At 39.6% G+C, this 144,179-nt stretch overlaps 1 protein-coding gene and 1 long non-coding RNA gene across 5 annotated transcripts; both read left to right on the top strand.

Annotated features, from left to right (window-relative positions):
- Positions 1–17,934: 17,934 nt before the first annotated feature.
- LOC121360440 lies at positions 17,935–28,164 on the top strand. The gene is made up of 3 exons (XR_005956203.1): positions 17,935–18,130; positions 22,050–22,181; positions 27,254–28,164. It is a non-coding gene; the product is annotated as an uncharacterized LOC121360440 (long non-coding RNA).
- Positions 28,165–42,848: 14,684 nt separating this feature from the next.
- Positions 42,849–130,605, top strand: USP25 (ubiquitin specific peptidase 25). 4 transcript variants are annotated; one of them, XM_041480216.1, is made up of 26 exons: positions 42,849–42,969; positions 63,332–63,409; positions 64,490–64,634; positions 73,545–73,668; positions 79,697–79,859; positions 91,420–91,506; positions 96,078–96,215; positions 97,085–97,161; positions 97,722–97,795; positions 99,248–99,396; positions 101,638–101,765; positions 102,534–102,629; positions 102,925–103,086; positions 106,135–106,343; positions 106,555–106,625; positions 109,812–110,040; positions 111,309–111,506; positions 112,959–113,098; positions 115,889–116,002; positions 117,726–117,821; positions 121,093–121,271; positions 122,010–122,088; positions 123,878–123,957; positions 128,532–128,655; positions 129,350–129,545; positions 130,008–130,605. In XM_041480216.1, the coding sequence occupies exons 1-26, from the start codon at positions 42,925–42,927 to the stop codon at positions 130,178–130,180; spliced, it is 3,354 nt and encodes a 1,117-aa protein (XP_041336150.1). In that variant the 5' UTR covers positions 42,849–42,924; the 3' UTR covers positions 130,181–130,605. The 4 variants fall into 4 exon arrangements, with proteins under 4 accessions (XP_041336150.1, XP_041336149.1, XP_041336152.1 ...); XM_041480215.1 differs by having other exon boundaries at positions 97,707–97,795; XM_041480218.1 differs by lacking the exons at positions 115,889–116,002; positions 117,726–117,821.
- The last annotated feature ends 13,574 nt before the right edge of the window (positions 130,606–144,179 follow it).

Here is a 144,179-nt window from a genome sequence, read left to right as displayed (position 1 = left end):
CTGAACCCACTTGTCACGCTGACTGTGCTTCTGGCACACCATGGATGCACCTCCTCTCCTTCACCCTGACTTGCAGTGCCCATCACCAGAATGCCCGAGTGCTTTGTGATAATGCAGCAGCCACAGCACCCAACATCTGGCACATCCTTCTCTTCTCACCCTGCCCCCAGGAAGAGAACCTGTACAGAGAAAAACCTTCGGTAAAGGGAGCTCTTTTTTATGAAAGCAAGATGGGGAAGGAGGATGGCTTTTAAAGTTTTTATTAGTGTATACGTTGTTGTAAATTTATATGGAGCGGGGGCAGTGGTCAAAAAATGGAGCAGAAGGTTATGAAAGGATATGATGGTTCAGTCTCTGGGGCGTTTGACTCTACAGGGTTGGTGGACTCTTGTGGAAAGCCTTGATCTGAACACCCCTGTGCCACAGACCTAAAAGTGCCAACCACAGTCCTGGTATATTGGAGTAGAGAACAAGATTTTGAATCTGACACCCAAAATACTACCAGTGGTCAACACCAACAGCAGCAAGTTTAGCCTGTGTGGGTAACTACTGTTAGATGACAAAATTGTGCTTCTCCACTGGTTTTGGTTTAACTTTTGTACTACTTAAGGCAGGTGAGACTAGACACTGACCTTTGCTTCCAAAGGAAAATGAAGATGTGACATTTTCACTTAGAAAACAGGATCTTTCCACTAACTACGATCAGTAAAGGACTTCATTTGCCACCTATGCATGTGCCTGCCAGAAATAAAGATGCCTTTTTTGCAAGAAGAGGAAAGAAATCACAGATAATGAATTAAAATCTCCATGACTGAACTATTTTTTGCAAGTCTGTGTATTCTCATTTTCATTCTGATACCTATCACTGTAGAAGACATCTTCGTTCTACTTTGTATAATATTTTGCCATTTGGTTACAACCATGATCTGAGGATACAAGTGAGAAAAGGGAGAGGATGCAACATTTATTAAGTCAGATAATATTCTGGGAATTATGCTTTTGGATTTGGCCTTTAGGGATGAAAAGTCCAAAAGTATCTCCATTTTATTCAACTTTATCAGTTTGTCTAGGACAATATGTACTTTATCCCAAAATATTGCCATTAAACTCTCCTTATATTTTTTGTGACTATATCTAGTTTTGTAGGTCCCCGTTAAACCACTGATAGTTCTTCCTGCTCTTCTGACTTCAGTAATTTCTTTATACCTCCTCAACCATTTGATATTTATTCCATAATAAAATTATCATCCATGCTTGACAGACATTGCCTGAGAAGACTCTGAAATGCTGCATACATGCTCAGTAGCTAGTTTAAAACTGTATTTTGACAACACTGGATGGCTTATTGTGTCTTTTTTGTTTATTTTAATTCGTTCTGATTATTGCTGCCTTAACTGTCAGGAACTTTGGCTGTATCCAGCTAAAATTATATTTGATCATAGGCAAGTACGCAGGTAACAGAGTTAAGTTCTTAGGTTTGAACCTAACTCGAGGAGCTTTGCAACTGGATTGTGCTGCTCTCTGGAAATGTGCACTTTTTCATTCTGTAACTTCCTTGAATTTATACATAGGAGAATCCCTTTCTAAACTGTGTCCATTGTACAGACCATCCATGTCATACACTAAGGTGATCAGCCTTGCCTTTAACAATGAAACATATCCTCTTCTTAAGTTCATCAAGAAGAAAGGCAAGTTACTTAATTAGTATTGTAAGGGCTGGGTAATAGTTTGTTTTCTCTAAGCTTAGGTCTGCCTTTTGAAGATCTCTTTGTTTTTTATCAGTATTTTTCAAAAGCAATTACAAGAAAAAAGCCCAAAAATCATATTTAGCAGTAAATAATTCACATTTTTTAATGCTACTGAGAGAACAAACATCTATACAATTGTTATATACAAATATAAAATATCACCCTTGGAAGACAAAAAATCTACAGAATGTTAAACCATCATTTTGTTGCTGCTATTTCAGATGTTTTATTGCAATAATTATCATTCCTTTCTCAATAATTGCAGTTAGGACATGGTAAAAAAATCTGTTAGACACAGGCAAAAAATCAAATCATCACACTGTTTTTGTGACTCTAATCCACATTAGTGTGACAGGATCTGGCTTCAACATAATGTACCAGAGATGTAAGAAGATGTTATAACTTGAATATATACAGTAGATGTTGCTCAATCAAGTCTGTGCTATTTAGAAAGTGCTTGGAGACTGTTTGCACAAACTGATGGATTCACAATATATTTTCTTCATCATTTTCAATGACTGCACCCCTTGAGTACAATCGTTTGTAGTGTCATAGGGAACAGCCATGTGAGTATAATGTCCATGAGGAGGAATAAAAAAAAAAAAAGCAAACCTAAGTTTGCTAACACATCTTTTATTGGTCTAAATCTCTCAGGCCACCTGTTCTGTAGCTGCATAAAACCAAACAGCTGCGAACCCAGTGAACTCCAGGAAAGTGCATGAATCCAACACTGCAGATCAGGAGCCTGGATGTGACCTAACTCCAGTTTCAGAAACAAAACAAATAAAAAAACAAAGTGGTGTTTGCGTGACATTTTTAGTGGCCTGAAAATCTGCCATATCATGTTGCACCTAATCTGCAGCTGACAGCATGTCCTGATCCTGCCCTGCCCTCCCAGCCAGCCCCATGGTAGCCCCAGCTCCCTGGCAGAGAACCCAGTGCTCTGGCACCAGCTGCAGTGGGTTTTGTTCGGGTCGAGCCAGGTGATTAATTCAGCTCACCTTGCAGCCACACAATCATTATATCTGCTTCAGGAAAGGAAGAGGGGACACACAGCCAGGCACAAGAGGATTGATGGGGGACATTAGCCCTTTCATTAGCATTTCCCCATTAAATGGGGCAGGTTAACATGAAAATGGATGCTGAGAAAAAGCAACACTTCATTTCCCTGGTGTTTCAATAATCTATATAAAGCACTAACAAATTCCCACACTCCCTAAAGTAAAAAAAAACCAATGTGGTCACAGGTGAGAACCATGTTTGGTAAACTTTTAAGTATGAATGTGTCAAAACCAGGGCAGAATGATAGAAAAGGGTGAAGATATGTTGTAGAGTGCAACAGTATGTATAAAATATTACACATGCATCAAAACAGAGTGAGATTTTCCACGCACTTCAATCTCACAGCTTGGTTAATTGATTTGGATGCTGCTTTAAAAATCTGCTTCCCATTTAAAGCTAAAGACGGAACATTGAGACTTCACACGAGTCCCTCAGCAGTGACCTCATTCACACATTTTATAAAGTAACCACTCTGACAGCAAGGACCGAAGGACAGGGTCCCGAAGGCTTTATGCGAGAGCTGAGCGCGTCATTTCAAAGAAAAGAGAGTCCTCTAGCGGTGAATTCCGAGTTTTACTCTCCACGTAGCATTTGAGGGGTTTAACTTTTTACTGGGTTGGTAATGCAAAAAATACCCCAGCTTACAAGTCCGTACTGAAGGTACAGTCAACATTTTAATACCTACAGGTTCACGTTCATTGTCAGCTTCTTTGACAAAGCTTCTTGTTCTATTTACTCGGGCTTTTTCTTTTGTTCTTTGTTTATTTGTTTTCATTTGGTTTTAAGGAGATTACAGCTGTATTAGGAATCAACAAATAATCTTATTTTTTCCACTATTAAAAAGAACTGTCATCTGATAAAGAAGAGGAATGAATAACTTGTTTTATGTGACTCTCCCAACAACATGAACCATCAAATGGAGCATTGGCAAATTGCTCAAACTCTCTTGCAAATAGCAAATATGCTTCCAGGAACAAGAATTGGTTCACAAGTAATGTACCAGTAGCAGAAAGTTAAATTAGCAGTGAATATCAATCACAATGAAGCACTCAACCAGCTCTCGATGTGACACAACTTGAAGGGACACAATGTACTTTGAAAGGGCACTGATGTAATAGGATGAGACACGGTGACCTTTGTATGGTTGCCTTATTTGCTACACAGGCAGCAATCAAGCAACTATAAACAGCCCTGAGATTTTGTTCCTGACCTCTCCTGAACATTTTTCATTTAATAACGTGTCAGTGGCTTTTACATTGTCCCTTCCTGTTTGGACTGCACAGAGGTGGGGAAAAGAGAGACCAAGACAGATGGCAAAAGCCTGATCTGGTGGAGAAAGGCTCTCCCCTGTGAAAGACCTCTGTGAGTTGCAGGGTTTAGGGGACAGAACCTGTGCTTGTGTCAAGAAGAGGAGCCAAAGCAGTTCAGTTCATATTCTCTTATTTTTCTCTGACATATTTCATCTTAGTCGGGTATTCCTGTTACCAGTCTTTTATCTATCTTACACCAGATAGGGAATTTCCTGTGCAGGGTGCAGCCTTTATTGTACCAAATGTATTGACAACTCTTGCAAATTTATCCCAAGACCTGCAATTTCTGGAAATATTTGCAGAGACCAGCTGCCAGACCATAAGGTTTCAAAAGAATGTCAGCTTTTATTTAAGGAAAAAAGGAGAAGGTTTAAAAAAGCAAACAAAACAAAACAAAATAAAAATAAAAATAAAATAAAAAAAAACCAACCACAACGAAGTTGAAGTCTCCATATCCTCCATATCTAGAGTGTAAATGCAAAAATACAGAATATATTAGTCTGTTTCATGCTTTTAAAAGCCCTGTGGCACTGCTCTGAGGCTTAAGCTGTGATTTCCGACTGTCTGGAGCTGCCAGTTCTGTGCCTGTGATAATTTCTCATGTGGAGACTTTATTCTCCACCACAAAGCTCTGGCCACTTCTGAGTTGCAGGGCACAAAGTGAATTTGGCAGACAGCAAGATCTGTCTGTGTGCGTCAATCACGCTTACTAAAATGTCTCTCCTTATTCATTACATCCAAATGCTTTGTGAGTAAACGAAGAGTGAATCGCAGAGCAGAGGATGTTCTAGTGGCTGGAGGGCACAGTTTGGCTAGAAAAATGGAGTAGGAACACCTAATTCTCATAGTATTTTTCTCCTCCTTTCCCCAAATGCTGAAGTACTGGGAAACATAATCTGCAGCAGTATTCCTGCACATTTGCTTTTTAGTATTGTTCCTGTGTTATCTCCCCTTTTATTTCCTTCCATGGCAGCTATATTCAACTGCTCACCTGGGCAATTGGAAAATCTGAAAATGCAAAGACAAAATAAGTGTAAAAGAGAATTTTTCTTCTAAGTTCAATGATGATTAAATAATAAAAAATCAAAATAAAACATTATAAACACAGCCTTTACATGATTTTTCTTCAACTGTATTCCTAATATTTTGCACCCTTTTCCTCTTTCTTATATTCTAGCAGATGGCATCTCTAGGTATATGTGCAGAGACACAGGACTCTGGCAGTAACCTGCATTCAGTCTCATTTGTTGTCATGAAAATTCTCATTAGGGCTAATTTCATCCAGTAAGAAAATTGAAACCTACCTTAAATTGCATGAGATTTCTCAAGTAAATGTTAGCTGGCAACAAAGTACACTGCCATTCCCATGGCTTCTCGCTGAGTTTTCATCTCATGAGTTCTCTGGGTCTTAGGCATTTCCAAAATTACTAACTTTACTGTAGCAGGCCTCATCTCCCCATTCAAAGCAGGAATAATAATAGCAATTCTTCATTGCCCCATCATTAGCTTAATATGCTAAGCTTATGCCCAGCTTAATACTTCATTAAGAATGGAAGGCACACCTAACCTATGGGGGCAGAGAATTAAAAAAAAAGGATCTAAAATGCTTTGAATAAATTTGTAGAAAATGTACTTTGAGTTTTTTGAAGCCTAATTGTGCTGTGCTTCTAAGAGACTTTGAGGGCTTTTCCCATGGATCCTCTGAAGACCTGATCACTAAAAAGAAGATAAATTAGATTACAGCATAAAGTGAAGTCTGCATTTGGTGCTTTGGGACTGCTTGTTATACGGTGCCAGAGGTTTCCACTAGAGTGAGCAAGACGTGAATGCAGTGTTACCACAGAAAGTAATATAAGCAGAGCAGGCAGTCACTGAAAGACAGCAAAGCTGATTTCAGGTCTTTTTCTCAATTTCTTAATATGGTTTTCTCCAGTGAAAGATAACCACTACCCTGGCTTTTACTGCTGGTGCCCTAGAAGTACCAGAAACCACCCCCTTGCACTCTGTTTTAATCCATTGGCTTGCTCTCACCACCACCTCCTGGAATGACAGCCACAAGCACTCCTAGACTGAGGCATAGAAAGGGGAAAAATCAATTTTCATTATGAAGGAGGGTTGTAGGCCTAAGTTTCAGTGGTGGACTGGTATTGGGGGTTAGGGTTTTTTTCCTTTTCTCAGGGAATTTTCTTCCCATTTGTTGTCAGGGAGATGGTGAATGGACAGTGATCTAGAGATTGGATGCGGCTGATTGCCTTACTTTTGGAATGGTTCTAGGGGAGGGGGGAAAGCAGGGTGTTTTTGGCAGTTTCTTGGCAGGGTGGGGAGCAGTTTTTGCAGGGTTGGAACCATGGTGCTTCTTCACCTTGGACTTCTCCTGAGCAGCAGTTTTCAACACTGCCATGGGGCTCTGCCTGTCACCGGCTTGTGAGCCCACTGCAAGAGTGGAAGAGAGTCCCGGCTGCTCCATTGACTGAGATTTGTCAGCTGCCCCTGCTGGGAAACCATCCCAGCCCATGTGGGTGCCTGGGGCAGTTGTCCCCCTCCCCACTGAAGCTGCAGTGTGGAAAGCTGCCTGGAGCCAGAGCAGCATCCCCACCAGACCCCTTCTCTGAGATGAGGGAGAGGATCCATCAAGAACTATCCCAACAAAGGAGAAGGAAGATGATGATGATGACACTGAGAATAGGTATGTGTGAGGAACCAATTCAATCTTTACTTATGCCTCAACATTGTCTGGGTTTTATGTTATAAATCCATTTTCTGACATGGGGTGAAAATTACTATTACTGTACATGTTCGGGGAGCCTTGCCCGTGCCACGTGCAGGAGGCAGCTCGGCCATGTGAGGGGGCAGAGACCACTGACATTGGGGTCTCTAAGGGGACAGCCCTTTTAGAAAATGGAGGGAAAATCTGTCTCTGGGGTGACTTCACCTGGCAACCTATCAGGGGAGAGAAAACTTCCACCACTGGGCTGCAAGCGACTCCCCTTAGAGGCAAGGAAACTCCTGTTGCCTGGGAAAAGTTTCCCATAAAAGCAGTTAACTGTGCCACAACCAGGTTCCCATCGTTTGGCTAACACACCTTGCAAAGCAGGTGTTATAGATGCGCTGCAGTGCCGTCCTGCTGGTGTTTCTGTTAGAAGTGTAGAGCTCCTGACAAGGCAGGTAAAAAGCTGCTACTGATAATTGTGAATTTCAGTGAGTTCTGTGCACAGAAGGTGACAATTTGCATCTGTGCAATATGCAGTGCTTCAATATTTTCAGAAATAATGTGTTTACTACTATTATTTAATATGCTTTTTTAACCTTTTTAAATAAAGAGAAAGCACAAGCGTGGGGAAAACCTTATTAGATATTTTCATCTGTTAATTCAACTGACTTCTAATCCACTTAAGAGTACCTGAAGTCACTAATGTGAGTTAAGGCCTTAATTCTACAAGCAGTGTGCAAAGGCTCTACTGGTATCAAAGAAACTAATTATACATAGATATTTTAAGTCTTTGCATAGATATTTTCAGAATAGTGGCTCATATGTATTGCTTTAGTTTAAAACTCAATAGAAAAGAATCTCTGTAAGATACAGTTGTTAAGATGTCATATTTTACCACTACCATTGTAGCTATCAAAATTAACCTGGTTAGAAATATAAAAGCTTCATTTCCTAATGAGTAAATGGACAGCATGAAGTATTGCTCAGCTCTGAGCCACAGTTCCTTTTTGCAGGTTATTGTAGTTCGACTGAAGAGTTGTTCAATAATTTTTTATACAGTATTTCATTTTCTTTTTGGCCATGTAGCATTTGTGAGACCAGCTGCTGATGGAGTATTTTTTTTTGCTTCTAAGCCTTATTAGTTTAGAATATGGAATCTTTGCTTTATATCCTTTATGGAATCTTTTTGGTTCATATCCTTTATGGAACTCAGTTTGCAATCAAAATGCTGCTACTGAATTAGTTCTTGTATGTCTTCAGTCATCAAATTTAATCCAGTAATTCAACTCTTAAAGAAAGATGCTTTTTAGGGACTTGACAGGGCAGGATCATAAGCAGGTAAACTTTGGTAATAACAAAATTGAAACCCCTTCTCTGTATGGTAATGTGACATTGCAATAAAGCCCTTTTTTATTGTTGTTGTCTTGTTTTATATATATATTTTTTAACATATATATGTAACATGTATGCATACATACATATATATATATATATGTATACACACACATATATAGTCTAGTAAAGAACTGTTATTCCTTTTCCATATCTTTGCCTGGATGACATGTAATTTCAAAGCTATACCCATTTGGAGGCAGGGGGTCACCTTTCCATTCAGGAAGGTACCCACCTTCCTTGGCAGACATCTATGTTTTAAGCCAGTGGGGACACCTTGTGCCTTTCGTCATTCCTATTGTAATCCACTTTCTCCTCAAAAACAGGTCATGTTGCCATGACCTTCTTCACTTTAACTTTTGCAGATTCTTTAGGTATCCGATCTAGTATGCAACAGTGAAAAAAAAATTTTTTTAATCCCAGTAAACCCATAAACTCAGAAAAAATACATGAAGCACACAAAACTTCACATATAGTAATGTATTTCTTGAAACTATGTGGTTTACATAACTATGAGCTTTACATCACTCAATTGGCAAAATTGGGTTTTACAGGTTAGTTTATTAGCAATGCAGAAACCCTAACATGTATTACCTTTTTATTTGGATTGCCCCTTTGCCCACACTAAACACTGTCTTAATACTGGCAGCCTATAATTATATCCATACATAAGTCATTTTTGGTCAGTTGTGTATTGGTCCTTCTTGGTAAGACAGTTCTAGGTCAGTTGCTCAAGTGAAGTGCAGAAAATATTGAATGGTTTGAACATGTGTTTCTATATTTTCTGCTGGGAGGACTTGCTTTCTGGGGTGCCCCATCTGTATTTCATGTGCTTCTAAAGCAGAGCTGGATTATTCTCAACTATTATAGGTAGAATTGGGAGCAATATGGGAGATTCTCCCATACCAGCTCTTACACTTTTGATTTGAAGCCCCCACTGAGAGGGGGGTTTATAACCCCATATAAAGGTTATGGTTACAGGAAAATTTCCTCTGGTTTTTAACAGGTAGAACAATGAGCTTTGTGCATTGTAGACAGTCAAATCTGTTTGGGCTCAATCATCAGATCACTGGCAATCATGATGACCAGCTTCATGCTCACTCTTTCCTCTTGCTAGTCTGACAGTTCATAAACATGTGTCCTTTTTTTAATACTAAGGGGAAAGAAATGCTTTTTTACTTTTGGTTCTTTTTTTTTTTCTTCATTGAATTGCATTCTGATCTTCATATACAACAAGATCCTGACATAGTACAGTAGTATTATTAACAAAAAATGCAGTTCGACCAAGATGAAGTACATGAAATGAGAAAAAAATTAATGTATCAGGCAATTCTGACAGATTATCAGCTCATAATGTACATCAACTGCTTGCAATATGTAAAGAAAATTAGTGCCTTATGAATGGTCTTCTGAAGACACATCATCTATTGTTCAATTCCTCGAATATTTTATAAACAAACCAGAATCACAATGTTTTAAGATCACTTCCTGTCAAAAGAAGCAACCCCAAAGTTCAGTCTCTGGCAACAAACACGGAAATGTGTCCTGTCCCATCCATCCATCCATCCATCCACCCACCCCATGCATCCCCCCTCCCTGTCCCCACCAGCTGATGAAAACCAAACTTCTGTAGCAGGCAAAATTAAATTAATTAACTTATTTTCTGTCCTTTTCTTTTTCCCCTTAGTTACAGGGATGCAGAAACTTCTACAGTATGAGTGCTCTGGGCAAAATAGAAATGCTTTGTAATAAAAAAAGAAATGCATAGGTAAGGAATCTGGGCTGGAAAAGTGTCACTGCAAAATGTTATGAGTCTTAAAGCTCATGAGATACAAAGTAGAGGAGGTGAGTGGTTTACAAAAGAGATAATCTCAGACAATCCTTTATGCAGGCTGTGTACAGGGGGGAATTTAATCAGTTCAGAGGTGGCTCATTATTTTTATATAAACAACTCGTTTCCATTTCCAGCTAGCTGAGTGCTCCTGCTGCTGGGCACTGAAGGAAGCTCAGCAAGGGCACATATGTTGAGAACTGTGGTAAGGTAACTTCAAATGATTTAATGTCTGTACTGTAAGAGAAGTTAATTTATCATGTGGGAATGAATTCAGAAAAGAACTTCTTATTTCTGCTAATAAAATATCTTCTTGCTAGAAACCTAGTTTCAGTTTTTCATGCAGGCAGCAATTTTTATTAATCTCTACCATTTGACTGACACATATTTCAATTTTCAGATGATTTTTCTTCAGTGCTGGAACAGTATATTAGCTGAAAAATACACTCTGGAATGTGAGTGTAAAGTATGCATCCATTATGCAGCAGCATCGAGGCAGAATTAGACTGCACTTTGAGACAAGATATAGTATCTGTCGCTCCTGTGAATGAGCCTTGATTAAATTAAATTCCCTACAGGGACAAAGGTTCAATAGTTCCTGGTTTAATAAAACATACGGCAGAAAATGTGGGAAACAGTAAAGTATGTGAAGCGTTAGCGCTGTAAATGCTTCTGTTTCCCAAGTACGTGCATTTCCTCTGTACACAGCTACAAATACTTTGTTCTTAAACAACTCAGTGTTTGCACTGCTCACAGAACGTGTGTGAAATATCCCTCAGTGGGCATAGATACAGCTTTGTGTACACTTTGAATAAGGAACAGAAATTTCAAGATACCACTGCAACTAGAAATTCTGGGGTCTTTTATTTAATTTAAATATATTTAAAAATATAAAAGCCATATATTATTTATTTTGCTATTCAGTTCACCATAACTCTAGTCACATTTTCAGCCTTTAGAGAGCCCTTTTATCTTCTCTGAAATCTTTCATAGATAATGCCTCAAAGAAAAGCTGAACTACTTGTAGCTTGGGAAGATGATGGGAGGTAATTATCAGAGTTCAGAGTATGGTTTTCACATAAGCATTTGATAGTGTTGAGCAAATATAAAACCATTACATAAACCAAATTTTATAAATTATAGTATTATGTAAACCAAAATACAAAATCATTCCAGGTCCTGGAATGGAGGATTACCTGCTCAGAGACAGCACTGATGATCCTCGTGCTACAGTAGTTGGATGCATAAATGGAAGGAGATGACAGAGGTTTGGAGGTTTATCCATCTTAACTGAAACTGTGGCCAACTGTAGTGCATGTTGTTCAACTTTTCCTGATTTTCCCATATTAAGGATTCAAATTGTTTGGTAATGTCTTCTGGGAAAAAACCTAAATGTTTTGATAAAAGAAACAGCTCTTCAAACTATTAATAGTTTTCATGGACTGCTTTTCAAACTTGTTCATGTATCTGAATTTTGAGTCAAGTGGTTCAAGGAAAAAAAAAAGTTTATTTCTCATTCCTGCCAAGAGACAAAAATCCTACCCAGAACAACAACCACCACATAGAAACAAAATCCTTCTGCAGGCTTGTATTGAGACACAACACATCAAACACAAGAACCAAGTGGACAATTTTAAACACCTTTTTATGTGCATTTCCACGATCTTTTTTCCTTTCAATGAGCACAGGAGTGCACCTTCAGAGGGAAGGATAAAACCAGCAGATTCATCTTCCACAGAAGAGCATAACTGATCACCACATCCACTGTGAATTCTGTCAGGACACTGTCAGCATTAACAGGTCTTAATTGTTCTGACCAGCCTCCTCGGAACCACCCTCCCTTCCCCCTACATCTCCTCTGTCCCTGTTCTCTAACAGGGCTTCCCAGGAGGATCCCAGGTTCATGTCATCACCTTGTCTCCAATCCTGTCTCATTTCTGCTGCCCCTGGATGGCCCTGGCCCTGGTTCATGCCCTCTCCTGTGTCTGGGCTCCTGACAGATGCTCTCACAAACCCCTGGTTCTGCTCACCCCAGCTGGTGAGGGCATTGCCTGTCCTGGAGTTACCCTTGGCCCCTGGCTCATCCTCCCTTGGGAGCAGCCCCACTGTCACTGTTCCCTGACAAACAGGACAAAAGTTAACTGAACTTACAGCAAGGTAAGTTCTGGATAACCATAAAGAAAATTTCCCAACTATGCCTTTTTTTTAAGGTCCCTTCCAGTCCTGATTTCCCAGAACCTGTGAGGGACTTGCAACAGCCCCAACTGAATCTAAATTCACTGGTTATAAAGCTAAGGGATTTCAGGTTTTGTTATTTAGGGGATTTTTTTCCCTTCCTGAGTAACTCCAGGGTGTATTTGCATGGTTCTTCACAATTACAGCTGACACCTCCTCTTCAAAACTCTGTGGAATTGCTGCTCTGCAGCAGACCTGTAACTGATATTATAACAAAATTTCAGTTAGCTGACAGCTTTGGCTGACAGTGGTGGTCCCACTAACTCAGCAGCTCCTCTTCAGCTTTTCTCACAGAATACAAGTGGATCTGCAGGCAATCTGCTCTTGATGCCAGTAAGTGCATCTTGAGACTTTTCTATCTGCCACTAAGGTATATTCTGGCCATTTTCAGAAAAAAAAAAAAAAAGTAGACTAGATAAGCCCATATGGGATTCTTATAGTATCTGTAACATTCCAGAATAACAGATTTTGCTACTTTGCAAAATACTACTGCAAGCTTTCCTGTACAATGCATTTTGTATGAGGCATGAATAAATTTCCTTGGTACTGAGATACCCAGCTGGGGTGTCTTAGGCCACAGCTTGTGTGACACAGCACCATGGCATCAACATGACGGCTGCCTCCGGACAAACATGTTAAATTAAAATAATCATGAGCAAACTGGAAAATAAATGAGTTAGCTTTGTATTTGCAATGGAAATCAATCAGGGCACACGAGAGCTTTCACTTTGATGTTCTCCCAGATTTGTATAATAGCTGTTTTGATGCTTGCCTGAGACATGCCTTCATATTTTTCCAGCCCTGTATCAGGAAGGTGAATACAAATGTAGGAGCTGGCTCTCTCTTCTCCTTCACTTAAGTCTTTCACTGTGTATCAACACAAGGAAGGCAACCCAAAAGATACATTACTTCAATTAAAGAAGCCACATACAGGCAATATGATGAAGTAGGAAATAAGCACTATGTGAACGGTCAGAGGAACTATTCTGGTTACAGCTGAGCTGAATAGATATTTTATTGCTACCACCCACACACAAACACCCCCTCACCTCCCCAGAGCTGCTTGTTTTCACCTTTAGCTGCTGCCTCGGCCAGGGATCCCTGCCATTGGGTTTGGGTTTCATTTACTTGTTCCACTTTGAACAGGCTGAGGTATGCAAGCTCTAAATCACTTCTCAGAAATGACCCAACTGGAAAAGAAGAACACTCTTTATAAGAAAAGGGCTGTTTCAAGCCAGCTCAATCTGTTGGAGAGAGATCAACCAGGCAAATACTTAAATGAATAGTACTGAGAGATGAAATCTCTGTTGGCCTTGAGGTGTGGAAGAAGGAAGGGGTCAGGGAGATAAAAGATTTCCCTGCATCTGCCACCTGCAGTGCAGCTCGTATCCTCATTCTGTAAGGCAAAAAGCATTACCTAAAAGACAGAAATGAGAAGGAGATTCCTTTTATGGCACCATCATTAGCTGTCTTATTCTCAGATGACTGAAAGGACTGATTAAATCAGTCCATTAAAGAAGTCAGCTCTACTAGTGGCTCAGCTCTGTCAGTGTGGGGTATTTCTGCAACCAAGAAGTTGAATCCAAGTGCTGCTAAAATAAGATTTAAGTTGCTTTAGATTATGTTTATTATCAGGAATTTGGTATCTGCTGGTTTAGCTTCTCCTTTGTGAAGTGACATGCTTTTAAACTTGTCAAGAAAAATATCTGTCATTTAAAAAAAAATCTCTAAGAACTAACCCATCTGTAATTATTAGAGTTCTATGCTCTTCATCTTACTGCCTGCCTTCCCTATCTTCTTTGATGAAGTTTTCTCTAGCATTCATAAATAATTTGCACTGTTGATGATTTTTCTTAAAGTATGACATCTATCAAAGACCTTAAGAGAATGGCAAAGATAAAATAGCATAGTATAGTTTCTTACCCAGAGGAGAAATAAAAAATTCCAATTCCTGAAAAAGCATGCCAGCTAGGATAGATTTTTTTATTATTATTACTACCTTCCTCTTTTGTCTGTCTTCCTTTTTGCTTTTGTTTGTTTGTTTTTGAGTTGTTGGGTTTTTTTTAACAGGACTAAGGTTTGTTCATTCCTGTTAATAACCAAGGCAACACTTGAATCCTCCTGTGCATTTGGGGTTCTGGCTTTTGTAGAAATATAAAGTAAATCCTTCTCAGTAAAAATTTCTTCCTGGAAAAAGTTGTCAAACATTGGAACAGATTGCCCAAAGGTGGAGTCACCATCAATGGAGGCGTTCAAGAAATGACTGGATGTAGCAATCAGTGCCATGATCTAGTTTTCAGGCTGGAGATCTATCAAAGGCTGGACTAAATGATCTTGGAAGTCTTTTCCAACGTAAATGATTCTGTGATCCTGCCTGGAAGGGCTTCCTGCTAAATTTTTTGCCACTAAACTGAAAGGAAAAAGGGGCTGATTTTCCTGTCAAAGAAGAAAACTCTCTCTTGTAGGTTATGACTTTGGCCTTCAAAAAAATGGGCCTGTTTTCCTAAGGTGAATGCTTCCTTATCAGTGGTCTGAGATCCACAAACCCACAGGGTCACTTTCCAGTGCATCACGTGAATACCCAAATACTGCCAAACACTAGCTTGGGCATGAATGGGGTTTTTTTCAGAACAAAGTCAAAATATTTCTAGCTTGACTTTTGAAGACAGTCTAGGTATTACATGGTATTGCTTTTCTTCTCTACTGTTTATACTGAATCAGATCCGTATCATGACTAGCCCTGTGTCTGAAAGTGAAGGGCTGACCTGTGCTAGTCCCAGCAAGAGTTACACTGGCTGCCAAGTTTAATCACACAGGTCCAGGCACTGCACAGTGAAAAAGGAGAACAAAAGTTACAAGATCCATACACTCCACAAGCTCACGGTAGTCTTAAGATTAGCTATGAAAATTTAATCTAGTCATCAAAACAATATGCAACTTCTTGAGAACATCACTGGTTTGGCTTGTAAAAGAAATGGTCAAAAAATGGTCTTCTGCAAGGTGTTCATCTTAGATTTACACTGTGGTTTAAGTTGTGAAAATTAAAAAAAAAAAGCACTGTCAGACTGAGGTTAGTCTCTGACAGTTGCTAACACCTCAGGGGAGAAAAGAATTTAAAATCTATTCAAGATTGGGCACACCTGCAAGATGTCTGTACTACTGTAAGTCAGGAATAAAAAGCTGAAATTAGGTAGAGAGCAGTATTTGCAGGTCTATGTCTGAAAAAGGACACAGACTTTGTACGCTAAGACTGTAAGTAAGGTTTTAGAACTAAAGGCCCTCTTCTGGAATTAAACAGGTTTAGCATTATGAAGACAATATTTTTTCCTGACCAGAAAATGCTATATTGACAGTATAATTATCCTATGATAAGGTAGCCCCACTCAACTATATTAAGAAGGAAATATTACCCAGGAGGTGATGGGAGGGTTTCATTTAGTGGCTTGTTTTGTTTTCTCAGCATCAATGGTGAGATCACTGTCGAATGCTATGTCCAATTCTGAAATTAGCACCGCCGAAAAATACTGAAAAATTTGGAATGGCCTCAGAGAAGAGCTCTGAGAATGATTGAATCTGGAAAGGTCCAAGAAGGAAAGAAAGAAAAACTGTATGTATCAGTAAGTGTCTCCATCTCCCTGGGAGTCTCCCAGGAACCCCGGCCAGCCCCAACTCGGCAGACAGCGCGGGGACACTCTCCCGTGCCCCGAGGTACTGAAGGCAGCTAGGCTAGTCACCTTTGCAGCAGAGGAGACACTGGAGACATTGGTGGAGGATGAAAGGGCCGACTCTTAGCAGGGGCTAATCCAAGGTTTTATTCAGAGCTCCTGGGAGCTCCCCACCTCAGGAGGCCTCCTGCTCAGAATGCCTGGGAGAGGTGCCAAGATTACATTTTAAATGGAGGTGTGAACCGAAAAGTAGATAAATTTGCTGACCAATAAAGAACTTTCAGGGGTAAAAACTTAGGGAATGGACATTTGGGATAGCATATGGGGTAGCACTTGAGGGGCTGACCCCTGGCCTCCGACTAATCACTCGACGACCTGGACTGAAAGTTCTAGATAGAAAGAATGGGATGCTGAGTAATTGACAGAGCCAGGGCAGGGATTTGGGGATGTTCTCAACAAAGGAGAAGGATTACACAGGTAGAGAGAGGGGGTACAATCAGGGGTAAACCATTTGGGAAAAATAAGAGGATACAAAACCAAAACCATTATAAAGTATAAAAACACACTACAACAAGTAAGTATATAGTAGACTACTGAAGCTGCATACAGATAAATGAAACCAAAGGTTTGTTTTGTTTGTCTTTAAAAAAAAACCAAAAAAACCCAAACCACACAACCAAAAACAACAACAACAAAAAAAAAAAAACCACCCAAAAATCAAAACCAGCTTACTCAGGATTTCCCATACCAAGCAAAAGTTCAGTTGTTTCCAGTCCCTGGTGTTACCTCCAATGGGAACCGTGGTTTTGTGAAGAAAGAGCTGGGGTGAGACCCGGGGGTTCAAAGGCCGGGGCTGCTCAGCAGGGCAGGTGAGAGACCCAGCTCCTGCCCATCACGACAGGGCACACAGGGCAGGTGAGAGACCCAGCTCCTGCCCGGGCACGGCAGGACACACAGGGCAGGTGAGAGACCCAGTTCCTGCCCATCACGACAGGACACACAGGGCAGGTGAGAGACCCAGCTCCTGCACATCACTGCAGGACACACAGGGCAGGTGAGAGACCCAGCTCCTGCCCGGGCACGGCAGGACACACAGGGCCTGCCTGCGGCTGTGGCCATCCTGAACGCAGCACAGCTGCTCCCAGCACCAGGGGCCACACCTGGGCACAGGGGTAGCACATGACTGCTCCAGCCGTAAGAAAAGGCTTCAGCTCTGTCTTTGTTTTTCCCTCAGCCTTCCTTCCCAGGTACTGCCACGGCTTGTGTCCAGGTGCTGAGCTGGGATGAAGGAGTGGCACAGGAGGGCTTTGCCATGGCAGCCCCATGACAGGGCTCAAGGACACGGGTGAACCAGGGCTCTCTTGTGTTCAGGGCGTTGTCACCCCAAACAAGCTGATCAGTGATCGTGTTCACCTTTACAGCACGCAAGGCTGGCTATAAAACACCGAGCCTGACCTGACTTATGAAAGCCTTAAATCCGTAGTGGGCAAGTATTTCCTTCACCTCTGGAAAAGGTGGATTGCCTAACGGCATTAACTACAAATATAGTTGCCTCTCAGGCCTCTCAGTAATCCCCGGGAAAACACTGCAGTGGGTGAGGCAGTGTGTGCTCCCTGGAAATTACCAACCAGGTGTTGGGTGGAACAGCAGCGAGTCCCAAATTGTGCTGGTCCGACCAGCAGCGTGAGGGCACCACCGCACCCCACCACTGCCTCAGCTGGCTCAGAGCTCGCCCAAAACCGGTGTAACGCGGCTGCCCTGGATTTCCTCCGGGCGTGCTCTCCCAAACGCGGCCCGTCCCACGGCCGGCTGATGCTCCGCCACGAGGTGGCGGCGCGGGCCGGCGCTGTGGGGCCGGGACCGCCCTTTTTCCTCAGGGACCGCCCTTCTCCGGCCTCCCTTTTCCTGCCGGGAGTGCCCTGCTTTTGGGGGTGGTTGTGCCGTCCCCGCCCTCAGTACGCAGTCGCCCGCGGGACAGGGAGCGGGGCCCGGCTCGCTGCGAGCCCCGTGCGGCGCTCGGAGCAGGAGCGCGGTGTGGGCTCGGTAGCTGGCAGCAGTGTGCGTTTCGAAGAACAGAATTACAGGGTAGTTCGGGTTGGGAAGGGCCTCTGAGATCACCCGCTCCAAACCCCCTGCCAGGGCAGGGTCACCTGGAGCGGACACAGGAACGTGTCCAGGTGGGTTTGGAATGTCTCCAGAGAGGGAGACTCTGCACCCTCTCTGGGCAGCTGCTCCAGTGCTCTGCGACCCTTCGTGCAAAGTTCTTCCTGATGTTGAGATGGATCTTGTGTTTTAGTTTATAGCCACTGCTCTTTGTCCTGTTGCTGGGCACCACTGAGAAAAGTCTGGCTCCAACCTCTTGGCACCTCTTGGACCTTTGTGTGTATTGATGAGCTCCGCTCTCAGCCTTCTCCAGACTGAACAGGCCTAGCTCCTGCAGTCTCTCCTCATAAGAGAGGTGTTCCAGACCCATTATCAGCTTTAGTCAGATGGTTACTGACCTATAATTGTTTTTTTAAAACTATTTAGAGCACTGAAGATGTCAGATTTGTGAGGCAATAACACTCTTTTACTATGGTGCCATTAGAATACTGCCTCAGGGAGATGCAAATATAGAGAGTTAGCTTGTGTAAATTCCTCATGGTAGTGTATTTAGCTGGATTAGTTCCTTTAAACAAATCTCCTCAGGCTTAAATTTTAAATTAAGATAATGAGCAGTCCTGCTGAAGTTGGAGAAATAGAGAATTTGGTAAGGAAATTCACTGAATCAGGACTAGCCTCTTTATATTCATCTGTATATTCAGCCTCTTTAAAATATTTTCTCTTTGGAACATGGGTGGAAGACAGGTGGAAAACCTGGTTTACCTTCTTTGGGTTTTCTCAGTGTGCCTGTACCCATAGCATGACAGGTTAGCCTGCCAAAATGTGTGAGAAAAAATAGTAAAGATGCTGCCACAAGATATGGTTCTGCCTCAGCATGACCTTAGATATTTGTTTGCTTTAGCAAAGTTCTGCTCAATACAAATGAAGGTCTGAAAGGGATAGAGGTATTAATAATTTATTGTAAATCTGTTATTGATGGCAAGAAAAGCAAGCTCTCTAAAAATGAACGCAAGCTGTGGTGTTTGTCTCAAGGATTCTGTTACTCAAGCTGAGATAGCAACAAAGCACTTTGAAGGTTAATTATGGACCACATGATGGCAGCAACAGGTGAGATGTGGTAATCATGTCATCACCAGAGATGCTTTAGAGACTTACATTTCCAAAGGTCTATATTTAAAAGATGAAGGGAGATACTGCGAAAGCTAGGAAGTGGTTGAGAGAGAAAGCACGAAGAAAAACTAAACTAGTGGGCAGTTAGAAGTGACTCTTGAGTCAGTGAAATACCATTCTGCTTGTCTAGCATGAGGCGTTTCATTTTAGCATATAAAGGAATTCAGGTGTCAGAACGAGTTTAAAGAATAGAGATTAAACAGCGAAACTTCATTCACACTTTTGGTTGTTAAGGAGAATATATGGTGATTTACAGTGACTATTAAAAATTACCGTATTATTTTGATGGCTTATATATATGGTTCTAGCCCTTTACTGCTGACCAAAAATCTGAATTCTTAAGATAATTTTAAAGTCAGTTTCGTATGATGAAGGAGGTCTTGTCAGATGTTAGATGGAGCCTGACTAATTAAGAAACTGCTTTCAGGCTCTGCCAGAGATTGTTCTTGATTTACATCTTAATAAGAAATCATTGATGGTGTAAAGAGTTCCTTTGGTTATTAAAATATGACCTGAAAATTACAACCTGTTACAGGTAAGTGTATTTGATATGGAAGTGGCACAGAGAGGAAAAATCCATCACACTTTTGTATTTTTCAGTTGTTTCCAGTTCATACTGACTCTGCAAATCAAATTAAGGGACTCTAACATTCTTATTAAATTTACTGGTCAGAAGCTGAGGAACATTATTAAGTGGTTGCATTTGCTGCTTGAAATATGGCAAGAAGCAAAGATGTGTAAGACACCAGTAAAGAACAATTTTATGCCTGGTGCTTTCAAGCTTACCTCTTTAGGTACCATTTACATGTCATCACTAGTCCCTCTTCCTGTTCTTCTTGTCACCTGCAGAAGAGGAGACACAGCACAGGCAAAGGGAATTACATAATAAAAGGGATGAAATTCAAATGTAGGAAGAGGGAGAGTAATAATGAGATTTTATATAATGCTCTTTATCTTGAGTACTTCTTAAAGCTGAAGTGAGCGGTAACTGTAAATGAAGTGTTGCTTCCTTCGCTAGCTCAGAAATTTCCAAACTGTAGCACTATTAGCTGTCAGTCAGACTGTGCCATAAACCCCTAATCTGTCTCTGGGGCCCTGTGCATGTGTTGGGTACTGAGGGCAGTGTTACTAAGAGGTTACTCATACCCTTCTCTCACGTGATGTAATTAATACGGAACAAGTGACTCCAAAACCTAAGAGCAGCCAGAGCGGAGTAATTGTGGATTGTCCCAAATCTCAAAGAATGTGTGAGTGGATGGTGTTAATAGCCTGATTATGTAGCAGCAAGATAAACATAGATTATGAGGCATATAATTTTACTCCTTAAGGGGCAACTAATTTGACAATGAGCACCCTAGAAAGATGGCTTTCTAGAGGAGCTGTGGGGCTGGCCAGCTTTTATTTCAGGGAGCACATAAGTCCTGTTGGATGCTCAAGTGTTCATGCCTGATCTGTAGTGCTCTGAGAGCATTTACAGGCACCCTGACTCAACGGGATGTCTCTGATCTTACTCTTCTGCATCTGTAGCAAGATTTGTATCAGATATTACAGGCTCACTCCTTAGAAATCTTGCATAGCAGACATTTGTGTTTCAGATGAATGGCACTTGGAAAAATCAGCTCCAAAAACTTTGTTGGTCTTCTGAGAGCTGTGTTAGGACAGAGAACCAGCAGTAACTGTGTGCTCAGTTTTAGCTGCCCAAGAAAAGGTGCAATCATATGGGTACACAAGAGTCTGAGAAGACTATTCCTATAAAGTTTTATGTTTTTTAAAATTTTCCTTTCCAGTTATTGATGAAATCTGCCTTAGAAGGTTGTAGTTGTTTATAACATAATTTCTGTTCAGTAACACTGTCTCAATTCTCTCACTTTCAGAGATTCCTAAAACACAGTTGTGCCTAATACTATAGAAATGTAACTATGTGATAATTTCAGAGGAAGTTCAGCTTTATTTGGGCTGAATGGCTGGAAAAATTTTAAATACTTCATGATTTGCAGAAATGTTCCTGAGTTCTCCTAGAGGTTTTTTTTAAAAAAATAATGTGATAGCTGCACAATAAACTATTATAACACCAGGAATCAATCAGAAATAATTTCCAGATAGAAGGAGATTGTATATATGCAAATATCCTACAAGATATTTTGTAACAACCTCTTCAAAATTGTAATTTGCAACTTGAAAGGCTAAATAATCTGGTTTTCTTAGAAATGTATTTCAAATGCCTCTTGATTTGGAGCAACAGATACCTCCTAATTTGAGGGACCTTTTCAAGTCTGGACTAATCCCCATTTCCTTTTTAAAACCAGAGAGAATGTGTAGGAGTTGCAACTGTGAAGATGCATTATCATCTCAAAAGCAGATGTTAAGAAATTATTTAGAAATAATAAACTGGAGTTATCAATGCTTGAACTAGCTTTAATTTAGCCATTGAACTAATGGAAGTGGCAATGCAAGAGTATGGTAGGAATAATTGGCTCTCAACAGGTAAGCTGGGTAAAACTCTGTTTCTTCCTGCCATGGATGCCTTTAATATAAACTTCTCACACTTGACCAGCCAGTTTCAGGTTAATTGGCTATCTCTACAGTGCTGCTTGCTCTAGCTAAGTTCTCTTTGTGTGGAAACTGCTCTAAGTTTCTGGCCTAAAATGGTTTCTGATTCCTCTTTTTTTCCTTCTTCTTCATTCCAAAATAATAGTAATACATGCTCATTCATAAAGCAAGACATATTTTTCTTTTAGGAGCATGGCATTTAATTTCTTTAGTCCAAGCCTATCTTGTATAAAAGTTCAATTCCCATAGATTAAAACCCTGCTTTTTTTTCAGCTGAAATAAGAGGTTCAAATGTTTCCTCCTTGAGATTACCACCTCAAGCCTCAACACTGAAGACATCTAAAACCAGCAGATTAATTCCTTACTGTACCAGCTGAAGCAGAATGAGTTAAGTGTGGTGCCAAGGTAAATAACCTATTTTAAGACATGTATTTTATGTCAAATGATCCCTAACATTGTACTCAAGTAATAGTCAATTACTGCTATCGAGAGTGTTTACCATACTGCTGTGTGTAGTGGTTTCTTTTCCATATGCTTAGGAAATAGGTCCAAAGATAGACATTCACATGAAAAATGTCCAGATTTTTATTGCTTTGCCATCTGTGCTGAATAATTCTCTAGTTTCTGGTTTGCATTAATGGCATCATGAAAACTTACGACAAAGAGGAGGTAAATAATCACAGGAGATTCAAAATTATTTCTGCGATGGCTGAAATCTGCAAATTTGTCAGATGATATGTATTTAAACATTTGTCTCAAGGACAGTTAACGTTTCTGAGCAGTGGTTTGAATGGAAGGGCAGGCCACAAATGTGGCTGAGAAGTGAATGGACCAGTCTGAGCTGTACTGTTCAGATAATATGGTACCTGTCATATTCCCTCAGAGCCTGCTGATTTTAAATTCTTCAAATGTCATTCTCCTTTTCTTCTATGTGAGAGTGAGGAAAAAACTGTATGTATGCATATTATGTGTGTGTCTAGAACAGCTTAGTGGAAACCTTAAAGTTCAAGAAATGAGCTTTTAGTGAGAAATTTTGTTGGTATGAGATGAGATTTAGTCATCCACTTTTGCAGAAAAGGCTTCCAAAGTACAAATCCACTTCTTGGAAAAGTTATTTTCCTTGTCATGATCATTTCTGTTAGGAGGATGCCATGATATATTTGTAGCTTTCTTTGAGTTCCGGAAAAAAGTTTACATATACAGAATTGCACTTATTTATAAAGATCCAACATATTATTGTATGGGTTTGGGAAGGGATGGCTAGATCTCAGAGTTTTGGTGGCACCATCATTACTTTTAGTTTCAGCAAAGTGCAAGAAGGGGTTGTGTAAGCCTTAATTATACCTATTAATTTCATTTCTCTTTCTCGTTTGTTTCTACTTAAATAAGGAACAAGAGTTAAGTACAGTTTTAGAAATTCTTATGAAATTTTGAAATGTTTGCCATAGTCTCTGCGATGCTTTTTCTATAGGTGGAGTAGTGGATAAATTACTTTTTAAAAAAGAATGCTTAAAAAGATCAGTGCTTTGTAACTGAGGGTGGGACAGAGCCCAGTGCAGGGAGAGAAGATTCTCCCACAGGAACTGCCTGATGTTGTTTAACAACGTGGAAAAGAATCTTGTTTGTGGGTCTTTTGCACTCAGAGTTTGGAATTTGGATTTCTAGGTTGTTTAATGATAATGCTAATTACACAAAGAGGGTACGTAACAGGCAGACTCATAAGTTTCAAGGGGTTTTGATACTATTTTTTGCATAAATTCTGTGGTGTTGTGTTGCTGAAAAAGCTCAGAGTTTTTGGGCCATAAATTACTGTCTATACACGGCCTTAAAGAGTGTACAGTGAGCTACAGGTTGGGGGCAGAATGGCAGGAAAGCTGCCTGGCAGAAAAGGATCTGGGGGTGCTGGTTAGCAGTGGCTGAACATGAGCCAGCTGTGCCCAGGTAGCCAAGAGGGCCAATGGCACCTGGCCTGGATCAGCAGTGGTGTGGCAGCAGGAGCAGTGACTGTGCCCCTGTGCTGGGCACTGCTGAGGCCACACCTCAGATCCTGTGTTCATTCGGTTTTGGGCTCCTCACTACAAGAAGGACATTGAAGTGTTGTATATAGGTGCTTCTTGTAGGGAAGGTTTAGATCAGGTGTGAGGAAACGTTTCTTCACAGAAAGGGTTGTTAAGCATTGGAATAGGCTGCCCAGGAAAGTGTTGGAATCACCATCCCTGGAGGTATTTAAAGTATGCATAGATGTGGGACTGAGGGACATGGCTTAATGGCGGCCTTGGCAATGCTGGAAATTCTTATGAAATTTTGAAATGTTTGCCATAGTCTCTGCGATGCTTTTTCTATAGGTGGAGTAGTGGATAAATTACTTTTTAAAAAAGAATGCTTAAAAAGATCAGTGCTTTGTAACTGAGGGTGGGACAGAGCCCAGTGCAGGGAGAGAAGATTCTCCCACAGGAACTGCCTGATGTTGTTTAACAACGTGGAAAAGAATCTTGTTTGTGGGTCTTTTGCACTCAGAGTTTGGAATTTGGATTTCTAGGTTGTTTAATGATAATGCTAATTACACAAAGAGGGTACGTAACAGGCAGACTCATAAGTTTCAAGGGGTTTTGATACTATTTTTTGCATAAATTCTGTGGTGTTGTGTTGCTGAAAAAGCTCAGAGTTTTTGGGCCATAAATTACTGTCTATACACGGCCTTAAAGAGTGTACAGTGAGCTACAGGTTGGGGGCAGAATGGCAGGAAAGCTGCCTGGCAGAAAAGGATCTGGGGGTGCTGGTTAGCAGTGGCTGAACATGAGCCAGCTGTGCCCAGGTAGCCAAGAGGGCCAATGGCACCTGGCCTGGATCAGCAGTGGTGTGGCAGCAGGAGCAGTGACTGTGCCCCTGTGCTGGGCACTGCTGAGGCCACACCTCAGATCCTGTGTTCATTCGGTTTTGGGCTCCTCACTACAAGAAGGACATTGAAGTGTTGTATATAGGTGCTTCTTGTAGGGAAGGTTTAGATCAGGTGTGAGGAAACGTTTCTTCACAGAAAGGGTTGTTAAGCATTGGAATAGGCTGCCCAGGAAAGTGTTGGAATCACCATCCCTGGAGGTATTTAAAGTATGCATAGATGTGGGACTGAGGGACATGGCTTAATGGCGGCCTTGGCAATGCTGGGTTAATGGTTGGGCTCAAAAATCTTAAAGGTCTTTTCCAACCTTAACAATACTATGATTCTGTCTGGGGAAGAATTGACCAGATGGAAGTCAAGCTAGAACCTGTAATACCAGTTTTTATCCTGAAGTCAGGTACTTACTTCAGACAGTTCTAGACACCTGGTTTCAGTGCTGAAAACTAGATTGCTAATCTCTCACATTTGCTAATAAATATCTCAGTGTTCTGGACTAAAAAGATTGGACCTCCTGCAGGAGTCCCTCTCTTATCACTTTGTAGCCTGAAGTAGCTGACTACCATTTCTTGATCACAAGCGAGGTACAGCCATCTTAAAAACCTTGAAATAACTCCACAATCAAAAAAACCCCAAGGAGAATGCATTTATAAAAAGCATCAAAAGTACTGCATTTGATATATTTCATTCTATGTTAAGCTGTATCATTAAACAAAAAGATTACAAAGGTAAACACTGTCTCAATTTTAACACCATAGTTACAGAGAAACCTATCTACTGATTTTCTCTGCCCTCCCCCTTTCTAATTTTACAAATGCCTTCATTTTGGAAGGGGGAGGGGACAGAGACAATAATGAGAAAAGAGATATATCCGCGGTGTCTGACTACTGGGAAATAAATATATCCTATTGATTTCTCCATATGCTATATTTCAGCAAGGTGACTGCCTTTTTCCTCGTGTGTTGATTAAAAAGTTTTTGTAGAGGCAGTGAAGGCCCAGCCTTGCCGTCGCCCTTGTCTCACAGGGTTTATGCAGAGGACAGGATCAGACGTGGCTGATCTCACATCTTGTCCTGCTCTGAGTTGTAACATCATCACAACTTCAGAGCACACAGTGTGTGGGACCAATGAGTGTCATTGCCTGACTTTTCCTGTGAGAAGCCTGGAAATATCAGTGTGTCCAGTTCTGTTCTTCCTTGTTTGGGCTTTCTCTGCAGTCTTCTGTCCCAACCTTGAATGTTGCCGTAGCGTTTCAGAAAGCTGCTTCATGTGAAAATGGCCTGGCCTCTCCTAATTACAATAGCTCCTTGTTCTGCTGCCAAGAAAATAGCATCATCAGCTACTTGGATTATACAAAATATTACAGAATAAAGACAACAACAAAAATTCACTGTTATTTTTCCTTCCTTATATCCTGCCTTGTGACAGGATTCCCTCCCCCTGCTAAGTTCATTGGTTAACAATAAACAAAGATGCTTTTAACAGCTGCCTCTGTCCTCTGTAGAGAGTAATACACTAGAACCATGATAGTATTTAAAACTGGCTTACCATCATATTTTGTTTCTTTTTAGGAAACTTCATTTGATTTATAACATCTCCTAAACAGAGATTATACCCTTTTTATTGTACATCTATGTACAATAGAGCATCTGCAACTCAAATATTAAAGAATAGCTTAAATATTTTTTAAACCGTTTTATTAACAGCAGAGATAATTGTTCACTGAAGAGATACACTGTCACCATGAAACTCCAGAAGTGACCAGAAGTTGTAGTTTAACATGGGGATTTGGGCTTGCTTCTGCCTTTCATTCCTATTAAAAGAAGGTATTGTTTCTCAGTGTTTTTAGAAATTATGTAAATGTATTTGGCTGAATATCAAATACTGATTTATTAGAAACCTTTTTATAAAAAAACTTAGAGAATTTTCTACTTTGGCCCATGGGAAATGCTTTGAGAAAAGGATAAGGACTTCACTTTCCCTAGCTATAGGTCACTAATTTTGGTCAACAAAATTAAGATTCTAATTTCCAAAGATCCCTTTAGTACTCCACAAAGAGGAAGTGGATCTCACAGGGAATTCCTGATCAGAAGTCTGTTTCAGGTATTCTGTGCCACCCTGCAGGGGAGGCTTGTGGAGGGAGGAGAGAGAGAATTGTCTCAGACACCCTTTGCAGTATGCGAGGGTTGGACGTGCCTTGGTGGTCCCCGTTTTTCAGTGCTGGAGGCTGGCTGGGAGCTCTCCTGACAGGCTGCCATGCACAGATGGAGAGGGAGGTGCCAGTTTCCACCTGCTGTTGTGCTCTGTCTCTTCCAGAGCTGCTGCAGAAAGCATGGTGAGTTGGAACATCTTGTGAGCCCAATGCCTGAATTGGGGGCCACCAGTTCCACCTTTTCTTTGGGGTATCAGTCCATCCCTTCTCTTCTCTTACAGTTTCTCTGTTAACACCTGTCTTTTGTTTTTCAAAAATATTGTACACGAGGTATCTGCCATTTTGGGATGAGATCTTCTTGTTCATGCTACAGCAAGCATATTACATGACATTAAGTTCTGACTAATGCTTTGTTCCAATTGTGTTTGTCAGCTGTGGGTGATAGCATCTGCATTCAGAAAGCACCGACTCTGCCTTTGCACATGAAGAGTGGTCTCAGGAACATGCTCCAGCACTGCAGCCCCTCTGCCCTGCCACGTGCTGTCCCCACAGCTGCCTCAGGCTGCCCATGTGGAGCCTGGCCACTTGGATCTATGAGAATGGAGCTGCTCAGCTGTTTGAAGCCATGGGTGTGTATTCATCCATATACAGGATTCAGATATGCAAAACATCACAGTTTTGGATCTACCCAAAACTGCACTTCAGGGGAGTCACCAAGAGACTTCGAGATGCACTGACTGATTTTGACAATTCTCTAGGTGGGAACTCACCTCCTGCATCTTTGTGATGAAAATTATGCAATTTGATGTCCTTTTGCACTGCACTGCTCCATCTCCTTAGTTTTTATGAAACTTCTATTCAAACAGGATGCTTTAAGTATCTGGATCTTGAAATTCATTGTCTAATTCTTTAGTAGTCATCATTCTCACCCGATAAAATTGCTCAGCTCCTTCACAGCAATTGAGACAAATAAAACTTAGTTGATTCTGAAACTTTGGTGGGTGCAGAAGTCAGAAGGATACTGTCTTTTCTGATTGTAATGGCTGTATTGTTCCTTTTGCTGTCAGCAGTGTTTATTTTTATTAATAGATACTACTTTGTTTTGTTCTCATTTAGCCTGGTAGACTAATGTTTAAAGTAGCCGAGAATCAGATTTTGCTTAAAGAACATTTCATTTATTGAAGGCTGTTTGAAATTACTGGTTCAATTCATGTATTGCAACTTAGCCAATAACCAATAACCTCATCTTCTTTCTGTGCAATTCCAGTTATGTATAACAAAGAGAGGGCCATATGTATCCAGGGGAAACTGAATCACTTAAGCAGAAAATAAAGTCTGTCAAAACACTACATAAATGCTGTACATGCATCTTTTTAAATTGAGTTGGGTAAATTGAGAGATTTCCAGTGTATTCTGAATGTCTAATCCCTGGACCAAGTCAAAAAATTATCTGCCACTCCTCAAGCTAAAATAAAAGTCACAAGTTAAACAATTAGTCCTTTAAAAGAACAGTGAATATTTGTAAATTGGTGATGGTTTTAAAGCTCCTTGATTCAAGTCATCTCATGAATTTAGTTTATTTATCAAGAAATGCTGTATCAGGAGCTTCACTGCCACCCTCCCCACAGAGACAGAACCTGATGTGCTAAAGTAAAGGCAGGCATGAAAAGAGTTTGAAGTCTACAGAGCTAGGCAGAGATGTGCCTGTATCCAAGAGTAGCTCTTGTGGTACATTTGGATAAGCACATGCAAAAGACCTCCAATATTTCTGTCTTGTAATGAGTGCTTTAAAAACCTCCTCTCATAAAGAAAATACTTGAAGGGAGGTGAAGAAGCTTCTTAGGGATTCATTTCAGTGGGTCACTGCTCTGCAGTGGCTCTCTAAGCTGCTATGGATTTTAACATTTACTTGAGCACAGCTGGGTTTTCTTTTTTCCCTGGCATTTTTCATTCAGATATAAATAGTTACTAGAGCAATATTACCAAGAATATCTTTAAAGAAATAACTGATGAAGCCATAAAAAAAAAAAAAAATCCTGAACTAAAGCTTTCCAGAATGTCTGCTATCATTTTCATGCCTCTTTTCTGAGTGCTCATGAGTCTGTCTAGGAACTGTAAATTTAGGGAAAGAAATAGAAAGGTGTGTGATGAGTACAGCAGATGGGATTAGTGTATCTTTTTAGAGATTCTTTTTCTTAATGCAGCATTATTTCTGTCAAAATTGAAATGCTTTGAAGAATATGGTAAGTTGATGTAAGTCTGTTCAAAGGAGAACTGATAAAGCATTAAAAAGTCCAGCAAAGAATATTTTGACCATTTTTACAAATTTTTTAAATGTGAAATGTGTTATTTAAAAGAATAAAAGAAATCTAAATTCTAGGAAATTTTTTGCAACAACAGAACAACAAAATATATTTGGTTTAAATGGGAAAAAATTCAAATTGGGGAAAAAATTTCTGTGAAACAAAAAATCCAGTTCCTGGCCAGGTCTGTTTAGTGACAATTTCCTAAATCTGCAAATACTTTTGATTCATAGAATCATGAGTCATGATTCTGTAAATACTTTTGATTGATGGTTTTAAAGGGAGAGAATATTCTTAAATGTCAACTCACAAATGCAAGTAGATTAAGATCTCCTGAACCACCTGCTTGTTTTAGTGGGGACGGCTTGATCATTGCGTGGAAGGCCTGTTCCACATGTTTCTCGGAATGGTGCCTCAGCACTGAAGCTTAGTTGTGCTCTTCTCTGAAAACTGGGTGAAGAGATTTTCCCAAGCTGTAAATATCAATAGCCTCAGACTAATTATGCTTTTGCAGAGCATAAGGTTCTCAATTACCTGAAGTGTAGGCTGCTGTTGTACAGGGGAAGGGGGAATGTTCGGACTGATGAGCTTTCTCTTCCCAAGTTACTTATGATGGAGCCTGGCGTTCCTGGGGATGGCTGGACACCTGCCCATGGGTAGTGGGGAATGAATTCCTTGTTTCACTTTGCTTGTGCATATGGTTTTTGCTTTCCCCATTAAACTTTTATCTCAACCCACAAGTGTTCTTACTTTTACCCTTCTGATTCTCTCCCCCATGCCACTGAGGGGGAGTGAGTGGTGGGTGTGCGGTGCTTAGGTGCTGGCTAGGGTTAAATTTCTGTATATTTTAAATTGGGTATTACCTTTGAAGCCTAAAGAACATGTCAGATAAGCTGTTGCCATATCTCACACGTCACCATGGAGTGCTGCAAGACAGGTCTCACTGGGAGCTGGCCAGCGTTGGCACTGGAAAGCTGGGAAGCTGTTATTATAAAGACCAGCGTCATAACTGGAAGAAGTGTTGGCAAAAAGATATTTTCTCCCGAACCAGTTGGGAGGGGAGAAGCAATTAAATCTGCTTTCGTAGAAAAGCCCCTTTGGGGGTTATCTCCCAAACTTGCCCTAAACCAAAACATGGAGGCAGAAGCTTTCAGTGTGAAGGAAGCAGAGCCCATTCATTAGCTCTTCTTGCTATGTAGAAATTCAAACATGAAATAAAAAGGACTAGTTGTACTGTACAACTCATCTCTGTGGGATGAGCATTGCACCATGCTTTGACTATAATACCCACCAAATGTAATAATCATCTATTGGCCAGATTATGTTTTTCCTCTGGGAAGTTTGACCTATTTCCTGCTGAAAAAGATTTTTCTTGTGTCACATCCATGCATTTCCCACCACTCTGTAAGCTGAAGAAGAAATATAGTCCGAAAAATTAATTAGCTAGAGTTCTCCTATGTAGGAGATCATGTAGGAGTGTGTACATCTTAGAGTAGTATTTGTCACCAAATGAACATGTCTGTGCTAGTTCAAAATGCCCTTCAAGCTATGTCTGAATTATTTGTCTGTTTAAATGAGTTACTCCTTCTTGTGGGTGGACTCAAGAATCTTGTCCTTCATCTTAATTTGTATACAGCAGATTCATGGCAGAGTAACTTAGTCACATGAAGGAATGCAGATAACACCTCCCTTGTACACCATGCAGAGCTGTTGTAAGCCAAGGAGTTGTAGAGGTAACAGACTAGTAAAACCAGGCCTGGGATGCCTACCAAAACAATTGGGTTACAAACTCGGCATAGTCAAGTTAAAAATCTAATTTAGCTATTTGTATTGGTTCTTAATCATACATGTAATGTATACAAGTTCACATTAAAGTTAGAATTAATTACATCTTTCAACTCATGCATCTAAATGAACAATGCTTTGCTTAATGTAGCTTTGTTTTTATAAATATCCTCCTATTATGCAGCAACTGAATATTCCTGTTTTACTGTGGCTTTTGTGTGTGGGAGAGGCACTCTGGAAACTAAATATATCCAGTATTAATTAAACTATGCATCTCGGAAGGACAGCAGGATAATTCTTCTTTATAGTTTTATAATGAGATTTGTCTGAACATGAAAAAAGCTCAGCCAATGCAACATTTTCAGTTCAATTTTAGATCTATCTTTACATCAGTGAGAGTGAGCAACAATTGGCTCCTGTATTTTACAAGCTGGTACTTAGAAAAAAAGACCATTTTTGAAACTGAGTTGAGCAAATACTCAGAAAACAGGAAGAAACAATGCACAGGGAAAGGGGAAATGGAGAATAAAACATGGAGGAAATAGTAGACATTTTTGGCACCTAAAGAAATGGGAAGAAGAGAAATGCCCATGAAATATGAATCTGAACATGAAAGTTGCTGAATCCTGAGAATGATTTGCAGTATGTTAGATCATAATTTTCCTTCTCTGTTATGTTTCTTGCCCTGTTAATGCCCCACATATCCCACATTTGATGGCCTTTGTGCTTACCTCCCTTCCTCGTGCCCCATATGATCCAGCAAACTTACCCTGGCTCCCCTTGAAGCCCACAAAGCTGGCATATCCCATGTTTTGTGCCACGAGCTGTTTGCAGAGGTTTCCGTCATCCAGGATACAGCTGGTGGCTCTGATTCAGAAATGCCGAACACATGGGACAGATTTTGCTCTCAGCTGTCCGCAGTAACCATGGAAAGGTTTCACTTCTACCTTGGATTCAACAGAATCCAAACCTGGAGGTATTCTGAACTGCATGATGTGAACTCAATGAACTAGAATTTTCCCACTGAATTACTCTGCTTACAAATGGGAGAAGTCCCCAGTTTACTTCACTTGTCACACAGGTACCCTGTTATCCATAATTTGTGTTTATTCGTTGAACAAAGCAGCTTAGCCACTCTTGCAGCCCAAGGACAAGGAGGGGGACAGCCTTGCAAATTGTGCTGAGGTTGTTGAGAGGCAGAACCTCTGCAGCTGTTTTGTCTGTCCTGTCCCTTCCACAGCTGGCCTGCAGGGGTGGAGCACCTGCACGTGCCTCAGCACAGTGTCTTCTTTCTTGGCCCAAACCAGCTTTTGTCAGCACTTTAAAGAAAATTGCTGGACTTTGCATCTGAGTCATGTACACACAGCCCCAGCAGCTGCTTTTCTGCAGGGATGGTTTTCCCTGGCAAACATGTGATAGCAAATTGTGAAGGGCCTAGAAACAGAAGGAGGAAATAAATAAAGAATTTTCAGAGACTTCTGGACTTTTTTCTGTATTTCAGAAGTCAGTTCTTAGCCCCATATAACAGACAACAGACTTCTATTACAAACATGCTGAACCAAATGAAAAAAATATCTGGCAAGCAAGTACCAAAGATTACAAATATATATTTTGCAAAACTGCCTGTAATTATTCAAAGTAAATTTTATGCAAAAAGTGGCGCCACCTAAATGGCAACATAACATATGCACACATTCGAGAAAGACAGTCTTTTCAAACAAACTATTGCCACAGTCGTGCAATAGCTTGAGTCTTTAATTACAAGTTAATATATCCTAGTAAAATGAATTCTTTAATGTGGGGATTGGGGTTTTTATGTTTTTCACCACTAAGAGATTCTGCTCTTCCAAGCTGAAACAGTAAAGAGACATTATAGGAGGAGGCAGAGGTACCTCCATGTGTGACAACATGACAGTAGTTTTGCTGCAGCTTTCCACTTGGCAAGGTAAGAAATCCAGTTTTAGATGGCTCAGATGTTAACAAAGCAGGCCTATAGCTAAACTCTGATAATTTCTCACCTTAAACTCAGACACAAATAGTAACTTATGCAATTAAAAGCAGTAACAACACCGATAGTTATGGTTTTCTCCAAATTACGGTCTTTTCTCTGTTTCCTGGCAAGTAGAACTGGTCTCATGGCATTGGGCTGCAGTGCTTTGCTGCATAGCCAGAGAAAGCAGGACTGTTCCAGCCATGGCAGTTTATATGTGCTGTCTGCTCTTGTACCACGATGCATGTTTTTCACACAGCCTCCCCAGAGAGCTGGGCTGAAGTTACAGCACTGTAGTTCAGAGGGAAAGTGCCTTAAAGACAAGGAGGAAGATACAAGTTTATATAGGTTGCAAACCCTATGTCCATTATCAGTTGGTGCAATGAGCTGGCTTTGTACTGCTTGTGTCTTGAAAGGTTCCAGAAAAGTGCATGGAAGGGCTTTCAGATGTGTTTTTAGTTGGTGCAGGTGCATGATAGCTGCGTCAGAACCAGAAGGTGTTGCAACTTCCTAAGTAGTAATAATAGAAGGGTTGATGCCATCCACTTCCCTAGTTTGTCTTTTCCTGCTTTGTCATGAGGGTGTCAGCCTGGAAGGGCTAGAAAGCGGAAGACTCTTCAGTTTTGAAATATGTGCAGTTGTAAGCAGCCAAGAAGGAAATGCATGCCTTGACAGAGGCAGAGTGCTTCCCTGCAGTCGGAGTGACAAGCTGGGGTCCAAGCTCCACTACACAGAAGCAGGGGGATAGTGGTTTTGAAAGTTAAGAATCTCCATTGGCCTTTATAGGTTCTCCTGGTCATCTGTGGCAGTCTTAGGGATGTGACTGTCAGTAAAAACACAGCATTAATGAACCTGAGTTTAGATCACTTTAAAAAATATAGCAGGCGTAAAGAATGGATCAAAATTGAATGTATCAGAAGAAGCAACATTGATTCTGAGAAAACAGATTCCTTCATCTAGGAATCAATACTGATTCTGAGGAAATAGATGCCTTCATCTAGAGTCTTTCTAGATGAGTCATCAAATCCATGACCACTTGAGTCAAACTGACTTTACAATCCATAAAACCTGGTCTTAAAGTAAAGATCCGAGAGCCAAAGTTTTCCTTCCACTAAATTCACCTAGTGAAGATCCAAACTTTTTGTGTCATTGTGTGAATTAGTAAATACACCTTTTGAACCTTACACAAAGATGTTCTTGTCTATTACTGCTGCTTCTCTTTCCCCGGCTAGCTGATGACAAGAGGGGAGGGGGCGGCAGGCTCCCCCTGGAGCTCCGTTGAATCCCAGTTGTCAATTGTTTTGGCACAATATAAAACACAGGCAGCGCACACAGGTCCCAGGGAAACTTTATTTGATGGCAAACTTCCCCTTCTCCTCTCCTGGGACCCTGATCAAGGGGCAAACAAAGACTTATATGTGGGGGAAAGTCAGGGGAAGGCACAACTTCCAACAAGTCAGGAGAGTTGGGAGTAAAAAACCTAGGTGGGGAAAACAATAGTGAACCAATAAACTTCCAAGGGAGGAAAAATGGTTTAAATAAACGGGTAAAGTTCGGAGAAATAGAAACTAGAAACTAGCTGACGAAATAACTGGGAAAAGGCGGAGACAAAAGGAAAACAGCACCAAGGAAAACCACCAAATCACAAATCAAACCATAAACCTACTAATAAAACAAAAAGCACGATACAACATATTACATTGATCCACATGTCTCCTCTGTGGTGACCACTAAAGAAAAATTTGAATTATTTTTTATCACACAGCTGAAAGAAAAAAACAACAGCAATGAAACTCCCATATCATACAGATGTGTTTACTTGAACTTTTCACCTTACTGTAGATACAGAGTTGGTGGGATGGGTAGTCCCGAGTGTCTTTTCCTGTTTCTCTCGCTCTGTCACCATGTGTATGGAACTCGTATTTCCAGTGCAGCATTGTAACTTTTTGACAGGCCATGAAGGTGTGCTTGCAAAGGCTCCCAGCGTGGTGGAACACTGTATCCTGGCCACTTCCCAGGCTGCATTCTGCACAGCTTCCACACCAGTCGCCTGCCTAACCTGGTGCAGAGAGCTGCTTGCCATCTTAGTGTGGGGTTTTCCCACAGTCCCTCTTGTGATTGTGTCCTTTTACAGTTAATGCTTTGCCATCCCTGAGCTCTGTTTAGCTATTCCATCTCCCAGCCTTGGTTAACAAAAGTAGAGTGAGCCCTCAGAATGAACAGCTTTGCCCACATTTCTCCATGGACAACTAAATTAAGTGTATGAGACATCACGTCCCTGTAATGCTGACCAGCTACTGATGATAAACCTCTCTCTCTGCCTTCATACTTAGCTAATCAGTCTCCATCTTTTTCATGTGATGAACTATTTTACTGTCTCAATTTTGTCTGTTTTTATAAAGAACACTTCCATTTAGTTTTTGCCTTTGGAGATTTTCTTGTTTCATTGACTCTCTGGAATACTATATTGAGCTTGTTTTAAATTGCAAAGTGTGCCCATGTGTAGTGTGCCTCAATGAAACATGCATGAACTGCTGTTCTGAGCAGCTCCTGCTGTCAGTCCTTACACAGTGTTTCTGAGGAGGCCGCTGCTCCCAAGTTCCCCAAAAGCATTGCCTAATTTCACCACTTCAGCTCCTGTCTCCATTTTAAGCTATGGAGTTTCCCTCTCCAAAGTTAACCCTTGCTGTAGCTCTTTAGCATGGAGTCCTAGCTAGTGTAGCACTCCCTCGCTTCTGCATGTTCATTTCTGTGACAGGAAAGCTGACCCTGAGGATGGTTTTCTTTGGAAACATTTACCAAATCTGCAATAGTATAAGAAGCTGAATAAAGTTTTACCAGTGAATACTAAAGATCATCAATGAAAATTCCCCATGAGAAGCAAATGCCACTGGAGATCATTTCTCAAACAACCTGACTAATGCAATTTATGACCCTGTCTCATCTCCTCAGGCTCCTGTTTAGCTAATGTGTCATCCTTTCAATCTTATGTTTCACCCCAGCTGTCCCTGTTTTTACATTTAAAGGCTTTGCATGAGCTGTGCCTCATAGTGCAGTAGTAAAGGTTACTAAGCTGACTTTATTATTAGGTGGGTTTCATTTTTATATACCAAACATGATGAGGAAGAGTCACAGTCAAATCTGTTGACAAGATCAGTTTTAAATGCTGAACATATTAAATGACTTTGCTTTCGGTTGGTCTTCTCAGGACAAGGGGGACTGGAAATCTCATTAGAATATATAAAGTGATAGATTTTTCAGTGCCAAATGTGCTGTTGGAGCCTAATATTGTCCTTCATGTGAATATACAAAGAGTAAAGTTGCATATTTATTTGGAGGTTGGCCTACAGCTGTGTCTAGAGCAGCCACTGACAACAGCCACAACCACCCTCAATGCATCTGTAAGAAGGTTAATAGCAATAAAGGGGTCTTAAAGGGCTAAAGGGGTATATATATCTATATTAAAAACTGCCTTTTTCTTTCTTTCTGGTAGGTAACCTCCCCAGAATTAATTATTGAAATGAAAACTTTTTGATCACCCAAATGAGCACTATGCTCAGATGAAACAAGTCAGATATGTCAGGTGAAATGATCTGCAACTGTCAGCATTCTTCTGTACCATTTAGGTAAAGTAGGCTTGCTGACTAAAACCATGACAAGAAAATAAAACAGGTTTTTTGTTGTTTTTTTTTTTTTTTTTTTTTCTCTTATGCCTTCTGACTTACAAAACTGCTATTGTTACATTCAGTAAATGTGGTCAGAAACCATGGATCATTGAAGTAACATGGAGAATACATTATTTTCTGCTCAAAAATATATTTTAGAAAGCATTTAGTTTCTATATGCAGGTGAAAAATACAAGATGGTGTGAGTCTGACCATGCAGACGTCATTAATATTTTGTATCAATTTTTTTGCATATATCTTACAGTCAGTAGTAAGATACAAACCAAACTGACATCTATTTAAGAAAATTAAGGACATACCTGGATATAAAAGAGAGGCAACCACTCAGGGAATGTAAAAATGTAAACATACATGCAGTTCCTTTTGAGGAAATTTCTACACCTTTTACTCAGTAGTTTTGTGTAATCCAGACTGAGAGCTATTAAGTTAAAAAAAATCTTTAAACAGGCTGAGGGCATGAAAATTTTAGGCTATAAAAATCCTACAAGATCCTATTAAAATCCTTTATTGGGGAAAAAAAAACCCAGAAGCTGTAATTAAATCCTACTATGGAAGTCATAGTCATTTGTGAGGGTCTTTCCTGATCTTTCCTTAACTTTTTTACTGGATGAATACAATGAAACTTGTGCTAATGCCCACCATAGTCTATAGAAACCTGCGTGTCTACAGCTGAGTAGGCTGAAAATTAAGATTTATAAAGGAAAAAATAAAAAACAAAACAAAACAAAACAAAAACCAACCAACCAACCAAAAAAAAAAAAAAAACCCAAAAAAACAAACCAAAAAACCCACCCAAAAACCAAACAGAAAAAAAGATAAACTGCCTTGTAAATTTTTAGAGAAACAAATAGTTATCAGAAAAGTTTCCTGTGTGCTGAGGGAGCTCTTTCTGTATGTGTGCTTCTACCCTGCCAGGACTGAAGACCCGGGAACATTCCCTAAACGGGAAGCAGTGGTATTCCCCAGTTCATCTTCCCAGGGAGCACTTGATAGCTGAGCTCTGAGCATGCTGACAGGGTGAATCAACATGACATGCAGAGCCTTGGGTTCTTCATTTAAAAATACAGCCACTGAGGGAGGCAGTAATGATGTTTGTTCCTTATTTAAGAACCTCGTATTTAGAGTACTGTCCCAGTAGATGGAGGATTTGAGTGCTGCTCCCTCCTACACTGTCAGGGGTTTGGTGTCCACATTCCCCTCATTCCAGAGGAGTGGCCAGGCAGGAGAGGCTGCAGACCAGGCTGTGATATGGACATGGGCTGGTTGGACCTGAGTAACGATCATTAAGCTTTAGTTGTGAAACATTAATCCATAGGTAAAGCATCTTCCCACCCATTCAGAAGTATTTTCCCTGTCCCTAGCAGGGCTAGGATATTAGACACATGCCTCCCTCAGCAATTTAGAAGGTTGTAGGTTGCTGGATGTTGTACATACCAGCTTGAAGAATCCAAGGCCATTCCATAACTAGGATGCGGAACTTGTGTTACTAGCTGAGATATTTTATTATCACCCTAAGAACTCAATAGCTGAAACCTATGTGAAATTCTGCATTACAGTCTGGGGCCTTTAATTTCTTTATCCTTGATTGTGAGTGGCTAGAAAGAAGGACATCCAAAATGACAGAAGCAAAACATGGGAATTTTGTGCTAGTCCGGTCAGCTTTAACTCGTAGATTTATATGTGGATTATATGATCCTCATGGAGAACAACCCTGTTTATCCACACAGACCATCAAATGTAAGGTCATTGTCTAAGAAAAGAATTGTCATTATTTATTTAAGGAAGAGTGCAGCATGCATTTACATAACTGGATGTATGGGAATCTTGTCCAGGAGTTGTGATAGGCTGTCGTTGTGTCAATGAGCTTTTGCTTCAAAAAAAAAGCAAGCAATGACTAAGAAGTTGAATGGAAGAGAAGAACAGGGAGTTTGCCACTTGAAAAAATACATGCAAAGTAAGAATGGAAAAAAAATATGTAGAACTGGCTTGATTACTTTGTAATCCAAAATAAATTGTTTAGACCTTGAATATGAGTGTTACACACTTATGGTGCTAAAAGTAATAAATGTTTGAGCTGAAATTGTTTCAAAATAACCATTATAAGTAATCATTAGGTAAAGTCTAAACCAGGGGGAATATTAATTATTATTTTGCTTAAAATTAATTCAGTGGAAATAGTGATTTGTTGTGGAACATGCTCGTTTAAATGAGTTACCTTTTCAATGACAGAAAGAAGTATCTTGGGAACAGTTCTGTAAGTTTCTACTCCTTGAAAAACACTGGGTGATGCCTATTGGAAGGACTAGTAGTTGTTGCTGAGCTCTAAATTACTTTCAGCCACATACAAAAAAATGTTATGGCCTCTCAGGAAAGCTGTGTGAAATAATATGATCAATGTGCAAGGGTGGTCAAGAAAGTAAATGTGAAGATAGCTAGGGTAACAAGGGCACTTTAACGAGGTTCTTGTAAAATCCATAATTTCTGTGGAATTCAGCTGCAATTACATGAACTCAGAAGTCTAAATCTGAAAATTTTTATTTTGAATGTAGCACCTGACTTTAAGAAGGCACATAAACAGACATCTGCTGTCAGTAAGCAATTAGAAGGTCAGGAACCTTCATCTTAAGGTCAATAAACAATGGAATATGAAGTTGTGTTTTGCATAGCAACAAAACCTACATTCACCTCATTTTAGTTTTACTTTTAGATTTTCAAAAGGTTTTCAGAAGACATTGCTCTCTTTCCTGAGATACAGCTTTGGTTAGTTTTTGTTTTGGTTGCCTTGGATGATAACCACCAGGAGATTTTGCAGGTGCCAAAGCAATGGTTACCAGTGGCACAGAGAGTAATTGCCAAACGATGATCTCAAATGTGTCATGCTATACAAGCTGCTTGAATGGCCATGGTTTTGTCAGTTGGCTGCACTATTTACTGCAGAGCCAAAAGGCCTGAGTGAAAGTGCTCCGAGATGGGATTTGTAAATGTGAATCCAGGGCAGCTCTTGTCCAGGGTTAACGAGAGAAACCTGTGTTTGTAGCATTCACTGCGCTTTTTAAAGCAGTGCTTTCTCATCCCCAGTATAGCAGGTTACACATTTGGGAAAAGAAAACCAAGAAGTCCTGACTCGTATTTCCCCAGATGTAACTTATGCAGCCACAGTCTAATTAAAGCCCTAAATAAGTGTTGTACTTAATTAAAGACAAGCCCAAGTCTATTGTAAATGGAGGGAAATAATGAGCTATTTCTTGTTGTACATGATCTTTGTATATAATAAAGCATATGCTAAAGTGTTTTGTGGTTGGCTGATGTTTGGCTGCTCTTTGCAAAAATGGGAAAACAAGGAGTCCTGTGAGCAGGCACAGGCTTTCCCTCCAACTGGCAGTGTGCAGATCAGGAAGGCATGATCACTTCCTGATTTGAGAAATAGGTGAAATGAAACTTGATGGGTACCATCGCTGAGCCTGGGTCACCCTCTCTTCTGGGCCAGCACAGCTGTTCCTGCAGCCAGTCAGTGAACCATTTTGGGGAACTGATCTAGCAGAAGAAAACAACCAATTTAGGGGGGAGGGGAGTCTCTGCTTGTGTTTCAGGTGAATCACGTCTCCAGCACTGCTGGTGAGGAGGAGGTGCAGAGGGGGAGCCTTGCTCAGGGGACCAAACAGCTGGAGGCAGAGGTTGTGCAATGTGTTTGTTTAACAACGAAACCATGTTTGGTAACAGCCAAACCCTGTAATATTGTTAAAAGGTGAGAAGCAACTAAGGGGAAACCTGACAAACTTATGTGAAAATATGCACATATATATATAAAAATATATATTTATTCCTCCTAAACTTTGGCCCTGAAAAAATCATTAGTGTTTTCTGATGAGGTACAAATTCCAGTCTTGTGCTCCATGTACTTCATAGAGAGCTTGAGCTCTGCAAACAGAACACAAAACTCTGCTCCCTCTGGTTCCCAGCAACAATGTAAGTATGACAGAATCCTCATTTGCATGGCTGTGGTTCATATTATGTATTTCAATGGCAAATCCCTGTCTTGGTATTGGATTGCTCAGCCTTCTTTTATTTTAAATAAAGTTAGGAAGCCAGAGCCCTTAAAAGTGATAATTTTATTGTGGAGAGGAATTTAATGGGAGGTGATACTTTGTCATCCTATCCTGATTTAAAGAGAATTGAACAAAATGTATGATTTCTTCTTTCTTTTTGGACACATTTTATTTTTGGACACAGGAAAGCTATTAAATGAAACAGTGAAAACACTTGAAAAATATTGCACAACAAATGTATTTCATTTAAATGCTAATTTGTTTATAATATTTTCAAATAATATTTTTGATGAGAGTTATCTGAACATAGCACATGTCAAAACAGGGTGAAGAAGAAGTAAAAATGTATAAGAAAAAGCATGATTATATATTGGAGGAGAACAGAAGAATTGGACTAGCACGGCCACACAACTGCTACAGAAAAGGTTTTCAAGAAAAGCCCCAAGCTGCTACTGTTGTCTTTCTTACATGTAGCCATCAGACTGAGCAGAGAGAATTCCCACTCCTATCTCCAGTAAATTTGCAACCCATTTCTGATCCCGTTATATTATCTGCATACTTTCTTGTCTTTTGAACAGTAAATTCTTTGGGAACATTAATTTTAAAAATTGCCTTGCATATTGCAGCATAAAAAGAAAAAAAACCATTAAAACTGATACAATCTATGGGCAACAAACCTGAGAAGTGCAAATATTGATTACATTACAACATCTCCTGCACAGAAGCTACAGTGAAATAAAGCAGTGATTGCAGGTTGTCATGAGTTGTGCTTGTGTTTTACTTAAAGTCCAGGATCTTCCAGTGATCTTATCACCTGATAACCTCAGTTTTAAAAAGATCCATACTCTACAGTGGGGAGAGGAGGGCCTTGAATTACAGAGTCATAAAGGCTGTGTGTGACAGACAAGCAGTAGCTGCAATTAATTTTGTTGCATTAGGCTCCCAGCTCATGTTTTTTTAGGTACTTGGGGCTCTCAGAACCGTGCTGCTCTCTGCAGCTTTTCCTAGAGACTAAGCTTCACCAGCCTTGGAAATGGAACAGGGACACAGGTACCATGCACTGGGCAGGCATTCAGAATGTGGGGTGGGCTTCTCTGCTGCCCTTCACCTGCTTCTGGGCAAGTGTGTTTTGGCCAGCCAAGTCACTTTGCCCTGCTTGTGCTGATGCCCAAAGCAGAGTCCTTTCTCACCCATTCCTTGACACCCCAGAGCAGGGTGACAGAGGGACAATCTCTTCCCTAATACCATTTATCCGTGGTGCCAAAATTCACTATGGGCTGCCAAGACCAGCTACCCCGCACCTCCCATACATTAATGACATGTCCGTATCATTTGAATGCTGAACGCCATCACCCCATGGCTCACCCAGGCAAACCTTAGGGAAACGGAAGACTTTAGGATGCACCATTCCCGTGTCTAGTTCTGGGCTCCTCAAGGAGCTCCTGGAGAGGGTTCAGCAAAGGCTACAAAGGTGATCAGGGTTTGGAGCATCTCTTATGAGGAGAGCTGGGCCTGGTTAGTCTGGAGAACACAGAGAGAGGACCTCATTAATACAAACAAAGATCTCCAAAGTGGGTGCCAAGAGGAATGTGGGGCCCAGCAATAGTGGGGCCCAGCAAGAGGGCAAGGAGCAGTGGCCATAAACTAAAACACAGTAAGTTCCACATCAACACGAGGAAAAACTTTTTTTTTTTTTTTTTTTTTTTTTTTTTTTCCTGTTGAGGATGGCAGAGCACTGGAGCAGCTGCCCAGGGAAGGTGTGGAGTATCCTTCTCTGGAGATACTCCAAACCCACTTGGACACGTTCCTGTGCCACCTGCTGTGGGTGACCCTGCCTTGGCAGGGGGGTTGGGGAGGGTGATCTCCAGAGGTCCTTTTCAACCCGAACGATCCTGTGATTCTGTGATTCATTTGGCGATACGGTTTGTTGTCGCTACGAGCAGCGACAGCGCTGGAAGCAGCGCTGGCTCAGAAATTCCCTGGCGATCCCCAGGAACGCGGCACCGTTCCGAGCTGCTCTCGGTTCCCCCGCAGCGGGGCAAACTTTGCCTTCCCCGGGGAAGGACGCGGAGCCCTTCCCGAGGGAGGAGCGGGGCGACCGCGGGTGCTCGGCGGGGCCGCCCCGCTCCCGCCGGGAGCTCCCAAGATGGAGGCGGGCGGTGTGACAGGGCGGGGAAGGGGCCGGGCGGGGGCTGCGCCCGGGGCAGGTGCCCCGGGCCCGGCCCAGCTGCCGCCGCACGGCGCCGCCGCCACCCGCCGAGCCCGGGGCGCCGCCGGGAGCCGCGCGGGGGCCATGACGGTAGAGCAGAACGTACTGCAGCCCGGCGGCGCCGCCAAGGTGAGTCTCCGGCGGGGCCCGGCCTGGAGCGGCTCTGCGTCCCCGGCGCGCCCGGGCCTGGCCGCGCCCGCTCCGGCTCCCGCCGTTCCTCCTCGCGTCCGTGCTGAGCTTCTCCCGGGCCTTCCCCGTGCCGCGGCCTCGCCTGGGCCCCGCCGCTCCGGCGGCCGCGGAGCCGCAGCGGGGGCCGCTGCCCGCCCGGCCCCGGGTCGTCCCAGCCCCGGGTTCGGCGCTGCCCTCGGGGGAGCCCCGGCGCGCTCCCCGCGGCCCCGAGCGGGCCTGTTGCGCTCGCAGGCTGCCGGGCGGAGTGGCGGGACCGGGGCTGGGCAGGAAGAGCGCGGGGTTCCGGCCGAGTCCCCCGTGGGCCCGTGGGGAGATGCTGCACATGCCCGGCGTGACCCTGCAGCGCCGGCATCCGCGCCTGCCAAAGGTGAACGCTATTTCCAGCGAGTGACGCGCTCCTGCTGGAGTGAAAAAGTGCTGGGTTTAGGGACTCGTGTTAACATGCATCATGGAACGGGGTTAAGGGAATGACGGCGCTTACCAGTCTTTTACTGTGCGCCAGGACTCGACGGAGAATGTTTCTCTGTCAAAAGAAGAAAAAAAAAAAAAAGATACCTTCTAAGGCTTTCTTTCGCTTGAACTGAACTGTCAAAAGAAATGTCTAAAATTAAATTGCAACGCTTTTTAAATAATGTGTTGTAAAGGTAATTTGTAGGTTAACACAACTCTTGTGGTTAGTGGTATGACTGTTGCCTCTTCCCTGATTTTTGTTAGTGTTTTAATGGCATGTACTGCCTTCATAAGAGGATAAAGGTATACGTGCTTTGGTATAGTCGGTGTGGAAGTTCAGTGGCTGCAGCCGTAAGAGTGGACAGTGGGAATGTGCTGATTAGGGTATAATTGGTTAAAGTGGTACAGCTCGCATTCAATAAGCCTTTTTGGAGGGAGGGCGTGTCTGGCCGAGGACTGCTCTCATAGTTGGAAGTAGTTAGCAGTGATTTTGGCGGCTTCAGCAGGAAGGCAAGGGCTGAACGGTCTGATTTTGTTCCTCTCTCAGTGTTTTCAGTTGGGGTGTGCTCGCAGGTTAACGTAGCAGATTTGCTGCTACGTGTGCCTGCTGTGTTTGAAAACTGATGTTGCTGCTGTGTATCTGACAACTTTTGTGAGCAAGTTTATCTTTTACAAAACCTCTTGTCAGTGGTTTACATAATATATTGTAATTATCACATCAGATACCTAGATACATAGTGCCTTCTGGACCCTGATCAGTGCTGCCTATTTGTGCTTTCTGGCAATAATCCTGAAGGAGTGATGTTAGTTTTCAGCTAAACTAGAAGGATCCTTAGTTTTCAGCTAAACTACTGCTTGTGGGTCAGTAGTTCAGATTCACTTGAGCTTCAAATCGAGGATAAGCCCAAAAGGAGGTTGAAGATTGATTGTGGTATATGCCAAGTAATCCACACTGCAGTAAAAAATACAGCTAGCAATAATTCTGAAGTTGTAATCAGTATCTGTGGGTGTTGGTCACTTTTTTAAGTGTCTAGAGAAACTGAATAGAATATCAAGGTTTTTTTCATGGTGGGGATTTTTTATTATTATTTCTGTTGAATCATCTGATTATTTTATTATCTGCAATTGCTTTTAACCTGTTTTATCTCTAATTGCATGCATTTAGGGCATGAGGGAAAGGCAAATCTTGAAAGTAGTTTGTAAAAAAGCTTTATTTGACTCCAAAGTGAGTATCTCGTTGTTAGTGAGACTAATGACTAGCTAATTGGATGACAAACTTTAACATTGATCTGGTATTTGTATGTAAGAAGGCAAATGGTGAAGGTGCGGTGGACCAATGGATGAAAGGTGGAGCGGCTACCACAGCAATAACTTACTGTTTTCCCTTGAAAGAGGAAAAACCCAATGTCCACAAATAGGGGAGTTTGTTCTGGAGACCTCAAAGTTTGTTACAATTGTTTTCTGTTAGCATGAAGAAACCACATACAAGCAGAAATATATTGGGTTTACAAGAGATGCCTGAGTCATCAGCATACCTTATTCGGAGCTGTGGTTCCAAACATTGTTCATCAGATGTTTTCTTACTGTCATACAGGAAGCGTGTGTCAAACTTCAGCAGCACTTGGAGATGTAGGTTTGTATTAATAAATGTTATAACTACAAACAGCCCACTTCCCACTGAAGCTATCTTTAGTTTATTGTGTAGTTAAAGCAGCTGCATCAGGTCAAAAAAAGTTTTTTCTTTCATCTCTACTGGTCATCTTGACCCTTAGTTAAAACTTGTAAATTATGTCCTGAAGCAAATAATTAATCAAATTATTCTTGTTGCTCATGGCCCTTGTGTGCTTCTCTGACATTGTTCGGTGTCTGAAGGTTATAGGAAATATTCACAGACTAAAGCATGTGAATAAAGGTAAACAACATGAGAAGTTAAAAAAAAAAAAAGTAGCTTCTTTTTTTGTCCAATCTGTATTTCTGTCCTGTGCAATCCTTTTTTTTTTTTTTTTTGGTCAGTCATTTTGCTGCCGAGGAAATAAGGCACGAATATTGCAGGGTTTCCCATACTCCAGGCAGCCCTACATGGCTGATGCCTGCATACCTCAGTTTTTCTCCTGGAGGAAGATCTTCCCAAGCTGCCCCTTGTGCTGTGCAGACCTTTCCCTCGGCCAGTGTCGCCTACACAGTGAGTTCAGGGGCTGGGTGAATGGTGATTTTCCTGTAACTGGAAGTTATGAGGTGGGGAGGTTAAACGTGCTTCAGCATTGTCTCAGCTCTGATAATTTCTGTGATGGTCATCTTGGAACAGCAGATTGAAGAAGCTGGGTTTTAATTGGTGGCACTTAGCTGGCCTCTCAGCAATGTGTGTTATCAAGTTCTACTGCTTCTGGAGAGAGCCTGACATTTGGTTGATACATGGATTTAAAGGCTGTTTTATCTGTCCTTTGGTTTCCCACACCCACTGTTATTTCAGACCTGTGATTCAGCAGTGCATTGGCAGTGTGATCTCAGGAATAGTAAAATAATAGTAGAATAGAGCTGTGTCAGATCAGCTCATTTTTCTTTTTCTAAAAGAAGCACAAACTTTTAAGGATATTTACCACTTGAAATAATGCCTGGCTTAGAGCGAGGTCTGATACTAAATTCTTCTCTCTTGCTGTTTTTTGGGGTAAAAAGGTGAAAATTGTGCTAGCTCGTGTGTGCTTCTGTTGTGGTTGTCCGGTGGTTTTGATGTACTTATTATTTAAAGATTTAGCTAATAATATGGCACTGAGTTGTTTTTTTCCCTAAAAGCAATAGCTGCTTCATGCAGAGGATGATAGAGTCATCTGTCCCTCCAATTGACATGATGCAATCCTAAATGGCAGGAAGTGATTGCAAAGTATCTACTGGGCACCTGGTACACAAAGAATGTATCTTGAGAGCTGTGTACACTTTTTTTTTTCCCTATCTTAATAGGGATTTTTTTTTTCCCTATCTTGGCAACCTTCCAAGGATTTAAAATCCAAATCTTTAAAATCTCTGTATTTTGAGAGCTGAGTTCAGAGTTGCCTGGCGGATCCAAGACGCTGCAGGCTCCCTCTCTCATCACAAGGCCAGAGCCACCCTTGCCTGTGACCAACGTGCAGGTGTCCCTCTGCACCCAAGAAATGGCCCCTGGGTCATGGAGTGAGGACAGTTCCTGCATCTCCCCATGAATGGGGAGCTGTCTGTGTTTGGACTGTGTGACAGGCGAGCTTGGAGGGCTTGAGTATGGGGGTTACAGCTGCCAGTGCTGGTAGCCAGAGCTTTAGTACCTCTTTGTCCAGAATGAGCAGAATAGCAACACTGGTTTACTGAAAGTGTTTGCACCAACTACTGAGTAATTGGCAAACATTACTGGAAGTACTGTGGAGTTATGCTCTTAAATTTATGCATCTTGTTCTGTATTTAAGAAGCTCATATCAAAAAACTTGGTAATACTTGTAGTTACACCTTTGACACAGATTCCTGTTGGTATTTCTGAAAGCTAGAGCCAGGTGCAAAGGCCAGTGATTCAAAGTAATTTTGAAAGCCCTTGTCAAACTGGTCTGCTGAATGCCTTCTGGTTTTGTGACTGTTCTGATGGATTTTGTTGGGAATGGGTGGAGGTGTGTGTGGTTAGTTTTGGAGGTCTTTTTTTTGTTTAGTATCTGTGCAAGCTTGCTGAATCTTGGAGGGTTGTGTTTATTGGTATAATATGATATGAATCAGCATCTTAATGAAACCTTTAACAGCAGTTTAAAACTTTTTGCTTTCAGAAAACCTTTCACAGAAATTCAGTAATGATTTTGATTGTGCTTGCAGGCATTTACAAGTATAGTACTATCATTAGAATTTGTCTGAAATAATGTCTTTAAATATGTTAGGTCCACACCTTGAAAGGAAAACATTGCTTCAGAATATGAAAGTGTAAAGATTATAGATTTTCCTGGTAACCTTTTGTAGTATTATTTTAAAATATCTGTAATAAATTCTTAACACATATTCCCCCCTCCCCCCAATATCTTTAGGATAACCCTGTATTCACAGCTGCTATGAGCAGCAGCTACAAAAGATGGTAAAACCCATCAGCTTCTATGAAAAGGTCAAAAAAACAAATTACCCATGTCTTAAAATAGAAAAGTATTTAACATTTTTAAAAGTGCTTCATAAAGATAAGTAGAAGGGTAATTGAACAGTTGCCTTTCTTACACTCCTGTGCCTAAGAAGATATGTTGTGGCCGGCATCTCCTTAATTCTGTTCAGCTGGTGTCCATGGACTTGAGTAGCTGAAGGGGAGTGAAAGGCAGAACAAAAGATGGAATTTCTCTTCTGTTTCTAGCTAAATTTTCTCCACTTCCTTGCTGAAGGACCCATCCAAGAGCAGACAGCCCATTTTTTCAGTCCCTGAGAAGGTGGCTCTATAGCTCCAGTGATGTGAATGGTGAGGTTGAGGGATATCACAGGTGCTGGGGACCGAGTGGCCAGGTTGGTAAATGAACATGAGGCTCCAGGGGACTTGCAAGTTGCATTTTCAGGCTGGGCCCAGATCTTTGCAGAACCAGCAGGATGGTCTCTGACACCCACCTGTGCCAAGAGTTCTTTGCGGAGCTGCATCAGTCACCCCCTTACAGCCAGTGTTGTCAGTGCCAGTGACAGGGGGGTTTTTGAGGTGCCCAGGGGTGCCTAAAGATACATTAAGATAGACTTTCTCTAGTGGAGGTACTGATTTTCAATTCCCAGCTGGTCAAAAGTGACATTCCTGGTATTCCATAGCATGAAAAATAAACAAAAAGCTTAAGAACTGTGTAAGCTTCACTTACATGTTTTCATGTAGGAATAAATGCCTTTTAACGGCCTGAATTTTCAGTTTTGTTTAGTTGGTTGTGGTGTTGGTTTGTTTTTTTTTTTTTTTTTTTTTAATCGATTTTATGTTCTTGCTAGAGAACAGAACTCTTAAAAATCTGATGGGGATGTGTGTGTGTGAGTTGTTAGGACCTGGTTGAGAGAGAAAAGTCTTTTCTACTTTAAGTAGAAAAGCCAAAGATGTGGGAGCAGATTTTCTCGGAAATGAAACTATCCTGGTGGCTTTCACTTTCTAGTTCTCTTGTGATAACCACTATGATTATTTTCAAGTGGGTGGAGGTTGTCTTGAGTCACAGTGAAGGGTTGTGTGTGTATAGGTGTTTGGGGATTTTTTGTTTGTTTTTGTTTTCTTTATTTGCTTGGGGTTTTTTTTAGCTGGCTCTTTTATTAAACTTGCCCATCAAACCCTGGTGACTAAGCTACCAATGGGATGGTCTTCAGTCAGCAGGTAGACACCTTTAAATTGAAAGAATTCAGGTTCTCAGTAGGAGCCTGTCGACATGTGCCAGGGGTAGCAGTGTAATATCACTATTCAAATCACAGGTTAAGAGTATTAGGCGAGTAATGTAGTAGAGGCTGTTGTGACAATGTATTTTGAAAGGATTTTGTGAATTCAGGGTAGAGTTCAGTCTTCTTTTCACAGAAAATGAAATAAAGATGGCTTTTCTTAGCTGATGATTACACTTTGAGAGTCAACATCTGCCAAGAGTGGAAAATATTTGACTGGAGTGAAAATTCAGTTTCAGTAGTCGAGTGACAATGTCACTCACGTGTGATTTCTGACAGGGAGCTGTGAGATATGTGGGATAAAAGTTCCCTTTGGGACTGTGATAGGTCCAGTGTTCTGGTTAATGGGTGGTCAAGAATGATTAATAGGGAAAAGCTGATACTGTGAAACCCAGGAGTTAGTTGCTTGCAAAACCATGCAAGTTGAAAGCTTTCTGTAAGCTCATCCCTTTTATTATTTAAAAAGGGAGAGAATGCTAAAGCTGTGGGGCTGAAGGAAAGATGAGGCGGTGAGATGCCTTCCTGCAGAGCATACCTTGCATGATAGTACAAACTCAGGCTTTGTGCCAAGTGAAGGTACAAACTCAGGCTTTGTGCCAAGCAAAAGGAAATACTTCTTCCTGTTTCCTTAGGCTGCCGAATGCCGTCTCTTGCTGGTTTTTGTGAACACTTGTAATTCTTACCTTGGCAACACAGTGTGTGAAGAATCGTGTTTCCTGGGCTGTTGGGGTCCACTCCGGCTAGCTGTAGACCCTTGCCCACATGATACTTCATAGACGACGGTAAAAGATTGAGAAACGCTCTCCTCCATGTGGGAAACGTTGTCCTTTATTCCAAGACACACATCAGGCGGACAAGCCCATGGGAGAAAAGAGAGCGTTCCCTGGCAACAGGGAGCTTTTATACCCCCCGGGATGGGGACAGAGGGGAGAGGTCCACAGCCAATGGGACACCAGTGAGGAGTGGTGAGGGGAGAGGTAACTCAGGGGAGAGACCACCAGGTGGTACCGGGACAGGTGAGGGAAAGACCATGTGATGGGGAAACGGGGTGACAAACCACATGATATAAAATAAGCTATACAGTGCAATACAAAACTATTCTGTGCAAAATCCCAATTACCCAGTGCAAGAGAACAACTAAACTGGTGCACCACAACAAGTGTGTTCTGAGCAGCACGTGTCAGATTTTTCCATGTTACTTTATATTAATACTGTGTTGAATATAGATGTTATAATAAGCCGTATTGTGCCTGCACACCTCAGCCAAGCTTGCAGGTAAAATTGGGAGCAGCTGTAGTGTGTGCTGTGGTGACCATCTAAAATGTTGATTTCTTCCAGCATTGCAGTTTGCTCTCTCTCATTGTGTTGCAGGGTTTACAGTTTTTCAATGCTACATTTCTGTAGGAGTTCAAAACTTGCAATTGACTAAGAGCTCTACAGACCACTAGTGGAAAATTTTCATGAAACTTCTTTTTGGAATGATCCTGTCCATACCACCTTTGTTACCACCCCATTTTTCAGAAGTGGATAAAGTATTTCTTGGCTGCAGAGGATTACACCTCCCTGCCTCAATATTTGAGGCTAGTACACCAGTCTGTGTTCTGGAGTGGCTGTGGGGGTGTGCTGACTCCTGCTGACACTGACAGGGAGCTATCTTCTGGTAGAGGGGTGGTTTTAGCATACTGAACTACACAGTAGTTTTTCTGTGGGTGTTGTGCAGAATCTGTGGGTTTGGGCTTTAATCTGAGTGAAATGTGAAGCAACATTGACTGGAAATGTTGAGGTTGCTGTGAAATGCTGTAGAGGAAGAACTGTGTCCTAAGATGGTTTAAAGGACAGATTGACACAAAATATCATGAGCTAGACACTTTGATGACTTCAGTTATCGGTGACAGGCTTTCTGAGTTTTCCTTTGTTTAATTATAGGGTGGTTTTCCCATGTATTTAGTAGCATCATTCATTCTAAGCATTTGAAAATCACAATGAAAATAATCTATTCAGACTGGACTTTGCAATTTCAGAAGGCACTGGGTTTTGGTTTTTTTTTTTTTTTTTTCAGTTGGATTTTGTAGTTTTCATTGTTTTGTAAATGTCATTAGCTTTTCTTTGCCATAAAGGATGAAATTCAGGAACGTGTTGAAAGCCATCAGCATGAGAGTTTCCCTGAAATCTGGCGTTACCTGGTGATGGGACTTCAACAGGGACAGCATTGTTGTGAGCAGTAGCACCACTGAGTGTCCACAGTTTTAAAGTATCTCTTCTTCTAAGGGTGTTAGAGAGGTGGAATCCAAAGGACATGTGATGTAGAACAGCTTGAAGGCTGGAGTGCAACTAGCTTAACTTTGAAAACATTACCTGACACAGATTTGTGTATGTAAACTACGGTTTTTAAGGGCATTTAAGGAAATATCGGTATGCAAATTCGAACAAGTTTTATTCTGAGATGGCCAGCTTTGACTTGATGCTTTTGTTTGTAGCTGGATTCTGAATTATTTTACCAGGTGGATTCTTGCTGAAAAAAATTATACTCTACACAGTATTTCTTTTAAAATGTTTCTGTTATCAACTAATTGGCAGCAGTCAAGCTTATCAAAGTTTAGGTGCCAAGAAAATGGAGATTGTGTTTAAAATATCCTTGACTACAGCTTTTTTAGCCATCAGGTGAAAGCATATTTTCAGCTTTACAGTAAGCAGAGGTAGGCAAAACAATGTATTTAATAAAAGTTTGTCAGAGAGGCATTAGTGTTTTCAAGGCATGATCTGGAGCTATTTAAATCTAATTGACCCTTGTATCTTACCATACACAGAATTTGTGGAAATAAATGCACTTGATATGGTGGTATTCTATCCCCCTGTGGCTTCATCCTGCTGATTATCATAATTTCACTGGTTGTACCCCAAAATCCAGAGGGCTCCCTTTAGGAAGAGGATGTTCACTTAACGTGAGGGTCTGAGTCTGAGGTGTAAAACTTTTGGATTGTGATTTATGCAGCTGTATTTCATGCTGGTTTTTACTTTCGTTCAATAGTAAATGGTGGGCTTGAGGTCACACATGGTTTGTGTGATAATTGTCCTTCTCACAGCTGTGTGACTCCAAGGAAAGTCAGATACCTGTGCTTGAAATTTCTATTCTCAAACCAAAAATTACACTTTCTGATTTTTAATCAAATTTCCATTAAATATAAAGCCACTTTGAAAAGTTGAATTTAGCTGTGTTTCTACTCGGTTTAAGCTGGAAAAAAAAAGGAGAGTGTCACATGGAAATTGAAAATAGTATTCATTTGCATTTGAGTGTGAGCTGTGAGAGTGCTTTAAAGTGAGCATCTGGAAAAGACTGGGTGTGCACATGAAGTTCTTCGTTCTCTTCAGAAGAGGAGATGGCAGGAACAGACTCCACTTCCCTTTTGTTTTTAGTTTTATTTTATTCTTCTCAAAGGTAGTTACTTTGAAACAGAAATTTCTCCTAGTACCACAGTTGTTGGAAAAGTACTTTTGTTTTTTCCCCCAACACTTTACACTGCATAGGTATAAAGGGCCTGATTAGAGGACCGAATACTATATTGTATCCCAGAAATCTTATGTTATGACTGAGAAAGCATTCCTATACTTTGTGGATTTTAACTGTTGCTTTGTTTTGATATAGAACTGTGGGAAAATATATGAGAACATTTTTAAGCTTGTAAATATGATTTTTTTTTTTTAAGCTAAATAGCTTTATAGATGGCTTGCACAGGGATTTCCCTTCTTGGTACTATGTATTTTCCCATCTGACAGGTACTTTTCTTCATATTCTGCTTGTATGTCTTATGTAATTTCCCACCTGTTTGAGGATTTTTTTTTTTTTTTTCATTTAGAGACTTTCCCACTACTGTGTAGTTTTCTTACTTTAGAACCTTTGAATTATTTGGTGGTAGTAATTGGCAAGCTTTATTTAATTCTGGCATCTAAGCTTATAACATTTTTTTTTAATGGGGTACTAGAATGAATTCTTCTCTGTCTGTATCCCATTGCTGGTTTGGAAATTAAAAAATAACTGACAGCTTACTGGCAACTTCTAAAAGTTCTCTCTGGTCTTGCATGTGTTTTATGGGACTTAGTGCTGAAAGCCACAGAATGTGACAGCCCTGTCTGGACCGCAGTTGTCCCCTGGCCTGAAGCTTCCTGGTATGTCTTTTTGGTACAGTCTGCAGGTCTACAGGGTAAGCTTTATTAATGGTGAAGACAGACAGATTTCCTCATCATCTCCAGCTCTTGCTAAGTTGCCGTGTTGCCTTGAAGCTTTTTCTGGGGCTGATTTTAAGGTGACTGGTAAATGTGCCACCTACTGCTGGTGCTGAGTGGAGGGTGTGTGCAGTGCACAGGCTCTGCTGAGTTTTTAAAGGCCGGTGAAGTTACTGAGTGCTTTGTGACCTAACTGAACAGAAAAGGATTGAAGATTTTGCTATCAGAGTTTATCGTCTCTGTCGTTTGATGGAGAATGCGTTGGCATAATGCTGCTGCTAAGAAGTCAGCACAGAATTTAAATTTTTGTTTCAAATAATTTTCCAAAAATGTGAACTTGTTAGAGGCATATTTTGTACCCCTTTTATTCAAGTCAGATTCTGAAGCTTCAGGTAGATGTGTGGTGATGGCAGAAAGTCGTTCTTGGTACGACACCACTGACGCAGGGAAAACTAGCAGGACTAAATTACAGCGAACAGTGCTTACTAACCAAGGTGGTTGTAGATTTCTTGAGATCATGTCCGAAGGTATTAGAATATAGCACCTTCAGCTTTCTGTGGGAGGGGTAGCAAATGTGTGTTTCAATATAAGGTCCATCAAAAAGCGCCTCCCAAACTTTAAGCAGTATCTTTCTTTCTCTGTGAAAGAAAATGGCCAATTTCAGTTGCCCTCTGTGGAGTGCAGTGCTGAATTTACTATTTCTTTAATTGTGAGGTAGTGAAATTACATACACACTGATCCCTGGTACAGATCTCACCACGTCTTTGAATGCTGTGGTGGCTCTGTTGTGTTTGAGGTTCATTTCAATTCTAACATCACCTGCATGGTGGTTATTACCCAATGCAAGTGAAAGCTGCTGGCTGCCCTTCACAGGCTGTGGTGTGGTCCCTTTCTGCAGGGACACAGCCTGTGCCAGCGCCTTCCTGGTGCTTGACCCAGCCTAGGAAAGGCTGTCTCGCCCCAGAAGCTGGAACTGCTGTCAGAAGCCTGTCACCTTCCAGGCAACTTACTAAACACTGCCCCAGATTTTGTGTTCTTGAGCAGAGTTGTGCCTTGTGTCTGTCTGTGCCCATGTGCCACTCCCCAGGCTAAAAACATGTCTCTTCACACGATTTCTTTGTAGATGGTTAGTGGAGTGCAGGATAAGCTATCAAATAATTTTACTGAATGCTGCAAATAGCGCTGTGTGAATTTCCTTATGTAGTTTTGTCTTATAATGCACAGCAGTTGCAGGGGGTGACCAGCTGAGGCTGTGGGATGAGTTCACCTCTGGCAGACCTCACTGCAGTGGAGTGGAGGTTCTCCCACTCTGTTCTTCCCAACCCTCTGTGTTGTCTCTTCTAACTTCTTGTGGCCCAAGATGTGGGCAAGAGCAGGCAGTGTGATCAGGAGCTAAACACTGGCTGGCCAAGGTGCTGGGAAGCCTGGGGGTGCTGCTGAGGCTTTTGAGGATCCCTGAGGCCAGGCCAAGTTGCAGGAGGTGACCTTGAGCTGTTGCCTTTGAGAGGTAGGAGGGTAGACGTGCCTGGGTACATGCCCACTCTGTGATTACAATGCCTGTTTCTGTAGGAAATCATGTTACTAATTTTTTTTTTAATTGGACTAAATGGAAGACCTTTATTGAAAGGCTTTCTGTTAAGTTTGGTTGTTTTTTTTTTTTTCCCTTCCTATTCAAAACAGACAGCTGAACTTTTTCCCCAGATGTGTCCCTTCTATTGAATACAGTGGACTCTTTGTAATACAGACTTGTCTGTGAAAAAGTGCAATTTAAATTTTATTTACAATTTCTCTGCTGTACTATGCTGAATTTTGTGTGGAAAAATTGCGAAATCTTCCTGGTATCGCTTTCCTAGGGCATGTTGCAGAGTAGTTTGAGGTGAAGGGGAAGCTTTGATCTTTGTGCCAAACAGCTGCAGTAAATGAAATCCTTCTGGATGTGCACACCTAAAGCAGGGAGTGGAGAACAGTGTATGGCATTTCAGCCCATGCAGGAGCAGGTCTGATTGTGTATGTTTATTTGTGAGAAGTGTGTGCCAGGAGCACCACATCTCTACCACTGTGAGATTTTTAATTCATCTCCCATTGGTGTAAGTTTTCTGCTATAGTGCCTAAGTAGAGTGGGGACTGCAGGAGGCTTTTCCCCCCATCAATTCCTCTCACTAGATAAAAGAAGGATTAAAATAATGGCAGAGAAACAACTCATTCTTTTAAGGCTGCTGCTCCACAATAGTTGAACCCAGTGGAAATTGGTGCAGTCTTAGTCTTATCCCCTCCCTTGTCCCATCCCTGGGTCTCACTAAGTTGGCAGGAAATCAGTGTATGCAGAGAGCGACTCTCTGATGGTTTATTGGGACCCTGGCCTGGCTTGCCAGAGGTTTGGATGAGTGGTGGTGCTGGCTCCTAGGGATGAGTGGCATCTGGCAACACCAGCCTGGGCTGGCCAGCACTGGCAGGAACTATAGCCCGGGAAGAGCAGCTGACTCCTTGGAAGCAGCTTGTGGTCTGACAGTCCCTTTGAGTGTTGCTGTTTGTAAGTATTGCAGAGCCTGGGATCCCACTGATCTGAAGACACTTGGAATTTCCAGAGTTGGTTTGTTTGTTCCTAGAATAGTAGCCCTTGTTATCATAACGGCAGGGTGATAGTGAGGGGCTAGTTTGGTGTTTCCTTGGGAGCTCTTCGGTATTGTGCAGAGCAGGGTGAGGCATGATGTCTGTTTGGGGAAAACCAGCCCTATAAATATCCTATAAATGTGCTGAGTGTTTGAAGGGGCTAGTGAGACTGCCTTTTCCACTTGAGAATTAGGCCTGTGAGAGGACTGTGAAGAGCATCAGACATGAGCCAGAAGAACTTGTATTTGGTGTGATGGGTTAAGCTGTGATTGGGATGCAAAGGAAAATATCTCAAAGTATAAAAATGTGGATCTCATGGCAGTGCTGTTTTAGACCAGAAAGACAAGACTGAACATTTTTAATAGTGGCTACAGTAAAATTATACCCTAGGCAATAATCTTTCCTGTGAGGAGAAAGCTTAAGTCTTGGTGGTGCTACCTGGTCAGACACTGTAAAATGGGATGTTTATGCATGATGGTAATTGTCTGTGAATTGAAGAAAAAAATTAGGAAATAAACTTTCAGAACAGAAAGTAGCCAGGAGGGATTGGGAAAATATCATAGAATGATCTAGGTTGGAAGGGACCTCAAAGCTCATTTTGTTCCAACCCCCTGCCATGGGCAGGGACACATTGCACTAGACCAGGTTTCCCAGAGCTCCATCCAGCCTGGCCTGGAACAGTCCCAGGGATGGAGCATCCACAGCTTTTCTGGGCAGCCTATGCCAGTGTCTCTGAACTGAGCAGGTGGGAGTATTCCCCATGCAGGTGATGATTTGGCTCATAACTTCTGTGTGGTTTTATGTAAATAACTGTCATAGGTGGGTTTTGCCTTGTATTTAGTGTCAGAGAATACAAACCAAAGTCCTCAAACCTCTCCTTAAAATATTATCTCAAAATCTTTAACTATCAGCTTGAATAAAGACAAATGTATATGCTAAGAGTGAAAAAGTTGGTTTTTTGGCCACATACGAGGCTTGGAATTTGAGTGTTTATATGAATGCATGATCCTGTGTTGTGTGGAAAACTTAATATCAGACATTGAAATTCATTGAAAAGTCACGAGTTAAAGCATGAAAACCATGGAAATCTGGTGAGGGTATTCTGTGTGTTGTCTAGGATCAATATAAGTTACGTAAAGCTATGATTAAATAGAATGCTTAATTTAATTTTTGTGAGAAGAGTGTACACACCAAAGTAGTGCACTCAAGCCTTTTCCCCCTGCAAGTTTTATTTGGGTTAGGCTGTGGTTGGCTGAAAGTTCCTGCCATACACTGTGTCCTTTTGCTCCTTGAAGTAAGTTTTTGCTCTCAGTCCAGTTGCACTTTGTGCAGGCTGCTGCTGTAATTGTCGAATTTTGGCAGCCTTTGCCGAGCAGTCCCAGACTGAAAATCTGCTGTCTTTATGCATGTCCTTTTCTCTCCACAGGTGATTTTTGTCTGAACCAAAACTGAGGTGCATTTTGCATTACAGTGTGTGTAAAAATATATCTTTACCTACTTTCTTAGAGGATACAATGTCATGTAAGAGGTTTCTCTTTTCATATCCGAACAAAAGGAAGCCCAGATAGCAGATGCTGGGCAAAGGAACCTAATTCTGTTGTACTTTAAGGAGCACCTTAGAGCTGGTGCAGAGATTTAACTTGGTCTTTGCATTAGCAAAATAGTGCTATAAAAAAAAAGTATACATATAACCACTTTCTAATTTATATGTTTTTATAAATACATTTATTCTGCACATACATGGAGAAAAATAATGACTACAGAGCTGGGAAAAGCAAAGCCTTCTGGAGCTGACTGCATGTTTTTCCTGTGTTTCAGCTCAGTATTTTAATGGGAGGAGTTTGGTTTTATTTGTCTATTTGGAACTTGACCAACAGCATATTTAGAAAATGGTTAATATATCTGTAGTGCTGGAAGCTGTAATGTACAGCAGTGTCTGTGGGCCTTTTAACTATTCCTGGGAGATATGATTAATGTGGCAGAAAATTATATTCACAGTAGTAATTGAGGGTCTTTAGTATGCTTGTCCTTTGTATGTTAAACTATTTCTGTTTGTTTGTTTGTAGCAGAAACTTAAAGCCTCTTTAGGAGGATTACATTCTTCTAAGCTCTCAGTGTTCTTCTCATTACAGCAGCATCATATGAGGAAACCAGCTTATTAGCTACTTGTCTGCAAGCAATGCCATTAGCATGTCCTCTGCAGCTCAGGCTTCATTAGAATTGTCTTTATTATAAAATGCTTGTGCAGTGTCATTTGAGTTTTCCTCCCATAAATAAATCTTATAAATCAGTGTTGCACTAGAAAGTAAAGAAAGTTGGATTTGTGTGGAGGGCCTGAGTCAAAATGCCATTCTCAGCATTTGCATTTCCTCTTTCTTTCTTTTTGTCTCTAGTAAAAGTGTTCATCCCTCAGGAATCAGAATCATGGCTTGGGATGGAAGGCACCTTAAAGATCATCTGTTTCCAGATGATCGCTGCTGGTGGCAGTGACACCTTGCACTAGACCAGGGTGTGCAGAGCCCCATCCAGCAGCCTGGCCTTGAACCCTTCTGGGGATGGGGCACCCACAACCTCCCAGGGCAACTTATTTCAGTGCCTCACCACCCTCACAGTAAAGATTTTTTTCCTGATAATACAATCTAAATGTACTCTGTGTCAGTTTGAAGCCATTGCCCCTTGTCCTGTCACTCTAGGCTCTTGTAAATAATCTCTCTCCATTTTTCTTGGAGGCTCCTGTCATGTGGTGGAAGGCTGCAAGTTACCCCGAAGCCATCTCTGCACGAGGCTGAATAATCCCAGTTCTCTTAGCCTTTCCCCACAGGAGAAGTGTTTCATATTTCTAATCAGCTTGGTGCCCCTAGTGCATTTTCATTATGTAGTACATAATTAAAATGTGAACTGTGTAGTGAGACCATAGATTCTGTTTTGTCCTCCTAATGGTTGGATCATCTCATTCATTCCTGAACACACAACTTTATCTGCACTTGGAAATGGAAAAGGGGTGTTTTTTCTTCTGAGTTTTTAAGTGCTTGTGTTGCAAATGCAAATATTTGGATGTTGCCGTGAATATAGCCAAAGTTTACATGTGCTTCTTCAGAAGCTACATGGAGGAGAAAATAAACAGATCAAAAGGTGGCTAATTTCTCCCCCCAAATTTATCTTCACTGTAATTCAGTACTAGTCAGTTTATGAGATTTGCCTTGTTTAAAAAAACCCATTTGTGTAATTTAGCTTTTTGCTTTGATTGTAGGAAGTTATCAGAGTTTACAGTACTGTTGTGGAACTAATTTGGGTACAGTATCTCCCTAAGCTGATAGTAGTGCAGATCCTTTTCTGCTTCGTTGGTGCTGGCACAGCTACTGAATATGCTATTGTGTGAGGTTATAAACCAGATAATCTTAATTGGGCATTTCCTGAGAGCAAGGGAGGGATGGCTGAAAAAGGAGAGACTTGGAAATAAGGGCATGCATTCCTAGTACACAAATTTGGCTTCCATCCAGGAAAATGGGAGAATTTCCTGTTAGTTAAAATCTTCCAAGAGCTGAAAGCCTGAAGATACATGGTGCCTACATACCTCAGGGAGCCAGAGGAAAGGGAAAGGCTGGGAATAGCTTGTGCATGAAAGCCCCAGGGAACAGACTGCTGCAGGATGTGGTGGGACTGAGGGGTGTGGATCCCAAGCAGCCATACCATCTCCTGTGAACCATCTCCTTTGTGTGGCCAAGGACTTGGGGTACCCTGCAGCAGCTGCACCAGCACAGTCTGGTGTTGGAGATCAGGTCCTGGGGGCTTTTTAGAGTTGAGTGAAATGCTGTTCAGGCTTCGTGGAGAATGCATGTGTGTGTGTGGCATGTGTGCACATACGTCCTAACACTGCAGATATCACTGGAGCCTTGACTCACTAAACTGGAGGATCTCTGCTAGAGGAAAGATATGGAATCAGTCATGTAAATTTGAGGATAGGATAGCAAACGGAAATGACTACAGGAAAACCTGAAAGAGCGGAGGTGGATTTCTTAGCACCTGGTTCTGTTGGAATGATCTGGTTTGTATGTCCATTTGAAAAGAGGGGCTGCTTATTAAACTGAATTAAAGTACAGTGAGTTATAATTCAGAATTTGAGCCTCTGCTGAGGCAAGGTTGGAAAAAATAAGGAATCAGGAGAGAGCTGCATTGAAAAGATACGGCAGCTTTTTTATGTTAGAATGGGTAGTTGTGATCTGAAACTTCTCTCACTGACCTGATTGCATGAGCATATATTGGTGTAGGTACTTCAGACACTTGTAAATACTTGTCTGCTGCCTTCTTAATTTTTTGTCTTTGTTTTAGCATAGGGTGAGCTCTTTTGGGTATTTTTGGTTATAGCCTATGAGTGAATAATTATTATAATTGTTTTATATATATATATATATATGTGTTTTTAGACATTTGAGGCTACAGTCACTTCAACTTAAGTTAGCCCAAGCTTCTTGAGCTTTTAGGGTAAATGTAATCAGAAAGAGCATTAATAGGAGTAAGGAGGGTGGCTTGCTTCATATGTAGAAGTCTGTCTGTAGTATTAAATATTTCTTACCATACAGAAAAGACTTAATTGTTTAGCAGTTGCACTAGAAATTGATCTCTAAGCTTCAGTCATGGGTCACAGTAACATCGGTTTTCTATATGCCGCAGTAACTAGAACTCAAGGAATTTTATTCAAAACAAATAAAATTCAGCCATTTTGACTTTGCAAAGTAGTACAGAAGCACTAAATAAAGTCATATCAGGAATTCAGTAATACAAGCTCTCTGAATATGGTTGCAATTGTTTAGTAAGTGTCTTAAGTGAAAAGCAAAAAGAAAATTGAATCTCATCGTCTGATAGTGAATGAGGAGAGGGTTTGACAGTTGCCTGCTCTGCCACTTGTAATGAAAAGAAATAGAATTACTTGTGTTAATACAGTTTCATGGGTAATAACATACTGTCATTATAACAGTGAAGGAGGCTAATGACAAGTTAAACATCCAATTGTAGAAAAGGTCAGTGCACAGTAAAGGTGATGGAAGCAGTTACATCAGATCTGTGAGGATGAGGGCAGATGGTGAATTTGTGGAAGAGAAGGCCACCAGTGGGAGTTTTTAGCTACCTTATGCAGTTTTTACAATTGTTTGTGAAGATCTGTTAGTCAATTAGCAAGTATTAAAAGAACATGTTGATCAGGTGGAAATAATGTCAATTATGCTACTCCTAGAAAGGGAGTGTGTCCATTATTTAACTTCTGCATGATTCGAAGTAAGTCAGTTAGAAATTAGTGGCAACTTGTCCACATTTAGCTGAAGAAACAGTAATGTCTAAACCAGACTAATGCCCCAAAGCTCCATTTAAGGTGTTCAGGAGAACTGTTAATTTTTCTCTTAATTCCTGTCACTTAACAATGGTGCTTATGGATTCTCCATGTTGTTATTTTAATTACCAGTTAGAAATTCTGGAGCTGAGTACCTTAAACTCTTGGCCTTAAAAAAGTATAGTTGGATACTTAAATAATCTCTTGATGAGAAAGGAGCATCTCTGAGTGCAGTTCTGATCTGTTAAACATGTATGTCCATGGGAAGGGAACCTTGAAACACAGATTTTACACTGGAATGTTGAAATGTGGATGGAAACTACAGATGTCTAAGTTTATAAGTCACAGCTGGGCTCATAAATTAACAGCCAATATTTTGAACTGCTAAGAGATTGTTTGTTGGTAAACTGTCTCTTCTGTCTTTTCCCAGTGTCTGTGAATGATGAATATCCTCCAATCAGCCTTTCCAAGTGTTGTATATATTGTGGAAGATACAGAAATCTCTTATAACTTGTTGATGTAATAATTTATAGTGAAACTATTTTCTGTTTTGTTCACCGTCATGTTGGTGGCAAATAGAAAAAGAAATCCACTTTATTGCTGTGCCCTTGAATTGGTGCTGTCAATTTTAATGCTGTTGTAATTGTTTTTCCCAAATACTCTATTTAATTTCTTTGATTCTTGCCAGACTTAGGGGCAGGAAAGCAACTTTATAGGGGAAACAAGTTGTGGCTTTGTACAGTGCTACGAAATGCACAGAGTAAACAAACAAAGGGGTGAGGGATGGGGATAGAGTGGGAGTTTGTTTTCCTTCATCACTTCACTTTTCTTGTGCCAACAGAAGGGTTTTTAAAAGGAAAGGAAAAAAGAAAGAGGCAAATTGGATTGTTAGCAGTGTCTCTTAGGATCATAAATGAAGGGAAGATTGTGTATGTAATTCATAAACATCCTGAACTATACACCTTCTATTTCAACTTATTAGGGCATGAAGTAGTGCCTGCCAGGTTAATTTCTCACTGGGGAATTCAGCATTCATGCAGATCTTAATTTCCTCCTCTATACAAAGCAGTGATAAGAGAAGAATAAGGGTATTTGAATATTTGATTCCAGATAATTCAGCTAAAAAAGTCTTTTAGAAGAAGCTGCAAGACAATTATAGTTGCTATTTTAAATTGAATTTGGAGAGTAGCAGGAGAATGTTTATTTGTTCCTGATAGGAAATATGATTTTTGTCATGTGAACAAAACCCTGTGCTTTACAAAAATTTTCTCTTTCATAGATGAAATTACTATTTTGAGTTCAGGATGTGGTAGGCAAGGAATAAAAAAGAAAAACCATTTGCAAACATTTTTTCTCCATTTCCCATCTGCCAAAGGAGCAATTGAATTTGTTACTATGGAACAATGGTCAATGCTCTGTTTTTTCATGGTTTTAATGGTTAAGATGCTTTTAATGGTTTACAGGAGTTCAAGGACTGTTCCAGCTTAGTGCCTGCTTTTTGCTTCTGTGATGGGATAGCTGAGCATGACCAGAGTGAATCATCTGTTGGCTCTAAACAGGGGTGGGACCAGATTTTTATTAAAGTAAAACAAAACCAAGCCTCAAAATTCTTATGGAGTGAATATTTAAGAGGCCCAGAACCTCTTGTTCTTTTTCTAATTCCAAGTGTTGCTTTAAACTCAGTTGTGGGTGCTGACTTATGTGATTTGGGAGAGTTGGATTTAACTGGTCTAGGAAGGCAGTTTGGATGGATTCCTGAAGTTCTGTTTCAGTATCAAGAAACTTGTTTTGTTTGGGGATTTTATAGTATTTCTGTTAAAACACCTCAGTGATCAGCAAAGTTGAATTTCCAGGTTTTGTGTTTGGAATGATTAGGAATTGTTTATGTTGAGGAAATAATGGGGTTGAGAATTATGGGGAGTCAAAGAAGTTGGTTTTGATGGGTGTTCAGTCAGCTATTTCCACTACTGCTACTGGAGATCAAAGCTGTGGAGTTTTATTTGTTTAGAAGGGCCAGCTGTGGCTTTATATAGGCTTCTGAAACCTATGTTGTGTAATCTTACCCATTTTTTTGTTTAAAAAAATCCAAAACCAAGCAAACACAATAAAATGCAAAATCATTACATTTTGGAATTAATGATTCCCAAAAAAGTGCCCAAATTCCAGACAAACTAAGACAAACTCGAGTAATGTAGGTTCTGCCCCTTTGGGGTGCATAAACCTCATATGGAGATGCCTTTAATGTTTGTGGAGGAGTGTACTCAGTTAAGACATGGTTTTGCTGTTTTTTGGCTCTAATCTTATTTTGATGATCTGTTTTCTTTTTAGCACCAGCAAACATTTTTAAATCAGCTGAGGGAGATCACTGGTATCAATGACATCCAGGTACTACAACAGGCACTGAAGGTAAGTGACTTGTACCTGAATGAACCAGAATGCATCTTAACTGCCTGTGAAAGCCATAAATCCATCCCTTTCTTACTCTGTCCCTCTCTTCCTTCCCTTCTTTCCTTTCCTTCCTCCCTTTCCCTTCCCTGCCTGAATTTATTTCAGGGGGAGAAAAAAAAGCTAATAATGATGGCTTGTTCACTTGGCATGGAATCTTGTTCTCTTTTGGTACTGACCTGGAAATTAATCAAGTGTTCAAAAATCAAAAGACAGGAATGTTATGACTTGCCTTTAACCTTTGTGTGAATTGTTTTGGGATATGTTGGTGCTACTACAGAACCAAGTGGTATTTTCTTATCAATGTGTGGGTGTTTTCTACCATGTACAGGCCTTGCTCACTGTGTAGAATGAAGAACTGCTTGAATTTGCCAACCTTTGCTAATTTGGTATTGTTTCAATGTTTTTTCAATGATTGTAATTTATTTCACAGCACAGAAGAGTTCTTTGATGCAGGAGAAAATGACAGATCTCTCTCTATTCTGTTTCCATATAAATAAATATATATAAAAATTTTAAAAATGCTTTGTCTCCCTCAAGCAGAACTTTTTAGCCATTTATACATAGTAAATGAGGATTTAGTAATTTAAATCAAAGTATATATCTACACAAAAACAGGTAGTTGTTAGCATAAGTCATGTGCACGACTGCTTTTCAAAAGCCGGGATCTCTGGCTTTAAAAATGAAACTGTATATTTTCAGAAGAATTTGTCTGACTCCTGTTGAAGCTGACTCCAGTGGATGTGCTGGTTTGTTGAGAGGTTGACCTACACTACAAGATGTTTTATTTTCTTTTCCTGAAATAAGTGAAATGCCACCAAAACAATTTTTTATAAGTTGTTTTATCTTTATTGTGGTTAAAAATAGTGAAATATGCAGAATATGTCAAGTTTGCAAACTTGCTTTTTGAGTCACTATTTTACCTGACAGTTCAATGGCTATTGATTTGAAGTTGCTAATTATGTCTTTTGTTTTTAAGAAAAATTAAAGAAAGGGAGAGAGTACTCTCACTTGTTTTGTTTTTTTTTAATATGCTTAAAGGACAGTAATGGTAATCTGGAGCTGGCTGTGGCTTTTCTCACTGCGAAGAATGCCAAGGTTCCCCAGCTAGAGGAGGCAACTTACTACCAAACAGCCCTTCCTGGGAATGACAGATACATCAGCGTGGGCAGCCAGGCAGACACCAGTAGGTATCTTTTCTTTTCATAAGTTTAGTTTAAAGGCATGGGAAATAAAATCTTGCCTGTGACATAACTGTTAATCTGCAGATAATTCTTACTTATCAATTCTTAGATTATTTTGTATTCCCTCTCTTCTTACTTCATTGGGGTTTGTTTTTTTTTTTTGGTTTTTTTTTTTTTTGTTTTTTTTTGTTTTGTTTTGTTTTGGGGTTTTTTTAATTTTTATTTGAGCTACCTTTAGGCATTACCTTTACATATATGTATGGTACTGATCAAAGGGTGAGTAACTGGGCTTTTCATCTCTTTTTACTTTTTTTTAGCTCCCCCATATTACAGGTTTTATTTTGGGGTCATGCAGTAAATAATTTAAGGCAAAAGCTGGGTACTCTTCTGTCAAAACAAAATTGGAGAAGAGTCTGTCATTGTCTTAATATGTTAAAGCTTAATATTGTTAAGAGTAGCTCCTCCCTGACAGGAATGACTTTCCCAAAGGGAGACGTGGGAGGTTAAGTGTGAATTTTGTACTAAAAGAGTAGGTATTTTATATATGAAATTAGCCTTAAATATACCTGTTTTTAAACTATTTCAATTAGTTCATGCAGGAGGTCCCACAACCTACATTTCTCTGAGTCTTGCAGGTTCTAATCCTCTGCTTTAGTGTATAGTTATTTTTATGGGGAGGAAAAAAAAAAGTGTTCTGGAAATAAATATAGGAAATAACATAGAAATAAAAGTCAAAGTAAGTTTTGTAGTGGGATTGATATCTGTAAAATCCGAGTTTCTTGGTGCTATAATTACTTTACACCGTTTGCAATGCAGATGGAGAATATTTTAATTACATACCAGTTCTTTGGCCATATATGTAGTACATCTATGTAGATTTTATTAAACAAGTAGGATTTTTTAGTGCCTCTTGCAGTAGGATTTTTTCCTCCTTAGTGTTGCTCATGGTGGCTTCAATGTAAAGAAGTCTAGTTAGATTTCCTTATGAATTATGCAATTATCTTTTGTCTGTAGAACCTTGACATGAACATTTTAAACTTTTTTCATTAATTAGAAATGAGTTTATTCTCAGCATGTCCAGTCTGAAAACTGCATTTAAATCCTTGGCATTATTAGCAACCCTGTATAAAATGTCCTGAGTTCATTATAGGTAGTTGTGTTATCCATGCAGTAAGTTGTGGTGGGTGGCTTGGGGTTTTTTGTGTATTTTTTCCTTTTCACTCCTTTGGAAAGAAAACACACACAACCTTCCCCATGTGTTTAATTTTCAGTTTTAGAAAGTTGCCATTGAGGGAATGAAGGCTATTAAGAACAAGCTCACCACTGTGTCATAGTTTCTAGTACTGACAGCCTACTATGGCAGTGGAATAGTAAGCTGGATTCTCTTGGAGTCTGTGTTTAATTAGATTGAATAGCAATCCCATTAATAGAAGTATTTAGTTTTGCTGTCACTTACTGTGCTGTACAACCTTACTGAAGAAATGAGGTGACAAGGGATGTGAATGAAATCTGCGAGAGCCCACATTACCCATGACAGATGGTCAAACTGAGAAGGGTAGGTCTTGAGTTGTGCATTCCAAGGTGAATTTCAGGATTCTCTTCTCTTCTGTGGAGGGCTGGAGGCAGATTCCTTACAGTTACACAGCATGACAAGTCAGTGATCAAGAAACATCAACTGCTGTGGGAAAAGTAGGCTTTGAATTTTTTTTTTTAGCATCTTTAATATCTGGTCAGGTCCTCACTGGCAACAAAGATGAGAACCCTTTGCTGTTTTAGTTAGACTGAAAACACATTGTGAGATAAAGGCATCTTTGTGAACTTTTCTTCATATTGGAGGACTTACAAGGTAAGAACTGAACACCTACCATGGAACAAAAGTCAAAACCAGTGTGACGTGGAGCCCCCCCGCAAGCTCCTGTAGCGATCTAGTGAATGCTTCTGGAAGAAACCTTTCCTTGTAAAGTGCTTGCCTGTAATTGTTTGGATTCTAGATTTAAAAAAGGCAGTGCACCAAAAAGGCCAAGTCTCAGGGCCCTGTATTAGTAAACACTGTCGTGTAAGGGGATGTGAAAGAGCAGTGACTTGTGAGGAGAGAATGGAAGGGTGGGCACAGGATGGGAAATCTTCAGCAGACGGCTTTAACCATCAGCACTCCCTTCTGCAAAATAACACATCTTAGCAGTTCTCAGTGGCTATGCTGAGTTAATGACAGGATCTTGTCTCTCAAATTTGACTCCCTTTATTATCCCACATAGGTATAATTACATTAATTAATTAAAACTCACCCTTACTGTTCCTTACTTCTTAACTACCTCTGTGCATTTGGAACTTGGGATGTTAAGAGTCACCGAGCTTTGTGGTCCTGCCAAGTTAAAGCATCCAAACTGGGAATGAGAGAGTCACAGATAAATACTAGAGCTGTCTTTTATGCCACAGAAAGCCTCCAGCCATTTACAAAGGCTGTTGAATGTATTCCTTGCATAAAGATGTATCAGATGTGAGCTTGACTGACTACATTTCTTTAATGTGGTTATGTAGTTAGAGGGGTAAAATGAAAATGTTACTGTGTACCATAACAGCCTGAATTATGCAGTGGCTCTTCCAAAAGTGACAGTGGGCATAAGTGGTTTGAGAGCTGCATCCTGGATGGTAGGAGGTGTAAGGAGACCTGAAATGCAACATTTCATCAGCTGCAAAAAAATAATAGGTTTTCATTAAACCTGCTCCATCTGTTAAACAAAGACTGACTTGCACAATCAGTGTTATTCATGATGCTTGCCTTTTTGTCCGTTCAAAATGGCATGTGCAAGCACCTGCAAATGTAGTATTTTCACATCAACAGTGATGCAAGCTTAATCTGATCCTTTTCAAAGGTGGTTTTAACATTTTGACTTTCTTTTCCTTCTTGCACTCTGTGAGAAGAAAGTGCTTAAGCATTAGGTTTCCAATGTACAGATGCACACTTTGTAGTCCAAGGTAATTTCAGCATTCCGCTTGGTAGAGGAAATTCTAGGCATTGTACTTAAAGAAGAACAAAAGAAGTTTAGTAGTACTTCCAAATATTTTCACTTTATTTCTCTAGAAACCTTTTTATTCCCATTTGAAGTAATTTTGTGTATTTTCATCTGTGGCTGCACAACAGAACTGTTGGATTGCTAAGAATGTATCCATTTTCTTCTTATTATTGAAGGAACTTGAAGAACCCAGGGTTAAAGGAAGGAACCGAGTGAAGAGATGTATTTAGGAAGTTGTGTTGTGTTCCAGTGAAACAGCTGTCAGGACAAATTCTCTCCTTCCTTCTTTTGAAAACACAGTTATTTTTCATTAAAACTGAATTATTAGTCTTTGCAATTGCACATTCCATAGCCAAAACAAAAGATTTCAAGCCCTTTTATAAGGGCATATTACAGTGTAACTATGAAATGCCACACACAGCAATTTGAAGATTGTAGACTTCATGGCTTCTGGCTTTTTTTATCTTCCTGTTCTTACTTTGGGCCTTTGCATATGTCTCAAAAGTCACTCACCCCTTTCCAGTGAGGTAGAGTTTAGTCTCAATGATACCTAAATCCTTTTGAAGTGGTGTTTATAAAACATTTCTTACTGTTCTATTCTAGAGACTCTGAAAAGTTTATAGGGTAATAATTTCTTTTGGAGCTTCACTGCCCCTACTTTTAGACTCCTAGTGTCTTGCCTAAATCCCTTTTGCTTCAGGTTGAGTCCTTTACTCCTTGTGTGCTCCTGTGGAAATTATAGTACACTTCATTCCTTTTATCTCAGATGACGTGTTGTGTGCTTGAAGACAGTGTATCAAAAGACTTCCCTCAGATCTAAACGAAACAGCCTAAATTCCTTTCAAGTATTTGGATGCATTTCCTATACCTTTTGCCATTTTTTTTCTTCTCATCTAGGCCTTCTTTAGTATGCTTTTTTCCTGAGCTGTAGCACTCAAAACTATAATGAAGACAGCAGCTTAGTTCTTAAGAAAAATAGGTGAATCTCTATAAATATCCACATAGTACCCTGACAGATGTGTAATGCTTCCTATTTTCTTCAGTGCTGTGATGATGTGAATTGCAGATTGAACATGAGTCGGCTGTAGCTCCTGGATCCTTCTTGGCACAAGTCCTAGTCAGTCCTCATTCTCTAGCTGTTCATTTATTGTTTCTGTGAGTAGGATTTGACAGTGGCTTCTTCTGTCACCTTGCCTAACTCAGCCATCACTATATGTCTTCATGACATTTCCTTCTATTTCAAGGATTATTTGTGTCATCTCCATCCAGGTTCCTGGGAGTTTTGCCAGCTTGGTGTGTCAAGGTCCCTGCTTTAAAATGTCAGGAGTCTTGTACCTTGAGGTCCTCTTTTCATCTTACAGATTCATGTGATGCTTTGTGTCATGATTGCCTCTCTTCTTCCCCATCAGTGTGAGAGTCTTCGGTTTAAGGTGTTATAATTGCAGAATGTTGTAAATATAGCTGAGATGAGGAAGCTGTGGGATAATGGTGGCCAATATTTACAAGCTCTTGCACCAGTGCAGCAGTTTGAGTTGGCTGAATTGCTGCAGGGGTGCTGGGTGCTCTCCCCACATCTAGTTTTAACCAAAACTGGCATATAAAGCCACCTAAATTCCTTTAAATCTTCACCTTAGGAGCCTGAGGCCACTGTGAATTTAACATCACAGAATAGGTGGCAGTATGTAGGATCTTGCTTAGCTCTGCTTGTGGTAAATAAACCAGATGTAGTCTCAACTCCCTTTAAAAATCTTTTATATTGTTTACGTGTTGAAATTGGAATGTTGCTGCTGAATTTTCATACTTGGCACTGTTGGACCCATCAAGGCTGCCCCTTCATATTTTTTCTCCCTGTTCCAGTTGTTGCATCACTGTGGATGTTTATTGCCTATCCCTGGGTTCAATTGCTTCTTCTGATCTGTCTCTCATGCTGAGTTTCCCAGCCTACTTAAGTTTGAAGTTCCTACTCTCTGCCTCCTCCTCATATAAGTAGCAAGTCAACAACACAGTAATTACTTTAATGACCTAGGCAATAACAAGTAAGAACCATTTATTTAAATGATGATAGAAGTTTCCTAAGTAAACAGATGAATAAGTTTTTTTTTTTTTTTTTTTTTTAAAGGAAGATCTATGAGGATAGATACAGTGTGTGCATTTATTATACATACACTAGTATTTGTCCCAAATTTCAATATACAACTTAAAATTGTTTTGTAAAATTACAAACAATGTCAAACTCTCTGAATCTTATGTATCAGAAGGACACATTATTTTATAATAATAATGTTGTAAACCAAGAATACATTTCTTAGTAAAACAGATGATTAATTATGAATGTTAGTTTTCATTGAATAAACACACATGCACTAAACCAGACTGTTGCTGAGAAGTTTCTTCACTTATGGAGAAATTTTTTGTAAGCGAACTTTATTTACTAGTCATGGCCTGGTTAAGAATGTTTGCATTTTCTAAGACTATTTGACATTAAAGTGATAAGTACCTTTGTGAGGATGAGCCAGTGGGAACTGAAGTGTTCTGTGGGCTAAATGAAAGGAGTATTACAAAGCTGGCATGTGTGAGTTAAAGTCACATAACTAAATTTGGACGAGGCATTAGTCCCACACCTTTATGAAACACATCCGTCAGCCTATCACAGAAAAAAAAAACTTGTGTGTCTGATAAAAACTTTGAGTAAAAGTAATATTTTTTGGTTTTTTTCAAACTCATACTTAAAACAGTAATCTGTTGGTCAGATAGGAAGGAAACTTCAGCAGCTCAGTTTCATGAATGAGTTCTACTACTCATAGCTGCAGCATTAACATCCCCATGCAAGAATTTATAAAACATGAAGATATTTTAAAATAAAAGTGAGGAAAAAAGAAAACTACATTAATTTCATGTATTATATGTACATTTGTATAATGTATAACCATCTGAAAGGAATGCAAAATGTGGAGACAAGGTAATATATATGATTTTGTTTGTTTGTTTTTAGAACAAAGAGTTTAATCTCAGACTTACCCTTCTTTTGTGACTTCTGTTGAAGTCTTCTTTATTATTTTACAATTTAGGATTCAAGTTCTATGTGAGGTGTGGCAGCTTAATGAGTTACTGTGTGACCTGTAAAGACATAAGCTTAAATGTCAAAACCATTTTTATTTTACATTTGCTATGAACTAAAAGCTTTCATGAAATAGGTTACTATGGATGAGCTGATATTTATAAATGTATTTTTTGACATAAATTATGCTAGGTAAACCCTCTGTGACTTGAACTGATTGCACCACTCACTACATAGTGGTAATATCTGGGAGTGTATCTTCACTCTGTTGTCTTTTTTTCTTCCTGCAGAGCAGGAGCAATGTATGGATAGAACATTTCTCAAGAGAATCCTATAGTGTCTGCTCCAAAACCCTTGCATGCCAAAACAAACTCTTTTGGCTCATCTGCTTTTGGAAAGCAAATGGAAGTAAAAGCTTTGGGGTTTTAATATTAAAATTATGTAACTTCTGGTAATACGACTGGTAATATACTTCTAAACACATAGGGTGGTGGTATAGATTAATAAAAATTAGAGAGCTAAGGAGTTGCAAAGAAGTTGAATGTTTTAATGGAAGTGAGAGTTGGAGTTGATCCAGATAGACTTTTGTATAACGAGGGAGGTTTTGTTAAATACATCATTTTCACCTACATTGAATTCTTTTCTAGAAAATAGTCCCCATATAGAGAAGCTGACTTCTTAATCTAACTTTCTTTATTGTCATGTAAAAATGTCATCACTCTTACCTGACTAGAGACTTGCTCAAGGAACATTCCTCTCTGTAAGGAAGGGACCAGAGCAATCCCATACTTGTCCATCAGCATGTGTGGCTGCTGGGTTGTGACCACTATTCCTACTTTGAGAAATACAGCTTGACTTCAGGGAAGGTGAGGTGCTGAAAATACAACACAAGCACCACATTTTAGAGCATAATAGGTAGTGTGTGTGTGGTGAGGGGATCCTCTCATATGTCAACCTTTCTAATCTCCTTCTGCTGTCAGGCTGTAGGACAGAGCCAGGTTTGCATGTGACCCAGGCTGACATGGTATTTTTGCCCAAATTGTTATTCTCAGCATGGCAGCATACTTATCAAAACTTCTCTGGAGGATACTTGTGCTAGTGGTGGTTGTAATTACTTTAGTACTTCTGAAGGAGAATTTCAGGCATCTGAGTTGAAGTACCCTTCTGTTACACTGGGAGATCTGAGCTGACTGTAGAAGGCCCAAGAAGAAATTTAGGAAGTGCTGCTTTTATAGCAATACTGTTTTTCCATACTTCCAGGTCATGACAGATTGCCTAGTGTACTCTGCAGGTAAGAGTGTTCTTTTTAAAGGCCCACTAAATAAAATAGAAGTTCAACCATTATTTGGAGAAAACAGGGCTGAGTTTAAAACTAGGTTTTGAAGATGCTGGTGTTAACAGGAAAGTTTCTTTACAACTTTTTTTATGGTATCAGCCTTTTGCAAGGACAGGTTATCCCATTTTTTGTTCGTGAGTGACTATGGCAATGACTTTTGTATACTAAGCTTAGTGTTTTGTTCTGATCCAATGAGGAACATCCCACAAATGAAAGCCCAGAGGAACAGGGGAAGCTACTGTCTCTACAGCGGGCTGGCCAATCAGGAGAAAAGTCAGAAGTAGACAGATAAGCTCTTTGGAGTAATTGAGTTTGCCTGTGGAAGGAGAAATTCTGACAAGCCTCTTGTCTCGCTTTGTGAGCAATTGCCACTTTCAAATCTGTATTTCTTTCTCCCAGAGCCTTTCAGCTTCTTCTAATGGCCAAAGCCCAGGCTGGAGACAAGTCCCTTTCATAACTCTTTGGGTAAACTTTGCCTTGGAAGAGGGAGACTCAAACCAGCTGATGCTCCATGTGTGTGTCTGTCTGATACTTCACCCAAGTGTCTCTTCCAAACTCTCAGTGACCTTGACTTTTTTGAAGGTCTTGTGCAGCTGATGGACATTCCTGTAGGCTCTAGCTGCTGTAAAAGCTTGGCTGTGCCTGATGGGGACATGATTTGTGTTGTGGTGTGTAGTAGGATCCCACCTGAATTAGGAGCAGGGGTGTTGTTGCCCTCAGGAAGTAAGGAGGTTTATGGGGGATGTCAGTCTTTGATCCTTTGTATAATAAGAGCTCATGGAGAAGGCAGAAGTAGAGTTGTTTTCAGTCAGTAGTCCATCCATAATTCCCCACTTATCCAAGTATGGATCCTCATTTTCTCTCCAGTATTTGTTTTTTTCATGTTGAGATGTGATACTTTCAGTAGACGAAATAAAATTTAAATATGTTCAGAAAAGGAATGCACAAACAGGATAGAAAATAATTAAGTTGATTAAGAAACTGTTCCACTTGTTATGAAACTATGTAAAAGTATTTGGCTTACCAGGGTACAAAAATACTTGTAGAATTTGGAGCTGTGTTGGGAAAGCACTGTTACATGTTTGTTCATGAGGAGGAAAAATGGTCAATTAAGGTATCCTTTTAAAGTGAGGTCCTCTTCATTATGTGTTCCCTGAAGCAACTGATCTCAGTAGCTGAAGTAATGCATTTAAGTGTATTGCTTTAAGAAGGCTTTCAGAAAACATGTATTCCTAAATTTGTCCCATAGCTTTATGAAAGTTAAGAACATCAGGGGCAAGGAGAACTACAGCCCATCATGTCAAGAGTGAGCTGCTGAGGTTTTTATCTGGCTTGCAGGCAGAAGGGAGCTGTTAGCAGGGTTAGTGGTTGCAAGAGCGTAGGGCACAGGAGGGATGGGCTGGAATGGTGCTCAGCAATCCATGTGGGCTCTCTCCTCTGCAGTAAGACTTACCTTTCATTCTGTTTCACTTTTAATTTTGAGAAAGATAGTTTTGCTTTTCAGATGTGATTGATCTCACTGGAGATGATAAAGATGATCTTCAGAGGGCAATTGCCTTGAGTTTGGAGGAATCAAACAGGGCATTCAGGGAGACTGGAATAACAGATGAGGAACAAGCCATTAGCAGGTAAACAACCAACTTATATAAAGCAGAAATTAAATTAAAGAGTTGGAGATTGGCCTGTATTGCTTTTTTAAACTTTTAACAAATAATAACTTGTTTACTTTTACTTGTGCTACTGATACGCCTGGCTTCAGGATGCTGCTTTAATGTATTGTATGTTTTACACTGGAAAATAGTCTTTTATGTGTGGACTAGGATTTAATAATATGTTTCATATTTTTGTATTTCTTTAAATTTGGAGGAAGTGGATGGAGATAGAGAATGTGTGGTCATATTTAAATAGGATCTAAACCCAGAAGTTTCTCTTGTGTACCAGGTAAAAAGCAACAAAACCAAAATATAAATTAAGAAGCTAATTAATACTTTGTCCTGTTTTTTACAGTGTTCATTTTACAATAACATTTTCTTCCCACTTTGCTAAGGCTGAGGTTGAGGGAGTGGGTATTAATATTGTGACTTGAGAATACTAAGAGCAGCTGCTCTATTTTAGCAGATGGATAATATTATTAACCTATTATTATTAACAAGTAAGATTTACAGGCTTTGAGTGAAGTTCTGGGTTTCAAGTTTTAAAGTATAACTCAGTTTGGGTGTGATAAGAGTCTTTGAGGTAACTTTTGGTCAGATTTTATGATAGCTTTTTGTACAGTGTGTGCTTTTTGGTAATGTTGATACAATTATGAAATATTTGGGACTTGAACTAAGCCTGGGTGTAGGGTTGTGTGGGAGGGATTGTTTCTTTTTTTCCATCTGTCACTGGCCTTGGGAGGAATGTTGAGTTTTTCATTTGTGGCTGGCCTTGTTCTAAGGGAAACGGGCAATGATTTGATCCTTGATAGGAGGTAAAGTACCACCTCCTCGTAAAAGACCAATTTTATAAAAAAATAATTTAGATGGAGGAGATTAACCACAATTATTCTTTTTCTCAGTTCATTGTGTTTGACAGGCTAAATTATTTATTAGAAAATTCCATCTCTGAGCATATTGATGTTTTATTGCTTTATTTGTATTACTTTATGAACAGTAATTTTCTTTTCCCTTTTGAAAAATAGATATGCTAATTATGAGAATAAACACAACACTCTGCCTCCCCATTTGTGATAAAAGTCGTCTTGTTGTATGAATTTAAGATAGCATATTTTAGGAGGGAAGGGTGGAATGAAAGGGATTTATATTCTTATCAACAACTGGAAGAAAGATTTAAAGGGTTGTTTTTTTCTAAAACCTCAGTATGTGCATGTATACAAGAGGATGGTGGAAGTTCTGTCCAGTTTTTTTTCAGAAGGTCAGCTCTTGCATGTTCCTTTTTGAAGGACAGAATTGCCATAATTACAGAGTTGTGATTTAGGCAGGCATTCGGAAAGATGGACCTGTTTCTGGAGATGGAAAATTTTTTCCCTCATTTTCTTTACCCAAGCCTCAACTGCTTCTGCTGTGCTCAATTCTTGGGAGCCTTGAAGATTTAGGATTTTTGCTGTAGACTTTGTTTTTCACTTTTGAAATTAAACCCCCCCTCCTTTGGTCCTACCTGCTTAGCCCCATAGTATTATTATTATAAATACTTAGTATTTATGTATTATAAATACTTTTTACTTAAATTACAGTGTATATTTTTCTGGCTGCAGAAAATAACAAAGGATGCCTTTTTTTTTTATATGTACAAAGGCATCTAGACAATGTTTGCTTATTTGTAGAGAAAATGTTGGTCTCTATGAAATAGAGACCCACATCCAATGGCAAAATTGCACAGAGTAATGTGTGCAATGTCAAATGAAGAGCTTGCTGCCAGTCATACCCTCCTTGGTGCACTGCACCACATTTTCTATGCTTGCTGGAGGATTCTTTGGATCATTGTTGCACAAATTCATTTCACAAAGCCATACAAAAATATTCACTGGAGGATTCATAGTATTTCATGGCACAAGGAAGGGAATGGGAGTTTGCTTGTGAATGGAGGCAGAGAAGAATGAGGATCTTGAAGGTTTTGGCAGCATTTGAGACATTAGATCAACTCAGTAATGTAGCAAGAAGCACCCTGAGCCGGTGACAAACTATGTCAGTGTTGAACAAATATAGAAAGTTCAGAATTCTTGATCCGAACTGTTCAGTTTCCTTAAGGACAGAACTTAGACTGGTTTTATTACAAAAGGACAAAAGAAAAAAATACACCCCACTTTGTAGTTAACACCCCACAGAAGAATGCTGGCATTTCAACAGCAAGTGCGTGATCTGTGCAGAACTTCGCAAAACAAAGTAGAACACTGTGGTTGTAAACAAGTCAAGCTACAGCCATTTACTTTTGATTTTCTAGATAAAACAAGAAACAAAAATCAAATAGGAGGTCAGTAATAAACAAATTTAAACTGACAATGTTTCATTTTAAAAAATGTAGTGCATGTGCATATCTAAATAGTTTTTGCTGTGGTGGCTATTTTTTTCAAAAGTATTCATAGTGGTTTGGAATCTAATTTGCACAGATTTTGTTAGGGTTTCCAAGGGAGAATTAATGGAATTTCTTGACTTGTATAATTAATGTTGTAATGCACGTGGAATTTGTCTTCCTGAATGTAATTGCTTCAGACTACCTAATAAGGACAGATGTGATTACTGTGTAGGTGTTGAGAGAGTGCATCTGAAATGTCCGAGTGTCCGAGCTGAACATCTTGTACATGGCACATTTAAAGTCTTTTCCTGTTTCCTCTTTAAATCTCCTAGAGAAATGTGCTTGATCAGTGTATTTCCTGTTGTGAAGAAATTTCTCCTGTTTATATTACTTTTTGTGGTTTGAAGTCTGAAGCTGGCGAAAGAGGGCTTCACTAGGGAAGCCAGTGAGATATTACTGGAAGGAGAAATCAGCTGTGCCTGTGGTACTGCCCCTATAAAAATGAGTCCATGCTGTCAGTGCATAAAGGATGTGCACAGCCCCTGGGCTTTCTTCAAAATCACGGTCATCAAAACTGCTCGGGACTCTGCACTGTGGTTAGGCATTGTGTGTGTAGATCCAAGGTGGGGTTGTGGAGTGTTGCAGAGTCAGGGATCCATTCCTGGATGTCCAGATGTAAGACAGTCACAGTTCAAATACCTTCCTATGCTCTTTTAGCTGAGTAACCTGACAGAGTGGGCTTTTCTGCAGCATCTTGAGTGGGCTCCCTTAGAGTGTGGTTTGACTGAATCTTTGTGCTGTGGACTTGCCGTGCTGTGGGGTTTTGGCTGGTGAACCCCCTGCAGTTCTGCAAAGATGCTTGGCTATGCCCAGCTTGTTACAGAGAAATAAAACACTGCTTTCAAGTCTCAAGCCAAGCCTGGCATTAACTAACCCTTGCTGCAGTGTTTCCCTCCAAACAGGATTCCAGCCCTTGGAGGTAGGGAAGCTGTAGGTCCTGTGAGTTGGGGCAGGGAGCTGGGGGGGGGTGTTGTCAAACTCTGCACACAGCTAGCTGATGGCTCTGTGCTGGAGACTCTGCTGTTGTCCCCAAGGGTTACCAAGTGGGGCTTCAGCTCTGTCATCAAGATTGCTAAATCCTTGTAATAGCTCTCTGGAAGGATGCTTGTTTTGTCAAGCAGTGTAAAATTCTTAATCCAGGTGATGTCCCAAATTTGTGACACTATGAATGTAAGACAGTGAGCATTTTATATGAGATATCCTCACTGTGCTAGTAAATACAGTGGTAGTAAATACATTTATTTATGTAGCATTCTAGCTGATCATTAGATTCCCATTTGCTGTGCCTACTGCACTTTATTCCACTTTACATTTTTGATTGAACTGCATCACGGCTATCATTATGTTGGAAAATTAATTCAGCATATAGAATGTGCAGTTATTACATGTGCTCTCTGAGGACAGATAATGTTATAAGTAGAATTAAGGAAAAATACCACGATGCCTTCAGAAGCAAATACTTTATTAAGACATGGAAACATGTCTTAGGTCGAGCTGGAGGGGAGTAAATCCCTTATATGCTAAGGAAACACAAACTCAAATACAAAGAAATTTTAGTAGGTAATTAAGCTGATGAATGGTGATACTCATGGGGTCAGGGAGCTGTTTCAGTTTGAGAGTATTTATTTTTCTGAACTTGAATTTTGAAATACCTTGAAATATTCTTGGAACTTCTGGGAGGAACAAAAAAAGAGAAGTTTGGTTTTTTTACCTGAAACACATGTGGTGTGAAGTAGGTATTGTAATCCTGTTACAACAGCATTTAAATTTATTCCAGTCTGTCAATCTTCCTGTCAAAGGTCCCTTTAATTTAGTTTAAGCAAGATTTTAAGCAATTCTACCTGCATGACAAATTATTTGAACTATGTATGGCATTTTTTTAATGTTCCCATTGACCAACTTTTGCTCTCAAAGCAGAGATACACAGGTCATCCAACAATTTTGAAGGACTGTATTAATTAAAAGGAAAATGAATTTGACTGTTTCTTTACATTTTGGGGTTTTCTTACTAGGAAAAACTATCAGAAAAGATTCTTAGCACAATCAGGGTCAGGTTCCATCCCTGTGCTGTGTTGAAAAGATGTCAGAACAGAAACTCTTAGTGGATTATATACCTGTCCTTTCAGTGCTGTTTACAGGGTGGCATAAAAAATAAATTGATTAGTCCTTAGGAAACTACCAGACTTAGGTTCTTTCTGAGACAGATACAAAAGTGGTATTTATATCAAATTGTCTCTTAAATTTAAAATGCCTCTCTTTTACTGTATTTTTCCGAAATAAATATCGATGACAAATTAGTGTGTTCCCCAGAACAGTTATCTGCAGTAAATTCATATGGTGCTGCATAGTTTTTGGTAAGATAGCTTTTCTTTCTTTGATAGGAACATAGCTTGAAATGAAGATGTAGGTAGGAAATGGAGAGATTATGAGGAGGGGGGTTGTCTGTTTCTGTGTTTTTTCTAAGATGTTCAGACTTTATCCTTTTGGAGCTCCCTTTACAGACCAACCTAAACCTGCCTTTCTTTGGTGCTTAGTGAATCTAGAACTGAGAGGGCGCAACTCTTCATGCTGCTCAGACTGCTTAGATGCTTGTGATGCAGCCTTTGAAATCCTTTGCTTGGTGTTGGAGAGGAGCTCAGCCTTTTGTCTGAGAGTTGGACTGGATGGCTGGGGACAGTGACTACAGTGTCACTAGTGCCCAAGCCACACTCTTGGCTTATGAGTTAGAGCCACTGTTACATGACCTCAACACATCCATCTCCATCTTCCTGTTTAGAATACACCTAACACAAATTACTTTTAAGGTGCATTTTGTCACCAGGCTAAGCATACCTGCTGATACAGAAATAATGTATTGAATGAGGCTTGAGGTGGAGAGCTTCACATCCATCAGGTCTTACTGTCATGTGAAATACAGATATTCAGCATAAATCACACAGGAACAGTTTCCAGCAAAGAAAGTGGTCATTGAAGCATACAATTAAAATGTTGGGTGGCATTTGGAAAATTGCAGGGAGAGGTTTTTCCATGGCTCATAAAGTAATTACTTGCGGTGTAAAGGTATTAACACAGTTGCATAAGTTGCAAAAATGAAAACTAAGAAAACTGCCTTAGTTTTTGGAAGTTGCCTTGCTAGCTTTGGCTTCCTGTCAGTAAATGAAAGATTGGTGACTTTGTGCTTTGCATAGCAATAAAAGCATTTGAGGATGAAAGCACTGTACTATTAGGGCTGCCGAAAATTTGTCCATCCTGTTTGAATCTGGTTCTTAAATAATTGATGACTTGTAGACATGGCTCTTGTATCTGAAGCTCTCACAGGAGATTCATGCGTTCACCAATACTATTTTCTAAAGGGTAGTGGAATTGCTGTGGCATAGCTAAAAGTAAAATAGCATTTTTGAAGACATGTTATTGAATATAATATAATATATTGCATGTATTGCTCAGCAACAGTAAGTGAATGATGTCATTAAGATGTCTGTATTGCTACCTGAATGTATTTCACTACTTGGTGGGAGGTTTATTTGTTTTGTTTTTCTGGGGTCTTTGTTTTTTTCTCACATTTTTCCCTCCCTTCTGTTCTCAAAGAGTTCTAGAAGCCAGTATTGCAGAAAATAAAGCAAGTTTAAAGAGGACGCATCCAGAGGTATGGAGTGACTCTCCAAACCCTTATGATCGAAAGCGGCAAGACAACTGCCCAGTAGGATTAAAGAATGTTGGCAACACGTGCTGGTTTAGTGCTGTCATTCAGGTAAGCACTCTTCAATTAGCTGTGTGCATTTTTCACTGTATCTGTTGGGAGGTGAGTCAGCTCATTTTAAGTGAATAATTTAAAATAATCTCTTTTCCTGGGAAGTTTAGGCCACTGCATAAGATGTTTTTGCACATTATTTATTTATTGCATCTCTTAATTTGTCTATCCCTAAGTCAGATTGAAATGTAGAAAGTGCTGGTAGCATATATAAGTGAAGCTTCAAAATGTTTCTAATTAAGAAGTTGTTGAAGACAAGGAGTTGACTGTCTGAAGATCCTGAGTGTATGCAGCTCATGCTGACATCAGTGACATTTGTGTCTACTACAGACTACCCTCCTCAGGATGGGAAAGTGCACACAGCCTTCTTGAAAGGCAAGGAAGTCTCTGGATTACAGTCTGTGGTTCTCATGGGAAACTTCAATAAACATCCTGACCCTTGCTGGGTCCAACACAGCAGGACACAAGCAAACTAGATTTCTGAAAGATATGAGGAAAGGCTTCTTGGTATGAGCACTCATGGGCCAGCTAGGGGTGATGCAGAGCTGAATCTGCTGTTCACCAAAAATGGAAGAACTGAAGGTGGAGTAATGTGGGTACTCTTGACTGCGGCAGCCATGAAAGAGTAGAGTTCAAGATGCTGCTGGGAGCGAGAAAGGAATAACAGGACCCAGACCCAGTTCAGGAGAGCAGGCTTTGTCTTCTTCCAGAAGTTGATATCTGGGGTTCCACAGGTGGAAGTGCAGAGATGCTTAGGAAAGCTAACAGCATTCCCTGATTGCCAGAAGAGTCTGTTCTGCTCAGTCTGTTCTGCTCAGGGAGCTCATAGCCAAGCTTCACTGCCAAGCAGGCAGTGTGAAGGATCTGGAAGCAGAGATGGGCTACTGAGGAGACTGGAAATGTTGTCCAGGCATGAAGGAATGGTATTACTAAAATGAAAGCTGACCTGAGTTGGTGCCTAAAAGGTTGTCTAAGGTAACAAGAAAAGGTTTTGATGTTATAGTGGGCATAAAGGGCTGAGCGAGGAGAATGTTGCTGAATAGAACAGGTGAGGTATTCAGTGCCTTGCTTTGCCGCAGTCTGTACCAGTGAGATCTACCTCTAAGACCTGACCTGTACATAGTTGAGGGAACTCTGAACAAGGATTTGAGTGAGAGATTACTTGTGCAAACTTGAGCCATACAAGTCCACAGGACCCACTGAGCTGCATCCAGTGGTGATGAGAGACAGTGGGAAGAAGTCTTAGCAAGGCAACTTTCTCATTTTTGCAAAGTCATGGAAAATCAAAGAGGTTTCTTGAGCCAGGCTTTTTAGAGCAGTGCATACTGGGAGGATGAGAGGCAATAGGAGTCATTGAGATAAGGAAGATAAAGCCTGAATATAAAGAAGCATTTTTCCCATAAATAAAGGCAGGCAGTGGAGGTTGCCCAGAGTGGCTGTGCAGGGTTTGTCAAATCTTGGAAAGTTTCAAGATGCCTGAAAAAAAGCCCTGAGTAGCATGATCTGATCTCATAGATCAGTAATGTGAATAATGCTAGTTAGTTTAGTGCCCATCATCTTCTATAAATTCCAGAGTTGCTTTCCACCATGTACCTCACTGTACACAGCAATTTTGAATATAGCTTTCTTCTTACATAGATACTCAATAGCATATGATGTTTCTGTTTGATGTTTCTACTACACTGCAAATCTCTTTACTGAGCAAACATGGTCAAAACTTGCTGTCCTTTTTCGATCACTTCTGAATTTTACTTACCATTGCAGAGTTGGTAAATTTGCAGTAACTACCCTTCAGGCTGGAACAGAGGGTTGGCCCTTGTTCCTCTCTTAATTTTTGATTGCCTCTTTGTTTGTACCTGAACTTTCCATCTCACCTCACTGGTGCTTAGTTAAAAGCTTTTGTTGAATGAATTCTTCCGAAGTTGCCCTGAAATCCCAGTAGACTGCATAAATTGGATTACTGTTATGCATGTTCTGCTTGACTTGGAGGTTTTTTTGTTTTGTTTGAGGTGGGTCATTTTGTATGTTGGTTTGGTTTTTTTTCTTTAATGGGAAGGATTTACTTACCTGCAGGTTCTGTTTAGGTAATGCTGTAGATAATGAAATTGAAAGAGTTCTTTAATTGTTCTATGACCGCCCCCCACCCCCACTTCCCATTGAAGTTCCTATGTTCTTGGGCCTCTTTTCTTTCAGCATTTAGGAATCTAACAGGTATTTGAATTTTGTGTTCCTAGAGATCTTTTGATGTTTCCCTTGTTCATCTCTCCTCCTTTCCTTATTCCATTGCATGCATAGAGCTCTTTTTGCAATAGCAGAAACATTGTCTATGTCCTAACAGAAGCAAACATTTTATTTCCATTAAGATCTTTATGGAGCTAATGTGACTTGGTGTTTTACCTTCTCTGTTGCATAATCAGATTTTATATTGCTGGCAGTCCCAAATCTAAAGGACTGATTTTATGTGCATGTGCATTTCTGTTAAAGATGTTTTTATATAGGAAACTGAAAATCTTTAGATAAATGTTTTTATGGAAAATTGACTTTTTAATTTGTTAGTCACAGAGATGAGAGCAGAGGATAGAGAATGTAAAAACCTATGCTAGACCTATGATCTCATGTTATTTATACCCAGTGTGCAACTTTATACCTTGAAAACAGATTAGAAAGAGACCTAGCTAGTTCTTATGGTTACCAGCCATACCATGTGAAAATCTGTGGTGTCTGGAATTATAATGGCTTGATCCTAAAAGATAGTGAAACTTCTGGAGTTAGATCTATGGAATGTAATTTAAGTAAACCATTGAAAGATTTATAACTTCAGTTGGTTGAAAATTTAGGTGGTTAATATTATCTGTCAGCCAGGAAGATTTATGTTTCAAGCAACCATCCCAGGAAATTTAATGCATGTTAATTTAGAACATTAGCTAATACCATACTTATGTATCCACAGGGCAGATTGACTGCTTGGGTTGCATTGACTATGTAGAAGTATTTTTTTTGCTTTCTTTGGGAGGCTTTTGTAACCTGACACATCACATAGGTCAACAATATCTAAATGTTAACTACTGTCAGTCGCAATGATATATTGTGTAATATAATCTAAAACTAAATTGCAAAGATACAAAAGTCATCCTTCTATTTAAGGCATGCTTGTTAAGGAAAAAAGATTTTGACATTTTGATGCTTTCCTTTTGCAATGTATGTTTTTTATAGGCACCAGTTAACTGACTTAGTGAAATGCAGTCATAAATGGTTTGTGTATTTGCATTAAGAGTATGAAATTCCTGAAGATACGTTCATAGTGAGTGACAGCAAAGTCTAACGAGATTCAAACATCACTGGAAATGTAATCTTTACCCTGTATTTATTTGTGCCATAGAGAAATAGGCACATGTGGAAGCCATCCTCTTCTGCACAGGAAGAGGGGAATCTCTCTTCAGAGAGCTCCAAAACAAAGTTTTGCTTTCAACAGTTACATTCAGCAGGGTTAGAGTGAACAGTAATATTTTTTCCACAGTGTAACTTCTAAAAATCTGCCTTGCTGTTGAGGACTTCTGATTTGGTAACAACATGAATTTAAAACTGGGTCCCCAAGACAGTATGTCAAAACAAAACTGTATTAAATCAGATTCATTTCTTCCTTACCTGCCAAGAAATGAATCAAGTTCCTCAACCTTTTTCCTACCTCTTCTTGAACTTTTAATAAACCTACATTTGAGCAGGAGTTCACCCATGCATGATTTTGCTACTGTTTAGTTAGAGGAACATTTATAAAAGGACCCATAAATCTTGAGGCTTTAGAATATTTCTGTGTTGGTTATATGTTGGTTTTTTATTTATTAATTTTTTAAGATTCTCTTTATTGTAACTACATATGTCTGCTCTTGAATTAAAATTTAAGACATCAAGTTCTTAAAAGAAACAAAACACACATATACCACTGTATGTTTTTACTTTTCTGCAGTAGATTTTAGTGGCCCCTTTATGAAAAGGTAGCGTCACAGTTTTTCTTGGCTGTAAGAGTCTACAGCCTGAAAATGGCTTAGAAATAATAAGTTATTGGAGCTTGTGGAGTGGTTTCTTCTTCCCATGCTGAGCACAAGTTAAGAGAAGTTGAATTTTCAGGACATGGGACGTAGAAAGCAAGTAAGGACAGGACATGGATATGTTGTTGGAATCACATCTTAGGCTTACTGCTTGTGCAAGTTCTCCCCCAGATGTTTTGGTTTAAGACAAACTTTATCTTTTGGAGTCCCAAGTGGGGTTCTGGTCATGTACAGGAAGTAATGTCCTGGCAGGACCTGCCCTGTGGAAAAGGTGCCATGGGAAATGCCCAAATGGTTCAGAGGATGTCACAGTGTGCCAAGGTAGATTTCTGTGGGAGAAGGAGTGTGTGTGGGGAAATCAGTGAAAACTGTACGGTGAATACTGCTGTTTCCTCTTTCTCCAGTGCCATTCCTCATGTACCATGTGCACTCTTTCCCCCAGTCTCATTACTTCCAGAGGGCCAAGTAGCAGCTTCTCCCTTTACCAAATGAGGTATCCCAACAGGACAGCTGGGACTTGGCATCCCCACACGCTTTTCCCTGTGAGTCTGTCAGAGTCGGATGAGATTTTTTTCCTCAAAAGTGCATAGCTTGCTGAATGAAGTTAACAAGCATAAATCTCCAAGGATACTCTTTAACTTTTATTTTCAGGGTCTCTAACACCACTTCTGGTATTTTACTCTGTTGCATTGTTTTTGGGAGCAGCCTTCTTGTTTTCCTGATGTCAGTATATTTGGGGTTAGGATCTCCTTTGATCCTAGACTTCTAGTTATGGGAAGAAATGAGCCAACTTGGTGGGTGAGAATCAAACAAGCATTTTCTTCCCAGTTGGTAGCTCAGCTACTTGCCAATATTGTTCTTCTTTAAAGCAGCCTACCACAAGTGTCTAACTTTTACATTATTTTATGTTTTTTATTTGTCATGACGGATGGAAAGGATTATGATGGATGATGTGGTAGTGCATTAATACCAAAAAACCTAGGATTATATTATTAAATGTGCACATTTATACATTGTACGTGAATCCCTTGCTTCTCTGGGCATAGTGCAAGGTTGTAGGCTGAAGAACATTCAGTGTTCAATCCCCACATGACTTGAAATGGTCATTGATGGAATATTTTCTTTCCACTCTTTTCACTGTGGAACAGCCTACTGCAGGGGTTGGTGAGGGATATGATATAAACTGCTCTGTAGTGTTTCATGGGCAGAGCAATAATGATGTTGGAAATCTAGTTTCTTGCTTTCCATTGCTCTGTCACTCCCTCTGTTCCTCTGAAAAGTGAACCTGTCCCTTCCAAATTCAGTCATCCTATGATATTTGCTGACAGGGTATTCCTTTTTCCTGCTTTTTGTGCTTCTGTAGTCTCTGGCTTCCTCAGGTTGCTTGTGTGATATTTCAAACTCTTACCTTACATTTAGTGATTTGTAATACCGCAGAATTTGTTGCGAAGCTGTGGAAAGCTTTAATGGATCATGACTGTCATTTTGACTCATAAGTAGTTGCTCATTTAATTAAAAGAAAGGATACAGGATGCATTGTTTAGGTGTGTTATTTAAATTTACATCACTTAATTTGGGCAAGAAGTTGAAAACTGTAACCATGTAAGGAAATGTTGGCTGTGATTTTTTGTCCTAACTTTTTTTTTTCTTGCTTTGACCATGTAGTAGAGGAGTGGTTGGATGACATTTCTTAGTATGTGCCAAGACACAAGCATAAAGTGAATTCTTCTGGACACATATCATACTTAGCTGTCTTCTGAATTGTAGTAATGTTCTGAGTTTGTTGCTATAAACAAGTAAATGTTCTTTAAATGCAGGCTGGTAATTCCATGGTGAGCTGTTTGTTTAAAGTGTTGACTTAACCCAAGCCTGCTAGAGGTCTTAGTTTGACTTTCGAGCTCAAACAGTATGCAAGCTGTTTTCCATCTTCCTTGTTGCACCTCAGCCTTCTGAAGATGTAAGACATGACAGCTTAAAACTGCAATTTATAACTAGGTTTTCAGCAGTTTGGAATGCTAATTGTTTGTTTGTTTATAAATAGAAATGTCCTTTTAGAGGTACTTTCCAAAGCTTTTGAGACCTGGGATAGAATCTATGATTCTCACTACCACTGTACATGTGGGGTGGTTGTGCTGAAGTTCAGCCATCAGGCAGTGTTATATCTGTCTGTAAGAGTTATTGTTTCAGAGGGGAAGAGAAAAAGAAAACTCTTCCTATACTTTCACAGTGAAGTTTGAACAGGAATCTGCTCAAGTCCCAGCTTTGAAGCTGCTTTGCCCACTTCCATTCTGTCTTCCTTACATGAAATTTTTTGTAGAATGCAAGAGAAGCTTTGGACTGTGCCAAATCCTCAGTGTATAAAGAAGCACAAAACTAAGTTTTGGGTGACTTCCTAATTTTTTTAATGCCTGTTATTAGTCTCTGTTCTGGAAACAGGATTTACCACTTACCAGGAATAAGACACAAACAGGTGGGATGGGAGACAACCGCAGAGTAAGTTATAAGCAGGAGCAGGGTAGAAGGGAGCATTGTGCTCAGCAGAGTAATTGGTGCAGTAGCAACAAGCAGCCACTTTATGGACTTTGTTGTGAGAGAAAGTACTTTGAAGAATATGAACCAAAAAAGGAAAAATAATCAAAAAATAGGAAAAGTCTGGAAAGCGTTAAAGAGGAGAGAGAAGTGATTCTCCCGAACCAAAGAATGGCCTGGGTTGGAGGGGATCTTAAAGATTATCTGTTTCCAACCCCGTGCCATGGGCAGGGACACCTTCCACTAGATCAGGTTGCTCAGAGGTCCATCCAACCAGGCCTTGAACACTTCCAGGGATGGGACCTGTGCCAGTGCATCATCATCTTCACAGTAAAGAACGTCTTCCTAATATCTGATCTAAACCTGCTCTGTGAGTGTGAATCCATTCCCTCTTGTCCTGACACTCCAGGATAGTTTCTCTCCATCTTTCCTGTAGGCTCACTTCAGGTTTTGAAAAGCTGCATTTTAGGTCACCCTGAAGCCTTCTCTTCTTCAGGCTGAACAATCGCAATTCTCTCAAGATATAGGGATATAGAGTCCAAAAGTCTTGCAAGTTGGTGAGAACTGGACTCAGCTGTCAGCTGCTTATGTTTTTGCAGTATGGAGCTTTGGACACTAATATTCAATTAGAGGCATGCAAGAGTATTAAATCACTGTTTTGTGCAATATTTAGGAGTACTTTTACTTTGAACCTTAGCACTTCAAATATTGATAACTAGTAAATTTCAAATTCTTTATTCTGTTGGAGGAAACATGGCAATGCACGCAGATAGGACCATATATTCCATAGCTCTGTTTTTCTTTGAGTTATTAGCATGAATCAAATGTTAACCCTAATAATACTCAATTTACCCCACTAAAACTGGCTCTATATACCTTAAACCACCAAAATTGTTTATAAAGTGAAGTAAGAACATAAATCTGATTTGTCATGTTGGTAGAGGCAAACTATTTCAAATAATGTACTTTATGACATAGGGCTATATTTTTGCTTTTCATTATTAGAACAGTAATGATGTATTCACTATTTAAGATTGTTCTCTGCTTGTTACACAAAACAAAGGTATATATGGTCTTGGCTTTGTGTCTTTAAAGAAAAAATTAAATAAATAAATAAATGTCAAACTGAAGTGCATAAAAGGCCGCAGATGACTAAATGAGGAAAATGGGTGTTGTGTTGTGCTAATACATATGAGTTTTCAACTTCTACAAGATCATGTTTTAGCTAAATGCCAGTACCTAAAGGAATTTGTTTAGGAGCTGTGTAGGAATGCATGCTTTTCTTTTTCGTTGCTGAGAGTTGCTTTTCAAGCTCTCCTAGTAAGATATATTTAGTTTTTGAGTTTCTTCCTTCTGTCCTGTCTTCCCTCTGTCCTTCCAAGCTTAACCTTTGCAAATGCAGTGGGAAGCTCTCTGCCTGTTCATGGTCTTATGAACTTCAGGTTTTCATGCAAACTTATATCAAGGTGATGCATTTTAAAAATGCACAGTTCCTGTGGACTTTTTTTGCCTTCATCTTGTTTTTTTTTGTTTTCAGTCCTGGAAACAAATACAGAATTGGTAGTCAAAGAGAACCAAATGTTTTGATCAATCTGTTAGTGAAACAGCTGGTTTTAGTTCCCGATGCTTACAAGCTTGCAAGAATCCACCAAGAGCCTGTCTGAAGCTCTCTGCAGCAGCTTATTGGGTCATATTGCACCTAGCAGTGTTTTCCTACTCTCTAAGTGTTATTGGTGTCATTAACTTTATTCATTTAGGACACTTCTGGTGGCTTTTAATGACCTGTGTTGCATGCCAGGCATTTATAGATTTAATATACTAATTTAAATTGTTTCAGCACTAATTCTTTTTATATTCTGCATCACTGTTCTTGAGTGTTAATAATTAATTTTTTACTCAGTCACCCTAAATTTTGGCAAGGTCCTTATATTTGATAATCCTAGACTTTAAGAGGGGAAAAAGGGGTAAGCAGAGTGTTTCAAGGGAACCCCAGACAAATTACATTCAGAAATTGTATTTGAACTAAATATAAGTAAACATTGCTCATGAAAGTGAATGTTTTAGTATCTTACAGTATAGAAACTACAACTCTACCTAGTTCTTTCTGGTATGACTAAAAATACATAATAACCACCTATAGCAGGGGAAAGCCACAATGTCTTGTATTCATTATTCAGTGTTGTTAGTGTGAATGCCTTAAACTGAGACTGGATTTCTGTTCTTCTGTATTCTGTTCTGACAGTATACAAGGCAGTATTTTAAAAATATGTTTATGTTCATGGCAATTTGAATTGGTATGACTTAGCATGGCTCAGTCAAGTTTCCAGATGACAGCTTTTAGATGGTTTAAATGCACTGGGGAAAAAACCCATAAACCCACCTTGTAGAGAGTTTTTCTTTCATGCATAAGTTTTGCATACTTTAGTCAACTGTAAAGGTATTTGATCAAGGACAGTAGATGTGAAGTATCCACCTCTTAGATGCAGCCTGTTTTCTTACACTGGGACTCCTACACCTTCAGTGTAGCTGAAGCCAAATGGGTAAGAGGTGAGGTGCTGCTCCATGCAGTGTGTTTGGAAAGCAAATGTGCTTGGAGCTTTAGGCTAGGGCCAGTGTGTGACACTTGGGCTAGGGACAGTCTCTGCTTTGTCTCTTGGTGGCTGCAGAAGAGCAGCCTCTGCCTCATGGGCCACTTACCCTGGGTGCAGGGAGCCTGGACAGAAGTTGGCTCAGAAAACTGGAAAGTGTTTTGCCTCACCCCTTTCTGACCTCTGGGGTGGTTGGCTTTAGGAGGTCTCTGCTGGGCTCCTTTTTATCTCCTTACCTCAGGAAGAACTGCAGGTTCCTCACTGAGATACTTCAGACACTAAAACAGTTGGTTTCAGGCACTTGTTTACACTTACACTGGGACGTTTCCTTAAGTTGATTTAGCTCTCTATAGGAGAGCTACTGTCCTGTGTGCATTAGTGGTGTTGGCAGCAGATAAACTGTGAGGGTTCTGCTGTATCTCACAACAGCTATGCACATAATAACCTTTTCTGGCAAGAAGTTTAACAACTAAACATCTTGCATAAGAAATTTTGAATAGTACAAGGTTGAAGAAGAAAAGAGCAAATCAGACAATCCTCTTAATTACTCTCAGGAGATTGCACAGATGGTTTGTTCAGGTCAGTCAGAAAGCATGGAATTATGTTCGGTAGACTTCTGAATTTGAGAAACTGAATTTTTATTAAAAACTTGTTGGATTGAATGCCAGGCAAAAATGCTAAACTTGAGTACAGTTTTCTGTATATAATTTGTGTGTTTGTATTATGAAATTGGCCTGCTCAGCTGCTTGGCACTTTGATGGCACTTGGATTAGTTATGGAGAGAATTTAGCCTTTGGACATTATATTTCAGCAGCTGGTTTATTTAGTACATAAAACATTGCTATGTTTTGCTTGCTGAAGAGCCCACCAGTGGAATGCTGTTACATCATGAGACATAACTTCAATTAGTATCAGCTTCTAGACTGACACTTGAATTAAATATTAACATTTTCTGTCCTTTGAGTAAGTAAACAAAGGACTCTGTTTTAATCTCCCTTCTCTGCAAGGATGGATAAAAGGGAAACATGTATTTTGAACAGCAAAATAGGACAAAAGTTTGACTTCTCAGTTTTCTACCTTGATTCAGCAAGGTCAGAGAGATCTTTTATTGGCTGATGTTTTGGATACTTTTTTAATCTAAAAAGAAGTGTAACAATGGTAACCTATTTGTTTTGTTGGGGATGCTGTATACTGTGGGGTATGGGAAAAGGTTAGACTCTGTACAGGCTCTTTCACAAGGAGAATCAGGAACATGGCAGTATTTTACAACCTTTTTTTCCCCTACCAATATGTTCTGAATTAGTGGAATAAGTGTAGAGCCTCTTCACAATTTGTGTTTCACTTATTTGGCACTGTGGTGTTAAAAACCTGTTAAACTGATGTGATCTGTGACTTAAGTCTTTACACGGGTAGGACAAGTTCTGGGATCAAAGTCTATTGCTGGGGTAAGCAAACTCTGCCTTTCCAAAACAAATAGCTAAGATATGTGATGTAGTGGGAGGAGAGGTAATTATAGATTGTAAACCAGATAAAATACAAATAGGAAGGCAGATCTTTCCTGTGCTTCTCTCATGAGCATGTTTAAGGTACTTCAGACCTTTCCTCCTTGTCTTCATCAGAATGCTCTACTGTAATGAAGTGATTTTTAGTGAAGATGCTTTTTATCTGTACAGAAAAGCAGTGCTGCAGTTCCATATGTTCTGAGGCCTCCAGTTCTCAGTCCAATGCACTGGGCCTTTACTGTTTACAGCCCAGAGTCATCTTGCTCTTGTACTCTCTTGGCTCCAGGCACTGTGGAGTTCTTTGCCTGCAGACACCTGTTTTCATGTCCTAGACAGACAGACACTTGTCTATTCATGTCTCCATAAAACAGGAATGTTATCAGTCCCTTACCTGCTAAGCTGTAGAACCCAATTTCCTTACTGTAATGTGCATCCTTCAGATCTTGTAGGAACGGGAAGAGAGGACAGAATGCAAAATGTTCAGCTAATGCAAGTGGAATTAGGTTGCACATGCAGAGATGTACTCTCTGTGCACTGAGGAGTAGATGACAGAGGGCCTACAAGATAAATTTTAGATGCTGAACTGTGTTTCATGTAATTTTGAAAACTGACAGTTATACAATTCATAAAATTCTTGTTGTAAAATGTAATTTGCCTATTATGTAAAATTATTGTTCCTTTTATGTGATTGAGTGCAGAGATATTTTTATTACGCTGTTTTCTTGGCAAAAGTAATTGTCTTCTGGTGAAAATGTGTTTAGCAATACTTTGCCTTCTGAAACAAAACTTAACATTGCATATGTTTGATGCTTCGTTTGTTTTGCTAAAGCTTATTTGGAAGAGTTTTGTATTGTTTGTAAGTGCTTAAAGATTTTCTTAATTTTTTTCTTTTCAGTCATTATTTAACCTCCTGGAGTTTCGAAGACTAGTTTTGAATTTCAATCCTCCTGCAAATGCTCAAGATTTACCCCGAAACCAAAAGGTAAAATGAGAAGCTGATTTCCTCTCGTGGCTGATGAGGGCATTTCTGTCTTGTACTTGAATTTTGCACTACTCTCTAGCTCATATCAGCGTGGGTTTTAGAGGTGCCAGTTAACAGTTCTCTCAGCTTCCTGTTGTGGATCTTACGTAAATGGCATCAGCCTCTCAGCAGAATATGGGGCAGAGTGCTGAGAGAGGCAGAGCATTTCTCATGTGAGTGTAGCTTGTCTTAGCAAATGTATTTTATTCCAGTTCCCTCCCACTCATGATCTGACATTGAGCTTTCATTTATTAGCTTGTCTCTTCTGGCTTTTTCAGGTGATTAGAAGTATAAATTTTCTCATGCTTATCCTGGTACTCATATAGGATTGGGGAGAGGAAGACCTTGGCTTAGGTTTCTTGTGGCTTAAGGCTGGCAAGGGGGAATGGTCATGGAGTGGGGGACAAGACAGATCAGGTTTTCTTCCTTCATGGACCTCCTTTGAGGACAGATGCAATGACAGCCCTGTGGTTTCTATGCTACGAAATGAGAAGGAAAAAATGGAAAAGGAAGTGGCTTTATAAAGATGCTTTGTTGCCTGATTTTTAGCAGGGACTTAGAGAGCAATGAATTTTTGCATACCCCAAAATTAGAATGACTTAGGTTGAAAAGAACCTTAAAGATTAACTGCTTCCAGCCCCTGTGCAATGGACAGGTGCACCTTCCACTAGATCAGGTTGCTCAGAGCTCCATCCAAGCTGGCCTTGAACACTCCCAAGGATGGGGCATCCACAGCTTCTCTGGGTAACCTGTGCCAGGGTCTCAGCACCCTCACAGTAAACTAAAGTATTGCCTGTTGCCCCTTTCTGTCAGATTTAAAGCAGCAAGTGTGTTGTCAGCCTGTTCTTAGTTGTTTGTCCCTTCAGGATTCTTTGGAATGTTCACTATCAAAAGTAAGAGCTGTAATTAGAGAAGCAAAAGAAAACAAAGAGAAGACAGTGTCCATTTTCTAAACCTCTGGGTATGTTCCATAAAAGGGAAGTTGAATGTTCAGTCAGGCCTGGATAATTTCTCTCCTGCCATACCCCCTTCTTTCCTCACCACATTCAAAGTGCAAGAGATCACTTTTTTTGGTTGGAAAGCATATTTGCATTAGGTCATGAGATGGTGTGAAAAGAAAACATGGGTAGTGTTCCCAACACAAGGTAGGGATGGGGCAGCGTATTTTAATAAGAAAGATCAGTCATGCTTTACAAATAGTTGTACTAAATTTTTTAATGTTTATTTTTAGATTGACTTTCTGTTCAGTGTTTAATTTTTCATAGTGTAATTTGTTTCAGTAATATCCTTCAGTACTCGGAAATTCTATGTTCATTTTTCAGCATGTTAAAAGCAATTGGCATCTAAAAAGTGGTATGAAATAGCTGATAACAAGCTGTTGGCTTCATAAACATCTTGCCCAAGCATTGACACTTGCAGCCAAATGCCTTTAGCCATTCCAAAGTGCTCTCTTTTAGAAATTCTGACCATGACAGACAATAAGTTTGTGTGAAATGGTGTGACACTAGACAAATACATGAATTTGGGCAGAAATCTTGCTTTCTGCAGGCCTGCTAGAAAGAATCTCTGGCAGTAGTTTGTGTCCTCTCCTTCCTTAAGTTACATTCCAGAATGAAGTAACATTAATACTTGGTGTACTCATCTGTCTTATCTACAGCTGAAAAAGGATTGAGGAGAGTTTAGGATAAGGGATTGCTGGACTAGTTGGAATGTAGACAGATAGAAGACATAAGCATGCATGCCCCCAAATATGGTGCCTTTATTTCTTTGTAAGTGAAGACAATTAGAGGCAAATTGATTCAGAGTTGTAATATAAGTTACCAGTTGACACTAGAGAAAAAAGTAAAGCCCTGGAATTTACTTCTGACTGCTTACTTATTTTAAAACTTTTGCCTCAAGTTTTGGTTTTGTTTTTGTTTTTATTCCAATATTAACTACCATATGTGACTGACATTCTCCAGGATCAAATTTCTTTGCTAATAAAGGATATGTTTTAATAATCCCAGATTTTGAATACTTGGGTTTACATCCTGTTGTTCTTCTAGTTGGTGGGAATTAGAGTTTAATCCTGGAGTCATGACAATCTCTTGATTTAGAATTAAAGCATGTGGTTGTACTTCAGGGAATATTGCAGAGTAGGGTGTTTGTTTTTTTCCCATCAATATATTGAATCCAAATGCTAGGAATAATTTGGCATGTATCTTTTTAAACCAGAAGTCATTGGTATAAATTTTTACTTCAAAAAACCCCCAAACAAACAACAGCCCCACCCTATTTGTCTCAGCTAATGGGGCTTTGATTTTCTGGATTTGGGCATACACTTAAAATCTTCAATCTGATCTTGCTCTTTTTAATTTGAAAATGCTTTGTTTTCCTTGGTTTCTTTCTGTAGAACAAATGCAGTTCTCTGTAGTTACTGCAGCTTCCTTGCTGTCCCAGTTCTCTTGGCTCTTGCTGTCACATAAACAGACCTTTTTGCTGTACACACTGAGACCAGCTAAATATTTGGCCTCAGTGATATCTTCAGGAAACATTTTATTATCAGAGGAAAGGGGTTACTGTGCTCCAGGTTAGCACATCCTTCCACCTGTTCTGATATTATTGTAATATTATCATTATCTCACTCTCCTGGCAAACTGATTTGCCATAGTGAATGTTTGCCATGTATTAAATATGTAGACTACTTTAAAAGCATTTATAATAATAAGTTATTCTGACATGTATTAAGAAATTATTTATGCAGGCATGATAAAATGGAGAATTTCTTAGATTATGAAATTTCCATACAGTGCTTAGTTAAAAACGTATTTTCATCTTTTTTTTGTGTTGGTGCATGTACAGGATGCTTTAGAGGTGACAGCTGTACTGTGATCACTTTATCAGTTCTTGGTTTTGATGTGCAAGTCCTTTTGTGGAACTCAATACCTTATCTTAGGGATTGGCCCACGTTATTTTGAAGATTTTACGTTTTTTTCTGGTCAAGCATTATGTCTAATGCGTTAAATTGAGCTTTTTCAAAAGCAGCAAGTACTTCCCTAGTTTTAGAGAACTTTGGTAGCCTTTGCAGATATTTGTTCTGAGTAATCCTACTTATATTGGTAGGCAGTTGTTCAAGCTAAGGCTACAAGTACAGCTAAAACTCAGCCAAAGTTGTAGTGTAAATTTGGGTAATGCAGTAATGTACTATGTACATTATAATGATGCCTATGTACTTCAGATTTAATAAAAAGAGTATTCTGTGGTAAATAATTTATTTTTATATGAACTGTCACTGGTATTGAAGCATCTTTATAAAATGTATCTAAAAATTGAAATTCCATTTATTTTAATAGAACACTTCAAGAAATCAGCAAGAAAAATACAACTTTTGCAGTTTGTTTCTCTCATTTATTGTTATATTGTGCTTTAAGTATCAAAATGGGAGACTGTTTTGTTCTTGAATTAGGATGATTTGATGCTGAATTAGGGTGGCACTTGAAGTGTAGCCTTTTCTGTGAACAGTGTTTATCACTTGCAGGTATTTTGCAAGGTGGACTAGAAGACCAAGTTAAATTCAGATATTTACATGACTAGAAGTGTCTCCTAGGTATTATGTGGAACACATGGAATTCACTGTGCACTTTTGAAATCTGATGTAAACCATATTTTACATACAAAAAGCTTTATGCCTCCTGGATTGACACAGGAGTGACTAAACAAGTCTGCTGTCTGATGAGCATGTGAAATAGTTTGTCATCAAGTAATTCCAGTTTGACCAGTATCAGACATCTGTGCTGTCTTTGAATGATGCTTTGTTCTAAATACAAGTGGATATTACACAGGGTTTAATTTCACAAGTATTTGCCAACTATCTACTCAGGAGTAGATATCCAGTCGCCACAGCATTGGTAACCTGTGATTTAATCTTTGGTATTTGTGTTTCAGTTTATTTGTTTTTCATCATGCAGGCAGAAAGGGTTTCTTCTCTTCTGGAAACCAGCAAAAGAATGCCATAGTCACATGAGCTGTACTACAAAATTGGGTTGGAAGGAGAGCAGGCTATTTCACTTGTGTCAAGAGACATAATAAAGGTTAATGTAGACCTTAGAAGTTTAGTCTTCAGTAAAAAGTAAGCTTAAAAAAGGTGCTGAGTAGTGTGTAGGCTCACAAGAAATTCTTCTAGAGGTACAGAGGAATACTGATTTCAATAAAAGAATGCATATTGTTGCAGGGTGTTACTTAGGGCTTTGTAAGTCTCGAGAGAAACATTTCTGTCCTAAATGCAGCTCTGCTTGTCCAGTTATCAATGCCGTCCCACTTCAAGACAATCTAGATATGATTTCAGGGAACCTCTGATTTAGGAAAAGGAATTTTCTTCCCAGAGAACTGCATTATTTTGTAACATTGGCAAGTAAAAGGCACGCAGCATTACCTTGGTAGTACTGCAAGTAACCTTCTATATTATTATGACATTACTCAGGTTATTGGGTAACATTTCTATTCAGTAGATTTCTGTTATCACTTTGTTAAATATTTTTATTCTTCACATACAGGAGCATAGGAATCTGCCTTTCATGCGTGAATTGAGGTACCTGTTTGCACTTCTAGTTGGTTCAAAGAGAAAATATGTTGATCCATCAAGAGCAGTTGAAATCCTTAAAGATGCTTTTAAATCAAATGATTCCCAACAGGTAAATTGCAAGTATTTTCAATCAATTTTATGCATGTTTTTTTTTTATAGTTATATTGTTATAGGAAATACTTACCATAGACAACAGAATTTCAAAATGTCCAGAGAAAAGCAACTTCTAATTATCACAGTCTTTCAACTTACGTGATTTCTGGTTACATTTATTAGAAAGATAAAGTGAAAAAAAAAAAAATTTCAGACAATGGGACTATTTTATTCAATACACTTTCTTCCTATTATTTTAGAAATGGACTAATAGTGCAACATTATTGCTTTTAGGATTTAGTTTAGCTTCTGAGTCTGGGGGTTTTTGAAAGGGAAACACTGTTCCGATCTAACAGTACACCCAGGGCTGTACTGTTAATGTACAATGACATTATATTGCTTGTTTAGATACTGGTTTGGAAGATCTAAATGTTCATATTGAGCATTATTACCCATATCTTAATGTGCATATTCTGCTTTTTTTTTTGAGAAATACTCTGTTTCTTCAGATGCTTTGTTTCATAACATGAGGTTATGTGGCTGAGGTGTTTAATTACAATAGCACACTGAATTTAGTGCTCGATGAAAGTAATATTAGTCACCACTTGCTAGATACCAAAGGGTTTGAACAATGGGATTCAAGAGATGCCTTTGGACTAGCGTGGTGTGAAAGCTGAGCCCAAGTAACAAGGATCACAGGACAGTGTCACTGCTGAGGAATACCAGAGCCACTCATAAAAAAAACAATCATGGCATAGTCTTAGACATTGTGTGATTCTGGAACACTGATGGAGGGGGAAGGGAATTCTGCTAAACTGGTCTTGTAAGGTGACACTTTGTTGTGGTCTGTTACATATGTGTACTGATCACTTTATTTTTTAACAGCAAGACGTTAGTGAATTCACACACAAATTATTAGATTGGCTAGAAGATGCCTTCCAAATTAAAGCTGAAGAAGAGAGGTAAGATTTTTTTTTTCCTAGCTCTGCATGTTTAGATGAGAGAAAAGCAAACCAAATGACCAAAAATCCAATTCTCCATATGGCTGAAAAAATCTTAACTGTAGCTTGTTTTAGTTCAAGGTGATTTTTTCCATACACATGAATACTTTCGAGTTTTATCCATTTTTTATTTTTTTTATACTTTCACCCTCTTATTTAATGTTAGAAATCTAGCTCCATGAAGTCCAGAGTATATAAAGAGTAAAGTAAAGAGGTATTTTGTAGATAGTCAATTAGGCTTTATTATTTAATGCCATTTTGCTTTTTGGTCCTGTAGTTAAAAAGTTTGGTCCTGTCTTAAAATGAAACGCTTCTGAAAATTAGTTTTAAGAATAAACTTTTCCCTGCAAATATCTGAGTCATTGTTATTGTCATTAGAGGAAAGTACAAAAATAAATTAACAGTAAAATGGGCATCATTTCTATCATGAATTCGGAATAGTCTGTCTGTAGTTTTATAAATCAAAGGTTGAGCTTTGACTTGGATTTTTTTTTGCATTAACACAGCTCCTGTTCTTTTAGGGATGGAGAGAAACCAAAGAACCCAATGGTGGAGTTGTTTTATGGGCGATTTCTAGCAGTAGGTGTACTTGAAGGTATGTATCAGAATTTATTGGACTTCTCTGGTCATGTGTGATCTGTGCTTGTCCAAGCACACAGGTGACTGATGCATTTTTAGGATTTTAGCTACTTCTGCGGAAGCAGAAATGGAGAAAACACATATATAAATTTGTCTGTGACAAATGGTTGGTCAGGTATGAGACTGAGGAGAAATGCAGTGAGCTGCAGGGATCCACAAAGACTGTTTTCATAACCTTCAGGAGCTGAGTGTATGTTCCCAGTGCAGCAGAAGCTGGAGTGAGATGCTGAGGGAAGATGCTTGGAAGAAATTATTGGGGCACTGTTGCCACTTACTAACAGTGTACAGAAGGCAAGATACTCTATTTCACTGAGCTGTTCTCTCATGCTCCCTCTGATTCATTTAATGCAATTTAAAATGCAGTTATGGCATTTCCTTATGCACGATTTCTTATATGGAAAACTCACTCTCCTGAAAGTACAGTTTGTTGGAAAACAAGTCAGTGGAAACCTGCTCAAGGGCAGTGTTGGAGCGAGTGCTGAGGAGGAAGAGACTGTACAAGTTCTCTTTACCTTATTTGTATGTAATTAGTAGATCTGCAGAATTGTACTGTTCTCTATTCCCAAAAGGCCATCAAAGTATTTTTGAGTCATTTTAATGTTGGTGATTCTGCCTCCCATCCAAATGAATGACTTTTGCATTTGAATGAAGCAGGTGTAGTCTTTTAAGTGGCTTCCAGGTTATTCTGTGACCTTCTGTTTCTAATGAGTTGTTGTCAGATTTTAGAACCATTCTGCAGATTTCTTGCTAGTAGCATTCTTGCTTCTTTATATTTAGCAACTTTCATCCCTTACATTCTCATTTTAACAGAGGAGATATGTAAAAATCAAACAAATGAAAAGATTCTAGGAGATGCAAGACTTTAGGTTGAAATAATTGAATTTCTAGCTTGAAATCACTTGTCCCCCATATTTCTCCTCATTTTTGCCCTTACATTTTTATACAGTGTTACCAAATTATAATCTTGTTTTCAGGACAGAAATGAATGTTCTTTTGTGGCTTATTTTTGCAAAATGTACTTATACAAAGGGCTCTTTCATGCCAGTAATTCCACTGACTTTGCTGATACAGTATGCATTTGTATTATGAAGCTCCTATTTGCAGGGGAGGACTTTGATTTATATGTGTAAAACTTCCCATACATCTGTGGTGCCAAGGAATTTTGAGTTTTGCTTATTACCAAAGGATGCTAAAAACCAAAAATGGTCTGAAGAGGAAAATACAGTAATTTTCAATATTGCTTGACCAACATTTTTGAATAAATTGTCTTTTGACATAATTAAATTGTTCAATAAGAAAATGTGGTCGTTGTTCAGTAGAACAGATCAATTGACCTAGGATTGATAGGGTTTTTTTCAAGGTAAATTTTTATTCGAAAACATTAACTGTTTGATTTTTTCATGTGAAGGTAAAAAATTTGAAAACACAGAAATGTTTGGCCAGTATCCACTACAGGTTAATGGCTTTAAAGATCTGCATGAGTGCCTAGAAGCTGCAATGATTGAAGGGGAAATTGAATCTCTCCATTCAGAAAACTCTGCAAAGTCTGGTCAGGAGGTGAGTTAAGTGCTCCTGTAGTGCCCTTTGTTTTTCTTTGGGTTTCATGTCTGGTTTTTATGGTTCATGGCACCTGCTGTATGGATGGGAATCCCCATTGCCTGTAAAGGCTGAGCTACTTTCTCTTTACACTGTTCAGCTGTTCATGTTTCATCACAGTTATTTTAAAGATGTGAAATCTTAGGAGGTTTTTTCCTACTTACATGAAAAGTTCAGGTGTAATTTCTTTCTTGATGTCAATCTTTTGCAGTAATACAATTCTGCTTCCTTTAATCATATCAAAGTACACACAAGGTTTAATTGTGAAGCCTAGTGACACAAACTGAAATCATCCTCCAATCTGAAGTTCTGGTACCAATTCTGTGTTTTACAACAAATGTTTTATGGCATCTCTTCTACAATCATATTTCCTGAAGTGTAATTTGAAGAAAACAAACTGTCATAAATTTCTTGGTGCAATCCCAAGTTTAATTTCTCTATGCAAGGTGAAACCTTGTATGTACCTACTACAAGAGCATAACTGTTCATCTCATGAACTAAAGGTTGTCTTGCAGTTATAGCCTGTGTGTATACATGCATAAAATGCCAGTTCTGTTATAAATGCTTGACTAGAAATGTCAGACTTGGGTGTTGTGGGCTTTTTTGTTTTGGTTTTGAGGCTTTTTTAACTTGTAATATTGGGAAACAGGGAAACAGCAAGATAGTGATGTACAGATCTATACTGTTAAGCTTTGAATTCTGTGAAATTGTCAGCATTGCTTCTTAGCATGTGGAAATACAAGTGAAATAGTCATGTGACAGATTGACAGTGGTGGAAAAGCAAGAAAAATAATGTGTCAAGTCCTACTCTAGAAAAAACATTGCTTCATTATGGCTAGGGCCAGGTAAATTGGTTATGTTTCCCTGAAATAGTCCATAGTGATGTTGCTTTTTTTGGTAGCTGTGTTTAAATATAATGCCTGATAGATGTTACGGTACATTGGAAGGTTTGAAAGTACTAAAGAACACTGAATTTCTTGTAGCTTTAACATGGTCTGTCTCAACTGAACAAAGACTTCAAGTAACTTTTCTCTGAGTTGATTGATATTAAAGCTTAAAGAGAATAATAATGTGGTACGCAAATATGTTGAAAGATCCTCAAAGTAACATTCTGGGTTTTTTTTCTTTTTTCCTACCATTGACTGTAATGGGGTATTTAGCTTGACTATTATTAGTATTATTATTAGTATTGTTATCATGATACCTAAAAGCCTCAGTTACAGAGCAGGGTGTCAGCTAGTGAGCTAATGTAGGAACAGAAAAAGGAGATATTCTCTGTCCTGAGGAACTTAAATCCTGCTTCAAGAGAATTTTAGCCACGAGCACAGGAAGAAAAGGCTGTTTGCCAGTTATTATATGAAAAGACTATTCAAGACATTTGGCTGGGTAGGAGAGCTTGAAGTGAGCTCTGAGTCAAATGCCATATCTGGGCTATGGCACTGATGACAAATGTGTCTATGGTGTCTCAGCAATCAGAGAAACTTCAGGTGGTGGTTAGACACCCAAAACTTACTTAAATGGGTAGACTGTGGTCGTTATGTGTGCAAATGGAGAGGAGAAAAAAAGATCTTCAGTGCTGGATTTGTATTGTAGTTGAGAAACAACATATGTAAAAAAAGAAATGAGGACTATGGATAGACCTCTGCTGAGTAGTCAAAGACAAATGGTGATGATAGCAAGATGATTAGAGACATGAGTAGAAGCTTTAAGCTGTTGGTATGGAGGAAATGTCAAACACTCACTGATCCTGTTTCAGAGGGGATCATTAGAAGCTTTGAATGTTGCTAGGTGAATGAAAGGATCAGGAAGTTGAGTCTGAGAGAACTGTAGCAGGAAGATCACTTGCTAACAGTGTAAACAGCCCTTTCAATATCATTGAGGGGTTAAGGGAACAGAACAGTTGGCAAGGTAGGTAGGTTCAAGCATGAGCCGACTTCTGTATGAGCAAAATAAATGTGAGTGGAATAAGTATTTCTGCCTCCTCTGGCTGAACACAGATAGCAAAGCTCTTATGCAGCATGGACAACAAATAGTCTGTGTTTATGTTGAAGGGAGAGAGTGGTAGCATTGGAAAACTTACACTGACCCACTCTAAAACCAGTTTCTGTCATAACTGTGTCAGTCTGCAGGTATTGTATCATTATTACTGAATTTCTGCTATTGGAAGGCATTAATTTTGGGGATTTCTGTTTCTTCATCCAGCACTGGTTCACAGAGCTTCCTCCTGTCTTAACTTTTGAGCTATCAAGATTTGAGTTTAATCAGGCTTTGGGGAGACCAGAGAAGATACACAACAAATTAGAATTTCCTCCAATTTTGTATCTAGACAGGTACGGTATAATATCAACAAAATTCTAGTGTGGATAAAAAATAAACCTTGTAAGTTTGCTAAAGTTGATGATGTGTCTTATGCTCACTTGAATCACACTAAATTTATGTTCTGTTTACTCACGTTAGAGTTTCCATGGGTTTCATCTGTTTCAGAAAATACACACAGATCACAATTTAAGACATACTGCTGCTTTGTGTCAAAAACCTGCTTCCACTTTCATTTATTGCTAGGTACTTGTGTACATAGTCAAAGTACTCTGAAAAATCACACCATTTGTGTTTCCCTTTGGGAAACAGGGGACAAGTTGGATATTTTGTGATGTTCCAGATACTCTTCAAACATGCAGTCAGTTCTCAGCACGAGTACATGCAGCTTCTCTGTAGACCAAAAATACCAGGATGGCTTTCAGTTAGCTTCTGAAAGGTATTTGTGAACCTAAATAATGAAACAGGAATATTGCTCTGGGGTTGCCACTTAAACTACTTAATTTAGAACATCTCTAATAGTGGCTTCCTAATACATGTTTGTCATCCACAGTATCAACAGAGCTTTTGGGAAACAGAGCTGGGGAAAAAGCATCTTATGAAAGTTTTGGAAGGGAAGGCTCATTTTCTTCTCAGTTCTGTTTTAGTGCTGAGTATGTTGTAGATTCTAGAGGGTGTGAGTTTTTATTAGTATTGAACTGCATGGCTGATGGAGACAGACCTCAGTTTCACTGTTGGAATACTATGGGCTGACACTGCTTTCTAAATTCTGTGTTTTACAGGTATATGCACAAAAACAGAGAAATAACAAGAATTAAACGAGATGAAATCAAGAGACTCAAAGAGTACCTCACAGTTTTACAACAGAGATTAGAACGGTACTATGGATAACTGTGTAAATGCAAATAGTATTGTGGTCTACTTAGAATAACTCTATGCAATTATACACTTTGTGTATAGTTATTTAACTGAGATTTCCTTTTTGTATCTCTTTCCTTTTACCCTTTCCTTGGAAGCTGTGTACAAGTGTTGTAATTCTGATTCATGAGACATGCTAGGAAAGATTTGCTTTAATTAATTGCTGTCAATCAGAAAAAAAAAATTTTTTTCTTTTTTTTCTTTTTTTTTTTTGTATCTGTGAGTCATGGCATTAATTCATTTTGTGGTTAACAGATATTTAAGCTATGGTTCTGGTCCTAAACGATTCCCCTTGGTAGATGTCCTGCAGTATGCCCTGGAGTTCGCCTCCAGCAAGCCGGTGTGCACGTCCCCCGTGGATGACCTGGGTGCCAGTGCCCCCGCCAGTGGCACACTGCCACCACAGCTCCCTCCCAGGTAAGGGCTGCTCCCTGGGCAGAGGCCAGAGCAAACCAGCCTCTGGGAGACAGGGAGCACAGCACGTTCAGCTGCTTTGTGCACCAGACCAATAAAACCAGGCATTCTAGGGGGGGTAACATAAAGTTTCTGCTCTTTTCTTTCAGCACAGCAGGCTTAAATAAATAAAAAATGTTAATGACCTGCGTTTGTCTCACGCACTTACAAAAATGTCTTCACAGGGAGATTACCATTTTCAAGCACAGCCCAATTCCATCTACAATTCTAAATAGCCAGAAGATTCTGGTGAGGTCATTCATTCCCATGTGTATTGTTTAAGAATCTGAATTGGGCAGTGTGTATGTGCTGCATAGCATCAAGGTTTTTGGTGTGCAATTTATCTGTTACTTTTTGCCTGGGAGCTAAGCTCCTTTTTTGCCATGCAGTTTGCATATTTTACCAAATTTGTCAAGAACCTAAATAATCTGACTTCTTAAATGTAGAGTAGTTAAAGTACCAGAGACATCAATGTCCAAAAATGTTGTTTTCCTCCCTATTTAAGCTAGTAACTCAGTGTAGGGGATTGAGTTTATGCTCAGTCAGTTTGCAGATGATGCCCAGCAGTTAAGGACTGTGTGGGGTGCTGGTCGACAGTGACTGAACGTGAGCCAGCTCTGCCCAAGTAGGCAAGGAAGCCAGTGGCACCTGGCCTGGATCAGCAGTGGTGTGGCAGCAGAACCAGGGCAGTGACTGTGCCCCTGTGCTGGGCACTGGTGTGGTCACACCTCAGTCCTGTGCTCAGTTTTGGGCTTGTCACTGCAAGAAAAACATTGAGGTGCTGGAGCGTGTCCAGAGAAGGGCAGTGGAGCTGGGGAAGGGTCTGGAGCACAAGGCTGATGAGGAGCAGCTGAGAGAGATGGGGGAACTCAGCCTGGAGAAAGTAGGCTTGGGGAGAGCTTATCACTCTCTACAACTCCCTGACAGGAGGGTGTAGCCTGGTGGCAGCCAGCGTCTTCTCCCAGGTAACAAGTGACAGGACACAAGGAAACAGCCTCAAGTTGCACTAGAGGAGATTTAGATTGGATACTAAGAAATATTTTTTCACAGGAGGGCTTGTCAGATATTGGAACAGGCTTCCCAGGGCAGTGATGGAGTTATCCCTGGAGGTATTTAAAATATGTGTATATGTAGCACTGAGGGACATGGTTTAGTGGTGGACTTGGCAGTGGTGGGTTAACGGTTAGACTTCATCATCTTAGTATTTTTCTCCAACCTAAATAATTCTTTGGTAATAGAGTACAATTTTGGCTAAGTGGACATTTAACAGTTTGTAACATAGCTTTGTATGTTGTATTTGAAAGTAGGGTTCTGTCTTCTGGGTCAGTCAAGGTTCTTAAATTTGTCATTCAGAGAAGTGAAGTACATGAATCTAACAAGGCTTTAAAAAGGTGTCCAATGCCTTACTGGTATCATGCTTGCAGAAATTGTGATGATTGATAAGAGAAGACAAACTTTTAAAAGTTAGCATTGCTTCCATGAAATGTAATATCAAAAGTAATAAACTGGTCCAACTCCTGTACAGGAAGTTTGTTCTGTAGAAATGTAAGTATTGTAGCTTTTTTGTCCATCTATAGAAACACCACAGCATGTTATATGGAGTGACATTTTCAGCTCTTAATGTTCTCAGAACTTTCTAAACTCCTGAAAAATACAAGTTCCTCAGGCTGTATCATGATGCTGTACACAAAGTAAAAATTCAGAGGCATGCAAGAAAGATCTTCAGATTCCTCTTATGCAGTGTAATTATATAGAGGTGATGTTGTTGATGGGAAGAGAAAAATCTGTAACAAGTCTTCATTTTTATTACCCTGCTGCTCTTGCAGAATTCTCCTAAGGTGTCTGCTTTGCCATTCAAGTTAGAGTGGTTTGGAACAAATTTAGATCAGTTGGTAGTGCATTTCCAATGTGGCATAAATATCAGAGGTCCCTTCATTATTGCTGTTCAGCTAACATAAGTTGTAGGTAGGACATTAGAAAAAGTATGTCTGCCAGGCATATGACACATGAAGGAAGTTATTAACTGAGCATTTGTGCTTATTGGATTTTATGGTCCTTGGCGATAAGACAAACTACTTGTGATTTCTCTTTCTGCCATTTGGCTGTAAATGTTTCAAACCACAGTTATTTACATGTATGACATGATTTGAAATTGTTCAGTAGTGTTTCAAATAAAGCAAACTTTGTTGTTTTGCTAATATATAATGCACCACAAAGCTTTCAGAATTTAAATACTAATTCCATATTGCTATTATAGTTATGTGTTCTGTGTCGGAACCCAGGACATTCCTCTAGCTGCCCTGGATGGCTTGAGCCCCTGGCAGGAAGCTCAGAGACCTTGGCACAAAGGCAAAGACACCTGTGCCTTTGATTTTAATCCATGGAGAAAATTACCAACTTTATGTGAAGAGTTACAAGCCATGAAAGTTTAAGTAGAATAATAGTTAGTTTGCCACAGGGTGAAAAGGTGGAATTTTGGGGGTTTTTAGAATGGGGGTTCAGGAGGCAAGATGGAGGGATTTGGGCGTGCCCTGTCCTTCCTCCGTCTTCTTAGCCTCCATTTTCTGCTGTGATGGTGGCACTTCTGGATTGGTTTAGAGTAGAGACAGACTGTCTAACATAGGCGATAAGTACTGGAAAGTTACTGTAAATAAAGTACACGTAGTTCTTAGTATAAAATGTTGACACCACCCCAAGGACGGTCAGTGTGCCACGAACCAACCTGCTGGACGGACCTCAGCGGGCCAGGAAAGGAATGTATTAGATAAACAACCTTGAAAACCAGAGCTGAGGAATCCCAGCTCCTTCAATCACTGGGCTGGGAAAAAGAGACTTTCTAACATCTCAGCGTCATCTTGACCACAGAAATTCTGAGAGTTCTGGATTGCACTTTAGGAAATTACTACCTTTAAAATGCCTGTTTTCAGATTAAAAGCTTATTTTTATGGTGTAACTTCTAGTCTGTCTACGTGACGATTCAATTTTTATATTTCATGTTTTGAATGAATGCAGCACAATAGAGCAGCAGGGGCCTTCATCATCAGATGTCCCAAGCACATCTCCTGTACAAAGATCAGTAATACACAAACCATTCACACAATCACGGATTCCCCCTGACCTGCCGATGCATCCAGCACCAAGGCACATCACGGAGGAGGAGCTGTCTGTCCTGGAGGGCTGCTTGCATCGCTGGAGGACTGAAGTTGAGAATGACACAAGAGGTAATGCCACGCACTGGGGGATGCATTTGCTGTAGGAAAGGATTTGTGCAAATGGGGGAAATCTTTTGTCCCAGAAGGTTTAGCATTTGGCTTGTATCTACAAGTACCATGTGTGAAATGCACCCCTGTTAGGCTTTTCGTGAGATAAAGAGGTAATCATGTGCATGATACAGCCTTGTGGAAGAGAGGTTCTTTCTTCTTTGTCTTTCAGATCTACAAGAAAGTATATCTCGAATACATCGGACAATTGAATTGATGTACTCTGACAAAACAATGGTCCAAGTAAGTAGTTTTGGCATGAGATAATTGAAAATATATCATTTTTGGCACTTTTTAAAAATCCTTAGATGCTTGAAAACAGAGCAAGCGTACAATAATGTAGTGTTTCGAGAAATTTCATTGCAAAGTCATAAAGGGTTTTGTAACCCCTTTTGTTGTGCACAGTCAAATGAAAGACAGTGTTACAGCATTTTACTGGTGACATGCTTAAATTCAGGCAACTATGATGAAAAGCCCAGATATGTTCTACCTCTGATGCCCACTTGATACTTGAATGCAGATTTGCACAACAAAATTCTTTTGCCCTGATTTACCCATTATTACTCAGTAACCTTATGGCTTTAAGGTGGTGAAGCATTAGACACGGGAAAATACTGTTTACTTTGCTGCTTAGTGCCACTGCATATTGCAGCCTCCATTCTAATACATGGAAATTCAAGGCTCCTGATTTGGATTTGTAGTTAATTCCAGTGAGTGGTTTGGTTACTATTGGCTCTTTTTTATTTATTTTTTTTTAACTTTGTCTAGATTTTCTTTCACTCACAACTCTGATTATTAGTCTAAGCTACCTTCTAGCAAATTCTTATTCTGTGTAACCTGAACAGTGTTTTTAGAACGTTTTGCTGTGGAATTGTGGCTCCTCTGCTGTTTCTTACATTCACATACTCATGTTCTCTCACTCTGAGAGGTTTTAAGGTTAAGGATTACTTCCTCTGTTACTTTCTCTTAGTAAAAGGAACTGTTTTCATTCCAAGCAAGATCTGTTCAGCTTACAGTTTTTCTTGAGGTATGCTTTCATTTTGTACATAGCTCCTGAGAGTTACTGGCAGCTGAACTCTGATGTTAAGGATTTCAGGCAGATTTGCCTAGATGACTTTCTTTAGGCTTGCTACTAGCAGGCACTTTTTTTCCTTAATACTTGTGTTCTAAGAAGGCCACAGGCTACATGTCATCTAACAGTAAAATTAATTAATTTGGTAATTTGCATCTGACTATTCTACCTGTGTTGGCTTAGGTGTTACAGGAAGAAATATCTCTGGATTGCAAAGATACTAGTCAGCTGTCATTACAAAAGAAAAAAGAGATTACTTAGTAAAACACAAAGTAGGTGCTGAACCCATCTGAAATCACAGACTAGCAGGGAAGCTGCCCTTCTGCAGCTCACCTGGTTTGTCCCTGTGGCTGTTTTGGCACAATAGGAAGGAGGCAGGTGCACAGAGCTGTCTACTTTTCCCTGCTTCCTCTGTCTCTAGGTGATTTGATTGCTGGGTATTGCCCCATTCCCTGGAAACAGTTTCCCTCTGCAAAATACAACTGCAGGATTGCAGTCTTGAAGTCAAGTTCTATGCACATAAAACTAGACACATTTTTAAGACAAACATATCATATTTGCAGTATGCTTCCTAGTGTATTTATGAACTATTTGATAAGCTCTTTGTCTTCTCCTTTTGTCCTTTTGGATTCTAAGGAGACACAGTAGTCCATAAAACCTTTGTCAAATTGTCATATGAGATACATTCCTGAAATCTTTATTGTTTCATTCTCCGGAATGAATGTTTTATCAGCTGCTTATTTATTTCATTCCTTCTGTGAAGTTGCTGTTGGGAAAGAGACACAACTGTTTTTTCTGTGGGGAATTCATCTTGGTTATAGCAGCTTTGACATATCTGTTCTCTAGCTACATGTGATGAGGTTGGTGAAGCTCCATTCCTGGTTTACAAGTAGTAAGTGTAAACTGAGGAGTTTAATGCCATCTGTGTTTGTGTTGCCTTGTGCTATTAATTACTGTTGATATCATGGCTTATCACAAGAGACGCCTGTTGGCACTGAACTCACCTGTCCCCTGGTCACAGACCTCTGTGGGGAACCTTCCTGAAAGCTTAGTGTGCATGGAGGAAAGGGTGGGGATGCTCAAGCTGACCCAGTTTCCATGATTTTAAGTAAAACAATTTAAATTCAATGGGGATTTTCAGTTCCTGACTTTAGGGTAAGAAAATTTTGTTTTGACAAAGTCTAAAGAGACACCTATTTTATTAAATCAGGATCTTCATACATTTTTGTGCATATACAGAGGCTTGCAGTCATGTTAAGGAGGCTTTCACACTGGTTTAATAACAGATGTTAAAAAGCCTAGAGCATTCAGATTTAAGGACCTGCCAGGATTTCTTCTGTGTATACTTCTTGTGTTTGGGAGATTTAGAGTGTGGTTTGTCTCTGGAAAGACAGGCCGTTTGATTCCAGCTGCTGTGCAGTCACTCTGCTTTACAGTTCAAGGGGAGTTGCAAAATCTGCAGCACTTGCATATCGCCTGGAAGAGAATGATCAGGTTAAAAACGACTTCAAGGAGTTTCTCCAGTCACAGATATGTGTGTATTTATGATTGTTGCAGTACTCAGATGATGTGAAAAATAGAGTACACCTTGAGTTAAAGAGCCTGTTTATCTGCAGTCCAGATTGTGACTTTCTCCTTCAAACTCCCAATTATTTAGGTAGAAACTAAGTTTCCCATTGTTCTTACTCGTTGGTTTACAGATGTAGCCTGGAATTCATTTTCCAGTGATCCTAGAAACTGCTATTGTCCTTTGCCTCAGGATGAGGAGTGGACCTTTTCAGGTCTTCCATGCTTTATTTAGCTTTTCCTAACACAGTTAAAACACTGGAAAACAGTTGTATTTTACTGTGAGGTTTCTATTTTTGGGTAACTGAAGCAGCTACTAATTTAAATAAATTCTTTTACTGTCATACAGAAAACACTGAATTTACCTTGAATTTGCATGTGCCTTTCCAGACTTTTTGACAGGTTTGCCAGGTTGAAACTGAAGCAAATGAGAGACTGTCAAGGCTGACTTATTTGAGGGTTGTTTTGGTAGATACAATGAAGGTAGGAATATTAAGGAATTAAGAAAAGAGGAAGAATGGCAGTAAAGGCAGCAGAGTAGACATATATGTCATATACTAATATTTTAAGATCTCCTGTAACTAGTAGTGGTAAGTAACATAGTTCCAAGTCCTTATGCTTAGTGGGTTGCTAGTTTTACTTGTTTTTCCTCTGTGTTGTGTTTTGATTCTGATTAACTTTATTTCAGTTATCTTTATTTTATGTAGCAATTATTGGTGGCATACAATAGGAAATAAATGCTGTCAGGGAGGGTTTGACATTTGTTTTATTTCCTGTTTTGTTTTTTTAAGGTTCCTTATAGGTTGCATGCTGTCCTAGTTCATGAGGGTCAAGCAAATGCAGGACACTACTGGGCATATATTTATGACCACCACCAGAACAGATGGATGAAATATAATGATATTTCTGTGACAAAGTCAACTTGGGAAGAGCTGGAACGGGACTCCTTTGGTGGTTACAGGAATGCCAGTGCATACTGTTTAATGTATATCAATGACAAGGAGCAGTACTTGATACAAGGTAATGTTATCTACACAGATTCTGCATGATATAGAATAGCTGAATACATTGATTAAACAAACTTCTTTCAGATGGATTTCCATATTTTTGATTTTTTTAATAGTTATTGGAAGTTTTATTCCTGCTGTTAACTGTTAGTTGGTTTTTGTGGGTGGAACAATTGCTGTTCAGCTTACAGATCAGCAAAGAGAATGCCTGTGTTTCAGCATTATTCAGATTAAAAAAAAAACAAAAAAAAAAACCCAAAAAAACAACCCTGTTTGCTAATTTGTAAATATTTTAGAGAAGGGATTGCAGAATTTTGGAGGGTTTATCTGAAGATTAGGAGAGAAGTATGGAAATAGAGAAATGAGCCTTTTGATGTTAAAATCCTCATGTAGCTGCTTTTTTCCCCATAAGCTTCAGAGCCCTGATACACTCTACTGGAGCATGAAAACTTGAAAGCTTATACAGTAAATTGGAATATGAATAACTTAGACCTACCAACCACACATCAAACCTAAGTAATACATGGATTGGGAAATTTTTTTCAGGTCATATAGGAATATGCAGCTATAAGGCTTTGTATGGAAGTGATTAAAGAGAGGACAGCGATCCCTTAACACAAAGTTTTGGATAATGGTAGACAGAGAGCTGTCTGTGAAGGTGTCCAGATATTCAGTAGAAGGTCATGGAAAATATTCAGGTTCCTGTTTTTTCATAGGGCAGAAGGCTCAAGTGCTCATTTGTTCAGTTTTTAAATGTGATATTACCCTAGGCAGCCAGATTGGTGGTGCACTTGCATCCATAGGGTGTTTGGGCCCTGTAGGCTGCCTGTGCCATTCCAGTTCAATCTGAGGCTTGCTCACTGCGGGGCAGTTGCTGCTGGTGGATGCCCTGGGATGTGGGATACCCCTGCAGAGACCATTCTCAAAGCAAAAGGAAGATTACTCAATTTAGCTAGTATTCTTATCAGCTAGATTTCTGAATTCCGGTAGGTCCACTCTCCTGCTCTCCTTCCCTTTTTCTCGTGGGAAATTTAGTTGTGTCCAGCTCTCTGTGGCAGTAATACAGTCAAGCAATGGTGGGGATTTTGTGAGTATTCTCTGAATATTCACATAGAATACTCAACAGATAGTAAAACCAGTTAAAACTAATATAGTTTTAGGGGTTTAGTGTTACACTGTACATTCCTGGTAATTCACTTGAGGATGTCTGTTGAATATACTTTCTACTTTCTTTTGTCCTATTCTTTCTTTTTCTGAAACTTCTATTTCATGTTACTGCAGAGGAGTTTAACAAAGAAACGGGACAGATGCTTGTTGGAATGGACACGCTGCCTTCTGATCTAAGGGATTATGTCAAGGAAGACAATAAACGTTTTGAAAAAGAACTTGAAGAATGGGATGCAGAACTTGCTCAGAAAGCACAGCAGGAGAAATTGTTATCTCAGATACCCAGGGCACCAGCACCCTCACCTGCTCCAGGTTAGCTGCTTCTACCTGTTTGGAAAGGGAGTAGGACCAAAAATCACGGGGGCTTATATATATATATTTTAGAACATTAAGAAGGAAGAAAAGGTGAATTTGTGTAATCTTGAATTACAGCTATTTACTTGGCCAAGGTAACTATGCTTCAAGTTTAGCCTGTTGGGCTGTGTTTTTGCATTTCATTTTTTATTTAAGATAAATAATTATTCATTGGTGGTTCTGCCTTTTTCCTCCCAGTTGTCCTGAGCTGCTTTTTTTTTTTCTCCCCATAGAAACTGAGTCTTTTTAAGATAGGTCTCACCAGTCTGTTTTGAGGACTTGTTAGCCTGTAAATGATGTATTTCTTCTATTCAAGATGATTTAGTATGAGACCTACATTCACATTTTAAATTAGAATAGCATTTAGATCTGAAGAGCAGAATATTATATTCGGTGCAGTGCACTGAACAGATTTAACAATAATGAGAGTAGGGCCTGCTTAAGAAATTACTGTGTGGCAATTAGGGTGTTAAAATTGTGGAAAAGATTCTGACCAGCAACTGTGAGGCCAATGCTTGTTGGAACCCAGCTAATAAGGAACACTGGACCAATCTAATTATAAACCAGAGTTTATAATTAGAGTTTTGCCAGGTTTTTGGTAACATTCACCTTTTGCTCCATTGCAGTAGGCTGTGTATATTATGTGAAAGATGACATGATGAATTTTCTGTCCAGATGTTCTTATTGCTGTATTTGAGTCCTACAGATTAAGCATACATTTCTCATAGCTATGTGTGACTGCAAAATGAGTGTAAGAAGTGCAGTGACTTAATGGGATTGTTTGTTTTGCAAACTCTACGCAGAGTTGCTTCATCTTTCGTTATGTTTTGAGTTCACAAACACTTTGAGATTCATGCTATTTCTTTTGTTAGTAATGGAAAGTACAAAATGAATTAGTATGCCAAAATTTGGTTTTATCACATAAGGAATATAAGACTCTATTTATACTAATCAATTTCTTGCTCTCAAGTGGAGGAGACTGAGATCTCCCTTAAGGCAGAAAAATAGAATGTGTTTATTATTTTACAAAGCAAAAATAGATCTTGCACTCAAGTGGCTGGAGGTCATTCCATGTGGTGAGTCTGTATCCCACAGAAACTCCAGCTGGAATCTCACCTTTTTTGTCAGTCATCCCTGATTATTGCTTGATGAACACCCCTCACTCAAGAGCCTTAATGGGTCTATAGACAGGACAGGTCTATTGTTCCTAATATAAAATCAGGCATCCATTTGTAGGGAAGTGTTTGAAATTACAGACTGGTGTAAAGTTGTATTTGTGAATTGTGTGACCTATCCTGCATTTTCTGTGTGCTTAATTATCTATTAGGCAGTGATACAAATAAAACTAATCAATTTAAAATTCATGCTTATGTTAACACACAAAATTGTTGTCTTATTTTTGTCACTAAGTTCAAGCAGGAGAACCAGAGTATTTAGAGCAGCCATCAAGAACTGATATTTCAAAGCACTTAAAAGAAGATTCTGTACAAGCAATCAATAAAGCTTTAGCTGAACAAGAAGATAGAGGTCCAGAAGCTATAATGGATACGGTGAGGACATTTTGAAGCTTGAAATACTTATTTTGCTTTTATTTTGCAAGTGAAAATGATACAAAAACTGATAAAAGGGTATGAGTCTGGAAACTTTGAACTGACAATTGCTTTTTCTTCAAGGACTGTCCAACACTAAAGTCCATCCAGAAACTGTGTACCACGGTAATGGGTGTAGTGCAAAAAAAAAAACAAAACTAAGATAGGTGTTCTCTATGGGATTAAAGTGCTTGTCAGGAGTACAGCATATTGTTCAAATTACAATCAGATGTTTGTGCCCACCATCTTTTAAAAATGTTAGATGATTCCATGTATTTTTGAGGGGTAAACATTGACAGTCCATGTAAAAGACTTGAAAAACATTGCTTTAGACATTCAGGTTTTTTTCTGGGAAATGTAAGAATATAATTGAGTTCCTTTGACAGACCTGTGGAAGTTAATGTAACTTTCAAAAATAAGGGGTTTTTCAACAGTGTTCTGTAGCTTTAATGGAGATTTACAACTTGACAAAAATAATTTTTTGTGATTCATCGGATGCCTATATTAATTTAAAATTTCTATGAAAATCAGTGTTGGGTGTTTGTTTTCATTTTGTACAAAGTATACTAAGAGGAATGGGACATTAACTGTTTTATGGGTTATTAATGAAACTAATATTTGACATTTTCTCCTTTCAGCAAATACTTCCTTCCTTCCCTATAAGTATGTAGATAAATGACAAATGTGTTTGCCACAAAACTATGTGCCATTAAAATGATATATGCATCTCTCTTGGAACTATATCCATAAATGTACAGTATGGCTTCCTTAGGCATCCCTAGTAACCACTGTGGATATGAACAGTTTAGATCTGTGCAAAGTGCTTCCTAATATCAGGTGTGAATCCTCATTAAACAGAAGCAGTCTGGCCCAAGCTACCTTACAGTCTTTGAAAATTATGTGGTAGCTTGTTGGCACCCTGTTGACCTGCTGTGTTTTCCACCCCTCCTGTGGTGTCAGAAAGGCAGGAAAGCACACTTCCTCTGCTAAACTGAAATTGAAGCTAACAGGGAAACACATTAACTCAGCCACTAAAATCTTAGGCTGCTGCATATTGGCCTTTTTTGAGTTCTCAGAACAGCTTAGTGGGAGGCTGTTTAATACGTGTTGCTCCAGCTGAAGAGGTGGCTGTGAAGATACCAAAATACATGATTAAATGTTTTTCATAATGCTGTCCTCCTTCCAGGTTTGTGGACACCATCCCAGTAGGACGTGAAAGAATCTTAGACTTTTTTCAATGGATCAAGTGTTGTAGTTCAGGATAATGGCACGTGGCACAGTGGTCAGCCTTGGGACTTCACAAGACTGTGGAGAACACCACAATCTGTTTAATGAGACAAAAGAAAGAAAACAAAACAGTGCAAACATTATTTAGAAACAAATGTACTTCAGCTGTTAAAATGTAAAGTAAATTTCTAGTTAATCTGAAGGTACTCTTGTTAACAGAGTTCAATGTTTTGTTAACAGATTTCCATGTCTTTTCAGTGTTAACAAACTGTTAACATTGAAAAGCTGTTCTCTGTATCCCCAAATTTCACTTAGGCAGAATTGTGCTTCCTTCTCAGTGTATCAGCATGCTTTTTAATTACTCTGCTTCCATTTGCATTCAGACATGCAGGCATAAATTCCATTACTTCCCTTTTTGTTTGTCCATTTATAAAAGAAGGAAAGCCAACATCAGCACATGTAACAGGATTGCAGGTTATTCACCACATATTAATTCTATCCATTTTATGCCTTTTGTTTTCTGCCTTCTGATTGCACAGCCCTCCTTTGTATTTGTACAGTGTTGAGTGTAAATAGATACTGTATTTTTGGAATCTTTGTTAAAAGGTGAGGCTATTGTTACAGTTGCAGAACAAGTGGCATAGCACTTGGCCAGTGCTTGGATTAGAGTCAAGGTTTAAGTTCTGCAAATGTTGCAAACTGGCTCTTATTCAGGGATAGACCATAGGAGCCAATATTTGTCTCTGTTCTTTAAAACTTTGTTTAGCATATTAAGAATTTTAGTAACTGGGATAGTCTTCTGATATTCTGTTTAATTACTCTTCTAAAAAATTAACCAGTTTAATGTAATACTCCTTTAAATATTCTTCAAAACATCTTGATTGTTAGAGCCTTTTTTTTGGTATTTTTTTCTCTCCCAGAAAATTGGGAAATGTTAGCTGGGAAATGTTAGCTTTCAGTTTGTTTCTATCCTTTAGTGTGACTTCATTAGGTATTTCAGATGGGAAGTATCTGACCAGGCTTTCTTCAAGGCTGGATGGGTCCCTGAGCAACCTGATCTAGTGGGTGGCATCTTTAGGACTAGATGATCTTTGAGATCCCTTCCTAAACTATTCTGATATTTTATGATATACTTAGTAATTTTGGGGTGAAATGTACAAAAAATGGTGGTTCACAGACTCATCCTTTGCTAAGTGTCTTAGATTTGTAATGGATATTTAGAGTTGTAATACTGGTATATGAACTTGTAAAGACAGAATTAGTGAATAAAGAACAAATGAAATAATTTTAGTAATTATGGCTTAATTTTTAAATGTACTGCTTAAAAAATATAAATATCACTCATATTCTCTAACTAGATGCAATTTCTGAATTTTCTCAGAATTTCAGCAGTGGACATCATTGTACTAGATCAGCCTGTCAGTTTGCTTCTCTCCATAATTTTATTGTATTTTCTGATACTTATTATGAGTATTCTTTTTTTTTTTCCCCCAAACATGTACTGATAATGGTTTTCTTCTGCAGAGCTCTGATAATGCCCCAGCTCAAGCAGCTCCTACCCAGCGAGTGGTAGAGGTGGCGATCCCCGATGTAGGGACTTTTGTGATTGAGTCAGAGGAGGGGGGTTATGACGATGAGGTACCTCGGATTGCAGTTGTGTGCACCGCTCCTCCTCGGTGCTTCCTTGTGCTGCCTGATGAGAATTTTTGGCATGTTTGCACACTGTGACACCTAACAGACTTCTGCAAAACTAAGTGCTTAGCGATTTGTGATCTTTAACAATGTCATAGTTTGTTGTGAAATATGGAAGGCGAGCACTACAAACTCATAATTGGGCACGGTTTGCATGCTGCCGTTTACACTGGACGTGTATCTGTCTCTTCAGCTGTGGAGGTTGACTGTTTGTGTTAGGCCAGGTAGCCTTTAAAATGCTGGTGATAGACTGCACACTGCTGCGTTATTTAAAAGGTGACAGGACACTGAGAAATGTTCTTAATGTTCATGCTTTCTTGTCAGTCCACTAAAGTCTGATCTCTTATTAGCCAAGGTTAAGCTTTTCAGGCATTGGGGATTAAATTAGCCAAGAAAATAACCTGAAACTGATAAGCTGGTATAACTGAATCTTGCAAATCTTAAAAATAATTCAGACTCATGGTGGTACATGTACCTGCTACTACTTGAGGAGTAATTGAGGGGCCTGTTGTTTTTCTGAGGGACATTTTTCGCTGCCCAGTTTCAGCAGTAGAAAGCAACAGTGCCGGTCATCAAACTGCCCTGCCTTGTCCCTACTTACCTCACATTTGTTTTGGCAATAGAGTTGGTGCAGCCCATATTCTCAGGGCTCTGAACGTGGATTCTTGGGCAGCTTTAGCTTCCCGAGGCAAGTGCATATTTCAGGTCATTCTGCCCTGGAAGTGTGAGCAGTTACAACTGGGAGGATGGGGTGGGGAATAAAATGGTTTAATTGACATCATCAGAATGAGTTTAGCTTCTCACAGATATGTAATCTCCGACTTGAAAGAAATGAGGATTTAACCTCGTATATTGACCTGTTCGTTTGTTTTTACTTTTGTCTTTCCAGAGGATAACTTTCTTGCCTATTTCTCTATTCATTTCATGAGAGTATTCACTTTTCTAAAACGTTTTTATGTGTGGGAGACTCACAGGGAATTTAAGATCCTTCATCATTTGTTGCTGCACCAGCAATACTTTGGGCAGGGAGGGAGTGTTTTCCTTTGCTTACAGATGAAAAAGGAGAAAGGCTTTTCTGAGTAGCTTGGATGTATCAAATTGTATGTAATTGATGTGAATTACAGTGAGAGATGTCTTGTGTTTGGCTTGGTGTTTGTTAATTGTTTTGGGTTTGATGTTTAAGAAATTGTCTGCAGATGTTTCAGGGATTGATTGTATTTGCAGCAGTGAGTCTCTTATTTTGACCTTGAAATACAGGCGGCTTTAGTGGAGTATATCTTAAGTGTGATTAGATGATTTTTCTATTTGAAACTTTTTTTTTTAATCCTTTGATGGCCATGGGTAGCACTCATTTAGTGTGCAGTTTCTGCTTGGTACTAATGCTGAACTGTGCATGTTCCTTTCCTGGGAAGTTTTGTCCAGATTTTTTCCTTTTTTTTTTTTTTTTTTTGTTGTAAGATTTCTTTAATGTTGTTACAGTAAAACTGTATATACACGTGCCATGATTTGATTTGCAGAATATGCTCACCAGATCTGTATTGAAATGTACCATATCAATGTATGCATGCATTAAGTTGCTTTTTCATCTTGCATGAGATTAAAGACATATTGAATTTAGTCATTAAAATATTAATCATTCAAAACTTTTACCTTAAATCCCTTGTGGCAGGTCATGCTGACCCCGAACATGCAAGGTATTATCATGGCTATAGGTAAAGCCAGGAATGTTTATGACAGGTGTGGGCCAGAAGCAGGGTTCTTTAAGGTACAACTAACATTTTCAACTTTTTCTCCTCTGACTTTTCCTGTAAGATATGCTACTCCCTCTATCCCTTTCTGTTTATAAAGTCTTTTCCAGCTTTTATACATACTTGTCTATATCAGTCCCCCATTTAGATATTTATCCCTTGAAAAACACAGATACTTGCCCTGTTGATATCAGCAGCTCATATACCTTTCTGCATTTTAGCTTTTTAATAATAGTAATAACATAATAGTAACATGAAACCTAGATGTGTGATTACACAATAATGGTATATGGGTTTTTTTTCTCCTGTTAGTAATAAAACCCATGCCTTTGCGAGACTGTGGAACATCAGGATTTTTTTACCTGGGACTTTTGGTCATTTGTTGTTTATTTCAAAGAGATGTTCTTGGTTTGTACTCCTTAAAAGATTTTTAATAAATTTAAATTGCTTGCTTTTGTGTTACTGCATGGGTGTCAATACTACTTATTTAAGCAGTATTTTATTACTGGGAGTTAGACGTTAGGCTTTTTATGGTGATTAGTCTTCACTATGACACCAGATTTAAGAATCTGTTCATTTTCTTAAATACATAAACTTCTGAGCACCTTTAGCTCATGGCCTTTTGAATTTTCAGGGTATTAGAAAGGGAGTTGCTTTGACATGATGTAAAGTGTAAAATCCTCTCAAATGTGATTTGGAGAGGAGAAAGAAGTTTCTTGCTTGTCATTGAGTAGCGGTCTGATTTCTTCTTAATTGTTATGGTGTACTTCTAGAAGAAATTCTAAAAGCCACAAAACCCCCATACAGGCAACAAACAACCCTAAAATCACCAACAAAAAGCTCAGCAGCCCCTTGGTAAGGAAGTTGAAACCTCATGGGTTGGTTGGTTGGTTGGTCTGTGTGGGTGTGTGACATGGATACTTAGAGAAGGGTTATAACCATAATGTGTGTGCAGGGCTGTCTCTGTTAACTGTGCCTGTCTCAGGGAAGGGAGAGACACCTGCCACAGCCTCTGCTCAGTGAAACTGGGCTTGTTTGGGATTCAGTGTTGGTTGCTTTTTTTTCCTTTTTCAAATTTGTTAATGAAAATATGTAAAGTGTTTTTCAAGTTGAAAAAAAATCCTCATTTGATCAAATCACTCCTTGATTGGAACCAGAAAGTTCAATTATATCTAATTATATTTTTTAATACGAAGGGTGTTTTAATAATTTTAAAACAGAAAATTACTTCAAAATAAAATTCTATTTAATGCTTTAGAGTTATCAAAACAATGCTCTGTTGAAATGATTTTCAGTCTTTAATTTTGAGTCCTTAAATGTTTAGGCTTCACAGGGGCAGAATGTCTTTGAGAAAATGTTTTGACATAAAGTAGAAAACTTTCCTTACTCTTTTTCTGCTGAATCACGTTTGCAATAGCTTAGAAGAGGTGAAACATGGTTCATTTTGAAGGAATACATTAGTATGAGTGGATGCAGATAAAGTGGGGTTGTTTTGGGAACAAAATTTTTGTTTTGGGATGCATCAGATGAAATCTCACTTTTTCCCGTGACTTATATACATATATAAGTACATATAAAAGCTTCTGTGATGTCTTTTAATACTGTTTCTGTGTTCCTTTATGTACTTGTTTTTGATGAAATTAGTGTTTTCAAAAAACTGGGGGGGGGTTCTATAACTTTGTTTTAATGTCACTCAGGTGAAACTCCTTTGGTGTGGGACATTGTTACAGCCAAGGTTCCACTCCCCCTCTAGACCTCAGGTTTAAGACATGACTAACATTTAGATATTTCTTGGTCAGTAATCTCTTCTAATCATTATTCTTTAACCTTTATAGACAGCTCCTTGCAGAATGTTTCCTTTAAGATCTTTGTTATCCTTAGTGAGAAAATGAAAGCATATAATACTTTTTTCTACTGTCCCTTTTTTGTGTAGAGAAATAGTGTTTTTTTCATTTCGTTAAAGATTTCTGAATCTGTAGAATACCACATTATTTTAAAATTATTATAAAAATATAGGGTTTGTGTTGCATTTTTCCTACTTCTAAGTAATTATATGAAAAATTAAATGTCTAAAGCAGTTTATTTTTGCTTCCTCAATAAACAAGGTTTAATTGTTAGCCGTGTTGACTTTCTAATGGCAGAACTTCTGATATAAGATAATCGAAACTCTGTGGCTTTTGGCATTTATAATGTTGTCCTAAACATCCTTTTCAATGGTACTGCAAATCATAGGTATTTAAAGGTATTGATGCAGAACATTCTCCTAAGTTTTCAAGATCTCCACATACTCTGTGTTTAAACCTGTATGATTATTGCCCTACATGTTTAGTCCTGAAACAAAATGTGTTATTAGCAGAGGATGGGAGCCCAAATTTCTGATAGCTAAATGTCAGGTATTACAGCATAAAGACACTTGAAGTACTGAGCAGGGTTTTTTTTTTTCATGGCTGCTTTGGTGCTTTATTTTGTGCATACATTGTATTGAAACTTTGCTAACGTGTTAGGAAACCATCTGATAACCTCCCTGTTTTCAGAGAGAATTTATGGAATGTGTGTTAACATTTGTCACCATTTTTCTAATTCTTTTTCTTGTTGTTCCTGTTCATGCTGTGTAGTGTTGGTGAATAAAATCTAATGAACATACCAAATTATGTTTATTAAAACCTAATGTGCTGGCAAAGCTGGAAAAGCAAATGATTTGGATGGCCTCTAAAATTTCTCTAAAATACTCAGGGAGGGCTGCATCCTCCCATATAGGGCAATACTGTTCATATGGAATTACTATTTTCTTCAGAAATTCTATCATTTATTTTTCATTGAAGGACATATTTCATTCCCATTTAGTATTTTCCAAATCATACATGTTCACTAAACTTTGCATTTAACCATGTATTAGAGGTACTTTTTTACCTTATGAGACTTCAGAAAATTTCTTAAGGTCAAGTGTCTGAAATCTTATACTTGTCTTGGACTTAAAGCAGCCTCTCTAAGGATTGGATAAATCTCCTCTCAGGGAGACATAGCACAGGATTGGAACTACTCTTGAAGGGAAGGTTTACTTGGGATTTTGTCAGGCTTAACTGGTGAGAGAAAGTATCAACTTGTTAATTTATGTGTGGTTTTGTTTTCTTTCTTTCTAAAAACATAGTTTAGACTTCTTAGAAGGGCGGTCTGTGGAACTATTAAAAAATTTTATAGGCAAAATGCTGTGGCACATAAAGTATTTTGTATCTGTAGTGTTTGAGTTGAAAGCCAGGAGTAGTAATGTCTATTTTTTTAATTATATAGGCAATTAAATTGGAATACACACGTCTGCTAAAATTAGCCCAGGAAGATCCACCACCTGAATGTGATTATCGTTTGCGTCATGCAATTGTTTACTTCATCCAAAACCAGGCACCAAAGAAGATAATTGAGAGGACATTACTGGAGCAGTTTGGAGATCACAATCTCAGTTTTGATGAAAGGTAATAAGATCTGCACATCTCATTTCCTGTATTCATGAATGTTCTCTGAGGTGTGGAAACACCCCTTCATGTTTGGCTTTATCTCCTAGTTAATAGCTTGCACGCTAACTTTATAAAACAAATCATCTTTGTAAAAATCCCTGTTAAAAGACTAATTCAGAAGTTGAGTTTCTACTCATGGAAAATAAGTAGAAATGCTCAGTGTTGTTCATAATTTTGCACATAGTTTTCTGTACCTTCTTTCACTTTGTTTTCTCACTGCCCTGAAAGCCAGTAGTAGAGAGCAAAGCCTTTCCAACTGGGTGAGTGACTGACTCGAGAGCAAGACAATGTCTCTCTTCCCCTCAAAATTTCATCTACTTACTTACATAAATAGGTAAATTAAAAGTTAGGAAACAGCCCGATTTCTGTGTAGGGAATAATCTTCTAAACTTCTGCAAAGTAATTTTCAGGGAGTTTCAAACTATCTGAAATTTAAAATTAAAGGAAAGATTGAGCAATGTGGCAATTTAGTGAAATAAAAGAAATAATCCTTTAAATAGCACAGGCCTCCATCACGCATACTTCAAAAGTGTGCTCTCTCCTGCTGATTATACCATGCATAATAAAATGTACATTTTCCAAGGCATTTTCATACTGGTTTGCATAAGGCTGTAGCTCATACTGTTTGAAGCTCCTGTCTTTGTAAGGATAATACCCTCTGTGAATTTCCAGTAATATTTCTTTTTTTTTTTTAAGGTGCCGTAACATAATGAAGGTTGCTCAAGCCAAACTTGAAATGATAAAACCAGATGAAGTAAACATGGAGGAATATGAGGTCAGTATTTCTTATGCTTTTTAAATTAAGTTGTAATGTGAAATTGTTATCACTAAAGCTGAATTTTGTCTTCACAAATTTCTTCTTGTCTCAGACTGAAATGTTAAAACTGACTATTTATTTAAAGCCCTTATTTGTCTAAAGGCTGCTCTTGAGCTCAAGCTGGTTTTTTTACATCTGTAATTCCAGTGTTTGAGCCGTTAATAAGTGTCAGGTTGGAATCTGTCCTTACTTTGTTAACGAGTCTTGACGTCACTAACAATATTTTGTAATTTATCACCACATGAGCCACATGGCTTTTTCTAGGCAGCTGGCAAGGAAGGAGGAGAGTGGTCTGTGCCCAGCCTTGCTCATCTTCAGAGCTGCATAGCAGGCACAGTCTTTGTGCTTCTCATCCAGCTACCTCTGCAGCTATTCCCATTTTCTTATGAACTGCAGATTATTTTCTTTGCTGAGACCATGCATAACCAGCTTATGCATTTAATTTTTCCTCCTGTGTTGTTTAGAAAAACTTGGAGGGAAAGTGAGAGTGAATATTGGACATGAAATAATCGTGACTAATAGTTGCTAAAATAATTCATCTCACATTTAAAGCTAAGCCTTTAGCTGATTTTCCAGCATCAGTTTCAAGTCTGAGTAATACTGTTCATTAAGACCTATTAACAGTGGGTATTTATGTCCTGGGCAGATTCCAGTGCACCACCTATACCTCCTTGTTGTGTTGATAGATCCCAACAACTTGATCAGGAGGGCAATGGGAGTAATCTCTCCTTCACAAATCCAATGAAAAATATTTTAATTTCCACTTCACCTACCAGGTTTAGGACCTACAGTAGATGCTACTGCATTACAGTGTGCCTCCCTAGTCACTGATAGGGAGGGACCCTCAGAGTGGCATTTTAGTTGCATTTTATTGGCTGTGCAGGGCTCAGTGTTTTACCATTTTATGAAAGATACTGCACAGAGAGAACAAACAATTCTGGACTTAGCCCCACTCCCTACTCTTAGAGCTATCTTCTGTTCCTCTGCAGAAAAGTGTCCCTTTTTTAGCTGCTGCAGTAGGTAGCTGGGGGTTTCTCCATAGATTGTGTCAGTCTGGTATAGTGAGTTGGCATTTTATGGATGCTTTCTCAAGCTCTTTCTGTTGAATCTGCTAGTGTCTGTGGCTTATGGTGTGCTGTCCCCTATTTTATCTTCAATGCACAATTGGAAGTCAGCACTTAGGCACTTTCTCTACAGAGGGTTTTCTCACCTGGATAATTTACCTGTAAAGTGAACCAGGAATCACTTGGTATAAATGGTGATGCAGTAAGATAAATGTTCTGCTTCAGCACCAGCATCTCATCAGTGTAGCATTTGGGTTTTTTTAGCACTTCCCATGTAAAGTGTTAAGGCTTTTTCTATGTCATTCTTGTATTGAAAATTAAGCTTAATATCTGGCATATGAAAAAGCTTTCCAACACTTCCTGAGTAATGTAGGGAATAAAAAAAAAAAAAAGATCTTGTATAATTTTAACTGTGGTTCTCCAAAGATGCTTTGTGTTCCTTTCAAATGGTAACAGGTTCTGTAAGAGTAATCTCATCTAGAAATGTTTAAGACATTTAAGAATTTTCTTTTTATTGAGGGAGGATTCTGGTGAACTTTCCTCATATACAGGCCTACTGGCATCCTTAATACTTAGCTGGTGACTGTTGGACACTAAATTTAATTGGAGGGGGGTTTGTGTTTAAAAAAAAATTATATTTCATTTTTGTGGATGAAGTTCTATTTACCCTTTCTTACATGCAGAGATGGCATCAAGACTATAGACATTTCAGGGAAACAACCATGTTTCTCATGGTAGGATTGGAGTTTTTCCAAAAAAAGAGGTAAGTGGTAGTATAGAACTCAAATATAGTGGAACAGTGTGAAGGCAAAATGTAATATTGATAAGTAAAGCTGTTTTCTAAATTAAGAAGTGTTAAATGTATTCTTCATTTCAGATAAGCATTTATTCAGTCTACTATTGTCTTCAGTCTTGAATCTTCCTATTTTTAATTTCCATTTCCAATCTTTTATCAATCCATGTGTTCTTTTCAGAGCACCCTACACATGCACGCCTATTCTTCCTTTTCTTCTATTCTTAAGTGCTCTGGGTGTCACTCAGCCATGAAAATCCTCCTTCTCTGGCACCACCTGTGCACATACATTTATCTGCTTTCATCAGCAGAAACAATTAGTCAAGTCTGTGTCTTTCCTGCTTTTTGGCTGAGTCTTCCCATTGAAGCAGTTCTGCATTAGTCTGAGCCAAAACTCCACCTGTGATGGGCTTTAAAGGTCAGGAAAACAGAACATATTTGAGAAAAACTGTCATGCATAGCTGTCATAGTTGCAGCTGATTGTTCTTAACTCTATGGTGATTCATTCCCTTCTCTTTTTGAACCAAGTCAAAAATTGTGGCTGTATAAAATGGGTGACATTTATGTACTTAATTCAGAACAGCTCATATTTATTCTGATCTACAAATGCAACAAGAATGGTGATTACAGTATAAATGTAGTCAGTCACTGATTTTTCGTGTATAAAACAATAGGTAGGGAAATTTGTAGCGGGAGTCAAATTTAATTCTTTGTCTCTTTGTTGAGTAGTAAATTGCTCCATATTTCTCATCTTGTATCTTCCCAAAAAAGAAAGGCCCCAAACAATACAAGAAAATTGATTGCAAAAGACACAGCCTTGCCTTTGTGACATGATGCATCTTTTTATACTGACCAACAATGAGCCCAGACTCTTGTGTTGTCTGTGGGTTATCACCATGTAATAAATAGTACATTTACTAATAATCTAAATTGAAATATGCTACACTATTGGTCTTTAAAAGTTTGTGTACTGAGGTTAGTCAGAAGATTGCCTGGCTTATTTGACGTCTGGTGTTGCTTCATTCCTTAAAGAGGCAAAAATGTCACAGGCATTGGTGTGCTTTCTGGGAACCTCTTCATGCATTCTCTAATATTACAGGCAGGGTGAAACATCTTCAAGTTCTTTGGCACTGGGACTCCAGAGTGGCACCATCAATTGTAAAATACCAATGTTTTCAATAAATTCCTTCTTGCCATAACATATTCTGGTTATGCCATGGAGGAGAGAGGGAAGCACAGGTTTCTGCTATGTGCTAAATGATGTTCTCCACTATTTACAATAACTTGCAGAATTAGGGTGAGGTGTTTGTTCGAAAGCACCTTCATAATTTAGAAAACAAGCCTATTATCACCAGTGTGATAATACACTCTAATATGGGTCAGAAATAAAAGGTATAATTTCAGAAGTGCTTCATGTTGTTTCTGATACAAAGATAGTAGGACTAAAGTATAGTTAGTGGATGAATGAGATCTGGCTATCCAGTGACCTGCTCCAAAGGCATCTTGTGCAAATACATATCTCTGTTTCAGCTTCCCAAAGGTTTCAGAGATTTACAGAGATTCCCACCTTGCACACTTGAGAGAGCAACGGGTACCATCCTTATGCTGGAAACAAGACTAAACTACTGATCCCTGTCAGTTCATTTAACATAACAATAAAAAATCATAAAAACATAACTTCAAAAATATTCATAAAAGGATAGGTTTTCATAATAGAAATACAATCTTCATTAGTAGGACTGTTTTGAGGCTTTTTTTCCCCTGTAAACCCACTTCTCTGTTGACAGACTTTCTTAGCTTCAATAACACTAAGTGATAACCGAGCAGCACTTGATGTTTTGATGGAGCCAAAATTGAGCCTTTATTCAAGCAGTATTTATTTCTTTAATTGTAATGTGTTGAACAAAACACAGAAATCAACATTAAAGTAGTTTGGTGTATCTTTTTCATGCCTACTTTCAGGGGTCACTTGTCATCCCTGATGATGGGTGACAAGGTCCACTTTTCACCACAGGTGGAGAATTAAGGGGTCTTTCAGGCAGATCTCCTCTGACTTTAGTGTGAAGTAGTAACCTTCTTTGGCTGAGATGAGCCCAGGCAGCTAATGAGCCTTGGTAGGAGTTTTGCCTGCAGCTCACTCTTGTGGCAGCAACTTAAAAGTGAACAAACTGTATGCTTTACCAGTTCCCTTTTAAGTTTCTTGCAAAGCCAGTACAGCTTTTCAGTTGTTCCTGAAACGCCTTTTTCAAAGCAGTGCTAAAATTTTGCCTTTCTGTGTCTTTTCCAAATCCTCAACCTAGTGAGCTCCAGAATTTTGTGAGCAGTTTCAGTGATTTTAGGTTTAGGCTGCACACGCTTGAACTTATGTGCAGTTCAGCTGTGAGAAGGCAGAAAGCCAACCATGTCCTGTGCTCATCCAAAGCCCCGTGGGCAGCAGGGCAGGGAGGGGATTCTGCCCCTCTGCCCCGCTCTGCTGAGACCCCACCTGCAGGGCTGCATCCAGCTCTGGGCTCCCAGCACAGCAAGGACAGGGAGCTGCTGGAGCCAGGCCAGAGGAGGCACCAAGGTGATCAGAGGGGTGGAACACTTGCCCAGTCAAGACAGGATGATAAAGTTTGGGGCTGTTCAGCCTGAAGGAAGAGAAGGTTACATGGAAACCTGAAAGCAACCTTTGAAGATCTGAAAGGAGCCTACAAGAAAGATGAAGAGAGACATTTTATAAGAGCATGGAGTGACAGAACAAGGGGGAATGGCTTCAAACTGACAGAGAGGAGCTTTGGATTAGTTATCAGGAAGAAATTCCTTACACTCAGGGTGGTGAGGCACTGCAACTGGATGCCTGGAGAAGCTGTGGCTGCCCCATCCCTGAAAGCGTTCAAGGCCAGGTTGGATGGGGCTTTGTGCAGCCTAGTCTAGTGGAAGGTGTCCCCCTGCCCATGACACAGCGGTTGGAACCAAATGACCTTCAACCCAGGCCACCCTATGATTCTATGGATCTGTTTGCTAATTTTACTGTAGTCCCATTCCTCAGACCCAAGATATATAAGGAGTCTGAGCTTGGATATACAGTCATGATAATCTGCAATAACTTATCTAGGTGTTAAATGGCACCACAGTTGTTTCAGTAAAGTGTCACACATAGGTGTGGGAAGGAGCAAGAAGAGGGTGACTGGAAATAAGGCCACTACCACCACTGAGTTTTAATTTGCATCAACAGAGCTATTGACACTGTAGCTTCAACCTGCAGTTTCACAAATAAATGAACTAAGAATGAGAGAATGTCCTCCTCTTCTGGCTTTATAACCAGCAGTTTCAGTTCTTGTAATCATCTTTTCTCCCCCTTTCCTCCTACATTAAATTTCCAGCTGTCTGGTCAATTTTACTGGTGACCAGTGGTATGAAGAGTTTTCATGGCTAGGAGAAATGGACTTCAAGTAGCCTTTTCCCTTATTTTTATATTGTCTCATTGGGATGTATTACCTTAGGTCTTGAGTTATTTACTTCAGAAAACTCTTGACTTATATTCAAATGTGCTCCTTGTGTGCACATAATTTTTAGCCTTTCTCAGTAGCTTGGTACTTGGTGTTGGTAGCTTCACCTTAACACATGAGCTCATACTCTCATCATGAGTGAGTGCACAATTTCATGTTCCTTTAACCACTCCCTTAGGAAATTTCTCTTCCTAGATTTTTTTTTGTTATTATTTGAGTAAAAATGAGATATCAAACTGTCTGTTTTTAGGGTAGCTACCAGAACTGCTTTCAGTGCTTGTCTGTCATAACTGTCTTTGTAAATCAGAGAATTAACCATTTCAGGTGTTTGCAGGAGGTGATGTGCAGCAGCATGAGGGGAGATTGTTCATCTGTGCGTGAAGGGATCTCTGTCAATTACTAACTGATAGGTTCTTGGGTGCTCTCTTACTCCTTCTCTACCAATTAGACTTGCATTTGTCTTCTGCATTCAGATTAAAGACTGAAATATCAACAGCCTGACAGCACTTCTGCTGTTAAAATGTAATGGCTGTTAAAAGCTGTAATGGCTTCTTCCATCACATTAGGTTTCAAGTAACTTGGAAGAACTTTCAATTAGTAAAGCTTAAAAATTCACTGTTCTTGTTTTAGTAATAAGGTGACAGCTTTAAATCTTATTTATGCTGAGGTGTAGAATGCTATCAAGATATTCATGGCAATGGACACTCAAACCCAATGTGACATAAATGCAGTCAGGAAAAATTAAATTTTCATAGATAATGAGGGCCAATCTAAAGTTGTTTTTGAAGTGAGTGAAATGATACCTGTTGGTTTCAGTGAACTTGCGATCAGACATCATGTGTAATGATGTAACCTAATAATAAAGCAATTTGTTCTAGTGTGTGTAAAAGACAAAATTGTATAGTTTAAAAAAAAATTATGAAGTGATTGGTGGGAAGGGGTGGACTTGCTATCCAGCAAGTGGAGTTACCTGTCCTTGGAGGAACACAGTAGTTACCTTGAAGCAGGTGGTATGTGGATGTTGCACCTAATGCTTTTGTTTCTTCACTTCAGTTACATGGAAGCCTTGCTCTACCTTATCTATGCTTACCAGAATAACAAAGAACTCTTGTCCAAAGGCCCCTACAGAGGGCACGACGAAGAGCTGATATCTCACTACAGACGGGAGTGTTTGCTAGTAAGTGAAGGGGGAACCATATGTCTCAAAATGTTGAGTTTGCTGCATAGCTCTAATAAAATTAATTAATAAAAAAGTGTTGTTATCACGTACAACAAACATCAAACCTCCCTGCATTAGTAATTTAATACTGAGGCTGTAGGAGGAAAAAAAAGGAAAATTTAAAAAGAAAACATTATTCCCCCCATTTTTTGTGAATAGCCAATCATTTTCTTTGTAATAGTGGGCTCACTGCGGTCATGTCTGGGCTAGGTGGGAGCACTGGTTGTCAGTGCTGGTGAGCAGACTCACCCTGCTGCCATGGTTTGACGGGGAGACAAATATTGGCAAAGGCATCAGCAATGATGCCTTGCCTGAAACAAGGGATTTTTTTTCCTTGTTATGTCACTTTTAACTATAGTGAAAAAATAAAAGCGAGTGACAGAATCTCAGTCTTAATAAATAGCTGCAAAATTGGAGTTGGCAGGTGTGTAAAGAAGTGGCTTAAGGAACAGCACAAGTTCAAGTGGATTAGTACAGCGTATACATCATGGAGTAAATGTTAAAAATACAGCTGTGGTTAATACAAACTGCCAGGTAATTCTGTAGGAAGACTGTGCTTTAAAACAAACTGATAATGATGCATGGTAGACTGAATGGTAGAATGAAATGCTGTGTACTTAAAGGCTTTCCTTTTTTATGGTGGTTTCTGAAGAAACTAAACGAACATGCTGCAGCACTGTTTGAATCGGGAGATGATCAGGAAGTAAATAATGGCCTGATCATAATGAACGAGCTTATTGTCCCATGTTTGCCATTACTACTGGTGGATGAAATGGAAGAGAAAGATATTGTTGCTGTGGAAGATATGAGAAACCGTTGGTGTTCCTATCTTGGACAAGAAATGGAACGTAAGTAATTTATTATTAAGGTAAAAGGACCTTGTGCACCTTTTTTTATAAGTGTCATGTTTCCAATATCTGGAATTAAACCTGTATCTTTTGTGCTTCGGTAATGTTTTTTTAGCTACCGTGACTTTTGAATAATTCTGTACACATTTAAATAAAAAGTTTTTCCATATATTGCACTGGGTGTAATATATGGAAAAACTCAGGCTGTAAAGGAAAGACACTTTTTGAATGGGAAAACGTTTGTGGTGTTAGGCTATCTAAAGGGGAATTTATATCAACATCTTACTAGGAATTGGTATGTCCTAGTTGTTGCTTGGTAAGTCTAAAGAATCGAAATTATTCCAAGTGAAACTCTTACCCACTAATTTAAAAAAAAAAAAAAAAGTCAACATTGGGCAGAAAAAGGACAATTTTATATGCAGACATAAATGCTTATGTTTGTTTTTCTGGTTTGATTTGCAGCCAACTTGCAAGAAAAACTGACAGATTTCCTGCCAAAACTGCTAGATTGTTCTACAGAGATTAAAGGTTTCAATGACCCGCCAAAGTTACCCTCCTACTCCACACATGAACTGTGTGAAAGATATGCCCGAATCATGTTGTCACTCAGTCGAACTCCAGCCGATGGAAGATAAATTCTGCAGACCTTCCTAAGCACATTGTATAAACTTTTTTAGTTCTTAAACCTTGCCTTCCTGTCACAGGGTTTGCTTGTTGCTGCTATAGTTTTTAACTTTTTTATTTTAATAACTGCAAAAGAGAAATGACTGTACAAACTTTAGCCAGACTGCAAACGATTAAAGCTGAGAATCGCATGGCGCTCAGTCGTTTCAACCAGAATTGATGCAACATGCAAGTCTGATCATTATGGCAAAACTGCTTTTTTGCCATTTATCTGTTACAGTATTACTTTGCTTTTTATCTTAAGATCCTTTACTTTACCAACAGCTGTCTGGATCATTTTGTGACTGCAACTACTTTAAGTGTCCAGTGCTGTGTAAATACATGGTACTTGGTAGCTTGTAAATGAAAAGAAAGAATAAAGTTTTATTTATGGCTACTTCTGTGTTTGCAAGCAGATACCTTGTATATTATTGTAAAATACGGGTACTTTTAGAAGAGATACAGTATATTGATGGGTTACTCAATTTTATAGACAAGGTTCTATAGGATTTATGGCCAGTTTCCTTTCAGGTACTCAGAGATTACTGTATGTGAATATATTGAAAAACTGTCACAGTATTATACACAATGGTGTTTTGTATATTCTTCACTGGTCTGTTTGATACTGCACCTGAGCACTTTAGTGTGCATGTGAATGGCCATGCCAAGCCTTTTCTAATGGTAGGGACTGGCTTCTGAAGCAAAACAATAATGGCACCTTCCTTCTATTCTTAGAAAAAAATTGAAGTAAAAAAATTAAAATATTTTCAGTATAAATATATTACACCCTTTAAGTAAAACTTCTTAATGTAAGTAGAGAAAATAAAGATTTTAAAAAACTGAATTTATGAAGCTTAAGAATTAGTCAATTTTTAATTGGTATTTGAGTCATGTAAATGACCAGAAATAAAATCTTAATTTTAATTCTTTACTTGAAATGGGTTGCTATTGTTGCAACAAAATATCTCAAAAATCTTTTATCTGTCCTAATTAAATCTGTGGGAAGTAAAAGAACATATCTATCGGTTTTGTTTTGTAGAATTGAAATACTGTCTGGTTTTAATTAAGAAACTTAATTATTTTGTGGAAAAAGAGATTTAATGTGTCCTTAGGTAATCCTGTTACCTGACACTATTTTGATTCCTTCTCTTTTTAGAGCACGTTTTGTGTTAGATCAGTAAAATATGTGAATATTTATTTGTATGTTTTTATTGGAGCGACACAACTTTTCCTTACAGGTTTTCAAGTGGTGTTTGAATATCTGCTAACAAAAAGCCACAGAGGGAAGGGAAGGCACGGAGTGATGAAGTTCAAATCACCTAGAAATGCAGTGGGCAGAAATGCGGGCATCTCATATGCAAGAGGCAGCAGAGTTGAGTCTTAGCACAGATCAGTCTCAGAATGTGTTTGCTCTGGAGAGACACTGGATCACAATGTACAGGGAATACAATGTGGCCTTCAATTCCAAATCTGTTCAGGGCTGTTCTCCACTCCTTTTTTCAGTATTGCAGTGCTTCATGCTTTTTCAAACCACCCATTTATTTTATCAAATTCTTTTTTTAAAAAGAACATTGACCTTTTAGAAGTGAAATACTGCAAAGGAGCATTATTTTACTGAGACTGTTGATGTGTGAAATATCCCTCCTAAAGAAAAAGGTATGCTTACTATGAAGTGGGAGAGGATATGTTTTAAAAGCTTTTACATTTTGCACCTGTTCCACTTTGATTTGGAGCTGAAGAATATGCCTACTTAACACTGTATTTTTAAACAAGGTTTTGAACAGATCCTACTTTTTTTAATAATAGTAAAAAGAATTAGATGTGAAAGAGCAACTTTATTTCATTATGGCTAACAGCTTTTGAGTTTGAGTGTTTGTGGAAGCTTTTAATGAAAGCTCCCCTCTTACCCCAAAGGAACCAGTTACCCTTATCTGTTCAATCTTTCACAAAAAACACATGAGGAAAGGCACTCTTTCTAAAAAAGAGAAATAAAATATTTCATTTGGGAAAAATACCTAAGATTTTTAAATTAAAAGGAAGACAGGAAGGATGAGACTTGATTTTTGTTTTGGATTTTTTTTTGTATTCAGTTTCTGAAAGTATGAAAGTAATCAATTCAAGTTCATAGTAGTGAAGATAAATGTGTATTCCTTTGCAAAGACAAATTTTTGAGTTGAATTGAGAAGGTAGAAGAGCAGAAATAAATATGTATTTTGCTATTTTAATATATTTTTAATATCTGAGTTTAAACCTTCAATGAAATCATTAATGATTACATTAATGCAAAATCATGGTTACATTAACTTTGTCTTAAAAGCCTTGCTTTTGTCACTGCAGTAAGGCAGTAGATAGCTTGGATTCACAATGCCCAGCACAAGCAACTGTACAAGTAACTCTACAAGTAACTGTAAGGTAGTAAAGCATACAGTCCATTTGGCTACCTGAACATTTGTGGCTTAATTATGTAAGGAGGTATGGTCTCTTCAGCATGGGGATTATAAAGGGTTTTATCATAGTTTTTTCTGTGTAATAGAACACAGAAAGATGAAGGAAATTTAGCCAAAAAATCACCTGTATGTACCATCAAGTGAAAGGTGTGGGTTTTTCCAGATGTTGCTTCATAGTGAGAAGAAGCCTGAACTTACCCTTTTTCAGTTAATTGCCTCTTTTTTAATCTCTCCCGAACACGTCTTCATTTTAGCTGCCTGATCCTATTACTTTACTTGAAGTGATATTTTGGTAGTATCAAGAATCCTGTTGTTTCTAGTTCAAGCTACCATAGCAGGTCCGTCAGTCTCAGCCTAGCAGAAGACCATGAGCAGCAACAGAATTGAGCTGAACAAATGAAGAAGATGGGTGGATGGAGTCAGATTGTACTTCTTAGATGTGGGACATTTGGAATCACACCAGACACCAAGAACTGGACCTTTGCTAGTGAGTCAGTGTTGCTTTGTGGGCAGTCTGTGCTTTACTGCAGGGAGCAGGTTTGCTTGAGAAAACCTGAAGTATGAGCACAGTCAAAAGCACATGCTTTGTGTTCAAGCATTAACATACTACAATTTCATAATATCTACATTAAGTATCTTTCAGGTTATTTTCAGGCTACTCCTGTGAAGATTGCAGCTCCCGAAAGGAACTGGACACCACCAATAGCACACAGGACACAGCTGGATACTGTCCAACAAACATAATGGTTCATAAAGGGCAACAATGGTTGCTGCCCATATTCTTCATATTGTCACGTTTCCTTCTCTCAATCTCCAGTGACTCCAGATGTCTGTGGGAGGCCTTATATAAGCACAAGGTAAAGAATTTTGATGGAACAATGCACCACTCTGGGTCTGCAATGAGTCACCTCATCTGTGCAGCATTTTTCAACATAAATGTGTGTTTTTAAAAAAATACATATTCTAGGTTTGAGCCTATAAGAATGCAAGAAAAGTGAGTATCAGTCTTGGCAATGAGAGGGAAGTGGTTGCATCTTTCCGGTTTTCTTTTCTGGAGAGGACAATAATATGGATGTGAAAATGCTCTTATTTAAAGAGGTATTTTAAAAATGCAGTAGGTAGAATTCCAAAGGGGAGTGATTCAAGTGAAACAATTATTTTTCATGTGCTTGAGATCCAGTTTTTCTTTATGTGCTGTGTCCTTGAAGATCTTTTGAGGTCCTGGTCTTGGTGGATAAGTTATTAACTGGAAACACTTTTAACTCCTAAAGAGTATCTTTCTTTGTAGGTAAGAATCAGCAGAACATTCCTGCTTGGTTCAGCATTTCTAGTTCAGTTCTGATCCATATGGGAGCAAAGTCTCTGAACTTTTGCAGACATGTCTGTCACTGCTGTACACATGTTTGCTCCAGCTTTATTGTCATGCCCTGAAAATCTTGGCCTTGGCCATGGAATGTTTTTAGTTATGAATTTCAGATCTTTGCTGTAAATAGCAGGAAAGGACTCATACTTCTCAAAAACTGTTTGAAGTAGCACTTTGAAGGAACAGCTTGGCTTGCTTTCTGACGGTTGGGATCAACCCAAATCCCCTTCTCACAGGCTGGGAAATGCATAGTGGGAAAGGCTTGTTTTCAGGATGATGGTCACAGGATGGATTCATCATGAATGTTAGAATATAGTCATTCTTCATCACTCTCTTCATATCTAAACCGAAGTACCTCTTAAATAAAGTTTGAGTTCCATGGTTCATTCTTTCACTTTTTATTTCCCCCTCCCCTGTTGTTCCCAAGTGAAGATCACGTAAATATTGACTTTTCAGTCTTTGTAGTTGATCAAGTCTTTGATTCACCATCAGCTTGAACTGTACCTTCACCACCACGATACAGAACCAGGATTCCTCTGCTTCCACCTGATTAGTGTGGGCTTCAGTTTCTGTCTTGCTTTTCCTGGAAATGCATGTGCAGGTCATATAACACCATCCACACACATACTGTCTGGCAGCTCAGCATTTGAAAGCCTGAAAGAGGGAAGTTATGGATAGTTAGCCAAAGCTAACTAAACTTCAGAGTTTTTCTGTACCATGTCTTGGCATGTCAAGAAAAAAATGAAATAATTTGTTGGAGCTTGACTTAACTGAGCTCTTAAGGAGTTTGGGGGGTGTCTTGTGCATTGTATCTCAGCACTGTCCTGGTTTATGAAGGTCATAGAGGCTGTTCCTCTTGTGTAATAGTTTTCAGTTTATCTGAAAACCTGATCTTTATACTTTGTCTTGAATTATTAAAACTGCATTCAAACTTCTGGCAAAAAGCAGCTTTTCCTGCTATGCTGATTTCAGTCAGTAACTCTGCAATCCTTACCCATGTCTGTGTATTTCTGTGTCTCGGTGTTGCCTATCAGTGTTCTGCTGTATCTGCTTTGTTATCTGTGCTGAAGTTCCCTGGACCCATTTGTACTTTGTGCTTATACAGACAAAAGGGGAAGGGCACTAATTCTGTAGATACTCTTAAGAAACAAAATCTACATTTTGTCTGTGACCTTTAATTTGTAACAGTAGAACTTTCAGTTGAATGTGGACTAAGGACTTGGGAAACCTGTGGGAGTTTGGAGAGGGGTTGCTTTTTTAATAAAATATTGATAATATAGGATCACGACATGGAGGGAATTGCTGTGTAAACATAGTAAACTTTCATGTGGATTAGGAAAAAAATCATTAGTTGAAATAAGTTTTAAGCCAAGAAGTCAGTGTTACATAATGCAATTTGAAGAAAACCTCCTGTGTTCTTAGGGAAGAGGTTGGAGTGTTTGGCTTTTGTAAGGAACCTTGACTGGTGAAACTGAAAAACTTGTAACCTTTAATGGCTCAAGGTAATACATTTTTGTAATCTGCTTATGAAGCTCTTTTGTCTGGAAATTAAAAAATCAAAAAACAAACTGTTTCCATAAAATCAAATAACCACCCCCCACCCCCCCATTCCTCCAGGAAGATAATAGTGTTCTGAAAAGTCCAAGATTAGTTTGGATATTCAAAAAACTTTTGTCCTCCCTCCCTTGCTCAGTCTGTTTGAACATGTACATTATGTTTTGGAATGCATATAATTTCTCTTTGAATTTCTGAAGGAAAATTTGTCATCTCCGATACTTTTCAATGTGAGATCAAGACCTGTCGTTGTATTTGGCACTACTGGCACTTATTCCACCCTCGACTGATGGTGATTTTTAGTTATGTGGTTGTTGCAAGAAGCTTGAAGAGATGATGTTACTTCAGCTTCCTTCTGTAGTATGTAATCCTCAACATTCTTTGCATATAAGGTTTATACTGCTGTGTTTTAGGAATTTACTCCCTCCTTATCTTGGGTCAGTTTAAGGACGTTATTCAAATGCTTTGCATTGAGCAAGTGAAACAGCACTGATTCTGTTTGCCAGTGTTCTACTCCACTGGAGACAGTGACATCTCTGTGCTGCTTGGACTTCTTAAGAGATTTTATGGTGCTTTGTGCTCTGTGAGTTTGTTTCAAATGGATGGCAATGGAGTTAATTGCCTGTTGGTTGCAGTTGACAGAGAAGAGCCATAATGTTGTTTTCTATTTAATAAAAAAGTAAAATGAAATAATTTCTCCCTTGACACATATTCCCACAAGATTAGGAAAGCTGTGTATCTTTTCTAGGAAAGTAGAAGTTTCTGGGTAAGATCTGGTATGTGTTCAAACTGGTCACAATCCCTTCAGGAGGGCGCTTGCATAGTTAATATGCTTGTCCTCCTGTCTTTGTTCTAAACACACTGATTTAAAAGTATTTATTGTGGATTTTTATTTGGCCTATTTGGTAGTAATTTTATGTATTTTCTTTGGATAGACTTGTTTTGTAAATGCCTAATGCCAGTTCTTGGTGTTAAGCAAGAAAGTATGATGCATTCCAATGGGAATTTTCTGTCACTTCAGTGAAGCTGTGAAAATTTTCAGTAATTATTCTCAGTTATGTCTGTGCTATTACCTGGTTAACTCCCTACTGCCCCCAGCCAAGCCACTTCTAAAACTAAGTAGTAGGCTCAGGGCAAACTATAATTTTGTTGATTGTTAGGGGTCTTTTTTGTTTCTTTTTTTTTCAAGGAAAAGACCAGTTGTGTGGCAAAGAGAGCTACAAGAGGTTTAAGATAGATACCAAATACTGGTAAGCTCTGGCTAAGAGAGGAAGAGACACAGCCAGGTAACACAGCCAGATTTAAACTTACCTGTCTTGAGTTATTTCTGCTATTAAGACTGAATAATTTGGAGTGGTTGCAAATGCTGTTCACAAGCCATCTATAAAACGGTGCTGTGCAAAGAATGTCTACAGAGAAGTGCTGGACAATGAGTAAATGCTGAGGGCTTCTAAGTACTGTAGTCTAACACCTTTTTCCAGAGGGAGGGTATTGTGGAGTTTGATCCCTGCAGAGTTCAGAAAAGACATGACAGGGGGTGTCAACTAAAGAGACACTCAGAGATGTGAGTAGACAGAGATATCTGTCAGGATTTCTGCAGGTATCTTCATTCCCTCTTCCTGTGTTTGATTAACCACAGGCTCTTTGCCCAGAGGAGACTCAGTGCCTCTCAATAATGTAGGCAAAGCTGGGTTTGTTCGTGAGAAATGATGGAGTGGGGCTCCCTGCTGTAGGAGAGGGGAAACAGGTGTATTTCAGACAGTAACCTTAAGGGGATAGGCATGCCTTTTCTTGGAATAGGGACAGCTGAAAACAGTTTGGCAAAACCCCATCTTTTCCACCAGAGTCACTGTCTGCACACTGGCTATTCCCCTCTTTGTCACCAGCAGAGTCTCTCGGTCTGCTTTCTCAGCTCAGTGCCAGCTTTGCCACACTCCTGTTTAGTGTCACACCTGTGAGGTCATTTTTACTTCAAGTCCCTTCTGAACCTCTCCTTTCTAGCGTACAAGCCCTGATGGATAAGGAAAGGATGGCCTTACTTTCTAAATTGTGAAGGGGCATATCCTGTTTTAAACCTGCACTCAACTGAATTCAGCTCACTGAGTACTCAGCTACATTTTGTGATTCGCTGACTGACTCATGGCAAAATGCGTCCTTCGGGTTTTCCAGATTTCTATAGTCATTGCTTATATTTCAGCTCCCTGATGAAGAGGTCTGCAGGATGTGACTCCTTCCCTTCACTAGTAATGCTTCCTCTGGAAAGAAGTTCTTAGTAAGAAGAAACCCCTCCTGTCATGACATCACAAAAATGTCTATGGAATAAACAAAAAAGTTGTGTGCCCTGTGGCCAAGAAGGCAGATGGCATCCTGGGGTTCATTAGGAAGAGCATTGCCAGCAGCTTAGGGAGTGAACCTGCCCCTCTGCTCTGCCCTGGTGAGGCACATTGGAGTGCTGTGTCCAGTCCTGGGCTCCTGAAGACAAGAGGGACAGGGAGCTCCTGGAGCAGCTCCAGTGGAGGTTACAGAGAGGATGAAGGGATGGAGTGTCTCTCTTATGAGGAAAGGCTGAGGGAGCTGGCGCTGTTCAGCCACAAGAAGAGACAAGTGAGAGGGGACTTGATCCGTGTCTGTCAGTGCCTGCAGGGAGGGGTCAGAGCAGGGACCAGGCTCTGCTCACTGGTGCCCAGCAATGGGACAAGAGGCAATGGGCAGGAATGGATGCATGGGAAGTTTCACCTGAACATGAGGATGAAATTCTTCACTGTGCAGTGACCAAACACTGGAACACATCACCCAGAGAGGGTGTGGACTCTCCCTCACTGGAGATATTCCAGAACCATCTGGATGCAATTGTGTGCCATGAGCTCTGGTTTGATTTTGCTTGAGCAGGGAAGTTGGACCAGATGAGCCACTGTGGTCCCTTCCAACCCTACCCAGTCTGTGATTCTGCAGTAAATCATAAATTTTCATCTTGCAGCCATCTCAACATTAAAAACTATGAGATTGTAATGGGAAAACTCCTCTGGTAATTAGTGGTCTCCCTGAAGGGAATGATGGAGCTCCATGTAGCACCTGGTAGAGCTGGACTTGGCACTAGGCTTTCTTTGACACCAGCACAGTGTGCACAGGTCTGCAGTGATAGCAAATGTTCCAACAGCACGTGCAGCAGGACTGCATATGGGAATCTACTTTTACATGTTAAGCCTGAGTTACAAATTTCAGCATCAGTCCTACTGATTTAGGCCTCCTTCACTGGAGAAGCATAAAAAGGTTAATATGACATCAAACACACTGCAAATGAACACAGATGTGATGAAACTGAAACCTTTGCTGTCTGAAAATCTTACATGGTGACAGCCTAATGATGAGGAATGCAGCTAAAATACTTCAACTTCAGTTTTGACCTGAAATTCAATTTGTATTTTGATATTTTAAAAGTTTCTTTTTCTTATATGGCCCATCTAGTTAAACTAAAAATCTGGAAGTTTTCACTGGAGTGCTCAGTGGCAATGTAGATACTTTTTGATCTTTTTTTTAAAACTTGTTGAGCTTTTCGTCTGACCTGAATAGGAAATAGTTTAAAATGAATGCATTAATTTGGACAGCATTTCTTCTGTAAATATACAGAATATGTGTGCTATTGACAATACTTTTATGCTGTGGTTTTTTCAGAACCTGGGGCTTTGTCTGGCTTGGGATTAGTTTGCCTTTATGCCTTTTTATGTTTTCTGAAGAGCCTAATGCTGACAGTGATCCCTTCAGATCCTCTGATGCTGCACTGTCCCGGGGAATAGGAGCTGCCGAGGGCAGAATTGTATCTCTGCTGTGCTCCATGAAAAACATCAATGCTGCCCTCAACCATGGACACAGCTGCCATCTGGGAAGGCTGTGGCCACCTCCAGGGTAAAAGGATTCTGAACACTCTGAATTTCTTCAGTCTGTATGTATTTACTGAGAGTATTGAAGCCTGGATTTGGGTGGTGAGAACTGTGGGCTGCCCAGGCAGCTTGTGCACTCCCCATTGCTGGCAGCATTCAGGGCCAGGCTGGATGGGGCTCTGGGCACCCTGGGACAGTGGGAGGTGTCCCTGCCTGCGACAGGGATAGGAACTGGGTGCACTTCCAGGTCCCTTCCAGCCCAGGCCGTTCCAGTTCCATACCCATAGCAGGGTTGGAGCTGGGTGCAGTTCCAGGTCCCTTCCAACCCAGGCCATTCCGGTTCCATGTCCATGGCAGGGGCTGGAACCGGGCTCAGTTCCACGTCCCTTCCAGCCCAGGCCGTTCCCGGTCGCTGGCAGCCCGGGCACGGGGGCCTCCCGCGGGGCCGCAGCGGCACCTGCCGGGCCGCGGCCGGCACTGCGGGCGGCATTCCGCGCTCCGTGAGGGGCCGAGCTCCGGGATGGTTCCCGCGGGAGAACCAGAGCCCTGCGAGCCCGTCGGGGCCCGGGCGGGCTGTGTAAATAAACGCGGACACTTGGTATATCCCGCAGTGAAAGCTCCGCTGGGCTGAAGGGCTCCGGAGAGGTCGGAGCTGTTTTTGCTCTCTCGGCACTTCAGACCTGCCGCAACCCTTCAGACCTTTACACTTAATGGTGTTTTCGCGTGAATCAGAACGATTCCTTTCTTCCCTTGGGCTGGAAATGAGGTGTAGATATTACTAGGGAAAGCCTGAAGTGATTAGGGACTATTTTAGGACAGGCAGCTTTTTTTCAGTAGTTTGTTCTAATGGCTGCAGTTCCATACTAAGATTCATACTAAGCTGCGTTCTGAATTTAAAACAGCCTGGGGTGGTGCTCTTAGCAGCCCGTCTTTTTCCTCTGAAAGAAAGCATAGCTTGTGAAATAATGAAATAAGGTTTCCGCTGGATGCCTAGAACAGGTTAACTAGTAATTAGTGGGTTAGTAACTAACTGATGGGTTTCTTGTGTATTTGGAAATGTGTACATGTGAAGAAGCAATAGTGCATACCAGATGATCTAGCATAGTTGACATCAAAGTTCCAGAGTTACTTAAGTGAGAAATAAAAATGCTGGATTTTTTTTTTTACTCCTCTTAACAAATCAGATAATTTTGACCTTATGTGCTCAAGAATGGAAAAATAGCATGTGTGGCAGTGCTTGTCACAATCAAAGTATCAGCATCACAATGTCATGACAATGGAACACAAAGTTTGTGGCTTGAGCTTTGCTGCTGGGCTTGGACTTGCTCTGGAGTTCAGACCTGAGCTTGCTGAGGTCATTCTGGTGCCCACCTGAAAACTGAGGCATTCAGGAGCTCCAGCAACCTCTTTGCTGCCTGCAAAAGAACGAAGAACATATTAATCTTTATTGTGCTCACCTAGTTTGAGATTCAGTAGGCAGACCAAAGATTGCTTTAGCTAATTAAGCCCTCTAATTGGATTTTAAAAGTTATTAACCTTTCAAACAGGCTCTCCAGAGTGGCATGTCAGCATGTTCTGAGCTAATGTGCAGCCAGCTATTGGTTCCACTTGCAGGGCTGACAAGCAGAGGGCAGGCAGGGTTGAGTTGCTCCTTGGGGAAGGGAGAGCAGGGAAAACTCTGTGTCCCTGCTCTGCAGTGGCAGGCATGCAGGAGAGGAAGATGGTGCAGGTTCTCAGTGTGCCCAAGTAGTTGCTGCCTTACATTCTCCACTTCCTGCTCATGGAACCAGCTGAGATTTTACAAGGCGAATCTTTCTCACAAAGAAAATGCTTTTTTTTTCCTCCTTTGATGCTGTCTTGCCTTTGTGTTTGCTCCTCTTGTGGCATATATTGCATTTCTTCATCCCACGAACTATAAAAGGGGTTCTCCCTGAGATGCACATTACACAGTGCTGGGAATGGCTGGCCAGACTGGAGGGGTGTGTGTGTGAAAAGCTACAAAATAGAATAATATTATTTTCTGGGCATATTGGAAGGTATGATTAGTCTTCTACAATTTTTGGACCAGCTCTGTGAGCAACTTTTTAATTCTTGACGAATTTAAGGTTCCTTCAGTCTTTGTGATTCTGTGCCATTCAGTCCCACGTGTGAAAGACCAAAATAGCCCTACATGAACATGTCAGAGATAACCTGAGATGTTTAGATATCATGACTCGTGGTCAAAGTTATAGAGAGGGATGAATTTGTGTTGCTGTAGCATGTCTACAAGAGCTTTCCTGCAGGCAGTTCTCCTTACCCAGCGTGCTTTAGGACTTGTGAAATTTTCTTTTTTTCCCAGTGTACAGTGTATGGGCAAGAAAGAAGATGGATGTGGGTTTACTCAAAGTTCCCCTATGAAACAGAAGCCAACGTACAGAAGAAAGTCTTTCTGATATTCAGTTTTCATATAGCAAGGAGTTTAAACCCCCCCAACTCTCAAGACCTATTGCATTTTTCTTTCTTGCCATCATAATTACTTTTCCACGGCTTATAAGTTACTCTGCGAGAGCTGGGGACCAGAGGCCAGCACTGAGCCATTTGTGTTCATGCTAAAGGCTGCCGTTTGATGGATTTAATTAGCAGCTGCTCCATGCTTGCTGCTCCCCTTCCTGCTGTTCATGCTGCTCATGCTCTACCGGCTCCAGAGAGCTCAGTCTGACTTTCCCAGCCATGTCACACCGTGCCTTGCTTGCAGCACGTCACAGGGCTGCCAGCCTGGTGACAATGGACTTCTGTCAGTGCTCAAAGCTCCAGGGCTGACAGCAGACCCCAGCTGCCAGCCTGCTCTCTAGCACAGAACAGGAGGAAATATGTCATGCTTCTGGTGCTGAGCTTTTTCCATGGTTTCACTTCCAAATGCTTTGCTGAGAAGCATCAGGAACTTTCTTCTGCTGCACATTATATGTACTGACTGTGAAATATTCAGAGAGAAGAGTGCCAAAAGTCAAGGATGGAGTTGATGTGTGCAGTAGTAGCACTCAATGATAACACTCAGTTCTTTTATTATTGTTTTTTTAATGCAAATTTGTCGAGTTCCACCCTGAGTGAGAAACCTGTAGCTATGGAATTGCAGGCTGAGATATGGAATTTTTCTTAACTGAGCACCTACACTGGTGGAAGAAGTAAAATAAAAAGGACAGTTTTCTTAATATAAACTCAAACCCCCCAATACTTTGCCTTCCCTTACATTATTTCCAGCTATATTGGTGTCTTGTTGCAGAACCAAAGCATGCAGTAAATTGTTTTTAAAAACAAAAATACGGAGAAATTTTTTTTTTTTTTTTTTTTTTTTTTTCCATTATAGTCCTTGTTCTTGCAGTTGCTGAACTCTTTTTAGAATATACTGGGAGAATTCTGAACTGATTAGTTGTCCTATGTGTTAAAAGTAACATAGTGCAGTGCTATTCCCCCATCACGTATCAAGGCTTGTAAGTCTTCTGTGTGGTTCATTCAGCAGAGTTTGTGCTGTAATGGAAACGTTCACTGGGAATATGTAGTTGTGACCTGTACAGTCTGAAATGACGCACACTTGGAAAAAATCTTAATGTGATATGTTGTCATGAGGGGTTATAAAAGCATGAAAAACTGATTGCTGCCCTATTCCTCCTCTGAAAGATTGATTATATGCTTCTTGGAAATGTGGTTTCAATTTTGGAGAGCCAAGTCGTGGTTTATGAGCAGGTACCCCAGAGCAAACCCAACCCTGCAATTGGACCTGACACTCACTTGAGGCGGGGAGGGACACAAGACTTGGGGATGTGTAGTCTCACCATCACCTTCTGGTTTCTGTTAGAATATGTTCTTGAAACCCCAGCTGAGAGAAAAGTTCTGCTGTTAGCGTAGTAAAAGCAGTGATGGTAAGAGTGAATAATGATCTTGAACATCTTTAAATTTTAAAAGACACAGTGGAGAAAGATGGACCCTCCCCCGTGTAGGGAAAGGAAGTTGAGCAGAAATAAAAGAAGGGTAAGGTTGGGCCGTGTGTTTGAGGACTATATTTCCAGCTGGGGTGCTGTCTTCCTTCTAGAACCGCAAGCTTCTAGTGAGGCTGGTTGAATGGTCCTTCTTTCCCACTCAGGAAATCTGAAACTATGTTTAAAACCAAAAAGTCTTGAATATGTGCTATCAAGTCAGTCTTCATCTGCTCCTCTTATAGATCAGACAGAACAGTTGCTGTCTATAATCTGGGATTGGCACAAATGAGTGTGTATGAATAGACACATATGCATGCATGTGTTTGTGTGCTTATTGTGATTCTTCCTCCACAAAGGAGAAAATGGAATATGCTGTGTGTTCAGAAAAAGGCAAAACCCCTCAGACTAGTATTTTAACAGTCCTGGATGGCTGTAGGCTGCCACTCCAGCGGATTTGCTTGCAAGGGCTTGGTAGTTCCACTTTGAAAGCTGATAATCAATATTTTAGTTCAAAGCGACTCAAACCTCTGCATGCACACAGCCTAAAAATAACCTTAAAGATTTTTTGTTTGTTTGTTTTGACTTCTGAAAAATTAATACTTTAAAAAATCTCTTTCAAAAGTAATGAATCATATAAAAAGCATAAAAAACCTGAAAAAATCTATAGAGATCATAGGTCAAATACAAGTGTCCAGATTTTAGAGTGCAGTGTGGAGCCAACACTCTCCAGAATGTTAGGTATCATGGGTATCTGAAATGTTCACATCACAAGTCTT

This window comes from Pyrgilauda ruficollis, unplaced genomic scaffold (genome assembly GCF_017590135.1).
Source record: "Pyrgilauda ruficollis isolate IOZ18807 unplaced genomic scaffold, ASM1759013v1 scaffold50, whole genome shotgun sequence".
Taxonomy (NCBI): domain Eukaryota; kingdom Metazoa; phylum Chordata; class Aves; order Passeriformes; family Passeridae; genus Pyrgilauda; species Pyrgilauda ruficollis.
Note: the sequence above shows the minus strand (reverse complement) of the source record. Positions and strands in the feature narration are given on the sequence as shown.

Bases quoted from the DNA above. Each gene is read 5' to 3' on its own strand.
- USP25 (XM_041480215.1), top strand. From the start codon at position 42,925: ATGACGGTAGAGCAGAACGTACTGCAGCCCGGCGGCGCCGCCAAG. The intron at 79,860-91,419 runs GTAAGCACTCTT...TTTTCTTTTCAG, and splicing joins GGTTTAGTGCTGTCATTCAG to TCATTATTTAACCTCCTGGA. The intron at 96,216-97,084 runs GTAAATTGCAAG...ATTTTTTAACAG, and splicing joins AATCAAATGATTCCCAACAG to CAAGACGTTAGTGAATTCAC.